This window comes from Rhinoderma darwinii, chromosome 4 (genome assembly GCF_050947455.1).
Source record: "Rhinoderma darwinii isolate aRhiDar2 chromosome 4, aRhiDar2.hap1, whole genome shotgun sequence".
Lineage (NCBI taxonomy): Eukaryota > Metazoa > Chordata > Amphibia > Anura > Rhinodermatidae > Rhinoderma > Rhinoderma darwinii.
Window position 1 is genome coordinate 26,848,197 of NC_134690.1, and position 144,179 is coordinate 26,992,375.

The window sequence follows — 144,179 nt, forward strand, 5'->3', positions numbered from 1 at the left end:
TTCAGCTCCAGACCCATGTAGTCCTTAATCTGGCACTGCCTGGCCAGCTTCTATACAAAAAAGGTGGGGTGCTGTAGAGGTAACAGCTAGTACTCTGTACTTGTTTTGTAATAGTTATATCACTTTCCACACGTATCAGCAAGGGGAAACGGAGGTCGTCATGCCTTGGAGGAAGACCCATCAAGGCTAGGGATTGCTGCCTAACCTCCACAATGGCATCTTAGTTTTACATTTCAAAAGATGTTATTTTTTAAAATGTCTGGGGTAAGGGCTTTTGACAGATAGATTTATCATTATGTCCTGTATGCCATTTGTTTGAGGACAGAGAACAGTAGACCAGCAGATAAGGCTTGGCCATCTCACAAGACTTCTTCCTACCAGGAGCAGAAGTATCTGTGGTTAAAGAATACATCAACATTCACAAAGCCACAGCTCCTGTGGGCAACAAAAAAGGAAGAGTCTGTTGGATGTCAGCTATTCCTCCTTATTACATATAATGAAATTATGTTCTCCCATTCATGGCAAATCAGTCATCAACGCAAAACCAAGAATCAGAGAGTTTAGGTTGATAAGAGACCATTAGACGTAAGGCATTGCAGCATAAAATCCATGGCCATCCACGATTTGTATATGGAATCACTGGAAACCAAGGATTGAGGCAATAAATCCCAAAACACCAGATAATTTGGTTGTCATCCACTGTGGACTGGAGCTCCAAACCAATAGGTACTAAGGCACAAAAGCAAAGGACATCAGACTATTGTTCTATTTCATTAGACATCAGGAACTGTGACATGGAATCACTTTATACAAGGGACAGGGGCACTTAAATACTGGACTCCAGTGGCTGTTCAGGGTACAAAACCAATGGAAACCTGCAGCTAAAATGTTCAACAACGAGGTATTACGATCCATTAGAATCAAAGAGCTGCAACACTAAACCACTGGCCATACACAGGTCATGGGTAATAGGACGTTTGTCAATCTTTACTTTGGACTCCACAAGAGCTTGCATTCAGGGACGTTTCTAGAGGCTCATGGGCTCTGGTGCAAGAATTCAGCTTGGGCCCTCCTACCCCTCCCAAGATCACCAGACCCGTGCGCACGCCTATGCCCAGCTGCCTTGTCCGACAGACCCCATGAATGCCCCCACAGTATAATGCCCCCTATAGCTGCCCCCACAGTATAATGCCATCACACAGTATAATGCCCCCATAGCTGTCCCCCCACAGTATAATATCCCCATATCCGCCCCTACAGTATAATGCCCCTATAGCTGCCCCCCACAGTATAATGCCCCTATAGCTGCCCCCACAGTATATGGCCACCCATAGCTGCCACATACAGTATAATGCCCCCATACAGTATAATAACCACCATAGTGGTCCCATACAGTATAATGCCCCCCACACAGTATAATGCCCCAATAGCTTCCCCATACAGTATAATCCCCCCATACAGTATAATGCCCTCCATAGCTGCGACATACAGTATAATGCCACCCATACAGTATAATGCCCACCATAGCTGTCCCATACAGTATAATCCCCTCCATACCATATAATGCCACTTAGCTATCCCATAGTGTATAATGACCCCATAAAGTATAATGCCCCCATAGCTGCCCCACACAGTATAATGCCCCCTCAGCAGCTATCATATGAGCACCCCCTCCCATACCCAGTATAATGCCCTCATATGTATGTACCTAACAGAAAAATAATAACATAATTACTTACCTATCCCTGTTCCCACGACGGGTGGAGGAGATCCTTCTGCTCCTCTGCGCTGTGAGTGACTCAGTGCAGACAGACGCGATGACGTCACTACATCGCGCCTGCCTGTGCCGAGCTGTTTGCGGCACAGTGAATGCATGAGCAAGGTTCCAGCATTGAACCCAAATGAATCTGCGTGGCCCTGCGGGCCCCCGTGGCTTGGGGGCTTGGTCGCAGTTGCGACCCCTTTAGCTACGCCACTGCTTGCACTTCCATGGTCCCCTGTGCCACTCCTGAGCATCTTTATATAGGGTTTTGAGGTGGATAAGAGATAACGTTTGCAGTAAGAAGGTTGTATGGCACAGCAGTCGAGCATACATGCTGCCATTCCATACAAACTCTATGGGAATTACGGAAACATCCGGGCACTACACTCCTCAATACAGTCATGCTGGTATGGAGGAACAAGGGAATCAGGATCCCCAATAATAGTGACCAGAGGGGATCCCAGCAGTCTAACATTTATCACCTATTCCGTGGAGAAGTGATTCATGTTTATGGTTGGAATCCCACTCTTAAAAAGAAAAATCATTCCAAAATTCCTGATTGCACTAAAATGTCCAATGCTGTATTTAGTTGTGAACATGCGTATTAAAAATTAGACCATTACGAATATAAAGGAAAGCCTAGTAATAAATTATTGTGTGATAGGAATTATTGGCTCTACCAGTGGACCCTACATTGTGCGACCAGAAAGATAATTCTGTCCTATTAATCATATAAGTCAGTCTTAGGATACGGTACTTTCTTCTACCTTACAAAACGTAAGGAAAAATTGCAGTCGTTTCTAGAATTGAAATTTCTGAGTCATACCATGGTGGAAATTAAGTGAGATCATTACGAGAAGCTGGCAGAATATTTTACGATGAGTTATTAGCTTATTCATGTGGGACAATTAAGAAATCCTCAAATGATTGCGGGAAGCTTAAGAAAATGGATGTCTTGTGGAGACTCGTCCGGAATGGGGATACTTTAAGGATAAATTCTGAGGACTTTTCCTAAAGCCAAAAATTTGATTCTACCTCGGAGATGCCAAAATCCCATCTAATACAAGTGGTATCCACTTTTCTGTGGTGAAATAAAGGAGAACTTCTGTTGAAATAGGTTCTCCTGGGAAGCTATATTTTTAGGTTTCTTGAGGAGTGAACATGTATGATATAATTACCTCTTCCTTGTCTAGATATTCATGCCCATGGACGGTTAGGAGAAAAAATAACTGCTTTGAATGACAAAATGGCTTTTGTGGTGTTTGGAATTACTGAAGTACGGTTAGATTATTCTAGGAGCCAAGTATTTACAAAGTGTATTTGGTTTACCCTGGAAATTACCAGGCTACCTTCCTGGCCTTAGATTTCAGTGACCGCACATAATTAAGTTATCAATCAATACAATGACTGGCCCTGTCCAGGTGCTGGAAAACCTCAAAGCATTAAAACGAATACAGAAAAGAAATCGGAACTAGCAGTGGTCTTACTAAAAGAGGCCTCAAATAAAATGTAACACAAAAAATGCATTTCAATATTTCTTCTTAAGCCACAGTAAAAATGTTGCCCCAATGTGAAGTTATAATCCATATGACTAGCAAATCGGGGTCCTTCAGAGCGAGAGACGATCTTTGTAGCCAAATTCTCTGCTCCGGCCAATAGATGAGGATCCTATGAACTCCGAATTCCCTAATTGGATATTTGGAAATGGGCTTTCTTAATCAGACAACCCTTTTAATTACAGGGTGGCTTCCATTAAGGCACAGAACATTTTTGTAAGGTCACATCATTGATTCACCCTAGGGCCAGAGAAAATTATCCTCATTCCAGGATTGGTTCAATAAAGTTTAAAGTAGGTAACCAAAAATGACTTACAGCATCAATAGTTTGAAGGGAAGAAGTGACCATAAGATTTAAGGCTGGCCATTCATTAGGGATTTCAGACAGCCGTTTCCTGAACGACTTGTCATTCATGGTTGGTCTTTGAAGGTTGTCATTTTGAACAACAGTGCCATAGGTAGAAACGACAAATCAACGACAGAACTCTGCCTTAGGCCCCTTTGCACATGACTGTAAAAATTGTCCGCAATTACGGTCCGTAATTACGGACCCATTCATGGACCCCATGAGTACAGAAACTTGTAAATAACTCATGAAGGGAAGGTGTCCGGGCCGTAGAAGTGTACTCTGTATTGGAGCACGACCCGCAAATGCGGATGGCTGTCCGTGGTCGGCAGCGGACGGGACGTGCCCTCAGTCGTGGGCCGTGATTGCAGGCACGGCCAGGTGTATGAGGCCTTAGTCTGTAGCTGGGTCTGGGCTTCTATTGATGGGATCCCACATGGCAGATATCTGTCTTTGGTCCATGTCTGTCAAGCTAAATTGTGTCAGAAATGGTCTAAATCGGTCTGTTTTTGCAATCCAAAAGTTTGCTATTATTTAATAAGACGTAGATCCAAACAGGGGTAGAGAGCAAGGTGAAACCCTCGGGTGTTGAGAGAATGTTTCGGAATGTTTCTGACTTCCATTAGTAGAGAAAGTGAATAGATATGATCACTATAGGTCAGGATCTAGGTTACAAATGATTGGATTTGAAGCTCATTTGCTTGGCATAGAAATTAGTGCATGTCTCAAGATATCTCTTCAAAGTCTTGCGAGAAGCTGCAGGAGGACACGCATGACTACATCAGAAAACTGGGAGACATTGCAAAAATAAAACCAAAGCCTTTGCAGCAATCCTCGCTCTACAAGACCCATTGTGTGTTCCTAAAATGTCTTAATATCTCAGATGAATCACCTGTTACTGACCTGGCATGACCTTGCCCTTGTCACTGACCTCTGCTTCAGCTGATATGCCTCACCAGTCCTTGAGTGTCCCCCACTGCTGCCCCCTGGCATATTATCCTAGTCACTCAGGTCCTACATCTACTCCTGGGTCTTGTTCAATACTCTATATCTGACAATGCCATTGTTCTCTAGATCTTCTCACCTCTTGAGGTATGTGACAGCATAGGCATGCTTGACGTGTCAAAAGGAAAGGAGTCCACCTCCCACATTTAAAGGGGTATTCCCAGAATTTTCAATTATCCCCTATTCACAGGATAGATGATAACTGTCTGACTGCTGGAGGCTCCACCAATGGAACCCCCACCAATCGAAGGAACGGGAGCCTATACCCCCTGTTCCTCTTCACTGCAGTGAGGAGGACTTCAGAAGTGTAGCTACAGGGGGTGTAGGGGCAGCAGTTACACCCGGGCCCAGGTGTCTGATGGGGCCGACAAGATGTTATTTTACATAAGAAGATGACAGTATTATAAATGGCATAAAGTAGTTCGGGATCCTGTTATAGATTTTGCATTGTGGCCCAGGATCTTCAAGTAACGCCTCTAGAGTACATTGAGTGGAGCGGCAGATGCGCATGCGCGCTGCTGCTCTATTCAAATTCTATGGGAATAACGGAAACAGTCGAGTACAGAGGTTGGCTGTTTCTGACAGTCCCATAGACATTGAGCGCGCATTCTCGACTGCAGCCCCCTTCAAGCTCCTCTTCATTGCGGGGGAGGGGTGAAGTGAGGGGGATCTGGGGGTTTGGGACCCCCGTTCTCACAATTGGTCAGGATACCAGCTTTGGGGCACCCAGTGATTAGACAATTATCACCTATCCTGTGGATAGGTGATAATTGTCGACTCTGGGACAACCCCTTTAACCTAGGCGTAAATTTCCATAAATGTATTTAATATTATTGTTTGCCTGTTGCTTAAAACTTGATTCAGATTCTCTTTACCAAACATTGAACTTTTCCTTGAATTCCTCGAAGACTTAAAAATGATTCAGTTTCTCTTTTACTATTTCATTATTACTATAACTAAAAGGACTGGGGGTAACCAATTACTAGTAAACATGGGGAGTTCTATGGGGAAAGGGGGCTTTAATAGAGGAAGTCTCGACCAATTGGCTATGACTACTTGCCTACTAGTCAAGATGTTGAGATTACAATACGTGTCCATGATACAACTGTTGACCTGATCGGTGGTTTTGTAAAACGGGGCCTTAGTATGTAGCTTAGATATTACAGACACAATACAGCTGAGAGCACTTTGACAAAAACCTTTGCACATTGATTGCAGCCTTAAAAGCATTTTAGGCAGAGATCCCAGAAATAATTGGACGTTTCAGTGTATATTTTTCTTATAATCATTAAGATCAATCTGAATTTCGAAACATTCAGTTATTTGTGCTTTTGCCGCCTTTGCCATTGAAACATGCTTTGATTCCACACATTGTACATGTTTCCTCAATTATTAGCATTATTGGTGGTTTTTGGGATTTCTCTATCTAACTGCATACTTGACATACTGAAAATACTTGATAAAGGTAATTCTCCTTCTGCTTTCACTCAGAAATACTTGGAAATTAAAGGTTTTTCAGTAGAAGGCCACGAGTTTCAAAGAAAGGCTCTAAAGCTCATGTCCTTCAAAGACGCAGAGTGATGAGACTGTAACGGTCATGGCCGTGGACCGTTGTTCCTACTCACCCCTCTGTGAGTGCTGGCCGGCATCTCCTTCCTAGGAGACGCCAGAACTCACTTCCGGCTTGCCTCACTGGGTCCTGTAGAGTGTGCGTGCGCGCTCGCGCCAAGCTTTAGAGGGCCAGTGTGTGTACAGGAAAAGTATCTCGAATTAGCCCATGATCACCCTGGACTATAAAAGGGGCTGTGCCCTTTCACTCATTGCCTGAGCATTGTTGTGTTTACCCATGTTAGTCTGATCAAATGGTACCTTAATGTTATCTTGTGCCCGTGCCCTGCTACCTGTATCCCGTGATATCTGTTCCTTTGCCTTAACCTGTTGGAGCCGTGTTGTGCCACCGGTCACGCCTGCTGATATACACCACGTCTGGTATCTACAAGTTCATCTGTGCCGAGCCTCCTTTACTGTCTGGACTATTAAAGGTACTATTGTACTAGGACTGTTGTTTGGCCAGCTGCTACTCCGCTACGGCGGTGCGGTCTAGTGGGTCCACATACCCACGGATCGTGACAGAGAAACTGGGGCTTCCAATATTACTACCATCTTAACAACGGTCTTAGATATCATTGATGGATTAGTAGCTCATTATGAGCCCATTGGAAACCCATCTTTTTGTTACCAGACATCAAAGCAGTAGTTGTTGAACAGTAAGTCCTTGTGCACATGGGCGTATTATATTTCTGTACAATCTCTGAGTTGTATGGAGCTGTAATATGATATGGGGCCCGTACAAGTATATGGGTCTTTACTGTACCTCCGATTCATATGGAAGCATGTGGAGGCATGCTCCATCGGATGCTGTATGTACAGAGGTATCCTTTTCTAGCATTGCTTCTAGGTGAGAATACCCAACAGACCATTGCACGGCGGGACTCAAGGTTCTATACGCTCTGTAATATGAAGCCGTATAAGAATCTGTGTGCATGAGGCCTAAGAGAATGGACCAATGGCCCTTGAGTGGTTCTTATAGGAACACTAATGTACAAGTTTCACCTGCTAAAATGTTTTTTTCTGGTTGACTTAGCCACACCTGGTAAATTCTACTCTCTGCCAATTGGGCGCAATCCAAATAAAAAAAATAACACAACATCTAGACAAGACTCTTATTTCCAACTGACAGGGGCAATCCCTGAAAGGGCATTTGAGAAGTGTTCGCCTGAATTTATCTATATAAGTATATTGCTTCTACTGTATAACGTTACAGACTGTTTTCCTATTCAGTTATAAAACATTTTAATCAATAATGTTACCTAACCTATGAAAGACCCTCATCTCCCCACATTGACTTTTAATACCATTATATATTCTTTCAATAAACTTTTACAATTTACATAGGATGGGGTTTTAGTCTAATGATATGCACACATAAGAATTTAGAGGGAAGAAGTTTCTAAAATTAATATTCTAATATACCATAGACACGTCAGAAGACCAAATTGGGAGAGTCTATGAACTAGTACCTCAGCTGATTTACACAATTATAAAGTGTCCAAACTCGTTCGCCAGAACTCTATGCAATGTCAAAAAGGTTTGTGGACTGTACATAGCACTGTAACACCATCATTTTGGAAATTGGTGGTGGATTGAATTCGAAACTTCATTGATGTGATCCTCTGACCTGTATCTATAATATTACGGAGGATCATTTTTGACTGGTTTTCCTCTTTATGAAATTTAGAAATGAAATCATCTACCAATATTGAAAAACGGGTGTACCGTCGCAAAACCATAGGGAATGGTAAAATGGCCTCACTCACCCTAGATTTACTACCCATTTCTTTATCCTTGAGAGTTGTCCATACTCTAGGTCCCATCAACCCACTAAGATTAGGGTCTTTAAATTTTGCATTTGCGAATAGGCACTAGGGGAATTTATAGTTCACCACAACGACCCAAGCAAAAAGCTCAATTCTGTTCCACTAAATATAGTTTAATAATAATGAAATAATCATCATTTAACAAGACATTACTACATAAATTGTTGTTTTTGTATTTGTCCAAAGAGTCAGTACTAGGGAAATTGTGGATATGAAGGATATAATGTGCATGTGTCTAACCAACTTTCCCTTTCATAACAAATTGATAATACTATTCCTCCCGTTCAAACAGATATGACCAAATAGTCATCTAAACACTGTAAAAAGATAGGGAGGAGAAATATGAAGGAAAATGTGTCAAATTCTACCAAAATTGCACAATTTTTTTTACGTAGACACCTACCTGAATAGCATATAGAAAAAGAGGCATGGCTGAAAGGAATGATAAAATGCGTCAAATTTATTAACAACATGGGCCAATTTTGAAGGTGAGGCAGAGAAAACAGTCTAACATGGCTCGTGAGTTTTGCCAAATGTAAAAAAAAAACAGGCAACAGTTGAAAAAATCAGCACAATTTGTTCCATTTTTGTTACGAGAATATTGAAAATTTCCTCCATAACTCTTTGCAAAATTACTTCAGAAATGCCTCGCAGGTAAAAAGACATCATCTACCTTCTTCAAAGAGGTATTCCCATCTTATACATTTATGGCATATCCACAGGATGTACCATAATGGTCTGATAGATGCGGATCCCACCTCTGGGACTCACACCTATCTCTAAATCGTGTGTCCCCCGACTCCGTCCCGCCCTGGAGACTCACTGGAGACGAGGTAGCCAGGTTTATTGAAACAGCTTGAACTTCCCTAGCTACAGTTTCTCTAAATCCTATAGAAGTAAATGGGAGTTACGGAAACAGCGTAGCTTGCTGTTTTACGCTGTTTTTATAACTCTTACTTACCTCTATGGGAGTTACGGAAACAGCGTAGCTCACTGTGCTATGCTGCCTCCTTAACTCCTATACTTTTCTATAGGGGTTACGGAAATATCATACAGCAGCTCAGCGAGCTTGGTTGTTTCGACCTCCCAACCACCTCTCCACTGAGTCTCCACCTGAATGCGGTGGCTGCCCCTCCAGGAGGGGACAGGGCTGGGTGAATCCCATGCGATGTGCCATACCCCAGGTGATGTTGCAGATGCGGCAATACATGTCAGCGGGACGCTTGAATTTTAATGGACTGAGCATCAGTAATGCCTAAATAGAGACAAAAACTGGGAATACAATATAGTGGGTCATTATTATTTTCTTTAGAATTATATAATAATAAAGTTTTTTTTTATGGTCTGTTAGAGAGGAGCTGGCTCACTAGTGGGGTTATATGCCCTTTCAGGAATTTGTTATTGATCTTGAATCAATTCTCTTTCCAGATTATTGTCCATAATACTGTTCGTTGGGACAATGTCTTTTCTGAGACATCTCTTCACAATAATTATCCGCAGTAAGCATTATTTATATCATTATTATTATAAATGATTATTTTAATACAGTTTTTGACACACAGACTCTTCCACCCTATAAAGAGCGTTTAGCTGTGTAGTCACAAACCAGTTTTCAAAAACACTTGACTACACTGAGCGCTGTTTTTAGTTGAGGTGTGAGTGTTTGTGTGGCCTACATTTAACTAGGTTTCAAAAATCCTGTTGTGCCTCCTGGCTGCCAATAAATTATTTTAAATATAACCCAGTGGAATATACAATAATTCCAGCAAGTGGCCAGGAATAGAATGAAAAATATCAGACATAATATCCTGTGCGATGCTAAAGAGGCCACCAATGGTTTAGGGCTATTATGTGTAATTCTTTTTTTATTAGTGGTTGTGTGGGAGGTGGGTAACACAATATGAAAACCTCTCATGTTGGACATGGTAAAGACTACAAATTTCATAAAACTAAAGATACGCTTTCTTGATATACATACAGATATGGAGTTGAGTCTGTAATTTGGCATAGTATATTACAGGGGGGGGCTATATGTGAGACACTATACAGGGTGGGCTATATGTAGAGAACTATCTATAGGGGAGCTCTTTTTAGGGCACTTTCTATAGGGGTGGGCTATATGTGGGACACTAGATACAGGGGTGGTTTTACCTGTGGTGTACTAGCTACAGGGGGGCTATATGTAGGGCACTGTCTACAGGGGTGGGCTATATGTGGGACACTATACACAGGGGGAGCTATATGTGAGACACTATCTTCAGAGGTGGGCTATACGTGGAGCACTATCTATAGGGGAAGCTATATGTATGGCAGCACGGTGGCTCAGTGGTTAGCACTATTGCCTTGCAGCTCTGGAGTCCATATGTGGGACACTATCTACAGGGGCTTCTATGTAGGGCAATATCTACAGAGACTCTATGGGGGTCACTATCTACAGGGGCTATGAGGGCACTATCTACAGAGACCTTATGAGGTACAGGGGGCACTATCTACAGGGTGCACGGTGTGTGTGTGTGTGTGTGTGTGTGTGTGTGTGTGTGTGTGTGTGTGTGTGTGTGTGTGTGTGTGTGTGTGACACAGCATATGGTGCTATTATAATCAGGGACACAGTGTATGGTTTTATTCTAGTTAGTGGTGCCGTGTATGGAACTTTATTATATTTAGACGTGTTGAGAATTTTAACTTCGCTTATAGGTGCAGAAATGTTGGAAAAGTGAGAAGCTGAAGACATCTGAGCGGAAAACTGCAGAAATGGGTCATGGCCGGGAGAAATCTATCATAGAGGTCTGGAACGGAGGGAGAAGAAAAGAACTAGAATCTGAGACGTCACTTAATGTAAATGTTTATTCTGCCTCTAATCAGCACTGTAGTCACTGTATGATCTGCAGAGAGATGATTGTGGTATGATTTTTTTTGTGAAACAGCATCTCCCTGTAGTTTTACGCCATACAAACCTATACGGCAGGGGTTGCACTAAATTGAGCTGTATTTGTTCTGGTGTTGTAAATATGTACGGATCTTGGTTCTGATTCTGTATGTAAGTACTGGGCTTTGTTCTGGTGCTGTATATACGTATGAAATTGGTTTTGGTGCTGTATATACACTACCGTTCAAAAGTTTGGGGTCACCAAGACAATTTTGTGTTTTCCATGAAAACTCACACTTATATTTATCAAATGAGTTGCAAAATGACTAGAAAATATAGTCAAGACATTGACAAGGTTAGAAATAATGATTTTTATTTGAAATAATAATTTTCTCCTTCAAACTTTGCTTTCGTCAAAGAATGCTCCATTTGCAGCAATTACAGAATTGCAGACCTTTGGCATTCTAGCTGTTAATTTGCTGAGGTAATCGGGAGAAATTTCACCCCATGCTTCCAGAAGGCCCTCCCACAAGTTGGATAGGCTTGATGGGCACTTCTTGCGTACCATACGGTCAAGCTGCTCCCACAACAGCTCTATGGGGTTGAGATCTGGTGACTGCGCTGGCCACTCCATTACAGATAGAATACCAGCTGCCTGCTTCTTCCCTAAATAGTTCTTGCATAATTTGGAGGTGTGCTTTGGGTCATTGTCCTGTTGTAGGATGAAATTGGCTCCAATCAAGCGCTGTCCACAGGGTATGGCATGGCATTGCAAAATGGAGTGATAGCCTTCCTTATTCAAAATCCCTTTTACCTTGTACAAATCTCCCACTTTACCAGCACCAAAGCAACCCCAGACCATCACATTACCTCCACCATGCTTGACAGATGGCGTCAGGCACGCTTCCAGCATCTTTTCAGTTGTTCTGCGTCTCACAAATGTTCTTCTGTGTGATCCAAACACCTCAAACTTCGATTCGTCTGTCCATAACACTTTTTTCCAATCTTCCTCTGTCCAATGTCTGTGTGCTTTTGCCCATATTAATCTTTTCCTTTTATTAGCCAGTCTCAGATATGACTTTTACTTTGCCACTCTGCCCTGAAGGCTAGCATCCCGGAGTCGCCTCTTCACTGTAGACGTTGACACTGGCGTTTTGCGGGTACTATTTAATGAAGCTGCCAGTTAAGGACCTGTGAGGCGTCTATTTCTCAAACTAGAGACTCTAATGTACTAGTCTTGTTGCTCAGTTGTGCAGCGGGGCCTCCCACTTCTCTTTCTACTCTGGTTAGAGCCTGTTTGTGCTGTCCTCTGAAGGGAGTAGTACACACCGTTGTAGGAAATCTTCAGTTTCTTGTCAATTTCTCGCATGGAATAGCCTTCATTTCTAAGAACAAGAATAGACTGTCGAGTTTCACATGAAAGCTCTCTTTTTCTAGCCATTTGGAGAGTTTAATCGAACCCATAAATGTAATGCTCCAGATTCTCAACTAGCTCAAAGGAAGGTAAGTTTTATAGCTCCTCTAAACAGCAAAACTGCTTACAGCGGTGCTAACATAATTGCACAAGGGTTTTATCAAGTGTTTTCTAATCATCCATTAGCCTTCTAACACAGTTAGCAAACACAATGTACCATTAGAACACTGGAGTGATGGTTGTTGGAAATGGGCCTCTATACACCTCTGTAGATATTGCATTAAAAACCAGACGTTTGCAGCTAGAATAGTCATTTACCACATTATCAATGTATAGAGTGTATTTCTGATTAATTTAATGTTATCTTCATTGAAAAAAACTGTGCTTTTCTTTCAAAAATAAGGAAATTTCTAAGTGACCCTAAACATTTGAACGGTAGTGTATGTAATGAGCTTAGTTCTGGGGATGTATATCTGTACTGAGCTTGGTTCTGGTGTTGTATTTATGTACTGAGCTTGGTTCTAATGCTGTATTTATGTGCTAAGGTTGGTTCTGGTGCTGTATTTATGTACTGAGGTTTGTTCTGGTGCTGTATATATGTATGGGCTTGGTTCTAGTGCTGTATTTATGTACTGAGCTTCGTTCTGGTGTTGTATATATGTACTGATCTTGGTTCTGATGCTGTATGTAAGTACTGAGCTTTGTTCTGGTGCTGTATATACATATGAGATTGGTTTTGGTGCTGTATATATGTAATGAGCTTGATTCTGGGGATGTATATATGTACTGAGCTTGGTTCTGGTGCTGTATTTATGTACTGAGCTTGGTTCTGTGGCTGTATTTATGTACTGAGCTTGGTTCTAGTGCTGTATTTATGTGCTGAGTGTAATGACGGGGGGTAGGGAAACGGACAAGTGAGCCCTAATCTACCCGCCACTCTGTCCCTGCTTACTTGCAACGACCCGCCCTAGGCGACGGGGTACAACTGGGCGGCGGTCCCTGCGCTCAGTAAGTGCACGACAAACACGACAAACATACAAGGGAATACAAGAAAGGGAAAGGTGCAGTTGCCCACGGCAAGACCGTGAGCAACCAGAGTGGTGAACGAGCCGAGTCAAGCCAGGAGTGTGCGAGGTACCAAACGAAGAGCAGAAGAGTAGTCAGCAAGCCAGGGTCTGTATGGAGCAGGATCAAAATAGAAGGAGCTGTAGCTGGGCCAGGAAACCACACGAAAAGAATCACAAGCCCAGAGGGACAGGAAGGGCAGGCTTAAATAGACCGAGGGCGGGAGCTAGCTGAGTCTGGCCAGGTTGCGATAGGCTCTCCCACTCCTAAGCCTGCCAGCCTGAGTGGTGGAAGCTGGAGTCAGTCTCAGGGATGTAGATTCAGGTGCTGACTGATTAATTATGGGAGTTAACCCCGAAGCTGTGCCTGGCAGATCCTTTACACTGAGGTTGGTTCTGGTGCGGTATTTATGTACTGAGGTTTGTTCTGGTGCTGTATATATGTCAGAGCTTGCTTCTGGATCTGTAATTATATAGTATATATTTATAATAACAAAATTGCAGAGCAGATGGAGTTGTTCTAAATTCATTGTATATTTCATGGGAACCTGTCTGGTAGTTTTAACCCCTTGAAGCTCCACCATGCGGCAATACATGACCTGACAATATTTCCAAACATTCGCTTGTATGTTTTTTTCAGATGCAGCAAAATCTTTAAAATGGCACACGCTATATTCTAATTACTCATTAAAGGGTCATGGGGCGGTGCCGCTATCCTGAAGAGTCACATAGTCCTGCCTCCAAGCCCACCTTACCATGTTTGATTGACATCCCCCTGGCTGATACAAATTTTTCAGAGGCGCCATTGCCTTGTGGCACTATACACAAGGAGGGGCTGTGTGGCACTATACATAAGGGCGAGCTGTGTGGCACTATACACATGGGGGAACTGTATGGCACTATTTACAAGGGGGAGGGCCGTGGCTCTATCTACAGTGGGCTGAGTGAGGTGCAATCTACAAGGGTCTGTGTGTGGCACGGGGGGCTGTGTGGCACTATATACAAGGGAGTGGGGCTGTGTGGCACTATATAGAGTGGGAGCTGTATAGCACTATATACAGTGGGGGCTTTATGGCGGTATCTATAGGGGACTGTATGGCACTATCTACAAGGGGGAAGTGGGGGTGCTATCTACAAATGGGGTGTAACACTGGCTATAGGCGGGGCTATATAGCACTGTCTACAGGGGGGCTGTATGGCACATTCTACAGGGGGCACTATTTATGAGCGGGAATGCTTGTGGCACCCGGGGGGGGCCCCGGGCAAGGGTTTGCTATGGGGCCCAGTCTTTCCTAGTTACGCCCATGGGTATCACTATGTGTAAGCTGTGGTTTTACATATTACGGCAGGTAAAATAACTTAATAAAAGCACTGAAGGAGCAAAATACACTGTACTAAAATGCTGCCATAGAGCACTGATCCTGAAGACTGGGTGAAGGAGAACTGTGTTTACACTGTGCCCCGTATAGTAGCGTTCTCAAACTTGCAGCAAAGCGTGAAGCCCTTAGCTTCTAATGCTAAATTTGTACCAGCCCCTATAGTACTGCTGTCTCCTAATGATGCAGATAAGTATTAGTGTCCAGATATGTTCCCTATAGCAGTGGTCTACAACCTGGGACTCTCTAGTTGTTGTAAAACTACAAATCCCAGAAGGCTGTGAGTTGAAGTTTTACTAAAGTTGGACACCACTGTAATATTGGGTTGTCTATACTGGTTGCTCTCTTTGGACGGCACATGTAAAATACTAAAATATCCTATCTGTGTAGAATTCCAATTTCATAAATTCTGTACCAAAACTTTTACACTGATACAACAAATGAAGTAGGAAATGATAGATGGAGATGCCTTCAAGAAGTTGGAGTTGGGTGGCATCTATGAAGATACCAACCGGCAGCTATAATCCCAAAAACCTGTTTTGTCCTTTGAGCATACCCATTAGTTCCATAGCACAACAAATTATGTTTTTGGAATATGAAAAGTACTTGAATACAGGCAGAAAATATAACATTTATTTTTATTGGATTTGAACCTGTGGCCCCAGTGTTTTTAGGCAATGGTGCTAATCTCTGAACCAGCATCACACCCATGCTTACTTTAGCTGTAGACATTACTTGCCCTACCTTGGCAAGTCCCGAACCCCACAGCAATTAAATGCTTGCAAAATTGATCCAATTAGTGAGCAACCACGATGTGGAGGTTAACCACAGGAACCAGTAGGTGAAAATTCCCTTCATTGCAAAGACATGAGACTACAAGGTAGAATCAGGTGAAAAAGATGGCTCACAGTGACTAATTCCACATGTCTTACTTAACATCTACAGAAGCCTTCCAATAATAAATTCCTTTAGCACAGCTCAATGGTTCTGCTGTTTCTTTTTATAGTCCTTGTTACTCTACCCTAAAAACATCCCTTAAAAAACAAATTCCGAAGTTGTCTGTCTAGCACCTTTCATGATCACTAAATTATCTCGTAAAGTACCAGCTTATGTCTGTATCCAATTTCCCTCTGATGAGACCACCATCCCCTCCAGCACTGGCCGTGAGATGCATTATTTCATCATAGGACTTGGTCATGTCTTGGTTACAAAACTATTTCATACCTCAAACATTTTCTTGGCTAGTAAGAAGCTCAGAAATTCGAAATAAGCCATAAGTCTCGACCAGAAACGTTGACTTGAATAAAATTCAATTGTTACATCATCTCAGCTCTGAAATATGGCTTACTTCATATTTTTGTGTTGTCTCTTTTTAGTTTCTTTTTTTTAAGCTTTAAGGTTTGGCTCCAAAACTACTTGACTTAATCATTTGCACCATCCAAGAGCACTTTGTACCTCACTAACATCCTCAGACTCTGATGTCAGCCAATACCGATATTATGATTATTGTAAAAAAAAAAAAAAAGAGGCAGACTCCACACCGTGGGCATTAGTACTGCCGGCCTCTAACAGGAAATTACAGGATTCTGGCACCTAAAATCTATATTTGCACTTTTAAAAATAGAAAACCCTTTCCCCTCCAAAGTTCAGTAGATGCCATTTGAGTCTACTGCTCTCCTTAATGAAGACTACAGATGTCTTTAGCTTTATACGCTGGTTCTGCTGATGTCTCACCCGTGTATCAAGAAAAACATAACTTTTAGTATGTAATACAATATGTTTGTTCACAGGGCCACAAAAGCCATATTTTATATTTTCTTCTCTAAAGTCTGTTGTTTTTCCATTGCCGAAGCCACAATGAACTTGAGAACCTCGGATTACACTTTCTTTCACTGAGGGTGTTGAGTTTCTTTCGATCATTTCTGCATTAGATAGATATTTTAAACAGTTTATAATTTAGGGGAGAAGTGTTTCAGTTCTGAATGAAGTCACCGACTGGATCTCACTTTCACACATTAGAGGTACAAGTATTTTTTAAAGAGTGTCAGAACAACATACTTACCTCATCCTGAATACATTGGCTGGGGCTGGAGACATGGATCAATATTCACTGTCATTAAAGACCCAGGTCACAAACTTAACTCAAGGCATATCACCTATCAAGCTGAGTAAACCCCAATGATGACACCAAAAACATTTGCATGGGTCGAGTGGGATCGGCCACAGTCAACATTAACATTATAATCCTGAAAAGTGTTTGCACGACTTGGACATTTATGGACATAAATATCCAACGAGTTCGGTTCCCACCAGTGGGAACGGCATCTATCTTTAGAATGGAGCCCTCTGACTCCTTGTACCCTTGACCCCTCCTACCTTGTCCGACTCCCGCTACTCCCCATCCACTATCTGATGGGGTGGCTGAGGGTACAGAAACATCCCAAGTTTGCTGAGCTATGCTGTTTCTGCAACTCCCATAGAAGTGAATGTGAATCACTGATACAGCTACGCCGTTTCCGTATCTCCTGAGTTCCAGAAACAGCACAGCTCGTTTCCGTAACTCCAATTCATTTCTGTGAGAGCTACGGAGTACTGTAACTCAGCGAGCTCGTCTGTTTCCATACTCTTGACCACCTCTTCAGATAGTGTCTGGAGAGCAGGGGGAGCCGGACAAGGTAGGATTGGGAGTATGGAGGCCCCGTTATAGGGATAGGTGCAGGTCCCAGAGGTTAAACACGCACCTAACGGACAATTAAGGCATATCATTTTTCTCTGTTACAGGCTAAGAATAGTTAAAACAGCCCTGCAGTGTGAGTACCAACATCTTCTTATATCCCAACTTCCTAGACCCTTGTGAGTGCTTTGAGTATACTCTAGAAGACGGCAAAAAAAAAATTCAAAACAGCCTTCCTCAGGTAATGATCGAATATATACATATATATGTATGGATGTAGCCATTTTTATCTTGATTCTGATAACTTGCTGCAGCGTTATATCACACCACGAAAGTCATTGAAAAGTCATTGAAAAAGTCAAGATAAAGGATCTTGCCACTGTATTTAATGCGTTATAGTCAAGATAAAGATGGCTACATCTGTATGCTGACGAGCACTGTGCCCAATCCTAAAGAAGCTTCTGGCTGATCTTTGTGTTACTGCAGAGATAGGTTCAGAAAGAGGAAGTTTAATCTGCTCCACCTGTGAACAGCTTATTTTGCTCAGTATCCAGTCAGCAGACCCAGCATCGAAATACGGTTCGGTTGGTGATCACTAGACACCAGGGATATTATTAAATAAGCCAGTAGAAAGCAGGAATATTCTTATTTTCCCGCTTGACACCAGTGTTTCCTTTAAGCTGCGCGGCATGCAGCTCCTATTTTTCCCTGGTCAGGCATAGTCTGCTCTTAATGATCAGGCAGAGTGCTTACAAAGAGAGATATGTGGTTGTACAAATACAATGGCTCCCTCCTCTCTATCCCCTCCCTGCTCTCATCTCTATGATCAGTGCAGGGAGAGGACAGGAAGCTGAACGATCAGTGATCAGCTTCCTGTTACAGCCTGGACAATGCTGGAGCCTGGAGAGGTGAGTAACTCACTGAAAACCAGGTATAAAAGATTTAAAGTACAGTTAAGTTTACCACTCAGAAAAATCTTTAACATTTCTAGGCGGCACGCCAAATACTCTTGCCCTGGGCGAGTGTGTTTGGCGTGCCACCTAGAAATTTTAAAGATTTTAATTTACCTTGATGCTTTTATTCTTGTTACCTATAGACATAAGATCCTTTTCCTACCAGGAGTTCTTTGAATGTGGAGAGAGACGATAGGGAGCTCTGTGGGACTACAGGGATAAGAATTACCATCCACACCCTCATTGGATTGCGGACTGTCCACTGCATTTTTCTGGGAGAGAGTGTCCATACTGAATGATATTGGACTGTTACCAGTGCCATCTGAGCGGTAAACTTAACTGTATTTTATATATGTCATTTAGGGTATTTGTTGGATCATACCCAATTTAGTTTTACCTGCTCCGGTCTGAGAGATATATTGTGGTTATTTGAGCCCGGAGAAACTACCATTATATAGGTATAAAAGATCAACTGCCCTTCACCAGTTATCCTAAAATGTACCACTTCACTGCCCTAGATCACCAAGGCCGTCAATCACTGCTTAGGACCGCCCACTGGAATTGTATCTGACAAGTTTATAAAAAATAAAAAAAAGCACTCAAATCTGCACCTGTTTTCGCATCAAAATGTAAAATCCGCACCTAAAACTGTATTAAAAAAAATACACAAAATTAAGTGCAGGTTTAACCTACGTTAATCTGCAGTTTTGATGCAGATTTTCCCCATCAAATTCCACAACATGTGCATGTAGCCTACGGAGGCACGATACGGCAGCACACAAATCTAGAGTGTTTATCTACAATTGTCTCAAGCCTGCTGAAAGAGAAAAAAATTACTAAAAAACAAATGTGCGATTCTGGAAAGCTGAAAATTAATCTTAGCAGACAGAAAAATAAAATAGTGAAAGATATAAATAGAGGGATTAAAGTTGATTTGTGTAACGATTTCATAAACCCCTCTCAATGAAAACAATGAATCATAACTTAATTTCCTTCCAAAGGATCACAATTAAATCTGGTGAGCCAAGGGGTGGTTTCCAGTGCGTAGGAAATGAACTCTTACGTTCCAGCGCATTCACTTCACACTATATTTGTCTTGTTCCTCGCTCCCTAGTAAACAGTAGTCAGGAAGCAGGATATATAAAAAATAGTTTCACGGGGATATGTAGGTGTTATGGCTCGGAAGTTACATAATGCAAGCTTGAATATCCTCGAATAAATCTCTGCTGTGGACTCTATTAAAATATACCAATTAATCTCTAATATTTTGTAGCGTCGACCTCCATAAATGTTATTTTTATATTGAATAATGCTGTGATTTATGAAAACAGGGCTCAACAAGGAGGCCTCTAATTCATCTTAAGGAGGGTGGGAGAACATTCATTTAGCTTTTAATATGAAGTGTAAAAAAAAAACAAAACAGGAAAGTAAGTGAATGTGATATGGAGAAGATTATCATAGAGATGAAGATAATGCAATCGAATGTCTAACTCATTAGTTATCAGATTAACACTTGGACGACATAAACTCTTCTTGTTTGGCTTTAAGAAGTTTGGAAACTCCAGGATTAGGAGAATGTGAAGTGTTAAGACTTGAGTTGGAGTGGTACTATATGGATTCCCACACATAGACGACGAAAAGGTGACGTATCATTTTCTGAAAATCAGAACTATTTTGGTGCATCAAGACCATGGGAACTTCAGATGTCCTATTTGAACCTTATTTATGCCTAAACGCTCAACCTGTAGTATGTGTCTTGCCATGTCTCTAGGTTGTACTCACACCACATGTTATGCTTTCAGTTTTCTCCCACCCTGTGCTGTAATAGTATGTCATGGTCAGTGGATTGTGCCTAAGAACCCCTGTACTATAATGGCGCAGAGATGGTGTGGGCTCAGGCAGGGGCGTAGCTAAAAGCTCACGGGCCCTGGTGCAAGGATTTAGCTTGGGCCCCCCTACCCCTCTCCAACACCACCACTGCGCGCGCCTATGCCCAGCCGCCTTTTCCAACAGCTCCCATGGATGCCACACAGTATAATGCCCCCCATAGCTGCTTCCAACGTATAATGCCCCCACACAGTATAATGCTCCCTATAGCTGCCCCACACAGTATAACGCTCCCCATAACTACCCTCTACACAGCATAATAACCCCCATAACGGCTCTCCACGGCATAATGCCCCTATGACTATGCTCCACACAGCATAATGCCCCCCACAGTATAATGCCCTCATAACTGCCCCCACAGTAAAATGCCCCTCATAGCTGCCCCAACAGTATAATGCCACCCCATACAGTATAATGCTCCCATACAGTATAATGCTCCCACACAGTATAATGCCCCCCAATAGCTGCCCCATACAGTATAATGCTCCCATACAGTATAATGCCGCTATAGCTGCCACCATATCAGCCCCCCTCCCATACCTAGTATAATGCCCCCATATGTTCCCAATAGAAAAATAATAAAATAATTACTTACCTATCCCCGTTCCCACAATGAGTGGAGAAGATCCTTCTCTTCCTTTGGCCTGTGCTATGAGTGACTCGGCGTAGATAGGCGCGATTACATCACTATGTCGTCACTGTGCCAGTGAATGCTGGAGCAAGGAGCCATCAGCTTCTTGCTCCAGCATTGAATTCAACTGTATCTACATCCTGAGGAGGCTTAGAGGCCCGGTTGCAACTGCGACCTTTGTAACCGCTATAGCTACACGACTGGGCACAGGAGCCGAGCCCTTGCCATCACTGACGTAAGACGGCGGTATTCTGCCCCGAGGGATTTAAATTAGTTTAATTGCTGGATCCTACTATCCCCAAGTATATATAGGCTTAGTCCCAGTCCTGGGTGTATGTGCAGTGTAGGTTCCCACCTCATAGAAGTCGCCTTGTCGTGGCAGATGGGCTCACACAATTTGATTGAAATGTGTGCTAAGAACCTCCCTATTGTAAGTAGATTTAGAAGTAATGCATATTTATTTATATTTAGTGGCTTAGGTGGCATTGGTGTTCCCAGTGTGCTGTTGCCATTTTTTGTGTGTGCTGTATATTTGCAGTCATAGGCATTCTTGCACCTGTATACACGTTTTGTATCATTTTGTTGGCATGTGCTGTTAAAATTTTTGTGTTGTTTATGTGATAGTTCAAGTTCTGGGTGTATGTGCAGCGTAGGTTCCCACCTCATAGAGGTCGCCTTGTCATGGCAGGTTGGCTCACACAATTTGATCAAAATGTGCGCTAAGAACCTCCCTATTGTTGTAGATTTAGCAGTAATGCATATTTATTTATATTTAGTGGCTTAGGTGGCATAAGTATTCGAGTGCTGTCACCATTTTCTTGTGTGCTGTATTATACAGCCAACACCATTCTCTAATGGCCGGGTTTAGAAGTGACTTCGTTTAATCCCTTGGATGCCACGGTCTAAGCAACCGCAGCACAAGTAGTTTTACAGAAAAAGGGGGTTACCTTTGTAAGCCCATTAGCTCCCCCATAATGCGATCACAGGGTGCCGATGTGTTGCCATGATAGCCAGGGGTCCAACAATGGCCCCTAGGCTACCATGTACGAAATTCTATCAGGCCATGACTAAGGCAAAGCCCTGTGCCAGTCACTGCACTTGAACACTACACCAATGCCTCTTCCCTGTGCCAGTCACTGCACTGAACTGCTACACCAATGCCTCTACACTGTGCCAGTCACTGCACTGAACTTCTACACCAATGCCTCTACACTGTGCCAGTCACTGCACTGAACTGCTACACCAATGCCCCTTCCCTGTGCCAGTCATTGCACTGAACTTCTACACCAATGCCTCTACACTGTGCCAGTCACTGCACTGAACTTCTACACCAATGCCTCTAAACTGTGCCTGTCACTGCACTGAACTTCTACACCAATGCCTCTACACTGTGCCAGTCACTGCACTGAACTGCTACACCAATGCCTCTACCCTGTGCCAGTTACTGCACTGGTTTCCCATTTAATTTAAACGTATTACTCTCACCCACAAAGCTCTCCACAGTGCTGCACCTCCTTACATCTCCTCCCTCATCTCTGTCTACCACCCTACCCGTGCTCTACGTTCTGCCAAGGACCTTAGATTAACATCCACCATAATCCGAACCTCCCACTCCCGTCTCCAAGATTTTTCTCGTGCTGCACCCGTCCTCTGGAATGTGCTACCCCAGACAATCAGATTAATTCCCAACATCCTCAGCTTTAAATGTGCCCTAAAAACACATCTTTTTAGACAACCCTATCACATTCCCTAATCTGACTCCTTTCCTTGGCCCCACTATTACAATAGTCATCAGAACCCGACCCCCTCATTCAGCAGTACCCCCACACTCCTTGCACCCTAATGCTCTTATATCTGTCATACACAGACACTGGAGGAAGACGGCCGGACAATTGTGCTTAACAACCACTTATTACACTTTGTGTCTCCCTTATTTCTTCATAGATTACAAGCTCTTGAGAGCAGGGTCTTCACTCCTCTTGTGGGAATTTTAAATTAGTTTTGTCACTATGAAATGTCTAATATTGTCTGTACAATGTACCCCCTGAATTGTAAAGTGCTGCGGAATATGCTGGCGCTACAGTGGAGGAAATAAGTATTTGATCCCTTGCTGATTTTGTACGTTTGCCCACTGTCAAAGTCATGAACAGTCTAGAATTTTTAGGCTAGGTTAATTTTACCAGTGAGAGATAGATTATATAAAAAAAAAATAAGAAAATCACATTGTCAAAATGATATATATTTATTTGCATTGTGCACAGAGAAATAAGTATTTGATCCCCTACCAACCATTAAGAGTTCAGCCTCTTCCAGACCAGTTACACGCTCCAAATCAACTTGGTGCCTGCATTAAAGACAGCTCTTACATGGTCACCTGTATAAAAGACTCCTGTCCACAGACTCAATTAATCAGTCTGACTCTAACCTCTACAACATGGGCAAGACCAAAGAGCTTTCTAAGGATGTCAGGGACAAGATCATAGACCTGCACAAGGCTGGAATGGGCTACAAAACCATAAGTAAGACGCTGGGTGAGAAGGAGACAACTGTTGGTGCAATAGTAAGAAAATGGAAGACATACAAAATGACTGTCAATCGACATCGATCTGGGGCTCCATGCAAAATCTCACCTCGTGGGGTATCCTTGATCCTGAGGAAGGTGAGAGCTCAGCCGAAAACTACACGGGAGAACTTGTTAATGAGCTCAAGGCATCTGGGACCACAGTCACCAAGAAAACCATTGGTAACACATTACGCCGTAATGGATTAAAATCCTGCAGTGCTCGCAAGGTCCCCCTGCTCAAGAAGGCACATGTACAGGCCCGTCTGAAGTTTGCAAATGAACATCTGGATGATTCTGAGAGTGATTGGGAGAAGGTGCTGTGGTCACATGAGACTAAAATTGAGCTCTTTGGCATTAACTCAACTCGCCGTGTTTGGAGGAAGAGAAATGCTGCCTATGACCCAAAGAACACCGTCCCCACTGTCAAGCATGGAGGTGGAAACATTATGTGTTGGGGGTGTTTCTCTGCTAAGGGCACAGGACTACTTCACCGCATCAATGGGAGAATGGATGGAGCCATGTACTGTCAAATCCTGAGTGACAACCTCCTTCCCTCCACCAGTACATTAAAAATGGCTCGTGGCTGGGTCTTCCAGCACGACAATTACCCGAAACATACAGCCAAGGCAACAAAGGAGTGGCTCAAAAAGAAGCACATTAAGGTCATGGAGTGGCCTAGCCAGTCTCCAGACCTTAATCCCATCGAAAACTTATGGAGGGAGCTGAAGATCTGAGTTGCCAAGCGACAGCCTCGAAATCTTAATGATTTACAGATGATCTGCAAAGAGGAGTGGGCCAAAATTCCATCTAACATGTGTGCAAACCTCATCATCAACTACTAAAAATGTCTGACTGCTGTGCTTGCCAACAAGGGTTTTGCCACCAAGTATTAAGTCTTGTTTGCAAAAGAGATCAAATACTTATTTCTCTGTGCACAATGCAAATAAATATATATAATTTTGACAATGTGATTTTTTTTTATTTTTTTTTATATAATCTATCTCTCACTGGTGAAATTAACCTAGCCTAAAAATTCTAGACTGTTCATGTCTTTGACAGTGGGCAAACTTTCAAAATCAGCAAAGGATCAAATACTTATTTCCTCCACTGTATATAAATAAAGATTATTGTTATATTATTATTATGAGGCTTGAGGATATCAGGACACACCAGTCTAGAATAAATCTGCACGTCCCTCTAAATATGATAAAGTCCTGCAAATTTAAATATTAGAAAAAAAAAACCAAAAACCTTAAATCAAATACATCTTTTTTTAACATTAGATGGATGGTCATAAAACTAAGAAGACGGCTTCTAATGTTCCACTGTTTGTGATGACAAAACCAACAGTTATCATTTCATTTGACATTTGTTCTCTCCCTAATCTCCAGCATGTGATTTATGCCAGAACTGAACTACTTAAGTTTTATATGGAAAAGATGATTTATTTCAGAGCATATAAATCAACACATTCCATGGTCACGTAAAACCACTTACATCAGCCAAGGTTGCGATACGCAGACTGAAGTCTGTACAACCGGCCGGCCAGCACGAGAATGCTTAGACTCAGCAATGGGCCCAAAACTTGGATCTAAAAATTAAATATCCATAGTGTTTAGTGTACTAAATGATTGTATCGTAATAAAAGTTTATTAATCTGTGGCCATTTTTATCATTAAGATTTTTCTTCAAATATATTAGAGCATATTAGAGAACAATTTGCATGGTCCATGTGCCCATTAAACAATGGTCCCATAGTCATTGCAGTTCACCATTAGGATGATTTCCTAATTTGACATCACATAATGAACCCATGGAACTCTCTGTTTATGATTAATCGCTATGTGCACCTTTGAAATATTATATATATATATATATATATATATATATATATATATATATATATATATATACAGTGTATATATATATATATACAGTGAAGGAAATAAGTATTTGGTCCCTTGCTGATTTTGTACGTTTGCCCACTGTCAAAGTCATGAACAGTCTAGAATTTTTAGGCTAGGTTAATTTTACCAGTGAGAGATAGATTATATAAAAAAAAAATAAGAAAATCACATTGTCAAAATTATATATATTTATTTGCATTGTGCACAGAGAAATAAGTATTTGATCCCCTACCAACCATTAAGAGTTCAGCCTCCTCCAGACCAGTTACACGCTCCAAATCAACTTGGTGCCTGCATTAAAGACAGCTGTCTTACATGGTCACCTGTATAACAGACTCCTGTCCACAGACTCAATGAATCAGTCTGACTCTAACCTCTACAACATGGGCAAGACCAAAGAGCTTTCCAAGGATGTCAGGGACAAGATCATAGACCTGCACAAGGCTGGAATGGGCTACAAAACCATAAGTAAGACGCTGGGTGAGAAGGAGACAACTGTTGGTGCAATAGTAAGAAAATGGAAGACATACAAAATGACTGTCAATCGACATTGATCTGGGGCTCCATGCAAAATCTCACCTCCTGGGGTATCCTTGATCCTGAGGAAGGTGAGAGCTCAGCCGAAAACTACACGGGGGGAACTTGTTAATGATCTCAAGGCAGCTGGGACTACAGTCACCAAGAAAACCATTGGTAACACATTACGCCGTAATGGATTAAAATCCTGCAGTGCCCGCAAGGTCCCCCTGCTCAAGAAGGCACATGTACAGGCCCGTCTGAAGTTTGCAAATGAACATCTGGATGATTCTGAGAGTGATTGGGAGAAGGTGCTGTGGTCAGATGAGACTAAAATTGAGCTCTTTGGCATTAACTCAACTCGCCGTGTTTGGAGGAAGAGAAATGCTGCCTATGACCCAAAGAACACCGTCCCCACTGTCAAGCATGGAGGTGGAAACATTATGTTTTGGGGGTGTTTCTCTGCTAAGGGCACAGGACTACTTCACCGCATCAATGGGAGAATGGATGGAGCCATGTACCATCAAATCCTAAGTGACAACCTCCTTCCCTCCACCAGGACATTAAAAATGGCTCGTGGCTGGGTCTTCCAGCACGACAATGACCCGAAACATACAGCCAAGGCAACAAAGGAGTGGCTCAAAGAGAAGCACATTAAGGTCATGGAGTGGCCTAGCCAGTCTCCAGACCTAAATCCCATCGAAAACTTATGGATGGAGCTGAAGATCCGAGTTGCCAAGCGACAGCCTCGAAATCTTAATGATTTACAGATGATCTGCAAAGAGGAGTGGGCCAAAATTCCATCTAACATGTGTGCAAACCTCATCATCAACTACAAAAAAAACGTCTGACTGCTGTGCTTGCCAACAAGGGTTTTGCCACCAAGTATTAAATCTTGTTTGCCAAAGGGATCAAATACTTATTTCTCTGTGCACAATGCAAATAAATATATATAATTTTGACTATGTGATTTTCAGTTTTTTTTTAAATATAATCTATCTCTCACTGGTAAAATTAACCTAGCCTAAAAATTCTAGACTGTTCATGTCTTTGACAGTGGGCAAACTTACAAAATCAGCAAGGGATCAAATACTTATTTCCTTCACTGTATATATATATATATATATATATATATATATATATATATATATATATATATATATATATATCAGTATGTTTGGTGCAACTTTCTAAATACTTTTTATTAAGAATGAGTTTAACTTTTTGAGATACAGCTGATTTGTATTCTCTATACAGAGCAGCTGTAAGCTTATTCTGAGACCTGAATCCATCAGGTCAGTGGCACTGACGGGTTTAGTGTCAGCGGGTCATGCAGGATCCACTTGTAATCTATCACATCTCAGTTATGAACTTAGATGTGATCCATAACAGCTACATTCTGCGTGTCAGAGACACGCAGCACCCGCTGTCACTGTACCTGTCAGTCCCGCTGACCTGACGGATTCAGGTTTCAGCGCTAGATAGAGCTGATCTGTATACAGGATACAAAGCAGCTGTTTTTCATAAAGTAAAAAAAATAATTTTTTAATAAAAAGCATTTAGAAAGTTGCACCAAAGACACTGAAAAACAATAAGAAAGAAAAAAAGATTTCAAAGGCGTACATAGCGTTTAAGTCAGATCTTGAATAAACAATGCCCGATCAGTAACTTGATGGGTCGGGAATCCATTGGTGCCACGTTTTTGTGTGGTGCGAAGATCTGGAGTACAATAGCAGAGTAGAGAGTAGATACGCTCTTAAACTTTTGACTGCCAAGGAGGTACATATGTAATACGTCATGAGTTTAAACATTTGTTGCCGTTAGAATAAAAGTAGTAGAGCTTAGATCTTTGTATCATATTAAAGTCCAGAACCTTAGCTATCAAGATAAGATTCCAGGTTCAAAGTCCTAACTGCAATATTTGGGGTGCAGCACAGGTCGGGAGCAGGGTGAAAAGTTTTACTTCCTGATTCTGTGTTTGTGTAAGGGAGGGAGGGGGGAGATGCAAGTGAGAGCAGGAAGAAAGATCACAACCGGTTACTCTAACCTCTCCCCCTGTACAGCCTCCAGTCCCCCCAATGGGACGATAGAGGAACTTTCTTCATGTTATCACCTGCCTTACCAATGAGAGAGGATATGTGATCTCTGATTTGTGCAGTTACACATCTACTTGTCCCCTGCGCCTAATCAGGACATTTGTTGACTCCATCAGGATCATGGGGATTTTTGGTCTCTTCAGTTCTGGTGATATTGTGAAGATATATACATGTAGACACAGGCATAACTGACATGTATGAACTCTGCACATCATGAACTTTGTTTTTTTTATGGGGTGTTAAGTGTCTCAGGCTCTGCTTGGTTCAGACTATAAGTTACAAACATGATTTTTTTTAATGCATTTTTTACATAATGTTATGTTTTGATGCAAAATTGCATGAAGGCGCCCATGAGTGTTCTTACGACAAATAGGTTGTGGACCCACTCGACTATCCAATGGTTTGGCTTAGGGCCACCTCTAAGGGCGTTATCTAAGTAGCCTCCCCGGTCTTCACCCTTTAACCCCTATACAGGAATCTGGTCTTTGCTGCGGAGAGGCTATCAGGTCGCTACCTCTTGAGGTGGCCATGGTGGAGTAGCTGCTGGCCAAGTGGACTAGAAACAGGCACAGGCAGATGGTACCTTAAAGGATGGAAGCTGACAGCGGATCACTGGTCACAGGTGGATAGCGGATAGCTGGACACAGGCATAGGTGGGTAGCTGGATACAGGCAGGTAGCGGGAAGTTGGACACAGGCAGATAGCGGGTGGCTGGATAACTGATAGCAACAGAGGACTGGATAGAAGCTGGCACAAGCTGACCACAGATAGCAACAGTGTACTAGATACAGGCTTGTAATAGATAACCAGAAACAGACTGACCACATATAGCAATAGCGGACTGGATACAGGCTGGTAACGGACAACAGGATACAGGCTGATAACTGATGGCAATAGCAGACTGTGTACAGGCTGGGGACAGACAATTAGATACATGCTGATAGCAATAGCAGACTGGATACAGATGCATACAGAAACCTTCGCTGGATAACACTAGAGAAGGAGGGACAGGCCGCCGGACAAGGGGTACAAGACCTGGCAAAGGAGACCAACAGCAGGAGCGGGACCTGTTGATGGCGTTACAAGTGTAAAGTGCTACGTGGCATTTTTACTATGTGTAAGGCGTCTATTTTCATAAAGATTATGGGTATGGAGGAATAATATAATTTTTGTTTTTTATAATTCAGATTTTATTTGTATATGTCAAAATTGCGAAAACTATCACGGCAGTGAAAGGGTTATTCAAACATGTACAGCACTAAATTAGAAATATATCTTTAATTCATGACTTAGTTGGCGCTAAAATGTATTATTATGAACATTTGGAAATCATTTCTTAAATACATGAACAGAAAGTAAAGAATAAATCATAGGTAATGATATAAATGGCTACATTAGCCAAGACTTAGAATTATACGATGAGTCTAGTCTATTTATAAGAATAATAACATTGAGGATGATTACCATGGCACAGGTCTCCTCCTAAAAGCCCCGTAGAGCCCCCGACTCAGGAACTGGTTACCAGAATGACTTCAAAATGGTAACACAATTAAATGAACGTTAATTCTACGTTCGAGACCATAATAGTAAGAGTTTGTCCAGCCATAAACTATTTCAGTAGAACTCTCATCATCCAAAACTAAATGCCCTGCTGGTCCTGTATGTGTCCAAACACAAAAGTAAAACAGGCCGTACATTTGCTAGATAATTGGAATAATGAAATGTTTTAAGATTCCTCCTTATTTCCTTGGACTATCAGAATTCCTTTGTTTGGATTCACCAACGGTTCTTATAATGTAGTCCACCATTGCACAGCATTGGAGATCTCAGACTCACGCCCCAAATCCCCATTGGTTCTGGTTGGATTAAATATAAAAAACATCGACCACCTAAAAATAGAAGAAAAAACCTTTTACATTGGTCTGAAGTCTGAATGGGACAGAGTAAGGTGGGTTTCCCAATCTACTGTCCATCCAAACATTGGGCTGGACTGCATTCATCGTTCGACTGGGTTCTCTTGGGCCCACCAGAGGGAACGATTCTGAAGGCCCACCCACCATATCTACAGAATATGTGCACATCCACTTGTTGTTATCTTTGTACACACTAATAGGTTATTTGTGAATCACCCATAAGAAATAGACCATAGTGGCAAGTGCTTGGCTCCCAAGTCATCTCCAAATGGGGTTGTCTTCTACTAGACCATTTAGAACCAACTATTGGGTCAGAGTCTAGGCGCACCGGAAGATCCTCGGGTACTCTGGTGGGCCAGTCCAACCCTGCCAGTAGTTCGAATTATTTAGCTACTCATGCAGTTTTGACAGAACTTAAAGGGCTTGTGCCATCTGGTGAACCCCTCTTCATAGCCTATATTAGGGAATATGGACATGATAGAGGGGGGGCCCCCTCTATTAGCCAGACCAGAAAACCTCTAATAAGAATGGCTCCTGCTCTGGTGGGCTCAGCGTGACATTGTACTATATACAGTAGTCACCCGTTTTCTTGGATGGGGGCCATGAAATTGTACATTTCCAATGTGTGTGATCACCAGGGTATGTCAGGAGTCGCACATGTCAAGGCATGCTGGGAGTTGTACTCTTACAACAGCTGAAGACCACTGCTGTAATGTTTCTATACATTTGCTACACAATGTGTTCCCATGCTCCCCTCACAGCAAATGACTTACAATTCGTCTTGTCCTTGCACATGTTCCCTCTTATGTTCCATTTTGTGTGTTTATAGCATGAACCTACAGGGTTTCTAATGCTGGATTCTCAAACTTCCTGTTTTATGAGTGGGAGGGGCCTAAACAAAACTGTGTAGTATAAAAAGGCAGTCTACTGTATAGCATAAAGAACTTCTAGTGATCACTTTAGTACATGTAGTGAAGTGGTAGTCACCCACCAATCAGGGAGATCAAGTAGTTGGTAAGCAGCCTAAACTCACACACCCTGCCTAAAACAAAAGGCAGAGGTGAGAAGGGGGACCATGTTCTCCAGAAAAGTCCCTGAGGTGGGATGCATACCTTTCTCACAGGATATGCCATAAATGACTGAGGTGGAAATACCCTTTTAATATAAATTTGCATCAACCCCACCCCTTTTGTGGCCTGTTTTACAGGATAGTCACGTGAAAATTGTGACTGCTGGTAAGTATGGTAATAAAAATTTGGATGTACAGAAAGACAAAGAAATGCCTATGAGATAATGTAAGGATTCTTAATTTAACTTATCGGATGTCTTACAAGAAAAGAATGGAAGTAAATGAAAAATTTTCAGAGAAATAATAAAAGAATAGGAAAAATCTGACAAGTTGTGGAGCAAAAGATAAGGAAGATGTTTCTCCCGATGTACTGGAGCATTGCTATGAAGCGTTCTGCATTTCATAGTCATTCTAGATCTGAGTCAGCCCCAATGTCTGCTCTCCATAAAGCTGTCATGTCATCGGTTACCGGAGTGAGAGCATCGGACATGGTCTATTAAACGTGATCCTGTAGCAGCTGAATGTACAGCCAAATGGAAAATTACATTACATTAAAATATTTGATTAATAGCTCAAAATTGGAGCAACAAACTAAAAATATCCCTCATGTATCCCCGTATATCCTCTGCTAAAATACTTCTAACATAACGGTTCACCGACTATAGACACAATATGATGAGTATACAGCTGACTATAGACACAATATGATGAGTATACAGCTGACTATAGACACAATATGATGAGTATACAGCTGACTATAGACATACAATAAGATGAGTATACAGCTGACTATAGACACAATATGATGAGTATACAGCTGACTATAGACACAATATGATGAGTATACAGCTGACTATAGACACAATATGATGAGTATACAGCTGACTATAGACACAATATGATGAGTATACAGCTGACTATAGACACAATATGATGAGTATACAGCTGACTATAGACACAATATGATGAGTATACAGCTGACTATAGACACAATATGATGAGTATACAGCTGACTATAGACACAATATGATGAGTATACAGCTGACTATAGACACAATATGATGAGTATACAGGTGACTATAGACACAATATGATGAGTATACAGCTGACTATAGACATACAATATGATGAGTATACAGCTGACTATAGACATACAATAAGATGAGTATACAGCTGACTATAGACATACAATATGATGAGTGTACAGCTGACTATAGACACAATATGATGAGTATACAGCTGACTATAGACACACAGTATGATGAGTATACAGCTGACTATAGACATACAATATGATGCGTATACAGCAGACTATAGACATACAATATGATGAGTATACAGCTGACTATAGACATACAATATGATGAGTATACAGCTGACTATAGACATACAATATGATGAGTATACAGCTGACTATAGACACAATATGATGAGTATACAGCTGACTATAGACACACAATATGATGAGTATACAGCTGACTATAGACACAATATGATGAGTATACAGCTGACTATAGACACAATATGATGAGTATACAGCTGACTATAGACACAGTATGATGAGTATACAGCTGACTATAGACATACAATATGATGAGTATACAGCAGACTATAGACATACAATATGATGAGTATACAGCTGACTATAGACATACAATATGATGAGTATACAGCTGACTATAGACACAATATGATGAGTATACAGCTGACTATAGACATACAATATGATGAGTATACAGCTGACTATAGACACACAATATGATGAGTATACAGCTGACTATAGACATACAATATGATCAGTATACAGCTGACTATAGACACACAATATGATGAGTATACAGCTGACTATAGACATACAATATGATCAGTATACAGCTAACTATAGACACAATATGATGAGTATACAGCTGACTATAGACATACAATATGATGAGTATACAGCTGACTATAGACACAATATGATGAGTATACAGCTGACTATAGACACACAATATGATGAGTATACAGCTGACTATAGACATACAGTATGATGAGTATACAGCTGACTATAGACACAATATGATGAGTATACAGCTGACTATAAACACAATGTGATGAGTATACAGCTGACTATAGACACAATATGATGAGTATACAGCTGACTATAGACATACAATATGATGAGTATACAGCTGACTATAGACATACAATATGATGAGTATACAGCTGACTATAGACATACAATATGATGAGTATACAGCTGACTATAGACACAATATGATGAGTATACAGCTGACTATAGACATACAGTATGATGAGTATACAGCTGACTATAGACATACAGTATGATGAGTATACAGCTGACTATAGACACACAATATGATGAGTATACAGCTGACTATAGATATACAGTATGATGAGTATACAGCAGACTATAGACACAATATGATGAGTATACAGCTGACTATAGACACAATATGATGAGTATACAGCTGACTATAGACATACAATATAATGAGTATACAGCTGACTATAGACATACAATATGATGAGTATACAGCTGACTATAGACACAATATGATGAGTATACAGCTGACTATAGACACAATATGATGAGTATACAGCTGACTATAGACATACAATATGATGAGTATACAGCTGACTATAGACATACAATATGATGAGTATACAGCTGACTATAGACACACAATATGATGAGTATACAGCTGACTATAGACACAATATGATGAGTGTACAGCTGACTATAGACACAATATGATGAGTATACAGCTGACTATAGACACAATATGATGAGTATACAGCTGACTATAGACATACAATATGATGAGTATACAGCTGACTATAGACATACAATATGATGAGTGTACAGCTGACTATAGACACAATATGATGAGTATACAGCTGACTATAGACACACAATATGATGAGTATACAGCTGACTATAGACACAGTATGAAGAGTATACAGCTGACTATAGACATACAATATGATGAGTATACAGCTGACTATAGACACAATATGATGAGTATACAGCTGACTATAGACACAATATGATGAGTATACAGCTGACTATAGACACAATATGATGAGTATACAGCTGACTATAGACACAATATGATGAGTATACAGCTGACTATAGACACAATATGATGAGTATACAGGTGACTATAGACACAATATGATGAGTATACAGCTGACTATAGACACAATATGATGAGTATACAGCGGACTATAGACATACAATATGATGAGTATACAGCTGACTATAGACATACAATATGATGAGTATACAGCTGACTATAGACACAATATGATGAGTATACAGCTGACTATAGACACAATATGATGAGTATACAGCTGACTATAGACACAATATGATGAGTATACAGCTGACTATAGACACAATATGATGAGTATACAGCTGACTATAGACACAATATGATGAGTATACAGGTGACTATAGACACAATATGATGAGTATACAGCTGACTATAGACACAATCTGATGAGTATACAGCTGACTATAGACACAATATGATGAGTATACAGCTGACTATAGACATACAATATGATGAGTATACAGCTGACTATAGACATACAATATGATGAGTATACAGCTGACTATAGACATACAATATAATGAGTATACAGCTGACTACAGACATACAGTATGATGCGTATACAGCTGACTATAGACATACAATATGATAAGTATACAGCTGACTATAGACATACAATATGATGAGTATACAGCTGACTATAGACATACAATATGATAAGTATACAGCTGACTATAGACATACAATATGATGAGTATACAGCTGACTATAGACACACAATATGATGAGTATACAGCTGACTATAGACACACAATATGATGAGTATACAGCTGACTATAGACACACAATATGATGAGTATACAGCTGACTATAGACACAATATGATGAGTATACAGCTGACTATAGACACACAATATGATGAGTATACAGCTGACTATAGACATACAGTATGATGAGTATACAGCTGACTATAGACACAGTATGATGAGTATACAGCTGACTATAGACACACAATATGATGAGTGTACAGCTGACTATAGACACAATATGATGAGTATACAGCTGACTATAGACACACAATATGATGAGTATACAGCTGACTATAGACATACAATATGATGAGTGTACAGCTGACTATAGACACAATATGATGAGTATACAGCTGACTATAGACACACAATATGATGAGTATACAGCTGACTATAGACATACAATATGATGAGTGTACAGCTGACTATAGACACAATATGATGAGTATACAGCTGACTATAGACACACAATATGATGAGTATACAGCAGACTATAGACATACAATATAATGAGTATACAGCTGACTATAGACATACAATATGATGAGTGTACAGCTGACTATAGACACAATATGATGAGTATACAGCTGACTATAGACATACAATATGATGAGTATACAGCTGACTATAGACATACAATAAGATGAGTATACAGCTGACTATAGACATACAATATGATGAGTGTACAGCTGACTATAGACACAATATGATGAGTATACAGCTGACTATAGACACAATATGATGAGTATACAGCTGACTATAGACATACAATATGATGAGTATACAGCTGACTATAGACACAATATGATGAGTATACAGCTGACTATAGACACAATATGATGAGTATACAGCTGACTATAGACACAATATGATGAGTATACAGCTGACTATAGACACAATATGATGAGTATACAGCTGACTATAGACACAATATGATGAGTATACAGCTGACTATAGACACAATATGATGAGTATACAGCTGACTATAGACATACAATAAGATGAGTATACAGCTGACTATAGACATACAATATGATGAGTGTACAGCTGACTATAGACACAATATGATGAGTATACAGCTGACTATAGACACAATATGATGAGTATACAGCTGACTATAGACACACAATATGATGAGTATACAGCTGACTATAGACATACAATATGATGAGTGTACAGCTGACTATAGACACAATATGATGAGTATACAGCTGACTATAGGCATATAATATAAGGAGTATACGGCACAAACAGGACCTTTTTATAAAGGTTACTGTCATTAGATACACAATACTGATAACTGTGGTCTGCTGGATTACTGATGAATACTTAAAGAGGTAGCCTAAACAGAGACACTACATTTGCTGTACATAGCGGCAGACCATGCGGTTGCTATGGGGCTCTTGGGGAATGGGGGCTCAGCTTTGTTTGGTCTCATACCCAGCACTAATTTATGTCGAGAACCTGTGCAGTACTCCCCTCTCCAGCGTAATTGCATTGTTAACAAAAAAGGAGTTTGGGAATTGGCCCAAGGGTCATAAAAGTGCATGGATGGGAAACCCTTCTGTCCTGAGTAGCACATCTCGGCACCATAATGAGGGACCCAGTTTGATCCTTGCTGCTGTGGGGCCCCACTTTACTGTGTACTCCACCGATGAAACATATTTTTTATATCAAAAGAAATCAATTCGAAAAAGTTTCTCTATCCAAAGATTTCCTCTTACCTAGTATAGGTGACAGGTTTTTGTTATTCTGTATTTCTATTGGGTGCATTCACCGGTTTTCCCAATTGCGGTGGCTGTGCATAGATCCCCATCCCACGTGGTGTTATGTGCTATCAGGAGCCCTTATATAACAAGCAGTCCTGGGATATCTAGTCAAGATGTGGTCCTGAGTGGGTGAGTCAAGCCCATCCACCAACCTAGAAATGTGTTGCAGTGTACCTAGCGCAGCAGTGAGTCATAGTTAGGCTTTCCGTCACCCTGAGCAAAGATTCAATTTGTTGCCTCGCCCTTTGTTTTAAATGCCCAGGCCATAGCAGAGTGGAGTTTCGGCACTGCTGGAACCTAACACTAGGGCACATGACTCACATGCCCCATCTAGCTATACCCCCTTAATAAGGCTTTCTGGCCAAAATCCCCAAATTACCCCCAAATCCCCAAGTTTCCTGTGTATTAGCTCACTTTAAAGGAAGCACAATGGGCAACTCTCATACATTATGTTATGCCTAATGTAGTGTCTAAGAGGGTGGTAGCCCGACACAGGGAGGTGTTCTTTTAATCCTTGTGTCATGCTCCGTCCCCTCAGGCCCTGAACTAGGCATAACATAGTGTATAAGCTTTGCCCAGAAGGCCCTTTAAAAGGATGTTCCATTCTTAGACACGCTTCAGGATAAGATCAGTGGTGCCATAAGCTGGGACCACTACTGATTTTCAGAGTTAAGGGGTGGTCACCTTGCTTAGTAATATGACCCAATATCCCTTTGGCACTGGTCAGAGGTATCTATGACTTGGAATTTCCTTGTTATAGGTTTCTGATTGACAAAACCTCCCATTATGTGTTCCTGTACAGGGGCGTAGCTAGGGGCATGGCCACCTAAAACATGGACAAACATCATGGCAACACGCCACCTGCACCAGGCCAATGACAGCACAGGCCAGAGGAATGCTCAGCTGCTCCGCTCATAGTGGGAACAAAGCTAGGTGAGTATCAGTCTTTTTTTTACTTTTACTGTGGGTAAGCACAAAAGTTGGCATTATTGCTGTGTGTGGGGGCACAAAATGGGGCATTATTACAATGTGGTGGTACAAAAGGGTCATTATCATTGTGTAAGCAGCACAAACGAGGGAATAATTACTGTGTAGAGGCACAAAGTGGGCCACTGTAAGGCTGGATTCACACGAGCATGTTCGGTCCATAAAGGATGGAACGTATTTTGGCCGCAAGTCCCGGACCGAACACACTGCAGGGAGCCGGGCTCCTAGCATCATAGTTATGTACGATGCTAGGAGTCCCTGCCTCTCCGTGGAACTACTGTCCCGTACTGTAATCGTGTTTTCAGTATGGGACAGTTGTCCCGCAGCGAGGCAGGGACTCCTAGCGTCGTACATAACTATCATGCTAGGAGCCCGGCTCCCTGCAGTGTGTTCGGTCCAGGACTTGAGGCCGAAATACGTTCCATCCTTTACGGACCGAACATGCTCGTGTGAATCCAGCCTAACTGTGGAGGGCACAAAGGCAGCACTATTACTGAGTGGGGTCAGATGGGGGTACTATTACTGTGTATAGCTAAACTAGGGCAATATTTACCTTGAGGAGCACGAGTTTGGGTCACTATCAATTTGGCACTATTGTTTTCAGGGGCACTCTTTTTCTGGCATTATAATTTTGGGGTCACTATATGGGTGGCACTATTATGTTTGGGGTAACTATAGTTGATACCAATATTTCTGTTGCTGGATTTTTTTATTTGTTTTGATAATTCTGAAGTTCAGTATTTTGGGTAATATATAATACAGTAGTTGCAGTAATGGGGTGCACGGGGCAGGAACAGGCACAGCGTGGGGGCAGAAGCTAGATGGGGAATAGGTAGGCAGGATGCTGGAAAGCGAAGAGATAAAGATGACTGGGAGGCAAACTCTTTAGAGACGAGTAGAGCATGAGATATGTCTTCATGGCGGTCTGGACCGAATAGAGAAGAAAAGGGAAAGTTACCGACTATAATCAGAGGGTGCCGATATTACAACGTACTGCACTATATATCAGGAAATGCATTGTCCTTTTTTCATATGTACCTTTTGTGTCATTCTTTAATTTGCGTATTTTGAAGTATACTGAGACTTTGTACAATTATTGCCTATGGTATTTTTTCTTAAATAAGACTTTTTGAATGAAATAAAGAAAATATTAATGTGTCTAAAAAAATTGCCCCGCTATATAGATATAATTGTTTCTACAATATTTAATTGCCTTTGTAGACATCAGAAGACAATTACCATGTTCAGTAGGGGGGCACAATTCATAAAACCTTTGCACTGTGCCCACCAATGTGTTAAAACTGCCCTGGCTAGGAGGAACTGACAAGGCATTGCCCCCTTTTGCTGAGTGCCAGAGGGGCCGCCAACAAGTCACTGCCTTGACCAGGGTATTTACTGTAACTATAGGGCTAAGGCACCATGATGAATATGTGCCATGCGTGTAGGAAAGCTTAGCTACAAATCTGTACCGGAATATCAGGAAAGCTTGGTGACAACCTCTGTAAAATATGTATATTGATTGGCACCTAAGGCTCCATTCACATCTGCGTTAGAAGCTCCATCGCAGATTTTATCAACTTTAATGGGAAAAATAGTGCTGCATGCAGCACTATTTTTCCCATCATTACAGCAGAAACCACATCGGACCCCAACAGACCCAATTATAAGTCAATGGCTTCTGCCGGGCGCTGGTAAGGTCCGTTGTACAAGGTTATTACTTCCATCATGAACAGAATCCACAACGCAAGTGTGAACATAGCCTTACTCTCCCAGAACAGGTAAGCTGAAACTAATATTTAGCGATCTGACAACTTGGTTAGGCTTTGTTCACACTATAACGAATACATTCTAAAATAGATCCCAATCAATCCTGATGGATCCTTTTAATTATACTGGAGTTTGTCAGCTTTCTTTGGGCTTATGGTGTTTTTAACTGGTTGCCGATACAGGACGAGAAAGCTCGTCCTGAGCGGCGGGTACTTCATGCATTAGGATGAGCATTCTCGTCCTGTGTGTCAGTCAGTGTCCGCGCGCGATCGGCAATGGCTGTAATACACTGCCACGGCCCCGCTCTAACGGCGGAGAGGAGAGAAAAATCTTCTCTCCACCGTTTAACCCCTTGAATGCCACGATAAAAGCTGATCGCGGCGTTCAAGGAGAGGGGACTGCCCTTTGATCGCCTCACAGAAAATCCCTGTGATACGATCAAAGCCCATAACTGGTATGGCCAGACAGCCCAGGGTCCATTGAAGGACCCCAGGGCTGTCTGACCATATTTCCTGTTGTTAGGGCATACTGAGGTATGTTCTAACAACTGCCTGTGTACAATCAGTACACAGGCTAATGTACTGGCAAATAGACATTTGCCGGTGCATTACAGTTACAAAATAAAAATCAAAATGAAAAATCTCTTAAAGAAAAACGACACAGAAATACAAATTTTTTACAATAAATAAACTTTTTAAAATATAAGTTCCAAAATATGAAAAAATATAGACATATTTGGTATCGCCACGATCGTAACAACCTGAACAACAAATGTATAATATTATTTATGATGATTGGTGTATGGTGTAAAAAAAAATATTAAAACTGCAGCTGAACGTCTTTTATTTCTGCATTTCCGGCAAAATTAATATTTATATAAATTAAATGATAATGTATTTGTACCAAAAAATGGCACCTACTTAAAGTACAACTCGTCCCGCAAAAAACGAAATCTCATACAACTACGTCGTACAAGAAAAAAAAAAAAAGTTATGAGCGTCGGTATACAAAGAGGGAAATATTAAAAAATTGTTCTGTCCTCAAGGCCAAAATTGGCTCTGTCCTTAAGGGGTTAAAGGCAAGATTATTCAAAAATATTTGAACCCTCATTAAACGGACAAAAAAAAAACCTCATGTGAACAGAGACAATTTTCTTTTTGGAAGGGTAGAATGCTCTTTCTAAATACATTTTGGGAATTCAGATATTTTCAAAATATATGAATGCGGAGCAAGTCATTACAGGGTTAAATTCTCCTCATTTTCCAGATGCAGTTGACTTTAGGCATTAGCTCAAAAATTAACTAGCGCCTACTGAATGAGCCCATGGGTTTATAATAAAAGCTAATTAGAGTCAGATAATAGGAGCGGCCCTGATGTACTCGGATACATAATTAGACAAAGTCCTGAAATCACAAGCTATTTATCATAATTTATGTGGTTGGAAAAATAATTATCTCATTTACAGCATAAAGTAAACAGAGGAATGTTACACGACCAAAGAGAGAAAAAAGTGAAAAGCCCTTATTAGCAGCGGCAGAGGAAAGTAGCGGAAAATGTGAGTAAAGTCCTTGTGGGATTTTATGTTTGTCATCACTTTGGAAGTGGCTGAAAGAAAAGTTCTGACATCCTCTTATTTCCGCTACTGATTCTATCCAAGCAAAACACAAAGCAACGAGAGTACTGATGTGACAATATGAAGACGTACCACCAAAGGAGAATAAGTGGACATTTCTATAATTCGTCCAGCTGCCCCAAAAATGAGAGCCCTTCACTTCTGCTCCTGAGCACTTATGTGGAGTAAGGCTTCATTCACACAGGTTGGACATGCTGCATAAAAGCACACAGCGTATCTGCCCTGACGGCCGCAGGGAATTCCGGCCGAAAAAACCCACCTAATTGTGGTGCAGCGGTCACATGGGATGAAATGTCATCCTAGGAGGCCGGCCTGGACTGAGTTGCATTTCTTTTGCAGCGAAATCGCTGCTTTTCCGCCGCAAAAGACACAACATCTGCTATTTGGCACCTGCCCACACTGCCAAAAGTACCAATATCTGGTGTAATAACCACAGTATCACTGCGCTTGATTGGCCAGCAAACTCGCCTGACCTAAACCCCATAGAGAATCTACAGGGTATTGTCAAGAGGAAGATGAGACACCAGACCCAACAATGCAGACGAGCTGAAGGGCGCTATCAAAGCAACCTGGGTTTCCATAACACCTCAGCAGTGCCACAGGCTGATCGCCTCCATGCCACGCCGCATTGATAACACCTCAGCAGTGCCACAGGCTGATCGCCTCCATGCCACGCCGCATTGATAACACCTCAGCAGTGCCACAGGCTGATCGCCTCCATGCCACGCCGCATTGATAACCCCTCAGCAGTGCCACAGGCTGATCACCTCCATGCCACGCCGCATTGATAACACCTCAGCAGTGCCACAGGCTGATCGCCTCCATGCCACGCCGCATTGATAACATCTCAGCAGTGCCACAGGCTGATCGCCTCCATGCCACGCCGCATTAATAACACCTCAGCAGTGCCACAGGCTGATCGCCCCCATGCCCCGCCACATTAATACCACCTCAGCAGTGCCACAGGCTGATCGCCTCCATGCCACGCCGCATTGATGCAGTAATTCATGCAAAAGGAGCCCCAACCAAGTATTGAGAGCATATACTGGACTTTTCAGTAGGCCAACATTTCGGTATTAAAAATCATTTTTGAAATTGGGCTTATATAATAATCTAATTTTCTGAGACACTAAATTTTGGGTTTTCATTAACTGTTCCCATAATAATCAACATTAGAAGAAAAAAATGCTGGAAATAGATCCCCCTGTGTGTAATGCATCTATAGAATATATGAGTTTCACTTTTTTAATTGAATTACTGAAATTAACTTTTTGATTATATTCTAATTCATTGAGAAGGACTAGTATGTTCAAAAAACCAAGTGTATGAAAGGGGAAGAAGAGACAAATCTCAGTATAGTCTTAAATCCATCTTAAAAAAATGAGGAACGAGAATACAAATAACAGAAAAAAACAAAAAAACATCTAAATCCCCAAGAGTGATTTTCAGCTCTACGGAGCAGGATTCCACAGAAACCCAAACAACATCGCAATGCACAAAACCCTCATATTATAAGAATATAATGAAAAATAAGAAGTCATTAAAAAACGGGGGAGAAGAGGCGGCAGCAAACATAGGAGGAGTGGAGAACGAGATCAGCCGCCACCTCAGTAGTCATCACTAAATAAGCATGTTATTAATTTATCTTCCAGTCCTTACCCCAGAACAAGTGGAAGTTCTTTCATTGGGTTTGAACTTTGTACCAGATCGTGATTTTTACATAGTCACAACAATTTTGGATATCAATAAGTTTTTCCGCAATTTGACAATAAGAAGACATTTTATGTTAGCAGAGACACCAACTGAACAAACTACAGAAACTATATGGCATCTCTAAGCAAAGAAGAATTACATGTAATGTAACAGAAAAACAATGAATGGCCATGGAGTCTTTACAAAATAACAAAGAAATTGTAATTAAAATGGCGGACAAAGAGGGGTCTATAGTGGTGTTAGATAAAGTGAAATATGCTTCACCAATTCTCCTCCTGCTGTCTGATCAACACACATATTGCAAAATTATTGATAACCCCCACCCCAGTATTCAAGGCAGCCATGATACAGCTTTTGGAGGAGGGCATAGTGGAAGGGGTACTAACCCAAAAACAACATGATTTCCTCAGGATTGAGGATCCAGTTACTCCCATTTTTCATGCCGTCCCAAAGTGCACAAGGGGGTAGATCCTCCTCCCATGCATCCCATGGTGTCGGGAATTGGCTCTCTGACCGAGAGGCTGTCGGAGTGGTTGGACTTCTTGCTACAGCCTCTCGTTCAGAGAGTCCCCGGTTATATTCGGGACACCCGGGATGTCTCGTGCACATTCCACAACTTGATTTGGAGGCAAGAATATACAGGGCTCTGTTTTGATGTGGTTTCTCTGTATACTTGTATTCCAAATGATATAGCCCTGCAAGCATTAGTGTTCCACCTTCACAAGTACAGTTCATATAGCTGGGAGGAGCGATATATATTTTCTCCAGACAATCCATTTTTGGATGGTGTCCGCTGGTATGGCAGCTACATTGATGACCTCCTATTAGTATGAGGGGGCGATGTGTCTGCCATACCGGCGTTTGTAGTATACATCAATTCAATCTAAGATTGACATATCATTCCCATGCAGAACATATTTACTTTTTGGATTTACATTTACAGGCTGAAAAGGATCAAGTGGTCAGGACCAAAAGTTTTAGAAAAAGATTAACAGGGAACACTATACTGCACGCACATAGTAGCCATCCACAACATACAATAACTGCAATACCAGTAGGGGAATTCACAGAGCAAAAAGAAATTGTAGCAGTAACAACACTTATGAAGTGGAGGCAACTAGAAAAAAAAGGAGATTAAAGAGGGGTTATAGGAAGTGGGTGCTGGATAGGGCCACAAACAGAAGAAAAATAGGGAGGACTTGTTTGTTTAAGAGCACAAAAAAAATCAACAGGGTCAGGATCAAAATACACCGGTGTTAGTCCTACAATACTAAAATCAATTCCCTCAAATAAAACAAGTGGTTCAGAAGCTGTAACCTATTTTAAGGGAGGATGAGAACTTAGCAGAAATACTGGATCAAAGTTGTAGGGTGGTGTCGAGATGTCCCCCAACTTTGGGAAATAGGCTTTCTCCATCACTATATACTAATGATTAAAAACCCAAAATGTGGTTGCACCATAAGGGCCAGTTCACACAGAGTTTTTTGACAGTTTTTTTTTACGTGGAAAACGCGCCAAAATATGGCCGAAAATGGCTCCCATTAATTTCAATCGGAGGCGGAGGAGTTTTTTTCCTGCGAGCAGGAAAACCGCCTTACGGGAAAAAGAAGCGACATGCCCTATCTTTGGGCATTTACGTATCCGACCTCCCTTTGACATTAATAGGAGGCAGAGAAAGCGTATTCCGCTGCGTTTTTTGCCCGAGGCGCCCAATGGCCGCGGGTGAAAAACGCTGTAGAAATGCGGCAAACGGCGTTCAGGCAGATCAAAATCTGCATCTCAGCAGGCCAGCCAAGCATGCCCACTACACTAAGGGGAGGGGTTTTGACAAGCTAGGGGAGAGAAAATTCAGCGCAGGCGCTATTAGAGCACACGTGTGGGCATGCGTGGTAAACACTGTTAGTGTAGCAACCATGCGTGCTCAGAGACGCCGGAAAAAGAGTGTCCGTTCCACCACTTCCCTCAGTGTACTGTGACGTCAGGAATGATGTTCCCCGTACATTGAGCCAATTGGAAAACGAAAGTGAAAGAGCATGTACGGGTCAGCGCCGGAAGTGCATATTTTACTATTGAAGACGCATCACGTGACCGCCGCTGGAATCGGGTGTTAGAAAATTAAATCAAAACTCAAGTATATTACAAATTGCATTATTTTTATATGTGCGTGCAATAACAATTAGTTTGTTGGTTCCGGAAAACCCCTTTAATTGTAACAGTGACCACGCAATATACAGCAGAGAATGTGTGGATTGTGACAAGAAGTATGTGGGATGTACAACCAGAAAGTTTAAGACCAGAATACTTGAACATCTGGGGTACATTTCTAATCCAAAGAGGAACCATCAGAAACGTGTCGGCTCTCACCCACCCCCTGATGTCACCATTTTTTAATCGATAAGAAATAAATATTGGATATTTTACTTTGGATTCAACTTCTATTTTAACTACGAATACAGGTCAGCCGGGACGTAAATCCGTGCGCTAGACAGGACCCATAACAGTAGTGGTGAGATGGAACTTCTTCTTATATTTCATACCATGAAGACAGTTATGAATTATCACATACAGCCCCTAGCCATAAACTTACTGTATCAAAACCGGTCAGGCAACTGCTCCACTTTTTTTTTGCACTAGTTTTGATAAATCTTCACTTTTTGGGTATTTCTCCTGTACAACATCTAGTCAATACAAAGGCAAAATAGAGACAAATAATGTTCTGCAATGCCATCGAACAATACAATGTGTGGCGGCTTAGAGAACATAAGGTTGCACGTGATATCATCTGTCGGTAACTCCCAACAATAACGTTAGGACATAACCTCGTCCTTATTAAGCTCTTCGAGTCAAATGAGCACAAATACATCACCATTCATTTATCACAACAAGCTCCGGCTGTATAAAGCGCAGACTAACTGGACATGACAGAGCAACAAAGGATAAACAACAAACAGATGGAAAATGCAGCCCTCAGATTACAACAACACGATATGGAAAATGCATTGGATACAGATTCATGTAATTGAATAAACAGATCGTATCAAGGAGAACCCTGGAATGTACATGTCATGTCCCGGCAGCAGCGTCATGCGGGGGAATTAACCTCACCGTCATGTAGGGTTCAGGTAAGCGCGGTAAGACGTTTGGACAAGAAGATCATTGTGATGTCAAGTGGTTAATTCACTTAAGACGTTGATGGCATATCACTAAATTATGTCATCAATGCCCGATCGGTAGGGGTTCAACCCCTTATGCCAATCTGCTCAGATTTTTCCAGAGGCTGCATGGTTGACCCATTATCGTCAGTAGAGGACATGAACCTTCAAAAAGAGAAGAGTGGAGGCATCACTATAAAGTATAGAGGCTGTCTGATACCAGGGGAAGCATCGTCCAGCCATATCCTTGGTATTACTAAATGTGGATTAATAACCGACAATGCAATACTTAATATCTCTGACTAACAGTAGAGTCTCAAGTGGTGGACCATTATAGGTCCTCAGGACAGGGGCTATCTTCATGAGACAACCCATTTAAAGAGATTCTCTGCTTTCATTTTTTTTTAGAAGGGTCCACCAATAATAAACATGTAGGGTGTCCAAGTGGTGAAATCTCCTGCAGTCCCACCACAGGAAAAATAAGGCAACTCTTGACCGGTCCTGCACTGCTAACGACTGACCGGTCTCTAATCTCCCCTTCGTCTCTAAATTCTGGAACGCTTGGTCTACTCTCGCCGAATACTTTATCTCTCTGCTAACTCTCTTCTCAACCCCTTACAATCCGGTTTCCGCACTCTACACTCTACAGAAACTGCCCTTACTAAAGTCTCAAATGATCTCCTGATGGCTAAATCTAACGGCAACTCTTTACTGATTCTTCTGGATCTCTCTGCAGCCTTTGACACTGTGGATCTCCAACTCCTACTCAATATGCTCCACTCTATTGACACGGCTCTCCCTTGGTTGTCTTCCTATCTCTCTGACTGCTCGCACAGTGTATCATTTGCTGGTTCTACTTTTCCCCTGGGGGTTCCTCAAGGATCAGTCCTAGGTCCTCTTCTCTTTTCTCTCTACACAGCCCCTATTGGACAAACCATCAGCAGATTTGGCTTCCAGTACCATCTCTACGCTGATGACACACAATTATATACCTCTTCCTATGACATCACCCCTGCTCTAATACAGAACACCAGTGATTGTCTGTCCGCTGTCTCTAACATCATGTCCTCTCTCTATCTGAAACTGAATATTTCTAAAACCGAGCTCCTTGTGTTCCCACTAACCATTAACCTACCTAAACCTGATATCTCCAACTCAGTGTGTAGCACCACCATAACTCCTGGGCAGCACGCCCGCTGTGGGGTGCCTTGGGATTATTTTTGACTCAGATCTTTCCTTTACTCCTCACATTCAATCACTTTGACGCTCCTGTCACTTTTACCTCAAAAACATCTCCAGAATCCGCCATTTTCTTACTGTGGAAACAGCCAAAACTCTCATTGTTGCTCTGATTCACTCTCGTCTTGACTACTGTAACTCATTATTAGTCGGTCTTCCCCTCACTAAACTCTCCCCTCTCCAATCTATCCTCAATTCAGCAGCCATGCTAATCTTTCTGACCAACCGCTACACCAACGCCTCTAATCTGTGCCAGTCACTGCACTGATTGTCCATACCATTCAGAATTAAATTCAAACTTATTATTCTCACCCACAAAGCTCTCCACAGTGCTGCACCTCCTTACATCTCCTCCCTCATCTCTGTCTACCACCCTACTCGCGCTCTACGTTCTGCCAACGACATTAGATTAACATCCAATTCAAACTTCTCACTCCCGTCTCCAAGATTTTTCTCGTGCTGCACCCGTCCTCTGGAATGCGCTACCCCAGACAATCAGATTAATTCCCAATATCCACAGTTTTAAGTGTGCCCTGAAAACACATCTATTTAGACAGCCCTATCACAATCCCTAATCTGACTACTTTCCTTGGCCCCACTATTACAATAGTCATCAGAACTTGACCCCCTCATTCAGCAGTACCCCCACACTCCTTGCAACCTTTTGCACTTCATATATGTCATACACGGATATTGGCTGGTGACCGGCTCATGCAGCTTTATGTGTACTACCCCATATGTATAAAAGATGGCTGGACCGTTGTGCTTAAAGAGGCTCTGTCACCACATTATAAGTGCCCTATCTTCTACATAATATGATCGGCGCTGTAATGTAGATTACAGCAGTGTTTTTTATTTAGAAAAACTCGTGTTTTACTTTAATGACCAAGTGGGCATTGTGGAGAGAAGTGCATGAGACTGACCAATCAGCGTCATGCACGTCTCCCCAGTCATTTACACAGCACATAGTAATCTTAACTAGATCACTATGTGCAGCCACATACATACACATTAACGTTACTCAAGTGTCCTTACAGTGAATATACATTACCTCCAACCAGGACGTGATGTCTATTCAGAATCCTGACACTTCGCTAACGTTTGTGTGTCATTTACAGCAAGGCAAGCGTAATCTCGTTTTAAATGTCAGTTTACAGCGTAATCTCGCGAGATTACGCTTGCCTTGCTGTAAATCTTACACAAACGTTAACGAAGTGTCATGATTCTGAATAGACATAAAGCACAAAGCTAATATAGGTCATAACTCCATCAAAATGTATAGTTTTTCGAAATAAAAAATACTGCTGTAATCTACATTACAGCGCCGATCACATTATGTACAAGACAGGCCACTTATAATGTGGTGACAGAGACTCTTTAACAAGCACATTTTAAATTTTGTGTCTGCCTTATTTCCTCATAGATTGTAAGCTCTGGCGAGCAGGGTCCTCACTCCTCTTGTTTGAATTGTAAATTAGTTTTGTCACTATGTAATGTCTCATATTGTCCGTACATGTTCCCTCTGTATTGTAAAGTGCTGCGGAATAGGTTGGCGCTATATAAATAAAGATTATTATTATTATCATATTACAGTTCCGATTAAAATTAGTGGGCTTTTTGTGTAATGCATGGTCCATGAGAGAGCCATTCTTTTGAAGACGCTCTTCATTACCACTAATACTTGAGGGTCCTGTATACACACCCCTATTAAATAAGAGTTTCCTAGTAGGGTTTTTGACAACAGACTTTTTTAACCAGACAACTCCCTACTCCTAAGGAGACAGCACCTTCCAGTCCATTTGTATTTAGTCCCCAATAAATCTTCCTTTTAGAGTTAAATGGTTTCCTTTTAATATTGTCTCAGACATTAGTGTTGGAGAGCTGTGTGCGCTGCAGGACGCTGCTCTGAATGAGTCCAGGAAAAATACTGGCATTAGACAAAGTAATTACTAGACAATTCATCTTCAGCCCTTGTGTCCTCTCTTACATCGTGAGCCTTGGACTCAGATTACTGTACAATATAATGAGGATGAAACTCGATCGCTGGATATAGAAAGTACATTCATTCTCATGTTCGTGGATAAAGTCAGGAACACTAGAAAGATGGACTTGGAAAAACAAAGCTGTTTTATCCATAAGTGAATCCCCCGGGAAGTGTCTGTCTTTTTTCTATTATAGAATGTAGTCACAACATATAAAATATAAAGTACACCCCAAAAACAAATTGTTTCTTGGCCAGCACAAATTGGGGGTTCATATTTTGGTAATGTATGGTCAGCATGGAAACACATTAAAAGTTCATTAATCCAAAAACTAATGGTTTTAAGAATAATCTTAGTTGCAAATTAACAGGGAGGTACATGATCGTCTGGCATTGGACCCACTTTTCCCTTCATTAGCAGGGTACCTGTGGTTTGCTAAGGATGCAGATAGGGCGTAACTATCGGGAGTGCAGGGACTGCGGTCGCACCTGGTTCCTGAGGAGACCCGAAGGTCCCTCTGCCACATAGAACATCAGTGCTATACATGATAGTTCAGGGGACTGTATTAGGTTTTGCCTTGGTGCCCAGTAGCTTTGAGTTATGACTCTAGATGTTGATAACCTCCTAATTCCTCCATGGATTGCCAAACGTCTCAACATTACAGGGACATGATGAATATTGCTTGAAGTAGAAAAAGGAAAGTAGGACACACAGGAAACAAGACTTGTCTCACTGTTCTGAGCTTATCGTATCTGAACCTCTGGAGCCTAACACCTTCAAAGGACTTTTGACACAGAAAGGTGTCAATAAAATAATAGTCTCCAGAAAAAGATGGAGTAGAGCACCCGCCCCCTGAGATCATAGTGGCAAGGGAGCAGCATACAGAGTCTTATCTGTGTATATAGTGTAGATTTCCTCCAAAAGCACAATAATGCTGTTATATGTTCTTAAACTCTGTCCCAATCTACACAGTAAAGCTAAAAACAGGAAATGGCAGTCTATTGTGTGTCCTGCAGTGATCAGTGTGAAAACTGGAATATTTTAGGAGTTTTTTTTATATGGATAGTCACATACATATTTTTTAAAAACAAGCCACAAATTAAAAACAAAATTAAATGTTTCTAATGAAAACCTGATTTAAATCTCACTAAATTTTCTGATGATTCCCTTAAAGGTTATACTAAAGGTTAAATCCATTGACATAAACAGAAATAAGTACATACACAAACAAGTTAAATTTATAACTTATTATTATATAAATATATTAGAAATTAAAAATATTATAAAAAATGACATAATTTAAAAAATACAATTGTTGTAATTATTATCATAGAAGTATATTAATAATACTGCTTGTATTGTTATGAATAAATATAAATAAAAATAATCAGAAAATGAGTACAATAAATACTGCTTTTAAGACCTTTTAAGATTATTATTATTATTATTATTATTATTATTATTATTATAATTATTATTACTACTATTATTATTATTATAATTATTAACATGAATATATTATTTTAGTAAAAAAAATATAATACAAATAAAAAAAAAAATTATAATACAAATTAAAAAAACACAAATTATAATACAAATTAAAAAAAAAAACAGCTTTTCACTCTTCTTTGCAAGCAAAATTCTTGAGAAATGCTAAAGTCAAATTCATAATTTTACTGGACCAGAGAATAATAACCCTGCTTATAGATAGAAAATAGTTTATATCTTCCCTTTATCCGTCTGCAAGGGAAAACAAAAAACTGGCGACAGGGGGGAATGCTGCCTTTATATATAGCTGTACTTCACCTTTCCCCCGGTTCCCATTGTAGCTGATTATAGCCTCTTCCATTGCTGTAACATTGGGTGATTTTCCGAACACAATGCAAAGTTTTTGCAGCCACCGTATATTGGCGCAGTTCTCGTAGCCACCGTGTCTCACAGGTTGTAACATTTTAAGAGTTGCTAATGCTACTATTGTGTAGGCTCCTTGTATTAGCTCGCAGCCTCTGAACGTCTGCATATCCTGTGTGACCATGAATGGTACGGTTGTGTTAGGGAACGAAAGTCTATCCAATTAAATGTAAGGCACTGCCAATTAGGCTCTGGAGCCATCATCCACACCAGATTAATTATAGGTGAAATATTTATCGACTTCAACTATGTGAGACTGCCAGGTTTATCCCAAGCAGAAAAAAATGTACTATAAAAAAAAATTAATGAGGTGGAACGATTTAAGCCAAAAAACAATTAAAAAGGCACCGAGGAGCAGACTTCAACGCTGAGATACGACTGGTCCTCCATTCAGTCTTTCTTGTCTCAGGTGATAAACTAAAATATACCGAATGTTTCTCTCGGGGCCATTGGCAGAACTTGATCGTTTAACCACAGAGCAATGAAATCCACAAGTTTGCAGTTTTATTTTCCACTTGCTCATACTGTTGGTGACCCCATGAACTTATGTTTTCTTCTGCTTCCTCCTGGCTTCTAAGGCCCCCGGGCTTTTTTGTCTCAAACTTTCGGCTACAGAATTGTCATGATCTCATAGATATTTTTATCTTTTTCAAATTTCATTATTAATTTCCACAACGATGTGCGTGAACTTATATTTGTATAAAGATATTTGACACGATTGTGAGAAATGTCCTTGTATAGACACACCCAAGGTCACTTTTCTTTGTATTAATCCAATGCATTTGAAATAAATAATGAAGCCCTTTTATCTTGATTAAAACTATCCTACCGTTTTGTGTATACAGCTCCTATGCAGACCTGTGTGTTACAAACTACAAAAAACCCTGTTTAGTCTGACCCATCTGTGACCCACATATTGCAAGCCTATCCAGGTATGTTAGTAAGAATTATGGGACAGATGGAATTGAGTGTGACTGCAGGATTAAACTACACAGGATTGTTTGTAGTCTGTTACCATGGAGACACAAAAGTCTGTGGAATCTGGGGTTGTAGATACAAAACGGTAGGAAATCTTTAAGACTATTTGCTATTTTGCTTTTTTTTTTTTTAAATTCTACTTAGTTTCAGTGTTGGACTGGGATGCCTTGGGCCCACCAGAGGAGATGATTCTGAGTGCCCACCCTCCTCCTAACATGTCCCATCCAATTTTAATTGCATGTAATCTTTGTTGTTATCGTTGTACACACAGTACAGATCATCAATAAGGACTAGTAGGTTATTTGTGAATCATCCCATAAGAAATAGACTCTAGCGGCAAGTCATCGACTCCAAAGAGCTCCAAATGGGGTTGTCTTCTGCTCAACCTTTGGTGCCAATTATTGTGTCAGAGCCGGGGCCCACTGCCAGATCCTTTGGTTCTCTGTTGGGACAGTCTGAACCTGGCAAGAGTAAAAAACATTTCTGTGAACCAGAATTGTGCTCAGAGTAGTTGAATTTCGAGATCCTGATGCATGATGGGAGAAAACTGCAGGATAGCAGAATATATCTAGCAAAATGTAGTAAAAAAAATATATTGAGTTCCTCAGTAAAACCCTAGGTTGCCAACAATCTGTGAATTCAAAGATCTATAATAATAGGGGACTTTTGTCCAGCGTAGGTAAAAAAAAATAGATGTGTCCGTTAATATGTTTAAAGCTGGAGGTGCGGCTTGTGCGGGTTAGCGGGATTGTAATTATGATTATGCTACAGTTCACACTAATTGCTGCTGATGTGTTCATATTAGTATCTGACCTATAGACTTGTATTACTTATAATTTTATCATTCATTTTTGGTTTTCACGTTTTCCAGAACTGTGGCATGACTTGACGTTTTGGGGTACATTTACCTCTTAAAAATATGATCTTTTAAAATAGAAGACCCAGGGAACACATTAAAGTTAAAATTTTCTTTAGGCTGGGTTCACACGACCACATTAACGTCCGTAATGGACGGACGTATTTCGGCCGGAAGTCCCGGACCGAACACACTGCAGGGAGCCGGGCTCCTAGCATCATAGTTATGTACGATGCTAGGAGTCCCTGCCTCGCTGCGGGACAACTGTCCCATACTGTAATCATGTTTTCAGTATAGGACAGTAGTTCCACGGAGAGGCAGGGACTCCTAGCGTTGTACATAAGTATGATGCTAGGAGCCCGGCTCCCTGCACTGAGTTCGGTCCGGGACTTCCGGCCGAAATACGTCCGTCCATTACGGACGTTAATGTGGTCGTGTGAACCCAGCCTTACAGTTTCACAAAAGTTTTGAAGCTATATTTATCATAAAGCTACTGCGCTCAATATGGGTCCATGGTTAAAACCAACCAGTTTCAAGAGATATCCAAGAGCAGTGGAGTAACTACCACTGTAGTAGGCGTAGTGGCTGCTATGTGGCCCACGGCATGACAACATTTATGGGCCGGGGCGGCGTCCTATGGACATAGATACAAATGAATATTATAGGCTGCTGCTGCATCTATGAGGGTGCGGCACCACTGAAACCAGCCGCCGCCACCCCCTCTTGCACTAATTGTACCTGCGTCTATAGCACGCAGGTACAAATACATGCATTAGCGCTGAATGGCCGGGCACGTTCCGTGCCTGACCATTCAGCGCCTTACAATAGCGCTGATTGGCAGGGCAGAATTACTTGCCCCGCCAATACCCGCCTTTCAACGATGCTAGCGGCGCGATGACATAATTGCGCCGCTTGCATCGTTTAGCCCCAGCAGACCTGAGGTTCACTGAAGTAACAATTGAGTAAAAAATACCTTTTAATAGTAACTTGTTAAAAACAGGGGTAACACACCACTGTGACATAAGCCCCACCGTGATTGTTAAAAAATGTATTAAACAAAAAACACCGAGTCATTATGATGCATATATCTCGGTGTTTGTAACGATATTTTGTCTGGAATCAGCATATATCCAGGGCACACCAGTAGTACAATCCCCAAATAAAGCACAGGTGTCCGAATAAATCGGATCTTCCTAGTGCTGGGTGTAACACAATATGACTGTCCCCAATGCAAACATTCCATAAACAATAAACGACCCTACGCGTTTCAGATACTCATCCTCAGGGGTCCGTATCTTGGTAACTCTGGCCTCTTCACCAGCGATAGTGATATTCAACAGCAGATATTCTGCTGTGCGTCACGGCAAGATGCCCGTATCGATGTCAACGGCTCAGAAGAGAGCAGGTCTGCATTGCCACCAGACGGCACAGGAAGAGGATCATGTGAGTTTGCAAAGTTTTGTTTTTTTCTAATAAAACTGTGAGTGGCATTATCTGCAGGGAGATTCTATCTACAGGGGTTCTATATGTGGGGATGTGGAGCACTATATACAGGGGGAGCTATATGTAGGGCACTATATATAGGGGTGGGCAATATGTGGGACACTATACACAGGGGTGGGCTGCATGTGGAGCACTATCTATAGGTGGAGCTATTTGTAGGTCACTATCTACAGGGGTGGGCTATATGTGGGACATTATATAAAGGGGAGGGTTTTCTGTGGGGCACTATCTACAGGGGGGCTATATGTAGGGCACTGGCTACAGGGTTGGGCTATATATGGGGCACTATATACAGAGGGAGCTATATGTGAGGCACTATCTACAGAGGTGGGCTATATGTGGAGCACTATCTATAGGGGGAGTTATCAGTAGGGCAGCACAGGGGGCTCAGTGGTTTGCACTATTGCTCTGGAGTCCATATGTGGGCACTATCTACATGGGGCTGTATGTGGGGCACTATCTACAGGGTCTTCTATGTAGGGCACTATCTACAGAGGCTCTATAGGTTCACTATCTACAGGGGGCTATGGGGCACTATCTACAGGGGGCAGGGTGTGTGTGTATGTGTGTGTGTGCGCGTGTGTGTGCGTGTGTGTGTGTGTGTGTGTGTGTGTGTGTGTGTGTGAGAGGGACACTGTGTGTGGTACTATTATGATCAGGGACAGAGTGTATGGTGCTATTATAATCAGGGACACAGTGTTTGGTGCTATTATATTTAGGGGTGTTGAGAATTTGATCTTCGTTTATAGGCGCAGAAATGTTTTAAAAGTGAGAAGCAGAAAACTGCAGAAATGGGCTGTGGCCGAGAGAAGTCATCATAGAGGTCTGGACCAGATGGAGAAGAAAAATAAAAAGAACTAGAGTCTGAGACGTCACCGTTCACTTAATGTAAATGTTTATTTTGCCTCTAATCAGTACTGTGGCCACTGTATGATCTGCAGCAAGATGATGGGTGGTGTAATTATGATATGATTTTTTTTGTTGTGAAACAGCATCTCCCAGCATTTCCTTACCATTGTCCAGGCCATGCTAGGAGCTGTCGTTTTACGTCGAACAAACCTATACGGAAGGAGTTGCACTAAATTGAGCTGTGTTTGTTCTGGTGCTGTATATATGTACTGAGCATGGTTCTGCGTGTGACACCCATGGCCACGGACCGTCGGGATTACTCACCCCCCGATGGCCGCAGCCATGGATCAGTGAGCGCTGGCCCGCATCTCCTCTTCAGGAGACGCCAGCGCTCACTTCCGCTTCTCCCGGCCGGGTCCCGTATGTCAAATTAGCCCATGATCACACTGGACTATAAGAAGGCCCCTGCCCCTTCCTTCATTGCCTGAGTGTTGTTGTTTTTACCCGTTTTAGTCTTTGCAAATGGTCCCTTAGTGTTTTACATTTCCCAGTGTTCCCGTACCATCCGAGCCTAACCATCGCTACAGTCTGAATTACCACAGGTACCCTTATTCGAAATATAGACATTTACTTGGTATCCTATTGGCTAGCTGCTATCCTGCTACGGCCCAGTGGGTCCACACACCCATCGTGACACTGGGGTTGTATATATATGTACTGAGCAGCTTTGTTCTGGTGCTGTATTTATGTACTGAGCTTGGTTCTGGTGATGTATTTATGTACTGAGCTTGGTTCTGGTGCTGAATATATCAGAGCTTTGTACTAGTGCTGTATATATGTACTGAGCTTGCTTTTGGTGCTGTATTTATCTCAGAGCTTGGTTTTAGTGCTGTATTTATGTACTGAGGTTGGTTCTGGTGCTGTATATTTGTATTGAGCTTGGTTCTTGAGCTGTAATTATATAGTATATATTTATAATAACAAAATTGCAGGGCAGATGGAATTGTTTTTAATTCATTGTATATATAATGGGATCCTGTCTGGTAGTTTTAACCCGTTGAACCGCCATCATGCGATAATATATGACCTGTCATGACTTTAAAGGATCGAATACTCACCCTTTCCCATGAATAAGACTCAGACTGTTGTGATGAAAGCCCATAGCAGCCTTATTTATTAATAACATTTCAACCAAATAAGCAAATTCAGCATAATCATAAATATATAAGTATTACATATAAATAACCAATAATAGCTAATAATAACATAATAGCATATGTCAATTATGGGAGGGAGGAAAAATTCCTTCAAGGCAGTCTCCAAATCTCATTTTACCCTTGGCCATCCACACCTGATCCAAAGGCACTGTATACAATTTGTAAACTGCTCCTGGGGACTCCATCCCCCCAGGAACTCCATCTAGTGTATTTTACACCAATCCGATGCACGGCCCATTTTCGTGCACATTACCATCAAATTTCTGCCCCCTTTCCCCGCAACACAAATCCTGCCGCTGCTATGACAAGAAAGCGCCAATCCCTAAAAAAGAAAATTATGTTAGCGCAATATAAAATCTGAAATAAATGAAAATTAGGGCCGGAACTTCTCCCTCTGCGTGCCAAACTGACTCACTTCCACAGTTAAGCCCCTTAAGTAACCTGTCTCCTGCAAAGCCCACCCACACTCCACCTACTGGCTAACTCTATGACTTCCTGACAAAACGTTACCCCCTTACAGTAACTTCTCAGCCTCCCTGATTCTACCCCAGTCAAGCCGCATTACACTACAGCTTCGCCTCGCTCCATTGCTCTCCATATTTTCAAATGTATGGATTTTTCAGATTCAGCAAAATCTATAAAATCAACTTTTAAAACAGCGCACACTTTATGCTAATTACTCATTAAAGCGTCATGGAGGGTTGCCGCTATCCTGAAGAGTCACATAGTCCTGCCTCCAAACCCACCTTTCCATGTCTGAATGACATCCCACTGGCTGATACAACTGTCTCGGATGCGCCATTGCATTGTACTACATGGACATGCACCGTGCAGCGAGTTGTACTCTGCCCGGCTTCATCGCTGCACCACGCATGCCAGGGGAGTACAAGGCAACGGCGCATCCAAAAGAGTTTGAGGAACCTGGTAGTGATGTAGAACAGCAAGGGGGATGTCAATTAAAAGCTGGGGGGCGCCATTTCAATTTTCGCCTAATACCGCAGAAAGGTTAGAATCGGCCCAGAGGCTGCAGGCCACTTTAAGCCTACAGCCTATAAGGTGCTGGAAAGACTCCCTGCGCAGGCCAGCGTGATGACGTCACTGCATTACGCTGGTCTGCGCATGTGTCCCGAGCGGAGCCTGTGCAGCGCTCCGTCTGTCGCAAGAACTGGGCAAGGTAAGTACAATATTTTTTGGGGGGGCTGTGTGGCACTATATACAAAATGGGGGAGCAGGGTGGCACTATATTTAAGGTGGGAGCAGGGTGGCACTATATACAAGGGGAAGAATGGTGGCACTATATACAAGGGGGAGCAGGGTAGCACTATATACAAGTGTGAGCAGGGTGGCACTATATACAAGGGGGGCTGTGTGGCATTATACAGGGGGGGCTGTGTGACACTATACACATGGGGGAGCTGTGTGGCACTATAAATGAGGGGCTGTGTGGTACTACTAAGGGGGGCTGTGTGGCACTACTTTGGGGGGCTATGTGGCATTATCTACTAGGGGGCTGTATGGCACTATTTACAAGGGGGAGGGCTGTGGCGCTATCTACAGGCAGCTGTGTGTGGCGCAATCTACATGGTTCTGTGTGTGGCACTATCTACTAAGGGGGGGCTGTGTGACACAATCTACTAAGGGGGGCTGTGTGGCACCATATATACTGGATGGAGGCTGTGTGGCACTATATACAGGGGGAGCTGTATGGTGCTATATACAGGGGGGCTTTATGGCAATATCTACTAGGGGAGGTTGAGGGCGCTATCTACAAGTGGGCTGTGACACTGTCTACAGGGGGGCTTTATAGCACTGTCTACAGGGGAGCTGTATGGCACAATCTACAGAGGGCACTATCTATAAGGGGGCTGCGTGTGGCACCTGGGGGGGCCCAGTCAAATGTTTGCTATGGGGCCCAGTCTTTCCTAGTTACGCCCTTGTCCAAGAGTTTACTGAGATGTGGGCTGTTTGAAAGCTGTAGTCAACAGGTTGTTCTTGTTGGAGCCGATTCACAGATTTTCCATGGATAAAGACCAAAATTTTCTTTGGTCTTCGACCAAGGATGCAACCGGAAGTACAGGTATGATACCCTTGTGGTTCAAGAAGTTGGAGTGGGCTGCGGGATGGTATTGAGCTTCTGTGGTCTGAATGGTATATTTTTGTTCCAGTTACATCTTCGTGGGTCCATATTCTGCAACGTGTTTTCCCCCAGTCCTATTTTTTTGTTTTTTTCCCCTTTCGTATCATATTTTTGTAGGTTTACTCAGCGATGCGTGCGCTTGTCAAAGTATATAAAATCAAGAGTTTCTGTCACGATCTGTGGTTATGTGAACACACTAGGCCGCATCACCATAGCGGGGAGGGAGCTGGCCAAACAACAGAGTTTCCAATCAATACAAAGTCAAGCACAAGGGTACCTGAATAGTCCAGACAGGTGCAGTGGCTAGGCAAAGATGAAACTTCAGACAGCAAATGATGCAAAGCATTGCAGATGACACCAGACGTGGTGTAACACAACAGACGTGGTAAACGGCACAACACGACTCAAACACTATAGAAGGCACAGGAATGGGACAGGGGATACAGGTAGCAGGGCACGGGAACACTGGGAACAGGAAACGAGTAAGGGACCATTTGCAAAACTAACAGAGGAATAAAACAACGCTCAGGCAAGGAGTGAAAGGGCAGGGCACTTTTTATAGTCCAGGGATCTGGGACTAATTAGTTAATTCTTATTATGTGCGTGCGCTGGGCCTTTAAGACAGGGAGTGAGCTCGTGCGAGCACCCTAGTGGTCACTGCAGGACAGGACGGCACATGTGCTGGCATCTCCGGAGAGGAAGACGTCGGCAGCATGAAAGGGGTCTGCAACCACGACCATTACATTTTTTTTGGCACCCAACACCAGGACTAACCCCCCCAACACTGCCAATATGGTGCCAACACAGTGTGCAAAAGTCTAATTCCATCCACTATGTTTATTATCTTTTATTTTAATATTATCCTTTATTACTAGCGAGAGTCTCTTAACCGGTATTAAGGGACATGTGAGCAATCTACAGGAAAGACAGCAATTATAATATTTCTAGATGGTCTGTCTCAGTGAAGACATTGGCCAGGATGTAGCCATAGAAATTATATTAATTGGTCTCTTTGTAGGAGTTAGCCAAACGAAATAGATGATGACGCCATTAAGTAGAGTCATGGCCATGTATCTTAGTTAGCAGGTACGGAACACTTGCCTTCCTGATGAGGGAATCTCCATTAAGTTAACATTTGCTGATGAGACCCCAGATTATTAAAACATATGTTGGCTGAATACTCTGCAGAATGAATTATTAGTCAGGAAAATGAAAGCCGATATCCTTGGCCTATCACACTGGTGGCAAGAATCGTTTTAAAGAAATTTCCCAGATAAATCTGTTTTAATATTGCAGCTAATTCTGTTTCCGGACAATGTATTGAATCATGTTACATTGAATGGTAAATTTGTACATTGTTATGATCAGTCATTGGAAAAGAGTAAGGACACCCCATGTAAAGTCTTTATTTTTTAACATATGTGGACATCAATATTTGATCTTCATTCCAACGGCACATCAAGATAAATGAAGATTTCTTGCATTAGATGACATTGTCATATTAGTATGGGGCCAATTATAACCAAAGTGTCGCCCATAGTATCTAATACAATTCAAGTTATGTGCGTGGATACCATATGCAACACTGGTGGATTCTCTATACAGATATTTTTGTACACGGCCCCCATTGCTTTTCAATTATCATTATGTTGTTGTGATGTATCATGGAAGACATTAGTTTGGTATTGAAAGAGAAGGTATGGCTTAAATGGAGATTTAGTAGACATTAGTAAGCTATGGAGCGAGAAGGTGTGGCTTTGAAGAAGATGTAGGAGAAATTAGTATGGCATGGACAGAGGTGTGGTTTGGATGAAGCTTTGGGAGACATTAATATGGCATTGAAGGGACGGTGTGGGTTGGATGAAGAATTGTGAAACGTTAGTATGGCCTGGACAGAGAAGGGGAGGTTTGGATGAGGCATTGGAGATATTAGTATGGCATGGATAGACAAGGTGTGGTTTGGATCAAGCCATGGAGATATTAGTATGGCATGGACAGAGAAGGTGGGGTTTAGATGAAGCATTGGTAGATCTTAGTATGGCATGGACAGAGAAGGTTTGGGCTGGATGAAGCCTAGGTAGATAATAATTTGGCTTGGAAAGAAATAGTGTGATGAAAGCTTGGAAGACATTAGTATGGCACAGACAGATAAAATGTGGCTTGGGGGATGGCTCATTTTAAACCATCCTATGACATGTAGGGATATAAAGTCTAGCATGTATAGTGTCTATTGAACATTGTTTAGTCCTAACATTATAACCACTGGCAGGTGAAATAAAATAACATGGATTATCTTGCTATAAAGACGTCTGACAACGGGTGGGCTATATGAGGAAACGTGAGCAGTCAGTTCTTGAAGTTGATGTGTAGGAAGCAGGAAAATTGGCAAGTGTAAGGGTATATTCAGATATAAGGTTTTTTGGCACGTGGATGCACTACGAGAAGAAGACAAGCTGTCTCAGGCAGTGGGATGCTCTGGACAATGTTCTACTGGGAAACCTTGGGTCCTGGCATTCATGTGGATGTTAATTTGGCACGTGCCACCTATCTAAAAATTGTATACAACGGTATTTCCTAATGGCAGTGACCTCTTTCAGGACAATATGTGACAAAGAATTTAAGGTGTTGACTTGGCCTCCAAATTCCTCAGATCTCAGTCCGATGGATCATCTGTGGGATGTGCTAGAGAAACAAGTCTGATCCATGGAGGATGCACCTCACAACTTACAGAACTTAAAGGATCTGCTGCTAAAGTCTTGGAGCCAGATACCACAGGACACTTTCAGAATTCTTGTGGAGTCCATGCCTCGATAGGTCAGAGCGAATTCAGCGGCACAAGGTGGACTTACACAATATTAGGAAGGTGGTTTAATGTTATGGCTGGACAGTGTAGACCAGGACCAATGCGATGTCAGAAGCATAGCAGGAGTTCCAGGCATAGCGCACTCTGGCTTTGAGGTTGACCCTGACATCACTGTCCATATATGGACAGTGATGTCAGGAGCAGAGCTGGCGTTCCAGACAGAGCGGACTCTGGCTCTGAGGTTGACCCTGACATCACTGTCCATATATGGACAGTGATGCCAGGAGCAGAGCTGGAGTCCCAGGCTAATAGCACTAATAGGGACTCCGGCTCTGGGGTAATCTACCAAGGGCACTGTGGCATTATCTACAGAGGGCGATGTGGCATTTTCTACAGAATGAACTGTGGCATTATCTAGTGGGGGAGTGTGGCATTATCTCCAGAGGGCACTGTGGTATTATCTACTGAGGCCACTGTGGCATTATCTACAGAGGGACTGTGGTATTATCTACGGGTGGGTGTGTGGCAATATCTACAGAGGGCACAGTGGAAGTATCTACAGAGGGCACAGATGGCACAGTGGAAGTTTATAGTTATGTAGTATCGTTATAGTAATGTAGTATTATTATAGTAATGTAGTATTGTTATAGTAAGATTGTTATAGTAATGTTATATTGTTATAGTAAAATAGTATTATAGTAATTTAGTATTATTATAGTAATGTAGTATTATAGTAATGTAGTATTATTATAGTATAGTAGTATTATTATAGTAATGTAGTATTGTTATAGTAATGTAGTATTATAGTAATGTAGTATTATTATAGTAATGTAGTATTGTTATAGTAATGTAGTATTGTTATAGTAATGTAGTATTATAGTAATGTAGTATTATTATAGTAATGTAGTATTGTTATAGTAATGTAGTGTTATTATATAATGTAGTATTGTTATAGTAATGTAGTATTGTTATAGTAATGTAGTATTATTATATAATGTAGTATTATAGTAATGTAGTATTGTTATAGTAATGTAGTATTATTATATAATGTAGTATTATAGTAATGTAGTATTATAGTAATGTAGTATTGTTATAGTAATGTAGTATTATTATATAATGTAGTATTATAGTAATGTAGTATTATAGTAATGTAGTATTGTTATAGTAATGTAGTATTATAGTAATGTAGTATTGTTATAGTAATGTAGTATTATTATATAATGTAGTATTATAGTAATGTAGTATTGTTATAGTAATGTAGTATTATTATAGTAATGTAGTATTGTTATAGTAATGTAGTATTATAGTAATGTAGTATTGTTATAGTAATGTAGTATTATAGTAATGTAGTATTGTTATAGTAATGTAGTATTATAGTAATGTAGTATTGTTATAGTAATGTAGTATTATTATATAATGTAGTATTATAGTAATGTAGTATTGTTATAGTAATGTAGTATTATTATAGTAATATAGTATTGTTATAGTAATGTAGTATTATTATATAATGTAGTATTATAGTAATGTAGTATTGTTATAGTAATGTAGTATTATTATAGTAATATAGTATTGTTATAGTAATGTAGTATTATAGTAATGTAGTATTGTTATAGTAATGTAGTATTATAGTAATGTAGTATTGTTATAGTAAAGTAGTATTATTATAGTAATGTAGTATTGTTATAGTAATGTAGTATTATTATATAATGTAGTATTCTAGTAATGTAGTATTCTAGTAATGTAGTATTGTTATAGTAATGTAGTATTATAGTAATGTAGTATTGTTATAGTAATGTAGTATTATTATATAATGTAGTATTATAGTAATGTAGTATTATAGTAATGTAGTATTATTATAGTAATGTAGTATTATTATAGTAATGTCGTATTGTTATAGTAATGTAGTATTATTATAGTAATGTAGAATTGTTATAGTAATGTAGTATTATTATAGTAATGTTGTATTGTTATAGTAATATATATATTTTATGCAGTATGTGGAAGGTGCAACTAGAGGTGATAGAACGCTGGACTTGTTGTATGCCAACGTGAGGAATGCATATCGTACCGATATACTACCTCCGTTGGGTCGTTCGGACCATAGCTTGGTATTAAGTCGGCCTGTATATTGTCCAATTGTAAAAGCAAACCCGGTTGAAATCAAACATGTAAAAAAATGGACTAAGGAAAGAGAGGAGAGGTTAAATGCCTGTTTTGAAGTAACAGATTGGGGCGTTTTTGGCGTTGGGGTAGATGGATGTAATATTAATGAGGTTACAGAACATATAACAGATTATATTAATTTTTGCACTGATTTGATCGTACCACAGGTGCAAGTGAAGTGTTTTGGAAACAACAAACCATGGGTAGGAAAGGATCTCAAGGAGTTATTAAACAGAAAGAAAAAAGCTTATAGAGATCGGGATGATGAAGCGATCAGAATAGTGAAAAGTGAGTTAAAGTATAATATAAAAGAAGGTAAGGAGGAGTATAAAAGAAGGTAAGGAGGTGTATAAAAGAAGGTAAGGAGGTGTATAAAAGAAGGTAAGGAGGCGTATAAAAGAAGGTAAGGAGGAGTATAAAAGAAGGTAAGGAGGCGTATAAAAGAAGGTAAGGAGGAGTATAAAAGAAGGTAAGGAGGAGTATAAAAGAAGGTAAGGAGGAGTATAAAAGAAGGTAAGGAGGAGTATAAAAGAAGGTAAGGAGGAGTATAAAAGAAGGTAAGGAGGAGTATAAAAGAAGATAAGGAGGAGTATAAAAGAAGGTAAGGAGGAGTATAAAAGAAGGTAAGGAGGAGTATAAAAGAAGGTAAGGAGGAGTATAAAAGAAGGTAAGGAGGAGTATAAAAGAAGATAAGGAGGAGTATAAAAGAAGGTAAGGAGGAGTATAAAAGAAGGTAAGGAGGAGTATAAAAGAAGGTAAGGAGGAGTATAAAAGAAGGTAAGGAGGAGTATAAAAGAAGATAAGGAGGAGTATAAAAGAAGGTAAGGAGGAGTATAAAAGAAGGTAAGGAGGAGTATAAAAGAAGGTAAGGAGGAGTATAAAAGAAGATAAGGAGGAGTATAAAAGAAGGTAAGGAGGAGTATAAAAGAAGGTAAGGAGGTGTATAAAAGAAGGTAAGGAGGTGTATAAAAGAAGGTAAGGAGGAGTATAAAAGAAGGTAAGGAGGAGTATAAAAGAAGGTAAGGAGGAGTATAAAAGAAGGTAAGGAGGAGTATAAAAGAAGGTAAGGAGGAGTATAAAAGAAGATAAGGAGGAGTATAAAAGAAGGTAAGGAGGAGTATAAAAGAAGGTAAGGAGGAGTATAAAAGAAGATAAGGAGGAGTATAAAAGAAGATAAGGAGGAGTATAAAAGGAAACTGGAGCTCAAACTGGCTAAAAATAAAGTGAGAGAGGTTTGGTCAGGAATGAAGGCCATAACAGGGATGGAGAACAAACAAAGGATAGTCGATATGGATGAGGAAAAATTAAATGAACTGAATGTTTATTTTAACAGATTTTCAAATGTTGAGGGTGGTATAGTGGATCCTATGATTAAATCTAATGTGATTGGAAAAGATGATGCAATTAATAGAGATGGATGTGGTACAGGGGTTTTCATTGTGTCAGCGGACGATGTGAGAGAACAGTTAAAAAAACTAAGTGTGGAGGGCGTGGCCAGCTATGGGAGAGTGAAGACGTGCTTTCTCCAGCTCCTCACCCAGTGTGCTAAAATCGGCTGACATCCACTCTCAGACATGGGGAAGACGACTAAAAAACACAAGGCAGCAGCCCCTACCTGCCCCTCATCACCCCAGCGTGATATCGGGGAATACTTCGGGCGACAACCCCAGATGCAGCTCCGGGCCTCGATCCGGGCCGAGGCCGGGGGTCAAGATGGCCGCCCGACCTCTCCATCTCCACTGTCTCAGTGCCCTGAGCTGATAGAGACGGCAACAGAAGTCGCTCACTTACCCGTCCGGGTCCAGAATCTGGAGGCCTCCGATTCCGCATCTCTTCTCCGGGCTGTGGAGGATCCTGCGGCCCGGCCGACCTCGCCTGCCTGCATCCAAGATGGCCGCCGGGACTCTGTGGTGCTCGGATGTGGGCCTGCTCTGGGGAATACGGCCCCCTTCACAATCTCTCCGGATGGGAGAGCCCCGGTGCAGAGGGTATCGGACCCTCGGTCTCATTGTGAGGCATCTGGGGCTCCCTCCGCGGCAGGTGCCGCTTTTCTGCCATCAGGCCTCGTGGCCTCTCAAGATGGCCGCCGGCGCTCTCCGGCTGGCCTGCAGACGTCGGGTCTCCATCCACCTACGCCATTGCTTTCATGGCCTGATGGCCAGCTACCTCCTGGACCTGACTGCGGCCTGCTACCACCTGATCCGGCCTCCAGGGTCGCAAGAGACGCCACAGCTGCCCTGACTACAGCTCCACAGCAGGACGATTCATATGAGAGGCGCAGTGAGTACCGAGGCTCTGAACCTCCTGCCCCCAGTGTCTCTTTACAGCCTGTAGGGCCACTAGTCCCAGACCTCCCCACTCCTCTCAGGGGCCCTGGGCTGGTGGGGGCCCCCCCATCTTGGTCCTCCAGCTCCTCAAGGAGCAGCGCCCCAAAAGTCCCCTCAACCACCGCCCCGGCCGGGCATGTGGGATTTCCCCTTCAATCCGGGACTTTGCCTGCATTACATACCCGTGACCAGGGTCCTCAATTCCACCCACTTCCTTCTCCTGACCTGGAATATGCCCATGCTCCGATGGATATACCAGCAGACCTTGCATTAAGTCTCACAGACCCGTCGTCTGGAGGTATATGTGAAAATAGGCCGGCGACTCTTTCAGACATCCGCCAGCTTGTCCAACTGTTGCCCACCAGGGCTGATATGTCTTCCTTTGCCAGACAGATCGTGGAAGAATGTAAGCTGGAGTTTACTCAATTTCGGGCTGAACTTTCCTCACTTTCTACAAGGGTGGACACTCTTACACAGGAGCGGGTTGCTGATAATGCCACTATTGCAAATATCCAATCTACTATTCAGCAGCACTCAGCTCAGCTGTTCACTTTGCAACAACACCTCGATGATACCGAAAATCGTAACAGGAGGAACAACCTACGTGTGAGAGGATTGCCCGAATCTATTCCTACGTCCGATCTGTTTTCAACTCTCTCCACCATCTTCAATACTTTACTAGGCCGTCCGCCAAATACCCATATAGAGATCGACCGGGCACATAGAGCTCTCCGCCCTGTAAGTGCTGATGATCCTCGGCCGAGGGATGTCATCTGCCGAATCCATTTCTACGCAATCAAGGACTCTATCCTGCAAAAAATCCGGCGGCAGCCCATCATTCTCCATCAAGGCACGCAGTTACGTATTTTGCCGGATTTATCTCGACATACGCTGGCGCAAAGAGCTGCTCTCAAGCCCCTGCTGGAGGTGCTCCGAAACCGGGACATCATTTACAGGTGGGGCTTCCCGTTTGCCCTTATGGTCAGACAGGATGGCCGTACCTATACCGTGCGATCCCCGACCGACTTGCCTAGTTTCTTGCGGGACTTGAACCTTCCTCATGTTGCGTTACCAGAGTGGCCCTCATTGTTATCCTCTGCTGGCGGAGGATCGAGAGGGAGACGCCCGCTCCCTGGGCCTCTATCTGTGGCAGAGGGTCGCCCTCCACGAGGACCCCGCAGAAGATCTAGACGCCGACAAGAACGGGACCCTACTCCACCCACGGAGACCGCCCGTTCGGCGTGATGACCCGGATTTCACACCCCTGGAATCCTTCCTTTTACGTATTTACTTGCTGTCGGTTTTCAAGAATGCCTGTGGTTTTGAGTATTACCTTCAGATGCCTTCCAATGTCTTCCTCTTGCTCATTATTTAAAGTGTGCAATGATGTTAAGCTGTCAATATTTATAATATGGTACGCTGGGGAGTGCGGATAACTCTTATGCGTAGTTGTCACCTTCCCCCTGTAGGTTTTGGACCGAATTTTTGGTCTACCGCAATTGTGCGCTTAGCTGGTGCGGCAGTTGTTTTCTTACTGCCTTTTTTGTTTGATTTTATGTCTGTGTTTTTCTCTAATGCTCTGTTCTTTACTCCTAGCTTGTTTCCCTCCTCTTCCTCCCTCCTGGCGATCCTGGACTCCGATCCCTCGTGCGTTAGCCGGCATACTTCAGCGAGCCGCTTAGTCTGCACCCATGGCTGACCTTACTATTGCCTCCTTCAATGTGAAGGGGCTGAATGTTCCTGAAAAGCGGGCGCAAATTCTACACCATCTACACAAGCGTAAGGTACACATTGCATGCTTCCAGGAGACACACTTTAAGGAGGGACATACCCCTACTATCAAGCACAAACATTACACTACGTGGCATTTCAGTAATAATCCCCTCTCCAGATCGTGTGGAGTTGCCATAGCCCTCCACAAGTCCCTCCCCCATCAGGTTGTTAATCTGGTTGTCGGTCCCGACGCAAGATACATCATCTTAGTGCTTAATATTGGTGGGAGGGAATTCACGGTGATTAACGCTTATGCTCCCAATCAGGGTCAGGTGCCCTTCGTTCTCCAACTTATAGAAGCCGCCCTTCCGGTGGTCCGGGGGACTGTGGTGCTGTGCGGAGACTTTAACCTTACTCTGGATCCGACGGTGGATAATTCTACTGGTCGCTCTAGTGTTGCATATGGTGCTATTAGACGGGCGAGGCGTGCTCTCCTACAGCTTCAACTTTGTGATGCATGGCGCCTACAACACCCCACTGATAGGGATTATAGTTTCTACTCCCATCCGCATGGCACCTACAGTCGCTTGGATTACATTTTCATCCAGCAGCATGCTCTCCCCTGGGTAGCCTCTACGTCCATTGGCAGTATCCTGTGGTCTGATCATGCCCCGGTATACTGTACCTTACATCTCCCCTTCATCACTAAAGGCTCCTGGACTTGGAGACTGAATGAGTCCCTGCTCCTGGATGGGATGTGCCATGATGATTTACTTCAAACGGTGGAATATTTCACACTTGATCACGCTCAGGATGACACGTCCCCCTTGGTGCGTTGGGAAGCCCTTAAATGTGTTCTCAGGGGGGTCCTCATAAAACACGGAGCGCGCCTTAAAAGAGAAAGGGCCCACTCCCTTAAAATTGCGCTCCAAAAAATTAGCGCTCTTGAACTGGCCCACAAGCGTGCGTTGTCTCTTCCGATTTTACGGGAGTTACAGGTTGCCCGACAGGACGCCAGACGGCTGTTGGACTCTGCCCAGCAGCGCGCTCTCCAAGTCTGTCGCAGTAAATTCTACGAGTTTGGCAATAAGAGCGGACGCATGTTGGCCAGAGCTTTAAAAACTAAGATTGCCCAATCACACATCCCAAATACTAAAGCTCCTTCTGGCCAGGTGGTTCACACGACCCCAGAGATAGCGGATTGCTTCCATACCTTTTTCTCTAATCTTTACAACCTTGACCCTCCCACCCCTACCCACTCTCATCTGCCAGACGGGGATTCTTTCTCTTCTCCCTTCACACCGTTGTCTAGGGAGATAGCTGAGGAACTTGATAAGGACTTCACCTCCCCGGAGCTCCTTGCGGTTATAACCGATCTTCCTGGGGGAAAGAGTCCTGGCCCGGATGGCTACACTGCCAAGTTTTACAAGGTGTTGGCTGACCGGTTGTTACCGTTTTTACTGCCATCTTTTAATTCTATCTCCCCGGAGGTCCGGTTTCCTCCTAGCTCCACCTTGGCTCATGTCACGGTTATCCCTAAGCCGGGTAAGGATCCTCAACTCTGCTCCAGTTATCGTCCCATCTCCTTGCTCAATGTAGACCTGAAAATTTACGCCAAATTGCTCGCCAATAGACTAAATAACTACCTGCCTGATCTAATCCACCCGGATCAGGTGGGCTTTGTGCCTGGTCGGGAGGCCCGGGATAACACCCTTAAAACTCTAGATATTATCCACCACGCCCAGACTAACCACATCCCGCTCATGATCCTGTCCCTAGATGCTGAAAAGGCGTTTGACAGAATATCGTGGCCTGCCCTTTACCAAACCCTTCGGCATGTGGGAATAGGACCCTCTCTCTTGGCAAAAATCATGGCATTGTATCGTACGCCTTCGGCCCAAATAAAAATAAATGGCTCCCTCTCGGCACCTTTCCCTATTTACAATGGCACGAGACAGGGTTGTCCCCTATCCCCCCTGTTATATGTTCTGGTTATGGAACACCTCATGGCCTCCATTCGGAGCAACACGGATATTAAGGGTATTAATATTGGAGGGATGGAATACAAGTGCTCGGCATTTGCTGATGACCTATTGGTCTATCTCACAGATCCTCATGTCTCTCTTCCTTCATTGATGTCCGAGTTGTCCCGTTTTGGAACATGGTCTAATTTCAAAATCAATTTCTCTAAGTCGGAAGCGCTAAATGTTTCTCTCCCGGGCCCGTTAGTGTCGCTTCTCCAAAGTAATTTCCCCTTTTCCTGGCCCTCCAGAGGTATTACATATTTGGGTGCCCGTATAAGTGGTGACCTTACACAACTGTTTACAAATAATTATATCCCCCTACTGGCCAAGTTTCGCACTGATCTTAATTCCTGGCATAAGACTGAATTTTCCTGGTTTGGCCGTATCAATATTATTAAGATGTCGCTCCTCCCCCGCTTGCTTTATCTCCTGCAGATGATCCCCATCTCTATCCCATCCTTCTATTGGTTGCGGCTTCAGCGTTGCTTCGGCTCCTTCATTTGGCCGACTGGTCGCCCACGTCTGAGCCGGGCTCTTCTGACTCGCTCCAGGGGTACGGGTGGGGTTGGTCTGCCGGATTGTAGGCTCTACTATCTAGCATCAACTCACGCACGTGTTTTAGATTTTTTTCATAACCGTGAATCAAAACTATGGGTCCGTTTGGCTCAACAACTATGTCCCAGTACCCTATCATCCCTGCCGTGGACCCTGCCCGGGAACAGACCGACTCAAACCTCCTTTGTGGTCCATCATACCCTTCTGGTATTGAGGTCCTTAGGACCTGGAAGTACGCTTATAGACCCCCTGGGTCCTTTAACTCCTATCACAGACAATCCAGCCTTTCCTGCTGGTAAGGCTGGTCGCTCCTTCCTAGGCAGGCCGTCCACCAATCCCATGTATTTTGCCCAGGTCCTCTCCGCTTCCTCTCTTCTCCCTCTAACATCCATCTGCCCCGATGCTGTGCCCTCCACTCGCCGTATATATGAATATGCCCAGTTAAAGCACTTTTATGGAGCGGTTAAGCGATGCGCACAACTTCACCGGTTGTTGACGGACTTTGAGCGCCTATGTGTCTCCACCCAGCCCCCTACCCATATCATATCCACGATATATAAGTTACTCCTTTCACAGCGTTCCCAACAACTCCCCTCCTTCTGCGGGGCCTGGGAGAGAGAATTGCATACTACATTTACTGACGCACAATGGAAGCGATGTTTCTCCCTCTCACAAAAAGCATCTATAGCCACTAGGGCCCAAGAAACTAGCTACAAAATAGTATCTAGATGGTACCGGGTCCCGGCTGCGCTTCATAAATGGTATCCATCTATGCCTGACAATTGTTGGCGTTGTGGTGATGTAGGAGGTTGTATGTCTCATGTTTGGTGGAGTTGCCCCTTGTTGAGGAGTTTTTGGGATGCGGTACTTAAATTGATATTGGAGGTTACTGGAGTCTCTGTCCCCAACTCTCCGGAAGCAGCTCTTTTATTCATGTTCCCGATGCCAATACAAGTTTATAAAAGCTCACTAGTTAGACATCTCCTTCAGGCAGCAAAGTCAGTGATCCCGCGCAGGTGGAAAACGGCAATACCTCCAACATTAGATGAGTGGTTTCGGGAAGTTGCCGCAATACAGCGAATGGAACACCTGGTGGCTCACTCTCCGGCAGCTGTGGTAAAATACACATCTACGTGGTCTCCTTGGATAGTGTTTCTTTCTTCTCCTTCCTACCTCACGGCTGTAACCTGAGTTGGCCTATGCTCTTGTGAAATGTACTGTGACGCTTGCTGGCTGATGTTTTTTCACCCAGAATACCCCAGAATCGGAGTCCAGGATCCCCTTGTCCTCTCCCCTCCCTCCTACTCCTCCCCCTCTGGGGACCTTTTTCTATACTTTCTCTTCCCCTGTCTAGGGTAATGTGCCGCTCCCTCTCTGTTTGAATTAAGTGGCCTCACTGTGCCTCCTGATGTTTTGCTGTAAGAATTCTCCATGCTACTGTTGTATACTGCGCAGTGTCCTTCCTATTGAGATGTGATGCACATTATTGATTGATTTCTCTTTTTTGTTGTTGTTCTGATTTGTTTTTGATTTGGTCCACTGACCTTGTTTGTCGGTTCCATTTATGGTGTGGAGGCCTTCCCTCCACTATGTTGTGTAATTTTGTGTTTTGAAACTCAATAAAAATTTTTGAATAAGAAAAAAAAAAACTAAGTGTAAGGAAGGCACCAGGGCCGGATAGGATTAGTACTAGGGTACTAAAAACTTGTGCTGATGCATTGTGTGAAATTACAGCGGATTTATATCATTGGAGTTTGATGATGGAAAAAGTGCCGAAGGTATGGAAAACCTCTTGTATAGTCCCAATTCCTAAAATAGCGAAACCGTTGAGGGTGGGTGATTATCGACCGGTGGTGTTAACTTCTCATATGATGAAGGTGTTTGAAAGGCTGATGCTGGGACACCGTATATCGGTTATGGTAGAATACGAGGATCCGCTACAGTTTGCCTATAAACGTAGAATTGGGGTGGAGGACGCAGTTTTATATTTTTTACATAGGACGTACTCTTTTTTGGAGGCGCAGGGCGTGATAGTGAGAGTCATGTTTTTTGATTTTTCTAGTGCTTTTAATTTGATAAGGCCGGATCTAATGAAAAATAAATTGGAAGGAATGCAAATTAACCCTAGAGTGTCTAATTGGATATTTGATTATTTAAGGGGACGCCCCCAATATGTGCGGAGTGGGGAATGTACATCGAGGATAGAAATAAGTGATATTGGAGCACAAGAGGGGACTGTGTTATCGCCGTTTTTATTTGCGCTGTATACGGCAGATTTTAGGTACAATACTGGAAGTTGTCATCTGCAGAAATTCTCTGATGATTCCGTAATTATGGGGGCAGTAAAGGGGGGCTGTGATAAAGAATATAGGGATGTGATATCTAAATTTGTTAAATGGAGTGTGGATAACGGGTTGGAATTAAATATTGGGAAAAGAAAAGAAATGATTATTGATTTACGCAGAAAAAAAGAGATAGTGGTGCCGGTGTCTATTCTGAATCAGGAAGTGGAGAGAGTGACATCGTACAAATATTTGGGTATATATTTGGACCAGAATTTGGATTGGATCGAGAATACAGAAAAGGTCTACAAAAAGGCAATGAGCCGGTTGTATTTGTTACGTAATTTGCGCTCGTTTAATGTGTGTGATAAAATGATGGTAATGTTTTATTACTCTGTGGTCGCCAGCGTTATATTTTATGGTGCTGTCTGTTGGGGAGGTAATATCAGAGAAGCAGAAAAGAATAAATTAAATAAGGTGATCAAAAAGGGAAAAGCGATCATGGTTAGTGAGGTGCCGTTATATGAGGAGGTATTAAATAAAAGGTTATTAAGGAAGATTAGTGCAATTAAATTAGAGGAATTGCATCCGTTACATAGCATTGCAATCGATAAATAAAGCTGTTTTAAAAGATCTTTTATGCCAAAAGCTATTGCACTTTATAATATGTTTTTGTAGTGTGTGATGATGCTTTTTAATACATATTTTATTATATGTTGTCGATGTATGTTGTATTGTTTTTGTATAATATGTACTGAAAATGGGAGTTACAACTGTAAACCAATTTCCCTTTGGGGACAAATAAATTATCTATCTATCTGTCTGTCTGTCTGTCTGTCTGTCTGTCTGTCTATCTATCTATCTATCTATCTATCTATCTATCTATCTATCTATCTATCTATCTATCATAGTAATGTAGTATTGTTATAGTAATGTAGTATTATAGTAATGTAGTATAACTGTAGTAATGTAGTATCGTTATAGTAATGTAGTATTATAGTAATGTAGTATTTTAGTAATGTAGTATTATAGTAATGTAGTATTGTTGTAGTAATGTAGTTATAGTAATGTAGTATTATAGTAATGTAGTGTTGTAGTAATGTAGTATTGTTGTAGTAATGTATTATAGTTATAGTAATGTAGTATTATTATAGTAATGTTAAGGATCTGCCAGGCACAGCTTCTGTATCCACGCCCATAGGTAATCAGTCTGCACCTGCTTCTATGTCTGTGAGACTGACTCCATCTTCCACCACTCAGGATGGCAGGCTTAGGAGTGGGAGAGCCTATCACAGCCTGGCCAGACGGAGCTAGCTCCCGCCATCCGTCTATTTATACCTGCCTTTCCTGTTCCTCCTTGCTTGTGATTCTTCTCTGTTGGTTTCCTGGCCCTGCTGCAGCTTCTTGAACTACTTGTCCCTGCTTCGTATTGACCCTGGCTTACTGACTACTCTTCTGCTCTGCGTTCGGTACCTCGTACACTCCTGGTTTGACTCGGCTTGTTCACTACTCTCCTGCTCTACGTTTGGCACCTCGTACTCTCCTGGTTTGACTCGGCTCGTTTACTACTCTTGTTGCTCACGGTGTTGCCGTGGGCAACTGCCCCATTTCCCTTTGTACTGTGTTTCCTTATCTGTTGTCTGTCGTGCACTTACTGAGTGTAGGGACCGTCGCCCAGTTGTACCCCGTCGCCTAGGGCGGGTCGTTGCAAGTAGGCAGGGACTGAGTGGCGGGTAGATTAGGGCTCCCTTGTCCGTTTCCCTATCCCTGTCATTACATAATCACAAGCCCATATACCTACTCTACCCTTGTCCCTCACACCACTATGGACCCCCTTGAGACCCTGGTTCAGCAAATGCAGGGTCTCTCCCTACAGGTCCAGGCCCTGGCTCAGAGGGTCAACCAGCCTGATGCTACCATGGTAGTGCCCCTCACCTCACCTCTTGAACCCCACCTCAAGTTGCCTGACCGGTTCTCAGGGGACTGGAAGACTTTTCGCTCCTTGGCTCCTGACGCCCCTGAACTTTCCTCCGTTGATCTTTTCTTTTCTGCTCTCGGACTCATTTATGACGAGACTGACAGGACTGCCTTTGCCGAGAGTCAGCTGGTGACCTTACGTTAGGGTAAGAGACCTGTTGAGGAGTATTGCACTGACTTTAGGAAGTGGTGCGTAGCCTCTCGGTGGAATGACCCTGCCTTAAGGTGCCAGTTTAGGTTGGGTCTGTCGAACGCCCTGAAAGACCTGCTAGTTAGCTATCCCTCTTCTGACTCCCTAGACCAGGTTATGGCTTTAGCGGTACGACTTGACCAACGTCTCAGGGAACGTTTATGTGCTTTCTCCTCTGACTCCCCCATGATGCCTCCCGAGGTTCCGTTGCTTCGTTCTTCCACGGAAGACTCGGAGGTACCTATGCAACTCGGGGCCTCCGTGTCCCCCCAACAATGTAGAGAGTTCCGCAGGAAGAATGGTCTCTGCTTCTATTGTGGGGATGACAAGCATCAAGTGAACACCTGTCCTAGGCGTAAGAATAAGCAGCCGGAAAACTTCCGCGCCTAAGTGATCATCGGGGAGGTCACTTGGGCGCACAGGTATTTATATATGTATATGAAACGTAATAAAATATTGCTTCCCTTTCAGGTCTCTTTTGGTGGTAGGTCTGTACCGGCAGTGCCTTCATGGATTCAGGGTCGTCTGCTAATATCATGTCTGTGGAATTTGCTATGTCTCTAGCTATGCCTTTGATTGATTTGCCTAAACCTGTCCTGGTAGTGGGTATCGACTCCACTCCTCTTGCTAATGGTTATTTTACACAGCATACCCCTGTTTTTGAACTCCTTGTTGGCTCCATGCATTTGGAGCAGTGCTCTGTACTGTTCATGCAGGGATTATTGTCCGATTTGGTTTTAGGCCTTCCCTGGTTGCAGTTGCATAATCCCACGTTTCACTGGAATACTGAGGATCTTACCAAATGGGGTAATGAATGCTTGACGTCATGTTTTTCTGTTAATTCTATTTCTCCCCCTGAGGAGGTGAACACGCTACCGGAGTTTGTTCAGGACTTGGCTGATGTTTTCTCTAAGGAGGCCTCCGAAGTCTTACCTCCTCATAGAGAATAGGATTGCGCTATCGATTGGGTACCAGGAGCTAAACTCCCTAACGGTAGGATATTTAATCTCTCTTGTCCCGAACGTGAAGCCATGAGAGAGTATATCCAGGAATGCCTGGCCAAGGGTTACATTCGCCCCTCTACTTCTCCGGTAGGTGCTGGCTTCTTCTTCGTAGGGAAGAAGGATGGCGGTCTTAGGCCATGCATTGACTACCGTAACTTGAATAAGGTCACTGTAAGGAACCAGTATCCCCTTCCTTTGATTCCTGATCTCTTTAATCAGGTTCAGGGGGCCCAATGGTTCTCTAAGTTTGATCTACGGGGGGCGTATAACCTTATCCGCATCAAAGAGGGGGATGAGTGGAAGACTGCGTTTAACACACCCGAAGGTCATTTTGAATAACTCGTCATGCCCTTTGGGTTGTGTAATGCTCCCGCGGTCTTCTAGAAATTCATAAATGAGATTTTAAGAGATTACCTGGGGGTATTTCTTGTAGTGTACCTTGATGATATACTTGTGTTTTCCAAGGACTGGTCCTCCCACATTGAGCATGTCAGGAAGGTGCTCCAGGTCCTTCGGGAAAACAAACTGTTTGTGAAGACCGAAAAATGTGTGTTTGGGGTGCAGGAGATAACATTTTTGGGTCAAATCCTCACTCCTCATGAATTCCGCATGGACCCCGCCAAGGTCCAGGCTGTGGCGGAATGGGTCCAACCTGCCTCCCTGAAGGCGTTACAGTGCTTCTTGGGGTTCGCTAATTATTACAGGAGATTTATTGCTAACTTCTCGGTCATCGCTAAGCCTCTTACGGACCTAACTCGCAAGGGTGCTGATCTCCTCCGCTGGCCTCCTGAGGCTGTCCAGGCTTTTGAGGGCCTTAAGAAGTGCTTTATCTCGGCCCCGGTGTTGGTTCAGCCCAACCAAATGGAGCCATTTATCGTGGAGGTTGACGCGTCCGTGGTGGGAGTGGGGGCTGTCTTGTCCCAGGGTACCAGGTCCCTCACCCATCTCCATCCCTGTGCCTACTTCTCCAGGAAGTTTTCGCCCACTGAGAGTAACTATGATATTGGCAACCGCGAACTCTTAGCCATTAAATGGGCATTTGAAGAGTGGCGCCACTTCCTGGAGGGGGCTAGGCACCAGGTAACGGTCCTTACCGACCACAAGAATCTGGTTTTCCTAGAATCTGCCCGGAGGCTAAACCCGAGACAAGCTCGATGGGCGTTATTTTTTACCAGATTAAATTTTTTGGTTACCTATAGGGCTGGGTCTAAAAATATTAAGGCTGATGCACTGTCGCGTAGCTTCATGGCCAGCCCTCCTTCGGAGGAAGATCCTGCTTGTATTTTGCCTCCAGGTATAATCATTTCCTCTATTGATTCTGATTTAGTCTCCGAAATTGCGGCTGATCAAGGTTCAGCCACCGGGAACCTTCCTGAGAACAAGCTATTTGTTCCCCTGCAATTCCGTCTAAGGGTACTTAGGGAAAATCATGACTCCGCACTATCTGGTCATCCAGGCATCCTGGGTACCAAGCACCTCATTGCCAGAAACTATTGGTGGCCTGGGTTGCCCAAAGACGTTAAGGCCTACATCGCCGCTTGTGAGGTTTTTGCTAGGTCTAAGACTCCCAGGTCCCGACCAGCGGGCTTGCTACGTTCTTTGCCCATTCCCCAGAGACCTTGGACCCATATTTCCATGGATTTTATCACCGATTTGCCTCCATCTCAAGGCAAGTCGGTGGTGTGGGTTGTAGTAGACCGCTTCAGTAAGATGTGCCACTTTGTGCCCCTCAAAAAACTACCCAATGCTAAGACGTTAGCTACCTTGTTTGTCAAACAAATCCTGCGTCTCCATGGGGTCCCTGTCAATATTGTTTCTGACAGAGGGGTACAATTTGTTTCATTGTTTTGGAGAGCCTTCTGTAAAAAGTTGGAGATTGATCTGTCCTTCTCCTCTGCCTTCCATCCTGAGACTAATGGCCAAACTGAGAGGACTAATCAGTCTCTAGAACAATATTTAAGGTGTTTTATCTTTGACTGTCAATATTATTGGGTCTCCTTCATTCCCCTCGCCGAATTTTCCCTTAATAACCGGGTCAGTAACTCATCAGGGGTCTCCACCTTTTTCTGTAATTTTGGGTTTAATCCACGGTTCTCCTCCGTTTCACCTGGCAGTTCCAACAATCCCGAGGTAGAGGTCGTTCATCGGGAACTGTGCACAGTCTGGGCCCAGGTTCAGAAGAACCTAGAGGCGTCCCAGAGCATACAAAAAACTCAGGCAGATAGAAGACGTTCTGCTAACCCCTTGTTTATGGTCGGGGATCTGGTGTGGCTATCGCCTAAGAACTTGCGCCTTAAAGTCCCGTCCAAGAAGTTTGCTCCCCGGTTTATAGGGCCGTACAAGGTCATTGAAGTCCTCAATCCTGTCTCCTTCCGACTGGAGTTGCCCCCATCTTTTTGAGTACACAACGTGTTTCATGCCTCCCTCCTTAAACGCTGCTCCCCGTCCTTGGCTCCCTCGAGGAAACCTCCTGTCCCCGTTCTCACCCCTGAGGGGGTAGAATTCGAGGTGGCCAAGATTGTGGACAGCAAGATGGTCCAAGGCTCCCTCCAGTACCTGGTCCATTGGAGAGGATACGGGCCTGAGGAGAGGACTTGGGTACCCGCCCGGGATGTTCACGCTGGGGTATTGGTCAGGAGGTTCCACCTTCGTTTCCCCAATAAACCAGGTCCATCTAGAAAGGGTCCGGTGGCCCCTCATAAAAGGGGGGGTACTGTTAAGGATCTGCCAGGCACAGCTTCTGTATCCACGCCCATAGGTAATCAGTCTGCACCTGCTTCTATGTCTGTGAGACTGACTCCATCTTCCACCACTCAGGATGGCAGGCTTAGGAGTGGAAGAGCCTATCACAGCCTGGCCAGACGGAGCTAGCTCCCGCCCTCCGTCTATTTATACCTGCCTTTCCTGTTCCTCCTTGCTTGTGATTCTTCTCTGTTGGTTTCCTGGCCCTGCTGCAGCTTCTTGAACTACTTGTCCCTGCTTCGTATTGACCCTGGCTTACTGACTACTCTTCTGCTCTGCGTTCAGTACCTCGTACACTCCTGGTTTGACTCGGCTTGTTCACTACTCTCCTGCTCTACGTTTGGCACCTCGTACTCTCCTGGTTTGACTCAGCTCGTTTACTACTCTTGTTGATCACGGTGTTGCCGTGGGCAACTGCCCCGTTTCCCTTTGTTCTGTGTTTCCTTATCTGTTGTCTGTCGTGCACTTACTGAGTGTAGGGACCGTCGCCCAGTCGTACCCCGTCGTCTAGGGCGGGTCGTTGCAAGTAGGCATAGTAATGTAGTATTGTTATAGTAATGTAGTATTATTATAGTAATGTAGTATTGTTATAGTAATGTAGTATTATAGTAATGCAGTATTGTTATAGTAATGTAGTATAGTTATAGTAATGTAGTATTATTATAGTAATGTAGTATTGTTATAGTAATGTAGTATTATAGTAATGTAGTATTATTATAGTAATGTAGTATTATTATAGTAATGTAGTAGTATAGTAATGTAGTATTATTATAGTAATGTAGTATTATTATAGTAATGAAGTATTATTATAGTAATGTAGTATTATAGTAATGTAGTATTATTATAGTAATGTAGTATTGTTATAGTAATGTAGTATTATAGTAATGTAGTATTGTTATAGTAGTGTAGTATTATTATAGTAATGTAGTATTGTTGTAGTAATGTAGTATTATTATAGTAGTGTAGTATTGTTATAGTAATGTAGTGTTATTATAGTAATGTAGTATTGTTATAGTAATGTAGTATTATAGTAATGTAGTATTGTTATAGTAGTGTAGTATTGTTGTAGTAATGTAGTATTATAGTAATGTAGTATTATTATAGTAATGTAGTATTGTTATAGTAATGTAGTATTATTATAGTAATGTAGTGTTATTATAGTAATGTAGTATTGTTGTAGTAATGTAGTATTATTATAGTAATGTAGTGTTATTATAGTAATGTAGTATTGTTATAGTAATGTAGTATTATTATAGTAATGTAGTGTTATTATAGTAATGTAGTATTGTTATAGTAATGTAGTATTATTATAGTAATGTAGTATTATAGTAATGTAGTATTATTATAGTAATGTAGTATTGTTATAGTAATGTAGTATTATTATAGTAATGTAGTGTTATTATAGTAATGTAGTATTATAGTAATGTAGTATTATTATAGTAATGTAGTATTGTTATAGTAATGTAGTGTTATTATAGTAATGTAGTATTGTTATAGTAATGTAGTATTATTATAGTAATGTAGTATTGTTAAAAAACACCGAAAAAGGCCATACTTACAAATGGACACAGCCAGGTCAGAAACGCTGATGGAGTGAGCAGGTGCTTTAAATAATAATAGCCACTCCCACTAGTCTTGAGTGGAGTGGTGTGTGGTGCATGGGATGTGTAGTAAGAAATAATAAATGAATAGTGTGTGTGCAAGTGTAATACTATAAGTGAATTATAGGGGGCAGTAATGAGTGAAGTGCCTCAATAGAAATAAATGGATACTGGGGTGCAAGTGAGTGAAACATGGAGGGATAGTGTGTACGTCATGAGGCACAACGTGTATAGCCAGGTAGAAGCCTATTTGTGACGCCTTGATAGTTCATAGAGCGGGCTACCCTGCTTGCTATGCCAAACAACAACACACCAGGCTCTCCCAGCATCAAAGACCCGGCTGTGTCCAAGAGAAGCGAATATACGTAGTAATGAAAAATACCTGGGGTATTAGTGATGATTTTGGCCAAAAGGACGCAAGCTCGCAATCCACGACAAGGATCCCCAGACTTGCGACTTGCCAGACTTGTAGTATTATTATAGTAATGTATTATTATAGTAATGTAGTATTATAGTAATGTAGTATTGTTATAGTAATGTAGCATTATTATAGTAATGTAGTATTGTTATAGTAATGTAGTATTGTTATAGTAATGTAGTATTATAGTAATGTAGTATTGTTATAGTAATGTAGTATTATTATAGTAATGAAGTATTATTGTAGTAATGTAGTATTATTATAGTAATGTAGTATTATAGTAATGTAGTATTATTATAGTAATGTAGTATTGTTATAATAATGTAGTATTATAGTAATGTAGTATTGTTATAGTAGTGTAGTATTATTATAGTAATTTAGTATTATTATAGTAATGTAGTATTGTTATAGTAATGTAGTATTATAGTAATGTAGTATTGTTATAGTAGTGTAGTATTATTATAGTAATGTAGTATTGTTGTAGTAATGTAGTATTATTATAGTAATGTAGTATTGTTATAGTAATGTAGTATTATTATAGTAATGTAGTATTTTTATAGTAATGTAGTATTATAGTAATGTAGTATTATTATTATAGTAATTTAGTAATATAGTAATGTAGTATTATTATAGTAATGTAGTATTATAGTAATGTAGTATTGTTATAGTAATGTAGTATTATAGTAATGTAGTATTGTTATAGTAGTGTAGTATTATTATAGTAATGTAGTATTGTTTTAGTAATGTAGTATTATTATAGTAATGTAGTATTGTTATAGTAATGTAGTGTTATTATAGTAATGTAGTATTGTTATAGTAATGTAGTATTATTATAGTAATGTAGTATTATTATAGTAATGTAGTATTATAGTAATGTAGTATTGTTATAGTAATGTAGTATTGTTATAGTAATGTAGTATTATTATAGTAATGTAGTATTGTTATAGTAATGTAGTATTATTATAGTAATGTAGTATTGTAATAGTAATCTAGTATTATAGTAATGTAGTATTGTTATAGTAATGTAGTATTATAGTAATGTAGTGTTATTATAGTAATGTAGTATTGTTATAGTAATGTAGTATTATTATAGTAATGTAGTATTATTATAGTAATGTAGTATTGTTATAGCAATGTAGTATTGTTATAGTAATGTAGTATTATTATAGTAATGTAGTATTGTTATAGTAATGTAGTATTATTATAGTAATGTAGTATTGTTATAGTAATGTAGTATTATTATAGTAATGTAGTATTGTTATAGTAATGTAGTATTATAGTAATGTAGTATTATAGTAATGTAGTATTATTATAGTAATGTAGTATTATTATAGTAATGTAGTATTGTTATAGTAATGTAGTATTATTATAGTAATGTAGTACTGTTATAGTAATGTAGTATTGTTATAGTAATGTAGTATTTTGGTAATGTAGTATTATAGTAATGTAGTATTATTATAGTAATGTAGTATTGTTATAGTAATGTAGTATTATTATAGTACTGTAGTGTTGTTATAGTAATGTAGTATTATAGTAATGTAGTATTATTATAGTAATGTAGTATTGTTATAGTAATGTAGTATTATTATAGTAATGTAGTATTGTTATAGTAATGTTGTATTATTATAGTAATGTAGTATTGTAATAGTAATCTAGTATTATAGTAATGTAGTATTGTTATAGTAATGTAGTATTATAGTAATGTAGTGTTATTATAGTAATGTAGTATTGTTATAGTAATGTAGTATTATTATAATAATGTAGTATTATTATAGTAATGTAGTATTGTTATAGCAATGTAGTATTGTTATAGTAATGTAGTGTTATTATAGTAATGTAGTATTGTTATAGTAAGGTAGTATTATTATAGTAATGTAGTATTGTTATAGTAATGTAGTATTATTATAGTAATGTAGTATTATTATAGTAATGTAGTATTATAGTAATGTAGTATTATTATAGTAATGTAGTATTGTTATAGTAATGTAGTATTATTATAGTAATGTAGTATTGTTATAGTAATGTAGTATTATAGTAATGCAGTATTATAGTAATGTAGTATTATTATAGTAATGTAGTATTGTTATAGTAATGTAGTATTGTTATAGTAATGTAGTATTATAGTAATGTAGTATTGTTATAGTAATGTAGTATTATTATAGTAATGTAGTATTGTTATAGTAATGTAGTATTATTATAGTAATGTAGTATTGTTATAGTAATGTAGTATTATAGTAATGTAGTATTGTTATAGTAGTGTAGTATTATAGTAATGTAGTATTGTTATAGTAATGTAGTATTATTATAGTAATGTAGTATTGTTATAGTAATATAGTATTATTATAGTAATGTAGTATTGTTATAGTAATGAAGTATTATTATAGTAATGAAGTATTATAGTAATGTAGTATTATTATAGTAATGTAGTATTATTATAGTAATGTAGTATTGTTATAGCAATGTAGTATTATTATAGTAATGTAGTATTGTTATAGTAATGTAGTATTATAGTAATGTAGTATTATAGTAATGTAGTATTATTATAGTAATGTAGTATTATTATAGTAATGTAGTATTGTTATAGTAATGTAGTACTGATATAGTAATGTAGTATTGTTATAGTAATGTAGTATTTTGGTAATGTAGTATTATAGTAATGTAGTATTGTTATAGTAATGTAGTATTATTATAGTAATGTAGTATTGTTATAGTAATGTAGTATTATTATAGTACTGTAGTGTTGTTATAGTAATGTAGTATTATAGTAATGTAGTATTATTATAGTAATGTAGTATTATTACAGTAATGTAGTATTGTTATAGTAATGTAGTATTATTATAGTACTGTAGTGTTGTTATAGTAATGTAGTATTGTTATAGCAATGTAGTATTATTATAGTAATGTAGTATTGTTATAGTAATGTAGTATTATAGTAATGTAGTATTATAGTAATGTAGTATTATTATAGTAATGTAGTATTGTTATAGTAATGTAGTATTATTATAGTAATGTAGTACTGATATAGTAATGTAGTATTGTTATAGTAATGTAGTATTTTGGTAATGTAGTATTATAGTAATGTAGTATTGTTATAGTAATGTAGTATTATTATAGTAATGTAGTATTGTTATAGTAATGTAGTATTATTATAGTACTGTAGTGTTGTTATAGTAATGTATTATTATAGTAATGTAGTATTGTTATAGTAATGTAGTATTATTATAGTAATGTAGTATTGTTATAGTAATGTAGTATTATTATAGTACTGTAGTGTTGTTATAGTAATGTAGTATTATAGTAATGTAGTATTGTTATAGTAAAGTAGTATTATTATAGTAATGTAGTATTGTTATAGTAATGTAGTATTATTATATAATGTAGTATTCTAGTAATGTAGTATTCTAGTAATGTAGTATTGTTATAGTAATGTAGTATTATAGTAATGTAGTATTGTTATAGTAATGTAGTATTATTATATAATGTAGTATTATAGTAATGTAGTATTATAGTAATGTAGTATTATTATAGTAATGTAGTATTATTATAGTAATGTCGTATTGTTATAGTAATGTAGTATTATTATAGTAATGTAGTATTGTTATAGTAATGTAGTATTATTATAGTACTGTAGTGTTGTTATAGTAATGTAGTATTATAGTAATGTAGTATTGTTATAGTAATGTAGTATTATTATAGTAATGTAGTATTGTAATAGTAATCTAGTATTATAGTAATGTAGTATTGTTATAGTAATGTAGTATTATAGTAATGTAGTGTTATTATAGTAATGTAGTATTGTTATAGTAATGTAGTATTATTATAATAATGTAGTATTATTATAGTAATGTAGTATTGTTATAGCAATGTAGTATTGTTATAGTAATGTAGTGTTATTATAGTAATGTAGTATTGTTATAGTAAGGTAGTATTATTATAGTAATGTAGTATTATAGTAATGTAGTATTATTATAGTAATGTAGTATTATAGTAATGTAGTATTATTATAGTAATGTAGTATTGTTATAGTAATGTAGTATTATTATAGTAATGTAGTATTGTTATAGTAATGTAGTATTATAGTAATGCAGTATTATAGTAATGTAGTATTACTATAGTAATGTAGTATTGTTATAGTAATGTAGTATTGTTATAGTAATGTAGTATTATAGTAATGTAGTATTGTTATAGTAATGTAGTATTATTATAGTAATGTAGTATTTTTTATAGTAATGTAGTATTATTATAGTAATGTAGTATTGTTATAGTAATGTAGTATTATAGTAATGTAGTATTATTATAGTAATGTAGTATTGTTATAGTAATGTAGTATTATTATAGTAATGTAGTATTGTTATAGTAATATAGTATTATAGTAATGTAGTATTGTTATAGTAGTGTAGTATTATAGTAATGTAGTATTGTTATAGTAATGTAGTATTATTATAGTAATGTAGTATTGTTATAGTAATTTAGTATTATTATAGTAATGTAGTATTGTTATAGTAATGAAGTATTATTATAGTAATGAAGTATTATAGTAATGTAGTATTATTATAGTAATGTAGTATTATTATAGTAATGTAGTATTGTTATAGCAATGTAGTATTATTATAGTAATGTAGTATTGTTATAGTAATGTAGTATTATAGTAATGTAGTATTGTTGTAGTAATGTCGTTATAGTAATGTAGTATTATAGTAATGTAGTGTTATAGTAATGTAGTATTGTTATAGTAATGTAGTATTATAGTAATGTAGTATTATAGTAATGTAGTATTGTTGTAGTAATGTCGTTATAGTAATGTAGTATTATAGTAATGTAGTGTTATAGTAATGTAGTATTGTTATAGTAATGTAGTATTGTTATAGTAATGAAGTATTATTATAGTAATGAAGTATTATAGTAATGTAGTATTATTATAGTAATGTAGTATTATTATAGTAATGTAGTATTGTTATAGCAATGTAGTATTATTATAGTAATGTAGTATTGTTATAGTAATGTAGTATTATAGTAATGTAGTATTGTTGTAGTAATGTCGTTATAGTAATGTAGTATTATAGTAATGTAGTGTTATAGTAATGTAGTATTGTTATAGTAATGTAGTATTATAGTAATGTAGTATTATAATAATGTAGTATTGTTATAGTAATGTAGTATTATAGTAATGTAGTATTATAGTAATGTAGTATTATTATAGTAATGTAGTATTATTACAGTAATCTAGTATTGTTATAGTAATGTAGTATTATAGTGTAGTGTTGTAGTATTGTTATAGTAATGTAGTATTATAGTAATGTAGTATTGTTATAGTAATATAGTATTATTATAGTAATGTAGTATTATAGTAATGTAGTATTATAGTAATGTAGTATTATTATAGTAATGTAGTATTATTATAGTAATGTAGTATTATAGTAATGTAGTATTGTTATAGTAATGTAGTATTATAGTAATGTAGTATTATTATAGTAATGAAGTATTATAGTAATTTAGTAATGTTATAGTAATGTAATATTGTTATAATAATTTTGTACTGCGGCCCTTCAACAATTTTCAATGTGTGGCCTATTTACTCGCCGAGTTTGAGACCCCTGGTGTAGATTATATAAATGTCTGATAAGGTCAGAGCTTTGTTATTCTGTTACAGAACTCCACATCCTTTGTATAGCCATCATTTTCAGCCCTTAAGGGCACAACATATTTTGGAGCAGTAATTATTTTCAATCTCTCATCTTCACGTTCTGAAAGCCATCACTTTTTACTTTGCTGTCAGAGTAGCTATATAAGGGCCTGTTTTTCGCAGGACAAGATGTATCTTTTAATGGCACCATCAAGGGGGGTGTAGAATATATTTGTAGAACTTTTCAAAACTTTTTTGCAGAGGTGGAAGAAAAAAAATAGCAATATCATGTTTTTTGGGGTTTTGTTTTTAGAGTTCACGGTGCGGTAGAAATTCTATCTTTAATCTGTGGGCCGCTACAGTTACGACGATACAAATGTATATACTTTGTTTATGTTTTTCTACTTTTCCCCAATAAACATCCTTTTTCTAGAAAATAAATTATTTTTTTGTGATGCAGATTTCGAAGGCTGTATATTACAGCCGACACCAGCAAGAAATGGCGCTGGCTCAGCTCCTGAGCATCACAGCACCGTAATAGTACTGAGGCTTGCGTTAACTAATTGGGAGCCGCGGTGTTATGGCGCAGGACGTGAGAGGGTTAAACCTAAAACTCAGTCTAGCTGCAATCACCACTAGGGGGGTTTACTACTAAACTCCCTCTAGTGGTAACTGCAGGCAGCCTGAATTTTTTCATTTAAAGGGAACCTGTCACATTGAAAATGCAGTGCAATCTGCGGACAGCATGTTATAGAGCAGGGAGAGCTAAGTAGATTTAAACTTCTGCTCATTCTTGGATTAAGAGTCTAGTAGGCGGTCTCAAACACTGAGTAGTACCACCCACTGGACTCCTAAACCCGGAATGCTCTATACCAGGCTTCTTGCAGAGCGGATAGCATGCCCAAGAAATCTGGAGCTCTTTATCAGAATAACGGAGCTGTGACTGCTGTAATTATATATTATAGAATTAATCAGCACAGAATTTTGGACTTAAAAGTTAAATAATGTTAAAAGGTGAAGATTCACTTTAAGATTTGTGCAATATAAATGAGCTATGCCATTCACTAATACTAAAATATCATATGCTATGGCAACCTTAGCTTTACCTAAACATTTAAGCCAAGCCATGGCAGCCGTAGGACACCTGAATTGGAGGGACACATAACCTGGCACGCCTGGCAGCATCTTGTTGTTCTGGATTTTACATTATTAGGTGTTACATTGCAACACATAATTACCAAAATGTAAAGTCCTGGAAGCATCTGCTGTAAATCACATTTTTTTAAATTTATCTTTACTTTTACAAGGCAAGGTTGGATAAGTTCAAGTGAATTGGAACTGTCTAAATAACATATGTAGGAAAACCCTGTATATATTACTGCTGGCAAGGGGGAGGAAGGGCAGGAAAAAAGCCTTGTAAATAGTTCAAATGTAACACAACATCAGCTGCTCGTGTTCTGTAACAGGTTCACAGCTCCGGAAAGTGGAAATGAAACAGCATTGGCACAGGGCACCATGGCAGGTCTAAGGCTTACACAGTGTCTAGTCTAGCCCCAGTGTGATGCCTACGGTCGCTGACTGCTGGCATCCCCCAGTTACCGGCGACCGTAGATTTCTGAAACCCTGCCGATGTCTCCTTCACCAAAGACGCCGGCGCACACTGCTCTCTTCTCCAGCCAATGACCGTAGGGTGCGCGCGCGCTAGTTCGTCCCCTGTCTTATAGGCCAGCGCGCTCACCAGAAACATCACCCCTAACCAATCCCAGCACACACGGGACTTTAAGAAGAACCCCGCCCACTTCTTCATTGTCTGAGCAATATTGTGTCTAACCCTGTGTTGGTCTGCAAAGGTTCCCTAGCATTATCCTGTATTGTGTAGCATTATTCTGTCCGGTGTCCGTGTCAAGTCCAGTGTCCGGGACGACTTCAGTATCCGTGTCCGTGTCAAGTCCAGTGTCCAAGACCACTTCAGTTCCCGTGTCCTGTATCCGAGACAAGTACAATTATCCAGCACAAGCCAGCTTCTGATAGTCCAGCACAAACCAGCTTCCGATAGTCCGGCACAAGCCAGCTTCTGATTATACAGCACAAGCCAGCTATCCAAGTACTCTCATCCTAGTGACTGTCATTGACATTTTATGTTTGACCAGCTGCTACTCCGTTACGACAGAGTGGCCCAATGGGTCCACATTCCCCACAGCCGTTACACCCAGTACCTAGTATAGAAACAGGCAGCATCACTAGTGTCAACCTGGGTTTTTCTAGGTCCACCAGTGGAATTAATTTTAAGGGCCATGTCCTTGGCAATAATGAGGAGTAATAAATAAATTGGGAAACAACTAAAAAATGTGGTTGACCAGAGCAGCACATATTCCTCTCCATTGTGATATTCAGATTGGTTTGACCTGGCGGCATAGCTATAGGGGTTGCAAAGGTAGCAGTCAAACCCAGGCCCTAAAACCTGAGCCCAAAAGCCCCCTTCAACATAAAAAGACACCAGTATTAAAAATGGCACATTATAGGTGGGGCCCTGTTACAGATTTTGCATTGGGTCCCAGGAGCGTCAAGTTACCGTTCTGGCATGACCTCTGCTGGACTTCATGGGTTGGACTCTTTTATTGTGTTAGAACCTGAGCCCATCAAATGATCTAATTGTCCTCTGGTGGGTAGGTGTGACCCAGAATGACATCGCTATGGGGTTGAAAGTTAGGCAAACGACTACTGAATCACAAGCAACGTGCCTTCCACTAGGTGCTGTCCCAGACTCCAAATCTGGCACTTGGGGGAGCATCATTTAAATGCAAAGTTCTCTCTTGCTTCTTACAGAGTTACAGTGCAAGTTGGGTTTGGTGTAGTTCATATTTTCCTCAAGGAGAATTTGAGATTTGTTGAGTGTGGAACTAAAATTAAACAGCACACTGCAGAAGAGTGACATCCATTCTGATTTTGATATGTGGACCTCCTTCATCAGTGAGAGTCCCTGGCTGGTCATCTCTGGTGTTACCTATACCAACCAATCAGTCTAAACATCAGAGATGGGTCCCGCATCTATCAGAAATTTATGGCACATCCAGTGCATATGTTATTGTTGGAAATACCCCTTTAAGGAAAAATAATTATCCAACAACTATATCACCCATGCCAAAAAAAATAATAATAATTCCCCCTTAGATACTCAACCATTTTATATCTGCCCCCACAGTAGCTGCATGGTCTACCTCCATTGGAGATATGCCACCGGGGTGGTGAACAGTGCCTGTTGTAATCTCAGCATCTCCCATAATGCATTGCAGTGAAAAATGCTCTTTACAGACACTAAACAAGCAGAGGAGTCAGTACGATAGAGTAAAATAGTTCTACAAGTTAATTATCCGATTTCTCATCCGTGCCGTGACTATTGTCTTCTTCTGCTCATGAAAACTCTTCCCTTCTATGATGTTCTAAGGCCGAGCAATGTTCTCGTAGTCCTGCCACCCACTGCGATGTGCGGAGAATGAAGTTTGTTAGTCTTGCCTTCCTCTAACAGATCTGTCTGTGCTTTATTTCAGCCACATGAAATGAATAATATCACTGGGAACCCACGAAAAATGCAGCGTGTGTGCACTTTAGCCACATATTGGAAGAGAGAGGGGAAAAAACAAACCACAGGACAACTTCTTGGTAATAAAATTGCCTGCATATAAAATCACATTTCAGTGATATAACCCTATTCACAAGTCAAAGGGTCTGAAACCCATTAGAGAGAAGGAGTCATTGAGATTTCCTCTTCCATTAGGACGGGCAGCTGGAGGTTCCTGGGTCTAGAACGCAGCTCGGTACCAGTTCTCCTCACGACTGTCAGCATTTCTTCTTTTTCCAATTTCCAAATTCTCATTTTCTATTTCCTTGTTTGGAAATTCTCTTTATTGGAGTCAACGCTGAAAATAAATCCTCTGGATCATTCTCAACAGTGACATTTCACTGGAAACTTTTCCTTTTCTCTGACTGAAAATATTTTTCAGGGTCAAATGATGGTTACATTATATTACTTGTATTCTATTTCTTTTGTTTCTTCTTTGACATTTATGTGGAGTTACACACGATTCGATAAGAGATAAATGTCTTACCGTGTGGGTCTGGCTGCTAAGACCCCCATGATCTTGTGAAGGGGGTGATCTCCTGTTCAGGAACTGGGTAACTGTGGACTCCCGCTCTCAGAATAATTGGGGATCCCAGTACCCCCCCCCCCCTTTTAGTCAGAAATGTTTTGCATATTAAGTTGATATGCTATAAATGTCCTTCATGGGAATTTGCTGGACCTCAATATATCATTACATACAGAATGTGCCTAATGTTGATCACTGATTGGTAGGTAGTTTGTCACCAGGGACATGCACAGAGGAGTGGGGGTCCTACAGCAAAAATATAAATATCCCTGATAAAGTCGGGATGCCGAAAAGCACTGGGTACTGGTGATTGGCCAGCAGACGACCATGTAATATGCTTGTCTCTGCTTTTACCAATGGCTTTTACCAATTACTTTTTATCTTATCGGGCCTTCGGCTTTTATAAACTTTTAGGGCCTTTGGCTTATAAAGTATGGTGGTATTTCTCTGTGAGGCCCGTTATAAGAGTATGTGCACACGACAACGCCAAATACGTCTGAAATGACGGAGCTGTTTTCAGGAGAAAACAGCTCCGTCATTTCAGACGTTTTTACAAGTGCACAAATTTTTTGCGGCGTCTTTTACGGACGTAATTGGAGCTGTTTTAATTGGAGTCAATGAAAAACGGCTCCAATTACGTCCCAAGAAGTGTCCTGCACTTCATTGACGCGGCCGTAATTTTACGCGCCGTCTTTTGACAGCGACGTGTAAAATGACAGCTCGTCTGCACAGAACATCGTAAGACCCATTGCAGGGGCAGATGTTTGCCAACGTATTGGAGCCGTCTTTTCAGGCGTAATTCGAGGCGTAAAACACCTCCATTATGTCTGAAAATAGCTTGTGTGCACATATCCTTAGAGTCCACAGATGTAACAGAACAGAGGTTGTAATTTCCATGTTTATTTTGTACACCCTAATAACCCTGTCAATTAAGATGAAGCAGTAGATTTATTTAGAGTCCCTATGGAAGACAACAAATAACACATTGTGATACCTGAAATTTGTAATTCGAGCTTCTACTTTCTAGTGGTATCATATATGTTCATCACCAACATCATTTACAATTTATAAGTCATCACAATATAAATAACAGCTGTCACTTTGTAACTACATTACATTACTTATCTTGTACTAATCCGGAGTAACATTCTGTATTATACTCCAGAGCTTTATTCACAATTCTGCTTTTTGTTATAGGAAACAATCAATAATCTTTCAATCAGACACACTCTTAACAGCTTAGTTGACTGAGTTCCTATAATGCAGTGGGACAGTTAGTTATTTCTACATATAGATTACTGTACAGTGCCTAGTGTCAAGAAAACTCTTCCCAGAATGTAAATTCACAATACAAGTTCTGAACGGACACTGAACAAGCAGGGAATGCTGGAAGCAGTGGCGTAGCTATAGGGGTCGCAGCGGTCGCAGTTGCGACCGGGCCCCTAAGCCTGAGGGGCCCACGGGCCCCCCTCGCCACACTTAGTGTCCGTATCATTGCTTCTTAGATAAAATCGATCTTTACACAGCGCATGAGCAGTAGCTTGTGTGTATCAGCGTGTGTACTCCCCCTCCCTTCTTGTGCTCTGAGGCACTGGATTGGAGGAGACAGGGGAGGAGGAGCCTAGATACACACACTGCCGCACGCTGTGTAAGGAAAAAGCTCATGTCTCATCCCTGCTCGTTTCCCCGCATCCATGTGAGTTCTGGACAGGCATCTCTTGTAATTACATTGTCTCTCTTTAGTGGTTTTTCCCTATACTGTTTGATCTTTGCTGTCTCTCTCTCTCTGTTCTTTCCATCCTGCAAATAGAGGACAGAACGGGAGGATTCAGCAGTGAGAGCAGCGCAGACAGGACACTGATAAGAGGTTACTGAGGGTCATAATTCATCACAGCACAGCTCTGCCTCCACTTATCGGGAAGACACTGATAAGGGGGCTAGAGGTTACTGTGGGTCATGAATGATTGCACATTACTGGAGGTCTGGAGCTGTGCTGTAATGTGAAGCACACAGCTCTGCTATGCCAGTGTCCATTAGGAAACTATAAAAAATAAAGAGGCTGCTCCTAAAGGTTTATAAAGTTGTTTTTTTTGCCAGAATCATAAATTATCACCTATCCTTAGTGATCATTTTGTTTTCGCTGGGACACCCACCAATCATGAGAACTGGGGTTCCAAACCCCCCCATTCCTCCTCACTGTAAGCAGGACATTGAATGGAGCAGTGATCGTGCATGCACTCTACATTGCTCCATTCAAAGTCTATTTACGTCATTGTCATAGACCGTGAATGGTGCGGCGGGCGTATGCTCAACAGCCGCTCCATTCAAGCTCCTCTTTACTGCAGGGGTGCAGTGAGGAGGCTCAGAGGGTTTGGGACCCCTGGTCTCTCGATCGCCTCCAGCAATAAGAGAATGATCAAATATACTGTGGGGGGCAAAAAAGTTGGTATTGTGGCTGTATAAGGCACAAAGGAGGGTATTACTGTGGGGCACAAAAAAGGCATTCTGATTTTGTGGTGGGGGCACTATTACTTTGTAGGGAACAAAAGGGGGCACTAGTACAGTTTGGGGCACAAATGGGGCCACTATTAAGGTGGAGAGGGCACTAAGAGGGCTATTGGGGCTAACAGCATAATTGGTAGTTTGTGTGAAGAGACAAGTGGTGGCTGGAAGAAGTCATGCCGGTCTGGCATGGATAGAGTAGAAAAGGAAAATCGGGATACAACTGTAGTGTATTAATTTTTCACTGTGTAGAGCTGGTATATGACCTTTATTTGGTGACTTCATTATTTAGGTATACTATCATACATGGAACTGCGCCGCTTTAAGCCTGCCGTGTTATAAAAGTTGTTTTATTCGTCTCTGATGTATATATTTTTGTTTTGAGGGGTTACTTTAGAGACCCAGTAATGCAGCTGAAAGTTAGAGAGAAGATGCGTAGGGGGGCCCAAACTCAAAGTTTGCACCTGGGCCCATGAGCCTTTAGCTACGCCCCTGGCTGGAAGATTTAAATCCTGAACCCAGCAGAAAAGTGAATGCAGTGTATTATACTCTGGAGTATAATACAGATAGTAACTCAGGATTAGTACAAGATAAGCAATGTCATGTATGTACGTAATGACTCCACCAGCAAAATAGCGAGTGCAGCTCTGAAGTATAATACAGGATATAACTCAGGATCAGTGCAGGATAAGTAATGTATGTACACAGTGACTCCACCAGCAGAATATTGTGTGAAGCTATGGAGTATAATACAGGATGTAACTCAGGATCAGTACAGGATAAGTAATGCAATGTATGTACACAGTAACCTTACCAGCAGAATAGTGATTGCAGCTCTGGAGTATAATATAGGATGTAACTCAGGATCAGTAATGGGTTATTTGAGTAATTATTACTTTTGTTCTATTTTAGTCTTAAAAGTAAACTCCAGTCAATAATAATAGCTCAACTATTGCAGTGTTTATATGCATTACCAACCTGCTCTCTGTATTCTCTGTTACAGTTTGGTTTCTACATTTTGACAGTGTAACGTCTATGGTCGAGGCCCGTCGTTCAGACTTACCCTCTTACGGCCCCGGCCATGGACATCTGTGTTCTCGGCGACATCTCCTCCAGGGAGACGCCGGCACTCACTTCCGGGTTCTGGGACTGTTTCCCACAGGGTGCGCGCGCCCACGCGTGCACGGCCTTAAAGGGCCAGTACGCATCCAGCTGTCATTACTCAATAATTAGCCCAGAATGCTGCTGGACTATAAAAAGGGCTCTGTCCACTTGATCCTTGCCTGAGCATTGTTGTATACCTAAAGTTTGTCTGCCAATTGGTCTCCCAGTGTTACCCGTTCCTGCTGCCTGTATCCTGTATCCCGTGCTATCGTATCTACAGTGAGAGTCAAGTCGTGTCTTCTGCTGCATCTACTGAGCCATCTACAGTGAAAGCCAAGTTGTGTCTCCGCTACTGTCTACATTGCCTCAGGTACCCGTTCTGGACTATAGACATTGTTTTGTACCTAGTTGGCCAGCTGCTATCCCGCTACGCGGTGCAGCCCAGTGGGTCCACACCCCGTGCCGTGAAAGTACGCTCAGGCCATGGACCCCGCTGATCAATTCAAGCCATGCAGGCAGACCTGCAGGATCTGTGCGCACGACAGGATCAACTCCTTGTGGCAGTAGACTCCATGGCACAGCAGCTAGGGGCACTAGCTACTTCCTTCACTGCTCCTATTCAAGCTCCTCTGATCGAACCTCTTGCTACACCTCCTGGCAGCTCCAGTTCGGATCCTCGGTTCTCGCTGCTATTGTCACCTCGGTTCCATGTAGACGCAAGTTCGTGCAGGGGGTTTCTGAACCAATGCCATATCCACTTCACTCTGCAAGCCCGAGCATTCCCTTCGGACGGAGCGAGGATCGCCTTCTTTATATCTCTACTTGCCGGCAAGGCCCTGGCGTGGGCGAATCCAATCTGGGAACAACAGGGACCCGAGACTTCCAGGGGTTTGTGCGGTTGTCCTGTACCATATTCGAGGAGCCTGGACGAGTCTCCTCGGCAGCCACTGCTATCTTTAACCTTTGCCAGGAGGACGCCTCCATGGGCAAATACACAATCCAGTTCCGGACCCTGGCAGGAGAATTGTCCTGGAACAATGAGGCCTTGGTAGCATCCTTCTGGCATGTCCTATCGCCCGAGATCAAGGACGAACTTGCTGCTCGAGATCTACCAGCCGCCTTGGATGACCTGATTCTACTTGCTACTCGAGTAGACATAAGGCTTAGAGAGAGATCTCAAGAGGTTCGACAGGAGAGACACCTTCCAAGACTGATGCCCAACTTCCAGCAACCCCTCTTGCCTTCTTTTACTGACCCGCCCGAGGTTCCGATGCAGGTGGATCAGCTTAAACTGTCCGTTCAAGAGAAACAGCGTAGGAGCACCTCTGGACTCTGTTTATAATGCGGCCTCGTTGGCAATGTCGTGCGTCTGTGTCCTCAGAAGCCAAAAAACCTCAACGACTAGGATTGGTTGGAGAGACAACACTGGGCGATACTGCATTTAATAGAGAACTCTCCTCCAAACTGTTCATTCCTGTGACCATCGTCGCTGGCGAGAGACCCCATCCAGTCTCTGCCTACCAGGACTCTGGCTCTGCAGCCAATTTCATCTGCCAAGACTTGTGGATCTTCTTCAATTGCCCACTGTTCTGCTGGAAAGGCCGTTGATCGTTGTCTCGGTAGATGGACTGCCTTTGCCTGACCCAGTTTTGTCTGTGACCAAGCCGTTAAGACCCCAAGTGGGAGTTCTTCACTCTGAACTCATGTCCTGCCAAAGGCCGTCAACCACGTGCTGCTGGGTTTGCCTTGCCTCCATCTACATGCCCCAGTCCTGGATTGGAACTCTGGAGAGGTTCTCCAGTGGGGTCCCAAGTGTCTCGACCGCTGTCTGGGGCATGTACATCCGGCTCAGTCTCCTCTGCATCAGTCACTGGTAGGGTTGCCTCCTTGTTACTCTCAGTTCACAGATGTCTTCAACAAGAAGGAAGCAGAGATATTGCAGTAGAGTATACCCTCTCTCCTTGCCTGAGTCCCAGTCTATGGCAGCCTACATTAAGGAGAATCTGGAGAGGGGCTTCATACGAAAATCCTCATCCCCGGCCGGAGCCGGGTTTTTCTTTGTCAAGAAGAAAGATGGATCCCTTCGACCCTGCATTGACTACCGAGGCCTCAACCAGATCACGGTGAAGAACAGGTACCCATTGCCTTTGATTTCAGAACTGTTTGATCGCCATACGGGGGGGGCACATTTTTTTTCCAAGCTAGACCTCCGGGGGGCTTACAATCTAATCCGGATTCGTCGGGGTGACAAGTGGAAGACTGCATTTAATACACATGATTGACACTACGAATATCTGGTCATGCCGTTCGGCCTGTGTAACGCCCCAGCGGTGTTTCAAGAATTTGTCAATGACATTTTTCGTTATCTCCCCTATGTCTGTGTTGTGGTGTATCTCAATGACATTTAGATTTTTTCCCCAGATATTGTGACTCATCAGGTTCATGTCCGCCAGGTGTTGCTTCCATTAAGGGAGAATCATCTTTATGCCAAGCTGGAGAAGTGCGTGTTCGAAGAGAAGTCTCTACCCTTCCTGGGCTATATCATCTCTGATCAGGGTCTCAAAATGGACCCTGAGAAGGTCAAGGCTGTCCTGGAGTGGCCACGCCCGCAAGGCTTAAGGGCCATACAACGCTTCCTGGGATTCGCCAACTTCTACCGGCTGTTTATTCCCAACTTCTCTCCTTTGACAGCTCCCATCTCCACCCTCACTAAAAAGGGTATGAATGACAAGGTATGGACTCCAGAGGCTGAAGTCGCATTTAAAACCTTAAAAAAGGCCTTCACATCAGCCTCTATTCTTCATCATCCTGATGTATCCCTACAGTTTTCGTTAGAGGTGGACGCCTCCTCTGTTGGTGCTGGTGCACTTTTGTTCCATAGAGGTTCGAAAGGCAAGACTGTGGTATGTGGCTACTATTCTAAGCTGTTTTCTCCCGCAGAGCACAACTACTCGATTGGGGATCGGGAATTACTGGCCATCAAGCTGGCCCTGCAGGAGTGGAGACACCTACTGGAAGGCGCAGCTCATCCTATCCTGGTCTTCACGGACCACAAGAACATGATTTATCTACAGACGGCTCAACGGCTGAATCCTCGTCAAGCCAGGTGGTCGTTGTTCTTTGCTAGGTTCCGGTTCGAACTCCACTACCGACCTGCCGACAAGAATGTGAGGGCCGATGCCTTGTCTAGGTCATTTGAAACAGAGGACACTGTGGAGTCCCCACAGAATATTATCGACCCTTCCTGCATCTATTCTGTTAACCCTCTGCAAGTTAGAGACATTCCTCCGGGAAGGACTTTTGTACGTCTGGCGGACAGAGGAAGAATCCTTCGCTGGGGTCACAGTTCCAAGCTGGCAGGTCACTCGGGTGCCCGTAAGACCCAAGACCTAATTGCCCGTCAGTTCTGGTGGCCCACGCTGCCCAAAGACGTCATGGACTTTGTCTCCTCCTGTACGGTGTACGCAGCAAACAAAGTTGCCCACTCCAGACCAGCCGGTCTGCTCCAACTACTGCCTGTGCCTGATGCCCCCTGGCAGCATGTTGCTATGGACTTTGTCACAGATCTGCCTCTCCCTGCGGGATGCAGTGTGATCTGGGTGGTGGTGGATCAATTTTCTAAAATTGCTTATTTTGTTCCCCTGACTGGTCTGCCTTCTTCTGCTCGACTGGCCAACCACTTCGTTCAACACATCTTCCGTCTGCTTGGCTTGTGTCTGCATATTGTCTCGGATCGAGGGGTCCAGTTCACCTCGAAGTTCTGGAGAGCTTTCTGCGGCCTCCTCGTAAAGTTGGACTTCTCCTTGGCTTCTCATCCTCAGTCCAATGGACAAGTCGAAAGGGTTAACCAAATTATGGAGAACTATCTGCGGTACTTTGTCTCCAGACGGCATGATGACTGGGTACAGCTGCTCCCGTGGGCTGAGTTCTCCTATAATAACCATACTAGTGAGTCCACCACCTCCAGTCTGTTCTTCATCATCTACGGCCAACATCCTCGTATACCTCTTTCTGTCTCTACTATGTCCCAGGTGCCTGCAGCTGACTCTACCTTCAGGGATTTTCTGCAGATATGGCAACAGACACGATTTTCTATTCTGCTGGCGGTGGACCGCATGAAGAGAAAGTCAGACACTAGAAGACGAGAACCTCCCCAGTTTCTTCCAGGTACGAAGGTCTGGCTGCCTTCCAGGAATATCCAGCTGAGGGTGCCGTCTTGCAAGTTTGCTACCAGGTTCCTCGGACCCTTCGTGATTCTGCTACAAATCAATCCTGTGTCTTACAAGCTTCGGCTGCTTCCTACCCTCAAGATCTCTAACTCCTTCCATGTCTCCTTGCTGAAGCCCGTGGTCCTGAACCGCTACTCTAGAACTCCTAGTTCCGCAGTGGCTCCTGGCGGCTCGTCTGGGACTTTCGAAGTGAGGGAGATCCTGGCCACCAAGAAAGTGGGAGGAAGGACGTTTTATTTGGTGGATTGGAGGGTATTTGGTCCAGAGGAGAGGTCTTGGGAGCCAGAGGAGAACATCGATGCCCCTGTCCTCATGCAGAGATTTCTCTCCCGCTCTGGCCCCAAGAAGAGGGGGCGTAAGAGGGGGGATACTGTAACATCTATGGCCGAGGGCCGTCGTTCAAACTTACCCATTGACGGCCCTGGCCATGGAATCTGTGTTCTCGGCGACATCTCCTTCCAGGGAGACGCCGGCACTAACTTCCGGGTTCTGGGACTGTTTCCCGCAGGGCGCGCGCACCCGCCCGTGCACGGCTTTAAAGGGCCAGTACACGTCCAGCTGTCATTACTCAATAATTAGCCCAGAATTCTGCAGGACTATAAAAAGGGTTCTGCCCACTTGATCCTTGCCTGAGCGTTGTTGTATACCTAAAGTTTGTCTTGCAATGGTCTCCCAGTGTTTTCCAGTTCCCAGTGTTACCCGTTCCTGCTACCTGTACCCTGTATCCCATGCTATTGTATCTACAGTGAGAGTCAAGTCATGTCTTCCGCTGCATCTGCTGTGCCATCTACAGTGAGAGTCAAGTCGTGTCTTCCGCTGCATCTACTGAGCCATCTACAATGAAAGGCAAGTTGTGGACTATAGACATTGTTTTGTACCTAGTTGGCCAGCTGCTATCCCGCTACGCGGTACGGCCCAGTGGGTCCACACCCCGACAGCTAGTGAGCCTTGATCACACATAGTGATATACACATATTTCCCCGTGTCAGAAAATATATCAGACTCCACCCCCTTTCCCTATCAATACACCACTGTGGGCAAATGCATAGTCATGTGAAAAATAAGCTCTGCCAAAGAATTAGAAAGAATTAGAAGATGGTAGCTGGAAATGATGCATCATGGGCGATAGATAAAATACAGAATAAAACAGTTTCACTTATCCATTTTACAATATTCATGGCTAATCATCACTGGTGTCCTATGCACGCTCATCTGTGTAACCTGACATGATGACTGGAGTGTACCTTTTAGATAACATCTTTGCTGTAATAGTCTTGCAGAAAGTTCTACATTTTCAGCTTTTTGTTATCACTGTGCATCTGCTTTATCTGCGTATATTAAGGTCACTGTGTATTCTGCTAAGAGAACTTCATTTGATATATCACGGGAAGCCATATATATTCTTACATAACCTCAACTGATTGTGATTTCCTCGAAACGAGGGGGGGTAAAATGTTCTACTTATGGCTTAGAAATAGAATCTTGTGGTTTGGCAGAAGGAAATGAGAGTCTTTGTATCTTCAGGTCACCACTAAAACCCTGGTAAGGTTGGTAGTAACTGATATTCATTACTGTACAGCTGCTGTTGGGGGTGCTTATGTCGAAATAGTTTGTGGTCTTGTACTCCATGCACATTAGATTATCCACATCAATGGAACCTCTGTCACAAATGGAACATAGCCTGGCCACGTCCTTACAGCACCAAGACTCCAAAAACCTGATCGGTTAACTAGAAGATAACTGTCTTGTAGGGTTATGGGATGACAGAATATTCACTCTTTGATTTACTTCTCCTTTGATTCTTCTTTTAGCCTGTAATATACTTTTGGGTTACCTTCCATAGTGTATTAGGGCGTTGGATATGTAGCAATGTGTTATCTGTTTTACTATCAGCATTGTTCCCTTTAGCAACGAGAGTGGTTCAATTTGGGACTGTTGCGAATTTCAGGTTCTTACCATCTCTCAGTAAGATCCTTCAGAAGATACAGCTGTATCCTGCTGACAGATCTGAGTCAAGTACAGGGAAATATTCGGCAGCCCGACAGGTTATAGTCAGGAGATTCCCGCTAAAAACCTTATACACGCAATGGCATGTATAGCAGACACCTGTGACTACTCCAAGATCCAGGGTCGGTTTCGGGCCCTCTGGAGTGTGGAGACAACACATTGATGTCATCTTCTGGATGGTTATTTAATCCTGCTCAGCAGAGGCATTCCTTGCCTGAGCTTCAGTATCTTTCATTAACTGTAGACATCCTTCCGGTAGTGCTGTTGTTCCTGAAGACGGTGTTTCTTATTTTTAAATGAGTTCTTTATTTAAAGTTCTACAAAATAAATAATCTCAGGTGTGAGCAAAAGCAAATAAGGGACACCATCCAGTCACACAGGCCAGGCAGACAGGGACTCCACTTCATGTAGACAAAAAGTAATAAAAACAGGAAATGAAAAATAAACGGGAAAGGGAACCAGGGACACTGTGGTTCCGCAATGTAACAGCCACACTGTCACGATCTGTAGGTATGTGGACCCACTGGGCCGTACCGCCATAGCAGGATAGCAGCTGGCAAACAGAGTACCAAGTCAATATATAAATAGTCCAAGCACAAGGGTACCTGTAGTGGTTCAGACAGTAGCAACGGCTAGGCACAGATAGGAGCTTGACAGCAGACACCAGACGTGGTGTAACACAGCAGGCGGAACCGGTGGCACAACACGACTCCAACAAGTTTAAGGCACAGGAACAAATAGCACGGGATACAGGGTACAGGTAGCAGGGCAAGGGAACAACGGGAACACGATAACACGGATCATTTGCAAGACGAACATAGAAAAACACAACAATGCTCAGGCAATGAGCAAAGGGGCAGGACCCTTCTTATAGTCCAGGGTGATCGTGGGCTAATTGATGATAATTCCCATGTGCGTGCGCTGGCCCTTTAAGGCCGGGCACGAGTGTGCATGCGCACCCTATGGGACACAGCGAAACGGAGCGGAAGTGAGCGCTGGCGTCTCCTGGGGAGGAGATTTGGGCCAGCGCTCACCGATCCATGGCTGTGGCCGCCCGGGGGGTGAGTAATCCCGATGATCCGCGGCTATGGATGCTACACACAGAGTCTCTGAACTGTGACAAATGTATAGAAATCAGCTTAACGGACACATAAGATGAACAAGAAATTAACAAAAAAAGAGGAGAGCGATTGGAGATGAAAAGATTGAGAGATAAAAAGAGAAGAAAAAAAAAGTAGCGGGGGGACGACGACACTTAAGCAGACAAAAGTACTGGAACTTGTACAGTCCACAGGAGTTGACACCATTCTAATCTGGATGAGACATAGAAAACCAATCAGAAAGAGACAATGGACTTATATTTGTCTGTTTCCATAAAACGAGTCCAGCAGAATCATATTTTCGTAAACGTATTAGGCCTCATGCACACGACCGTATTTTTGTCCACCCATAAATACTGGCGTAAATACGGGTCCGGTGTCACCCGTATTTACGGGCACTTTTTTGGCAGCAAAATTACACTGCAGTAATCGGCAGCCCTTCTCTCTATCAGTGCAGGATAGAGAGAAGGGACAGCCCTTTCCGTAATAAAAGTAAAAGAAATTCATACTTACCCGGCCGTTGTCTTGGTGACGCGTCCCTCTCTTGACATCCAGTCCGACCTCCCTGGATGACGCGGCAGTCCATGTGACCGCTGTAGCCTGTGATTGGCTGCAGCGGTCACATGGGCTGTAACGTCATACCAGGAGGCCGGACTGGAGGAAGAAGCAGGGAGTTCTGGGAAAGTATGAACATTTTTTTGTTTTTTTTACAGATTTATCTATATTGTGATCGGTAGCCACTGTCCAGGGTGCTGAAACAGTTACTGCCGATCGTTTAACTCTTTCAGTACCCTGGACAGTCACTATTTACTGACGTCGCCTAGCAACGCTCCCGTAATTACGGGTGCACACACGTAGTCACCCGTAATTACGGGAGCCCCATAGACTTCTATGGGCTGCCCGTGCCGTAATTACGGCCTGAAATAGGACATGTTCTATCTTTTTCAACGGCACGGGCACCTTCCCGTAAGCATACGGGAGGTACCCGTGGCCAATAGAAGTCTATGGGCCTGTAATTACGTAATTACGGGAGTTTTTACAGTCGTGTGCATGGGGCCTAAGTCGTATGATGTAAACTAGCAGTTAGATCTTCCATGAGCATAATCTCATGAACCTTAGTGAATGACAGACATAAAGGAGGAGACTCTGACTGCCACCACAGCGCTGGAATACACAATCGAGCGGCATTGACAAGGTGTCTGTTACGCCGCTGGTGGTGCTCAAGACAGCAACACCACACAATAGCTATCACATGGGTGAAGCACACATCAACACTGACAGAAAGCAAAAGGCACAAGTAACTCACTTTGGTCCTTCTACCGTCTGGTTGTCACAAGTCTTGACTATGTTTCTGGCTGCCACATCTGAGCTACCTGTCAGTGTAATCCTGCTTGTGATGATAATGAGATGACGGCTGAGAAGTGATCTTTACAGAACAGGAAGGGTCAGTCTATTATGAATGGTGGATCTTGTGTTATCTATATATAGGTGTTACCTGTCAGTGTAATCCTGCCTGTGATAATCATCAGGAGACTGCTGAGAAGTGATCTCTACAGAACAGGAAGGATCAGTCTATTATGAATGGTGGATTCTGTTTTATCTATATATAGGTGTTACCAGTCAGTGTAATCCTGCTTGTGATGATAATGAGATGACTGCTGAGAAGAGATCTTTACAGAACAGGAAGGATCATTCTATTATGAATGGTGGATCTTGTGTTATCTACAGTGGAGGAAATAAGTATTTGATCCCTTGCTGATTTTGTAAGTTTGCCCACTGTCAAAGTCATGAACAGTCTAGAATTTTTAGGCTAGGTTAATTTTACCAGTGAGAGATAGATTATATACAAAAAAAAAAAAGAAAATCACATTGTCAAAATTATATATATTTATTTGCATTGTGCACAGAGAAATAAGTATTTGATCCCCTACCAACCATTAAGAGTTCAGCCAACTCCAGACCAGTTACACGCTCCAAATCAACTTGGTGCCTGCATTAAAGACAGCTGTCTTAAATGGTCACCTGTATAAAAGACTCCTGTCCACAGACTCAATTAATCAGTCTGACTCTAACCTCTACAACATGGGCAAGACCAAAGAGCTTTCTAAGGATGTCAGGGACAAGATCATAGACCTGTACAAGGCTGGAATGGGCTACAAAACCATAAGTAAGGCGCTGGGTGAGAAGGAGACAACTGTTGGTGCAATAGTAAGAAAATGGAAGACATACAAAATGACTGTCAATCGACATCGATCTGGGGCTCCATGCAAAATCTCACCTCGTGGGGTATCCTTGATCCTGAGGAAGGTGAGAGCTCAGCCGAAAACTACACGGGGGGGAACTTGTTAATGATCTCAAGGCAGCTGGGACAACAGTCACCAAGAAAACCATTGGTAACACATTACGCCGTAATGGATTAAAATCCTGCAGTGCCCGCAAGGTCCCCCTGCTCAAGAAGGCACATGTACAGGCCCGTCTGAAGTTTGCAAATGAACATCTGTATGATTCTGAGAGTGATTGGGAGAAGGTGCTGTGGTCAGATGAGACTAAAATTGAGCTCTTAGGCATTAACTCAACTCGCCGTGTTTGGAGGAAGAGAAATGCTGCCTATGACCCAAAGAACACCGTCCGCTCTGTCAAGCATGGAGGTGGAAACATTATGTTTTGGGGGTGTTTCTCTTCTAAGGGCACAGGACTACTTCACCGCATCAATGGGAGAATGGATGGAGCCATGTACCGTCAAATCCTGAGTGACAACCTCCTTCCCTCCACCAGGACATTAAAAATGGCTCGTGGCTGGGTCTTCCAGCACGACAATGACCCGAAACATACAGCCAAGGCAACAAAGGAGTGGCTCAAAAAGAAGCACATTAAGGTCATGGAGTGGCCTAGCCAGTCTCCAGACCTTAATCCCATCGAAAACTTATGGAGGGAGCTGAAGATCCGAGTTGCCAAGCGACAGCCTCGAAATCTTAATGATTTACAGATGATCTGCAAAGAGGAGTGGGCCAAAATTCCATCTAAAATGTGTGCAAATCTCATCATCAACTACAAAAAATGTCTGACTGCTGTGCGTGCCAGCAAGGGTTTTGCCACCAAGTATTAAGTCTTGTTTGCCAAAGGGATCAAATACTTATTTCTCTGTGCACAATGCAAATAAATATATATAATTTTGACAATGTTATTTTTTTTTATTTTTTTTATATAATCTATCTCTCACTGGTAAAATTAACCTAGCCTAAAAATTCTAGACTGTTCATGTCTTTGACAGTGGGCAAACTTACAAAATCAGCAAGGGATCAAATACTTATTTCCTTCACTGTATATATAGGTATTACCTGTCAGTGTAATCCTGCCTGTGATGATAATGAGATGACTGCTGAGAAGTGATCTCTACACAACAGGAAGGGTCAGTCTATTATGAATGGTGGATCCTGTGTTATCTATATATATGTGTTATCTGTCAGTGTAATCCTGCTTGTGATGATAATGAGATGACTGCTGAGAAGAGATCTTTACAGAACAAGAAGGATCAGTCTATTATGAATGGTGGATCTTGTGTTATCTATATATAGGTGTTACCTGTCGGTGTAATCCTGCCTGTGATGATAATGAGATGACCGCTGAGAAGTGATCTCTACACAACAGGAAGGGTCAGTCTATTATGAATGGTGGATCCTGTGTTATCTATATATACAGTGAAGGAAATAAGTATTTGATCCCTTGCTGATTTTGTAAGTTTGCCCACTGTCAAGACATGAACAGTCTAGAATTTTTAGGCTAGGTTAATTTTACCAATGAGAGATAGATTATATAAAAAAATAAAAAAAGAAAATCACATAGTCAAAATTATATATGTTTATTTGCATCGTGCACAGAGAAATAAGTATTTGATCCCCTACAAACCATTAATAGTTCAGCCTCCTCCAGACCAGTTACACGCTCCAAGTCAACTTGGTGCCTGCATTAAAGACAGCTCTTACATGGTCACCTGTATAAAAGACTCCTGTCCACAGACTCAATTAATCAGTCTGACTCTAACCTCTACAACATGGGCAAGACCAAAGAGCTTTCTAAGGATGTCAGGGACAATATCATAGACCTGCACAAGGCTGGAATGGGCTACAAAACCATAAGTAAGACGCTGGGTGAGAAGGAGACAACTGTTGGTGCAATAGTAAGAAAATGGAAGACATACAAAATGACTGTCAATCGACATCGATCTGGGGCTCCATGCAAAATCTCACCACGTGGGGTATCCTTGATCCTGAGGAAGGTGAGAGCTCAGCCGAAAACTACACGGGGAGAACTTGTTAATGATCTCAAGGCAGCTGGGACCACAGTCACCAAGAAAACCATTGGTAACACATTACGCCGTAATGGATTAAAATCTTGCAGTGCCCGCAAGGTCCCCCTGCTCAAGAAGGCACATGTACAGGCCCGTCTGAAGTTTGCAAATGAACATCTGGATGATTCTGAGAATGATTGGGAGAAGGTGCTGTGGTCAGATGAGACTAAAATTTAGCTCTTTGGCATTAACTCAACTCGCCGTGTTTGGAGGAAGAGAAATGCTGCCTATGACCCAAAGAACACCGTCCCCACTGTCAAGCATGGAGGTGGAAACATTATGTTTTGGGGGTGTTTCTCTGCTAAGGGCACAGGACTACTTCACCGCATCAATGGGAGAATGGATGGAGACATGTACCGTCAAATCCTGAGTGACAACCTCCTTCCCTCCACCAGGACATTAAAAATGGCTCGTGGCTGGGTCTTCCAGCACGACAATGACCCGAAACATACAGCCAAGGCAACAAAGGAGTGGCTCAAAAAGAAGCACATTAAGGTCATGGAGTGGCCTAGCCAGTCTCCAGACCTTAATCCCATCGAAAACTTATGGAGGGAGCTGAAGATCCGAGTTGCCAAGCGACAGCCTCAAAATCTTAATGATTTACAGATGATCTGCAAAGAGGAGTGGGCCAAAATTCCATCTAACATGTGTGCAAACCTCATCATCAACTACAAAAAATATCTGACTGCTATGCTTGCCAACAAGGGTTTTGCCACCAAGTATTAAGTCTTGTTTGCCAACGGGATCAAATACTTATTTCTCTGTGCACAATGCAAATAAATATATATAATTTTGACAATGTGATTTTCAGTTTTTTTTTAATATAATCTATCTCTCACTGGTAAAATTAACCTAGCCTAAAAATTCTAGACTGTTCATGTCTTTGACAGTGGGCAAACTTACAAAATCAGCAAGGGATCAAATACTTATTTCCTTCACTGTATATGTGTTATCTGTCAGTGTACGACTACATTCACACGAGCATAACAGATTTACGCGTGTAAATTTGGCCCGTGAGCGTTGCGTTATTGCATCTGTGCTTTGCGAGTGGCAAGGGTTTTTCACGCACTCGCAAAACACATATATATATATTTTTCAATGGAAATGGTGCACAAATCATGCACAGCACACGGATCTGGTTTTCACACACCCTTTGATTTCAATGGGTGTGTACGTGCGTGAAAACGCACCAATATAGGACATGCAGTGAGTTTCACGCAACGGACTCTCGCAGCGTGAAAACTCCTGCATGTGTGAACAGCCCCAATTGAAATCAATGGGTTCACGTGCTGTGAGTGATTTCCACACACAGCACACGGACGAGTTTTACGCTCGTCTGAATGAGCCCTAATCCTGCCAGTGATGATAATGAGATGACTGCTAAGACGCTTTAAAGTGATCTCTATAGAACAGGAAGGGTCAGTCTATTATGAACAGTGAATTCTATATTATCTATATATAGGTGTTACCTTTTATTGCAATCCTGCCGGTGATGATAATGAAATGACTGCTGAGAAGTGATCTTTACAGAACAGGAAGGGTCAGTCTATTATGAATGGTGGATCCCGTGTTATCTATATATATATATATATATATATATATATATATATATATATATATATATATATATATATATAAGTTACCTGTCAGTGTAATCCTGCCTGTGATAAAAATGACATGACTGCTGAGAAATGATCTCTACAGAACAGGAAGGGTCAGTCTATTGTAAGGCTCGGTGACCAGAGTGCAAACTGCAAGATTTTAGGATTATTTATAAATATAGATAATGACCTAGAAAATAAAAATACAATGCATCTGGAAAGTCTTCAGACCCTTTGACTTTTTTCACATTTTGTTATGTTGAGGCCTTGTGCTAAAATAAAATAAGTTTTTCCCCAGCATTCTGCACTAAATACCCCATAATGACTAAGTGAAAACAGAATGTTAATATTTCTTTGCTAAATTATTGAATAGGAAAAACTAAAATATTGCATTGCATTCAGAGCTTTGCTCAGGACTTAGTTGAAGCACCTTTGGCAGCGATAACTGCCTCCAGTCTTCTTGGTTATGATGCCACAAGGTTTGCACACCTGGATTTGGGGATTTTCTGCCATTCTTCTCTGCAGATCCTCTCAAGCTCTGTCCGGTTGGATAGTGACGTCGGTAGACAGCCATTTTCAGTCCTCCCTAGAGATGTTCGATTGGCTTCAAGTCAGGGCTCTACGCCCCTAAGTTACTCCTGTGCTGTCTTGGCTGTGTGCTTAGGGTCATTGTCTTGTTGGAAGGTGAACCTTCGGCCCAGTCTGAGGTCCAGAGCACTCTGGTTCAGGTTTTCATTAAGAATATCTCTGTACTTTGTTCCATTCATCTTTCCTTCAGCCCTGACCAGTCACCCTGTCCCAGCCGCTGAAAGACACCCCCACAGCATGATGCTGCCACTACCATGCTTAAAGAGGCTCTGTCACCAGATTTTGCAACCCCTATCTGCTATTGCAGCAGATCGGCGCTGCAATGTAGATTACAGTAACGTTTTTATTTTTAAAAAACGAGCATTTTTGGCCAAGTTATGACCATTTTCGTATTTATGCAAATGAGGCTTGCAAAAGTACAACTGGGCGTGTTGAAAAGTAAAAGTACAACTGGGCGTGTATTATGTGCGTACATCGGGGCGTTTTTACTACTATTACTAGCTGGGCGTTCTGATGAGAAGTATCATCCACTTCTCTTCACAACGCCCAGCTTCTGGCAGTGCAGCACTGTGACGTCACTCACAGGTCCTGCATCGTGTCGGCACCAGAGGCTACACTTGATTCTGCAGCAGCATCAGCATTTGCAGGTAAGTAGCTACATCGACTTACCTGCAAACGCCGATGCTGCTGCAGAATCATCTGTAGCCTCTGGTGCCGACACGATGCAGGACCTGTGAGTGACGTCACAGTGCTGCACTGCCAGAAGCTGGGCGTTGTGAAGAGAAGTGGATGACACTTCTATACACAACGCCCAGCTAGTAAAAGTAGTAAACACGCCCCCATGTACGCACATAATACACGCCCAGTTGTACTTTTACTTTTCAACACGCCCAGTTGTACTTTTGCAAGCCTCATTTGCATAAATACGAAAATGGTCATAACTTGGCCAAAAATGCTCGTTTTTTAAAAATAAAAACGTTACTGTAATCTACATTGCAGCGCCGATCTGCTGCAATAGCAGATAGGGGCTGCAAAATCTGGTGACAGAGCCTCTTTAACTGTAGGGATGGTATTGGGCAGGTGATGAGCAGTGATGGTTGACCTTCTGGAAGTTTCTCCCATCTGCACACAGGATCTTTTGCACGCAGTCAGAGTCACCATTGGGTTCTTGGTCACCTCTCTTACCAAGGCCCTTCTCCCTTGATTACTTAGTTTAGTGGGGTGGCCAGCTCTAGGAAGTTCCAAACTTCTTCCATTTAAGAATTATGGAGGCCTCTGTGCTCTTAGGAACTTTCAGTGCAGCAGAATTGCTTTGTACCCTTCTCCAGATCTATGCCTCCACATAATCCTGTGTCTGAGCTCTACAGGCTGTTCTTTCCTCCTCATGGCTTGGTTTTTGCTCTGATATGGATTGTCAGCTGTGAGACCTTATATAGACAGGGGTGTGTCTTTCGAAATCATGTCCAATCAAATTAATTTACCAGAGATGACTCCAATCAAGGTGTAAAAACATTTCAAAGATGATCTAGAGAAATGGGAGATCCAGACACAATTTCAGTTTTTCATTTTTAATAAATTAGCAAAAATTTCTAAAAATATGTTTTCGCTTTGTCATTGAAGAGTATTGAGTGCAGAATGATAGTGAAAAACGTGATTTGTTTTTTATTTTAGCACAAGGCCTCAACATAACAAAATGTGAAAAAAGTGAAAGGGTCTGAAGACTTTCCGAATGGACTGTAAATCACCAAAAAGTCATTTTCTGATTATTCATCAGAACTTGAGGGACCAGCTGTAAGCACTATGGGCCGGTCTACAGAAACATCTAGCCGCTGTTTTCAGATAAAGTCACCAATGGATTCCACACTACAGGCTGTCATAAAACTTGAAATTTCTTGTAGGCTCATCCTGCATCAGGTTGTTACCCATACCCAGTCATTCTGATAATACCATTATCATTCTCCTAACAATTACATAGGTGGAGCTTCACATTAATTATCCTGTTAAGATTTAGAATTTCACTAGATTTGGGTTCTTTTTAGTTCAGGGCAATTCCTCACAAGGGGGCATTTACAACTGTGTTTGCATCTAGAATGCGTTGAAAAATGTGCAAAATTTTGCCGCAATTTGGTTTGTGCCTCACTTAGACACTTTAAAAAGTGTTTTAAAGGGGGTGTGGTTTAGCCTAAAGGGGTGTGGCTTAGACGCACCAATATGTTCCAAATTTATCATACAGTGTGTACCACTCAGACTGCTGGATCTAAGTTTATGCTGTATAAATCTTACACAACTTAGTAAATGTGGACTGAGCTGCAATATCACACACAACCTGTGAACAAGTGTGGCACTATTTTTGCAAGAAAGCCGCCATGTTTGTCTATTTATGAAGAAAACCCCTTAAAATAGAGAAAAATCAGTCTGCTTTTTCTTTTTCACAAACAGCGCCACTCTTGTCCATAGACTGTGTCTTGTATTGCAGCTCAGCACCATTCACTTGAATACCAGACACAGTCTATCTCCATGAGGTGGCGCTATAGAGAAAAAGCCAATCTCTTTCTTCTAATCCCATATAACCCCTAAATCAATTAATAATAAAAGAAAATCTGAAATCCATAATCATATGGACTAGCACACAATGGTTAGCTTCGATATTCATCGAATGCTTTCAGGTACTGCTGGACTAGTTCTGTATACGGTATACCAGCATATACAGTATCTGATGCCTACCATAGGAGTAGGATCATTTTATAGTGTTTGTCCAAAAAGTGTGAGTCAGATGAGCCCTTTAACACCTTGTCCCCTGGATTGCAAGGTCACTGACTTTATGGCTCATAAATGTTTTTGCATCACCTTGACATGTCAATGATCTGTACAGTTTATTGTGTAATGTTCTAGATCAGGGGTGTCAAACTAATTTTCACCGAGGGCCACATCAGCCTTCTGATTGCCTTCAAAGGGCCAATTGTAATTGTAAGACTGTATAAATGTAACAGCTCGCTTAACTGTTAAGGAGTAGTTACATGTATGCAATTACAACATGTGTATATGTGTGTGTTGTGTGTATGTATATATATGTGTGTGTGTGTGTGTGTGTGTGTGTGTACACACACACACACACACACACATATATATACATATTCACCCACACACACACAAAATATATATATCTATACACACATATATACTCATACACAGATATATACACACATATACACACACTTCGTTTATCCCTTACCTTTCTCAGGATTTCTTCTCTGCTGTGTCTGGAGCCTTGACGTTGCAGTGATTTGCTGGGACTTTTGATCACATGATGTTCTTTCTAAAGGTCCAGAAATCTCTGTAACAAGCAGATAGTGGACGGAGGCTGCTGCATATATGCGTGTATGTGGGGATTTCATTATATCACAGTTCAGTGCCCACATACACAGATGTATGCAGGACTGTACAGGAGAGCAGCCCCGATCAGTTGAGCGGCCGGCCCACCGGGAGAATTCCCGGTAAAGTACATGGACAATCCGCCCCTGGCTGCCGCAAATATAGAAGTTCTGCTGTTGTGGCGCTGTATGTAAAAACCTGATTCAGGTTTTTACATGCAGTGGACCTCGCGGGCCACATAAAATGAGGTGCTGGCCGGATTCAAAGCGTGGGCCTTATGTTTTACATGTGTGTTCTAGATTATTTTACAAAACCTGTGGGGGGAAGAAAAGAAGAATAGTTGACACGTGGTCATGTGTTACAAGAATAAAAATACCCCCCCCCCCCCCCCCAAAAAAAAAATACTATTGACTTTGAAAATTGTCTGATTGTTTCCTTGTTAGGTGAATCTAGATGATAAGTTAAGACATTGCAGATTTGTCATGGATTTTCGGATTCCACGCTGAAAATCGGCAAAAAATGTACAGTACTATACATGTGGAAGGAGTTTTAAAAACCTCTTTCACATGTAGTCTAAAAATATTTTATATATTAGGTTGTTTTTTTTTCATTTTTTTACTATGCTGGAGCTACCATATTGGAGACACATCCATTATTTCTGCATTGTCTGTATAACAATGGCGTAACTTCTTCTGTAGCAGCTAAAGTGGCTGTGAAATTGCCTGCGGACTCAAAGGGGGCAAGGCACACAAACACTGACACCGGCTGCAGTTGAGCGATGCGGTGGATACAAGGTCCTGACCCCAGCTGGCGTTAGGATGCTTCATGTGGTGGCGCATACGCGACCTGGCACTGACTGGCATCAAGACCTTGTGTTCAATAGCGCCCAGGAGTGGTAAGTAACAAGAAAGATTTGGTCTGGTGTCTAAACACATTTTTGGGGTCTGAATTAATTTGGTGGACTGGTCTGGGGTCTAAAATAATTTTGGGGTCTGAATTAATTTTAGTGACTGGTCTGGGGTCTGATGCCCCACATCCTGTATTATTTTTATTAATGTGGCTTATATTGTATGTGATATCATTCTCCCAGCTCTGATTATTTGTCAGGTCATGCTGGGAGATGTAGTTTCACAAGGGTTGTGATACCACTTTGTGAAACTACAACTTCCATTTAAGCTTTCTGATTATCTATTGCTTTCACAGAAGTTTTGTTTTTTGCCGCAGCTCATTTAAAGGGTTATTCCCATCTTCAAAAATTTAGCTATGAAGCTCCCCCATGTAAAGTAAAGAATTTTTCTAATTACCTGTCCGTCGCCCAGCGATGTCGTTTTCTTGCGATTCTTGATTGAAGTCCAGGTCGGTCCCTCTTTGTTTCTTGCGTGTTGTCTAGGTTCCCGGCCACCGCTATTTACCTTTAGCGGTGGCCGCGCATGCGTAATGACATCCTCTCCGTCCTGAGGAGAGGATGTCATTTATCTTGTGAACGCGCATCTCGGCGCATATCGGCACATGCGCAGTAGATGCAGGGCGAGACACCAGTCGCGAGGAGAAGTCTGCGCTCCGCTAAAGGTATGTATATATATATATATATATATATATGTTTGTGTATGTGTGTGTTTGTGTATATATGTGTGTTTGGGTATGTGTCTTTGTGTGTTTTTGTTTTTATAGGTGTGTTTGTGTATATGTGTGTATGTGTTTATGTGTGTTTGTGTATATATGGGTGTGTTTATGTATGTGTTTGTGTATATGTTTGTGTGTGTTTGTGTATATGTGTGTGTGTATATGTGTGTGTTTGTGTATGTGTGTTTATGTGTGTGTGTGTTTGTGTATATATGGGTGTGTTTGTGTACATGTGTTTGTGCATATGTTTGTGTGTATATGTGTGTGTTTGTGTATATGTGTGTGTTTGTGTATGTGTTTGTGTGTTTGTGTATATATGGGTGTTTGTGTACATGTGTTTGTGTATATGTTTGTGTGTATATGTGTGTGCTTGTCTATACATGTGTGTGTTTGTGTATATATATGTGTGTGTGTGTGTGTGTGTGTGTGTATATGTGTGTGTTTGTGTATATGTGTTAGTGCATGTATATGTGTGTATATTTGTGTGTGTGTATATGTGTGTGTTTGTGTATGTGTGTTTATGTGTGTGTGTGTTTGTGTATATATGGGTGTGTTTGTGTACATGTGTTTGTGCATATGTTTGTGTGTATATGTGTGTGTTTGTGTATATGTGTGTGTTTGTGTATGTGTTTGTGTGTGTGTTTGTGTATATATGGGTGTTTGTGTACATGTGTTTGTGTATATGTTTGTGTGTATATGTGTGTGCTTGTCTATATATGTGTGTGTTTGTGTATATATATGTGTGTGTGTGTGTGTGTGTATATGTGTGTGTTTGTGTATATGTGTTAGTGCATGTATATGTGTGTATATTTGTGTGTGTGTGTGTGTGTGTGTGTTTGTGTATTTCTTGTTGTGTTTGTATATGTGTGTGTGTTTGTGTATATATGTGTGTGTGTGTATGGTTGTTTTTGTTTGTTTGTTTGTTTGTTTGTTTGTGTGTGCGTGTATATATGTGTGTAGGTGAGTATAAGTATCGGTATTGTTCACATTGATAACTTTTTTTTTATGTTGTTGCAGATTTTGATGTACCGATTGGACTACATCTTCGATTCGTTGGACTACTGCGTAGATCTACGTTTTTTCAAATTTTAATAAAATGGTTAAAGTGGGTTTTGTTGGGGAGTTCTTATTTCAATAAGAAAAAATTGTATTTGTGTTTTTTTTTTAAAACTTTATTAGTGCCCAGATAATGGAAGTTGGCTGATTGACAGCGTCCATTATTAAGGCGGTACTTATTGTTAGCCGGTGCAGAGGCTAGCACTAACCACCCATTATTACCCCGGTATCCAACCGCCACCAGGGGTGTCGGGAAGAGCTTGGTACGGTCCAGTATCCGACCATCTGTTGTGATGGTCGGGCACTGGGGCGGCCGCTGGCTGGTATTATGAGGTTGGGAAGGGCCAAAAACAGTGGACCTTCCCATCCTTGTAATGCTAGGCTGCTGCTGCTGTGTTGTATCGTTCCCAGCCTCATAATACCAGCCTGCGGCTGCACCAGAGCCTGACCATCACAACAGATGGTCGGGTACTGGATCGTACCTGGCTCTTCCCGGCACCCCTGGTGGTGGTCGGTACCGGGGTAATAATGGTGGTTAGTGTCAGCCTCTGCACCGGCTAACACTAAGCCTGCCCTTAGTAATGGACGTTGTCACTCAGACCGTGGTCATTACTAAAGTGGTAGTAATAAAACTTGAAAAGAAAAGACAAAGATATAGATACAATATTTATTGAAATAAAGCACCCCCAACACAACCCTCATTAACCATTTTATTGTAGAAAAAAAAGCCGTCATCAAAGTAGTCCTCGAAACCGACGTAGTCCAAACACCAAACCTGTGAAAAAAAAATTATAAAAAAAAGTGAATAAAACATGTCGTAGGCTTAGATTCAGTTTAATGTGTGATACTGACTGTTATACCATGTATAGAAGCCTGCCGCCAAGTTGACTTAGATACAGGGCGCCAGCAGACAGTATCATACATGGCCATACAGACATATATACAAACAAACATACATACATACATACATACATACATGCAAACATACATATATACATACATATATACAAACATACATATATACAAGCATGCGCATATATACATGCATGCATACATACATGCATACATAGATACAGTACATACATACATACATACATACATGCATACATATATACAAACATACATACATGCAAACATATATACATACATACACACACATATATACATACATACATACATACATGCACATACATACATACATGCAAACATACATGCAAACATACATGCAAACATACATGCAAACATACACACATGCAAACATATACAGTGGAGGAAATAAGTATTTGATCCCTTGCTGATTTTGTAAGTTTGCCCACCGTCAAAGTCATGAACAGTCTAGAATTTTTAGGATAGTTTAATTTTACCAGTGAGAGACAGATTATATAAAAAAAAAAAAAAAAGAAAATCACATTGTCAAAATTATATATATTTATTTGCATTGTGCACAGAGAAATAAGTATTTGATCCCCTACCAACCATTAAGAGTTCAGCCTCCTCCAGACCAGTTACACGCTCCAAATCAACTTGGTGCCTGCATTAAAGACAGCTGTCTTACATGGTCGCCTGTATAAAAGACTCCTGTCTACAGACTCAATTAATCAGTCTGACTCTAACCTCTACAACATGTGCAAGACCAAAGAGCTTTCTAAGGATGTCAGGGACAAGATCATAGACCTGCACAAGGCTGGAATGGGCTACAAAACCATAAGTAAGACGCTGGGTGAGAAGGAGACAACTGTTGGTGCAATAGTAAGAAAATGGAAGACATACAAAATGACTGTCAATTGACATCGATCTGGGGCTCCATGCAAAATCTCACCTTGTGGGGTATCCTTGATCCTGAGGAAGGTGAGAGCTCAGCCGAAAACTACAAGGGGGGAACTTGGTAATGATCTCAAGGCAGCTGGGACCACAGTCACCAAGAAAACCATTGGTAACACATTACGCCGTAATGGATTAAAATCCTGCAGTGCCCGCAAGGTCTTCTTGCTCAAGAAGGCACATGTACAGGCCCGTCTGAAGTTTGCAAATGAACATCTGGATGATTCTGAGAGTGATTGGGAGAAGGTGCTGTGGTCAGATGAGACTAAAATTGAGCTCTTTGGCATTAACTCAACTCGCCGTGTTTGGAGGAAGAGAAATGCTGCCTATGACCCAAAGAACACCGTCCCCACTGTCAAGCATGGAGGTGGAAACATTATGTTTTGGGGGTGTTTCTCTGCTAAGGGCACAGGACTACTTCACCGCATCAATGGGAGAATGGATGGAGCCATGTACCGTCAAATCCTGAGTGACAACCTCCTTCCCTCCACCAGGACATTAAAAATGGCTCGTGGCTGGGTCTTCCAGCACGACAATGACCCGAAACATACAGCCAAGGCAACAAAGGAGTGGCTCAAAAATAAGCACATTAAGGTCATGGAGTGGCCTAGCCAGTCTCCAGACCTTAATCCCATCGAAAACTTATGGAGGGAGCTGAAGATCCGAGTTGCCAAGCGACAGCCTCGAAATCTTAATGATTTACAGATGATCTGCAAAGAGGAGTGGGCCAAAATTCCATCTAACATGTGTGCAAACCTCATCATCAACTATAAAAAAAAGTCTGACCGCTGTGCTTGCCAACAAGGGTTTTGCCACCAAGTATTAAGTCTTGTTTGCCAAAGGGATCAAATACTTATTTCTCTGTGCACAATGCAAATAAATATATATAATTTTGACAATCAGATTTTCTTTTCTTTTTTTTATATATTCTATCTCCCACTGGTAAAATTAACCTAGCCTAAAAATTCTAGACTGTTCATGTCTTTGACAGTGGGCAAACTTACAAAATCAGCAAGGGATCAAATAGTTATTTCCTTCACTGTATACATACATACATACACACATATATACATACATGCAAACTATCATACATACATGCAAACTAACATACATACATGCATACATACACACACACACACATGAAAACATACATACATACATACAAACAAACATGCAAAGATGCATACATATATACAAGCATGCACAAATATACATGCAAACATAAATACATGCAAACATAATTACATACATGCACATATATACAAACATACATGCAAACATAAATACATACATGCACATATATACAAACATACATGCAAACATAAATACATGCAAACATACATACATGCAAACATACATACATACATACATGCATGCAAACATACATACATGCAAACATACATACATACATGCAACCATACATACAAACATGCACATATATACATACATGCCAACATACATACATGCAAACATACACATACATGCCAACATCCATACATGCAAACATACATACATACATACATGAAAACACACATACATATATACATACATACATGCAACCATACATAAAAACATACATACAAACATGCACATATATACATACATGCCAACATACATACATGCAAACATACATACATGCAAACATACATATACATGCAAATATACATACATGCACATATATACATACATACATGCCAACATACATACATGCAAACATACATACATACATACATACATACATACATACATACATACATGCAACCATACATATAAACATACATGCATACATATAAACATGCACATATATACATACATGCCAACATACATACATACATACATACATGCAAACATACATACATGCAAACATACATACATGCACATATATAAATACATACATACATACAACCATGCACATATATACATACATGCCAACATACATACATGCAAACATACATACATACATACATAAGTAAACTCACCTAAGACGTTCCCACGAAGATCTGAACGGTCCCGTCACTTTTCTTCTTACTGCTTCCATTCACAATAACAAAGCGGTGGGCGCAGATGACGTAATCACGTGGGCCTGATATGATTACGTCATCTGCGCCACAACGCATTGTTACTATGAATGCGAGCGGCGCCAAGTAGAAGGAAGATGGCAAGTGACGGGACCGTTCAGAGCTCTGTAGGAACGTCTTAGGTGAGTTTATTTTTTTAATATATTTTTTGTTGTTCGCCGGGTGCTGATGCTGATGCAAAAGATAACCAGCACTTGCTGAGTTATCAAGTGTAAAAAAAAGGTACTTAGGGAATTAATTTTTTAAAAATGTCAACAGCAAATGTTTTTACATTTATTTCCAGCTTAGAATGTGTAAAAAAAAAAAATTTGACTGAACTTGGGAATAACCCTTTAAAGGTTTGCTATGGAGCCCATCAATTTCTACTTACGCCCCTGCTGTATAGATAGAGCAGCAGGATGTCTGTGCTTTATGGCTGCTAACAGTACTCCTTCTGCCACACAGTTATATAGATCAGTGTGTGTGGATACAATCTCCCCTTTGCTTTTTTCAGTTGGGTAATTCTGCTTATCTTGTCCCCAGCAGTACAATATAAATGGCATTCAGTCATTAGAACAGTCCGTTTGTGTAACGCACCTAAAAAAGGGAGACGTACAAAGTCTTAGCCTATTGTACAATGTGCCAGTGGCTCATGTGAAAACCGTAATATTTCAAATATATACCGATCAGCACATCCCACAAATGATCAATCAGATTGAGATCAGGGGAATTTGAAGTCAACACCTTGAACTCTTTGTCATGTTCCTTAGAACATTCCTGAGCAAAGTTTGAAGAGTGGCAGGGGAATTATCCTGCTGAAGAGGCACTGCCATTAGGGAACACCATTACCATGAAGGCATGTACTTGTCTGCAGCAATGTTTAGGTCGCTGTTACGTTGATGTCACATCCACATGAGTGGCAGGCGCCAAGTTTCCCAGCAGAACATTGTCCAGATCATCACAATTCCTCCTCCGGCTTCTTTTCTTCCCATAGTGCATCCTGGTACCATCTCTTCGCCAGGCAAGCGACGCACACGCACCCGGCTGTCCCCATGATATAAAAGAAAATGTGATTCATCAGACGAGGTCATCTTCTACCATTGTTCCGCGGCCCAGGTTTGATGCTCACGTGGACATTGTGCTAGCCATCACACTTCTGCCCTTGTCAAAGTCGCTAAGATCCTTACACTTGTCTGTCAGTGGTTTGGTGAATGTTTGGTGAACAGTTCAGAATTCATAAAGTCAAAAAGAAAAGCAAAAATACAGTCAAAAAAATAAATCACAGAAAATAAGTATTTCTTAAATAGTTTTTTTTAAAACAATTTAAATTTTCTGATCATTAAACCTCTTTAATTAACCTCTTCCCGACATCTGCCATACATAAGTCGGCGGGGTATGCCTGGAGCAGACTACATGTATGTATATTACAGTTGACACTCTGCTCTAACGGCTGTGATCAGATAACTCACATTCAAGCCATTTTAACAACTTAGATGCTGAGGTCAATAGCGACTGCGGCATCTAAGCATTTAGACAGAGAGGGGAGCCCTCTGTCACCCCATCGGCCACCCCTGCAAAATGATTGCAGGGTGCTGACGTGTTGTCATGAGAGCCAGAAGCCTAATAAAGGCCCCCAGGTATTCCATGTTAGTACTTCAATTAAGAGCAGATACAGAGGACTTTGTATTGCAGTGTATTGTACAAGTGCTGAAACAATTGCATTTACATGTCCCCCACTGGGAATAAATAAAAATAAATGAAAAAAGTAGTTCAAGAAACACAAAACACAATAAAAGCAAAATAATGTCGATAATACAAAAATAATCCATAATGATTCAATCTATTTGAATATAACGTTATTTTTCCCGCACTTTGAATGGCGTAAGGAAATTGCCAGAATTTCAGATGTTTTTGTCACTTTGGCTCCCAAAAAAATGTAAAATAAAAGTGATTAAAAAATTAATACCCCAGAAATAGTACCAACTAAAAGTACTGTTCGCCTCACAAAAAATCAAGCCCTCACACAGATTCATCGACAAAAATGAACGACAGAATCTGCGACAGAGGGCTCCATTGAAGCATCCGCCATAGATGTGAACAGGGCCTTATGTTAGTACAGGGTGGCAGTATTCTTTTGTCATTGTATGGCAGTGTTCTTTTGGCACTGTGTGGCAATATTCCTTTGGCACTGCATTGCAGTATTCTTTTGGCACTGTGTGGCAGTATCCTTTGGCACTGTGTGGCAGTATCTTTTGGCACTGTGTGGCAGTATCTTTTGGCACTGTGTGGCAGTATCCTTTGCACTGTGTGGCCATATTATTTTGGCTCTGTATGGCAGTATTCTTTTGGAACTGTGTGGCAGTATTATTTGTGCTCTGAATTGTAGTATTAGGCAGCACCATTTAGCAAAGTAAAATAAATGGGTAGGTGCTAATCTGCTGTGACGACAATGCAAAGCAACAAACAAAAAGATGTAGCAGAACTCTGCAGGTGCTAAGATATATGCAATCATTAAATATTTGAATTATTTCACTTTGTATTGCTGACAGATCCTCTATACTACACCACACAGGAGAGCTAATAGCTCCTCTATACTACACCACACAGGAGATGTGACAGATCCTCCATACTACACCACACAGGAGAGCTAATAGCTCCTCTATACTACACCACACAGGAGATGTGACAGATCCTCCATACTACACCACACAGGAGAGCTGACAGATCCTCTATACTACACCACACAGGAGAGCTGACAGCTCCTCTATACTACACCACACAGGAGAGCTAAAAGCTCCTCTATACTACACCACACAGGAGATGTGACAGATCCTCCATACTACACCACACAGGAGAGCTAATAGCTCCTCTATACTACACCACACAGGAGAGCTGACAGATCCTTCATACTACACCACACAGGAGAGCTAATAGCTCCTCTATACTACAACACACAGGAGAGCTGACAGATACTCCATACTACACCACACAGGAGAGCTGACAGCTCCTCTATACTACACCACACAGGAGAGCTGACAGCTCCTCTATACTACACCACACAGGAGAGTTGACAGGTCCTCTATACTACACCACACAGGAGAGCTGACAGCTCCTCTATACTACACCACACAGGAGAACTGACAGATCCTCTATACTACACCACACAGGAGAGCTGACAGCTCCTCTATACTACACCACACAGGAGAGCTGACATGTCCTCTATACTACACTACACAGGAGAGCTGACAGGTCCTCTATACTACACCACACAGGAGAGCTGACAGCTCCTCTATACTACACCACACAGGAGAGCTGACAGATCCTCTATACTACACCACACAGGAGAACTGACAGATCCTCTATACTACACCACACAAGAGAACTGACAGATGATTTATACTACACCACACAGGAGAACTGACAGATGATTTATACTACACCACACAGGAGAGCTGACAGATCCTCTATTCTACACCACCCAGGAGAGCTGACAGGTCCTCTATACTACGTCACACAGGAGAACTGACATGTCCTCTATGCTACACCACACATGAGAACTAACAGATCCTCTATACTACACCACACAGGAGAGCTAACAGCTTCTCTATACTACACTACACAAGAGAGGTGACAGGTCATCTATACTACACCACACAGGAGAGCTGACAGATCTTCTATACGAAACCACACAGGACATCTGACATATCCTCTATACTACACCACACAGGAGAGCTGACATCCTCTATACTACACCACACAGGAGAACTGACATCCTCTATACTACACCACACAGGAGAACTGACATCCTCTATACTACACCACACAGGAGAACTGACATCCTCTATACTACACCACACAGGAGAGCTGACAGATCCTCTATACTACACCACACAGGGGAGCTGACAGATCCTCTATACTAAACCACACAGGAGAACTGACAGATCCTCTATACTAAACCACACAGAAGAGCTGACAGATCATCTGTACTACACCACACAGGAGAGCTGACATGTCCTCTATACTACACCACACAGGAGAGCTGACAGATCCTCTATTCTACACCCCACAGGAGAGCTGAATAGTCCTCTATACTACGCCACACAGGAGAGCTGACAGATCCTCTATACTACACCACCCAGGAGAGCTGACATGTCCTCTATACTACACCACACAGGAGAACTGACATCCTCTATACTACACCACACAGGAGAACTGACATCCTCTATACTACACCACACAGGAGAGCTGACAGATCCTCTATACTACACCACACAGGGGAGCTGACAGATCCTCTATACTAAACCACACAGGAGAACTGACAGATCCTCTATACTAAACCACACAGGAGAGCTGACAGATCATCTGTACTACACCACACAGGAGAGCTGACATGTCCTTTATACTACACCACACAGGAGAGCTGACAGATCCTCTATGTTACACAACACAGGAGAGCTAACAGCTCATCTATACTAGACCACACAGGAGATCTGACAGATCCTCTATACTACACCACCCAGGAGAGCTGACAGATCCTCTATACTACACCACCCAGGAGAGCTGACATGTCCTCTATACTACACCACACAGGAGAACTGACATCCTCTATACTACACCACACAGGAGAACTGACATCCTCTATACTACACCACACAGGACAGCTGACAGATCCTCTATACTACACCACACAGGGGAGCTGACAGATCCTCTATACTACACCACCCAGGAGAGCTGACAGATACTCTATACTACACCACACAGGAGAGCTGACAGATCCTCTATACTACACCACCCAGGAGAGCTGACATGTCCTCTATACTACACCACACAGGAGAACTGACATCCTCCATACTACACCACACAGGAGAACTGACATCCTCTATACTACACCACACAGGAGAGCTGACAGATCCTCTATACTACACCACACAGGGGAGCTGACAGATCCTCTATACTAAACCACACAGGAGAACTGACAGATCCTCTATACTAAACCACACAGGAGAGCTGACAGATCATCTGTACTACACCACACAGGAGAGCTGACATGTCCTTTATACTACACCACACAGGAGAGGTGACAGATCCTCTATGTTACACCACACAGGAGAGCTAACAGCTCATCTATACTAGACCACACAGGAGAGCTGACAGATCCTCTATACTACACCACACAGGAGAGCTGACAGATCTTCTATATTACACCACACAAGAGAGCTGAAATCTGCTCTGTACTACACCACAAGCGAGAGCTGATAGCTCCTCTATACTACACCACACAGGAGAGCTGACAGCTCCTCTATACTACACCACACAGGAGAACTGACATGTCCTCTATACTACACCACACAGGAGAGCTGACAGATCCTCTATACTACACCACACAGGAGAGCTGACAGATCTTCTATACGAAACCACACAGGAGATCCGACATGTCCTCTATACTACACAACACAAGAGAGCAGAAATCTGCTCTGTACTACAACACAAGGGAGAGCTGATAGCTTCTCTATACTACACTACATAGGAGAGCTGACAGATCCCCTATACTACGCTACATAGGAGAGCTGACAGATCCTCTATACTACACCACACAAGAGAGCTGACATGTCCTCTATACTACACCACACAGGAGAGCTGACTGATCACCTATACTACACTACACAGAAAAACTGACAGCTCCTTTATACTACACCACACAGGAGAGCTGACAGATCCTCTATACTACACCACACAGGAGAACTGACAGCTCATCCATACGAGCTGTCAAGTTTACCACACAGGAGAGCTGACAGATCTTCTATATTACACCACACAAGAGAGCTGAAATCTGCTCTGTACTACACCACAAGCGAGAGCTGATAGCTCCTCTATACTACACCACACAGGAGAACTGAGATGTCCTCTATACTACACCACACAGGAGAGCTGACAGATCCTCTATACTACACCACACAGGAGAGCTGACAGATCTTCTATACGAAACCACACAGGAGATCCGACATGTCCTCTATACTACACAACACAAGAGAGCTGAAATCTGCTCTGTACTACAACACAAGGGAGAGCTGATAGCTTCTCTATACTACACTACATAGGAGAGCTGACAGATCCCCTATACTACGCTACATAGGAGAGCTGACAGATCCTCTATACTACACCACACAGGAGAACTGACAGCTCATCCATACGACACCACAAGCGGAAGTTGACAGCTCCTCTATACTACACCTCATAGGAGTGCTGACAGTTTCTCTATACTACACCACACAGAAGAGGTGACAGCTTCTCTATACTACACATCACAGGAGAGGTGACAGGTCATCTATATTACACCACACAGGAGAGCTGACAGATCCTCTATACTACACCACACAGGAGAGTTGACAGATCTTCTATACTACACAACACAGGACATCTGACAGATCCTCTATAATACACCACACAAGAGAGCTGGCATGTCCTCTATACTACACCACACAGGAGAGCTGACTGATCATCTATACTACACTACACAGAAAAACTGACAGCTCCTCTATACTACACCTCATAGGAGTGCTGACAGTTTCTCTATACTACACCACACAGAAGAGGTGACAGCTCCTCTATACTACACCACACATGAGAGCTGACAGATCCTCTATACTACGCCACACATGAGAGCTGACAGCTCATCCATACGACACCACAAGCGGAAATTGACATCTCCTCTATACTACACCACATAGGAGTGCTGACAGCTTCTCTATACTACACATCACAGGAGAGGTGACAGGTCATCTATATTACACCACACAGGAGAGCTGACAGATCCTCTATACTACACCACACAGGAGAGTTGACAGATCTTCTATACTACACCACACAGGACATCTGACAGATCCTCTATAATACACCACACAAGAGAGCTGACATGTCCTCTATACTACACCACACAGGAGAGCTGACTGATCATCTATACTACACTACACAGAAAAACTGACAGCTCCTTTATACTACACCACACAGGAGAGCTGACAGATCCTCTATACTACACCACACAGGAGAGCTGACAGATCCTCTATATTACACCTCACAGGAGAGCGGACAGCTGCTCTAGACTACACCACAAGGGAGAGCTGACAGATCCTCTTTACTAATGTAAAGGATTTGCCAGACACAGCTTTTGTGTCGACGCCCGTGGTTAATCAGCCTGCTTCTGTTCCTAGGTCTGCTAGAGTGACTCGTTCTGCTGCAACTCAGGCTGGTAGGCTGAGGAGTGGGAGAACCTATCACAGCCTGGCCAGACGGTCCTAGCTCCCACCCTTGGTCTACTTATACCTTCATTTGCTGCTTGTCCTTTGCCTGTGATTTTCTTCTCTTGTTTCCTGGCTCTGCTATTACCATTGACCTCTGCTTCATATTGACCCTGGCCAGGGGCGTAACTAGGAAAGACTGGGCCCCATAGCAAACTTTTGACTGGGGCCCCCCTCCCCTGGGTGTCATACAACCCCCCCTTGTAGATAGTGCCTTTTTTACAGCCCCCACTGTAGATAATGCCATACAGCCCCCCTGTAGATAACACAATACAGCACCCCTTTAGATAATGCCATACAGCCCCCCTGTGGATAACGCCATACAGCCCCCCCTGTAGATAACGCCATACAGCCCCCCTGTAGATAACACCATACAGCCCCCTTTCTAGATAGCGCCATACATCCCCCTGTAGATAACGCCATACAGCCCCACTGTAGGTAACGCTATACAGCCCCCCCTGTAGGTAACGCTATACAGCCCCCCCTGTAGGTAACGCTATACATCCCCCTGTAGGTAACGCTATACAGCCCCCCCTGTAGGTAACGCTATACAGCCCCCCCCTGTAGGTAACGCCATACAGCCCCAACCCCTCAAAAAAATCCGACCTATAGCGTGTCCTACAAAAGACATGTATCCCCTATCCCCAGGATAGGGGATATATGTGTGATCACTGGCAGCGATAAGGAGAACGGGGGACCGAAAGTCCCCCAAATTCTCCATGACTAACCTTTGACTTCCGGCGTCTGCGCAGCTCAATTAAAATGAAAGGAGCGCTGGTCACGCATGCGCACAAGCGTGACCGGCGCTCCATTCATTTCTACGGAGCTGCCGACACAGACCCCGGAAGGCCGAGGTTTGTGATGGAGAACTTCGGGGGACTTTCGGTCCCCCGTTCTCCTTATCGCTGCCAGCGATCACACATGTATCCCCTATCCTGTGGATAGGGGATATATGTCTTTTGTTTAATGGCAGGGCGGGGAGATACGAACCCTGCTCTGCCATAGTGTTCAGCGGCGTTGCGCTGTAGTAGCCATAGCGGCTGCTAGCGGAGCCTCCGGTCATGGTGGGGGCCCGTGCCGGCGGGCGACACAGGCCCCCTCATGCCGCGAGCCCCGTAGCAGCCGCTTCGGCTGCTACAGAGGTAGTTACGCCACTTACCCTGGCTTTACTGACTACTCTCCTGCTCTGCGTTTGGTACCACGTACACTCCTGGTTTGACTCGGCTCGTTCACTACTCCTGTTGCTCACGTTGTTGTCGTGGACAACTGCCCCATTTCCCATAGCTCCAGTGTACCCTTGTCTGTTTATCTGCCGTGCACATATTGAGCGTAGGGACGGGCGCCGTGCAAGTAGGAAGGGACTGAGTGGCGGGTAGATTAGGGCTCACCTGTCTGTCTCCCTACCCCGAAATCACATAATCACAGGCCCTATACCTTTTCTACCCTGGTCCCTGACACAACTATGGACCCCCTTGAGGCCCTGGCTCAGAAAATGCAGGGTCTCTCCCTACAGGTCCAAGACCTGGCTCAGAGGTGCAACCAGCGTCATGCGACCCAGGTGGTGCCCTCCACCTTACCTCTTGAACCCCACCTCAAGTTGCCTGACCGGTTCTGAGGGGACCGGAAGACTTTTTTCTCCTTTTGGGAGAGTTGTAGGCTCTATTTCCGTTTAAAGCCCCACTCCTCAGGTTCTGAGAGCCAGCGAGTGGGTATAATTATGTCCTGGCTCCAGGACGGTCCCCAGGAATGGGCCTTCTCCTTGGCTCCTGACGCCCCTGAACTTTCTTCTGTTGACCTTTTTTTTCTGCTCTCGGGCTCATCTATGACGAGACTGACATGACTTTTCCAAGAGTCAGCTGGTGACCTTGCGTCAGGGTAAGAAACCGGTTGATGAGTACTGTAGGAAGTGGTGTGTAGCTTCTCGGTGGTATGACCCTGACTTGAGGTGCCAGTTTAGATTGGGTCTGTCGAACGCCCTGAAAGACCTGTTAGTTAGTTATCCCTCTTCTGACTCTCTAGATCAGGTTATGGCTTTAGCGGTACGTCTTGACCGACGTCTCAGGGAACGACGACTTGAACGTTTTTGTGCCTTCTCCTCTGGCTCCCCTATGTTGGCTCCCGAGGTTCCGTTGCTTCGTTCTTCCACGGAAAACTCGGATGAACCAATGCAACTCGGGGCCTCCGTGTCTCCCCAACAACGTAGAGAGTTCAGCAGGAAGAATGGTCTCTGCTTCTACTGTGGGGATAACAAGCATCAAGTGAACGACTGTCCTAGACGTAAGAATAAGCAGCCGGAAAATGTCCGCGCCTAAGTGACCATCGGGGAGGTCGCTTGGGCGCACAGGTATTTCCCGTAAATATGAAACCTAATAAGGTCTTGCTTCCCTTTCAGGTCTCGTTTGATGGTAGGTCTGCCACCAGAAGTGCCTTCGTGGATTCAGGGTCTTCTGCTAATATTATATCTGTGGCGTTTGCTATGTCTCTAGCTATGCCATTGATTGATTTGCCTAAACCTGTCCCGGTAGTGGGTATCGACTCCACTCCACTTGCTAATGGTTATTTTACGCAGCATACCCCTGTTTTTGAACTCATTGTTGGCTCCATTCATTTGGATCAGTGTTCTGTGTTGGTGATGCAGGGATTATCGTCCGATTTGGTTTTAGGCCTTCCTTGGTTGCAGATGCATAATCCCACATTTAACTGGAATACTGGGGATCTTACTAAATGGGGTAATGAATGCATGACGTCCTGTTTTTCCATTAATTTGGTTTCTCTCGCTGAGGAGGTGAACACTCTACCTGAGTTTATTCAGGACTTCGCTGATGTTTTTTCTAAAAAAGCCTCCGAAGAGTTACCTCCTCATAGAGAGTACGATTGCGCAATCGATTTGGTACCAGGAGCTAAGCTCCCTAAAGGTAGGATATTTAATCTCTCTTGTCCCGAACGTGAAGCCATGAGAGAATATATCCAGGAAAGCCTGGCCAAGGGTTACATTCGCCCCTCTACTTCTCCGGTAGGTGCTGGCTTCTTCTTCGTAGGGAAGAAGAATGGTTTTATTAGGCCATGTATCGATTACCGAAACTTGAATAAGGTCACTGTAAGGAACCAGTATCCCCTTCCTTTGATTCCTGATCTCTTCAATCAGGTTCAGGGGGTCCAATGGTTCACTAAGTTTGATCTTCGGGGGCTTATAACCTTATCCGAATCAGAGAAGGGGATGAGTGGAAGACTGCGTTTAACACACCCGAAGGTCATTTCGAATACCTCGTCATGCCCTTTGGGTTGTGTAATACTCCCGCTGTCTTCCAGAATTTCATAAATGAGATTTTAAGAGACTACCTGGGGGTATTTCTTGTAGTGTACCTTGATGATATACTTGTGTTTTCCAAGGACTGGTCCTCCCACATTGGGCATGTCAGGAAGGTGCTCCAGGCCCTTCGGGAAAACAAACTCTTTGCTAAAACCGAAAAATGTGTGTTTGGGGTGCAGGAGATACCATTTTTGGGTCAAATCCTCACTCCTAACGAATTCCGCATGGACCCTGCCAAGGTTCAGGCTGTGGCTGAATGGGTCCAACCTGCCTCCCTGAAGGCTTTACAGTGCTTCCTGGGGTTTTCTAATTATTACAGGAGATTTATTGCTAACTTCTCGGTCATCGCTAAGCCTCTTACGGACCTTACTCGCAAAGGTGCTGATCTCCTCCACTGGCCTCCGGAGGCGGTCCAGGCTTTTGAGATCCTTAAGAAGTGCTTTATCTCTGCCCCAGTGCTGATTCAGCCTAACCAGATGGAGCCATTCATCGTGGAGGTTGACGCCTCCGAGGTGGGAGTGGGTGCTGTCTTGTCCCAGGGTACTAGGTCTCTCACCCATCTCTGTCCCTGTGCCTACTTCTCCAGGAAGTTCTCCCCCCACTGAGAGTAACTATGACGTTGGCAACCGTGAACTCTTAGCCATAAAATGGGCATTTGAAGAGTGGTGCCACTTCCTGGAGGGGGCTAGGCACCAGGTAACGGTCCTTACAGACCAAAAGAATCTGGTTTTCCTAGAATTTGCCCAGAGGCTAAACCCGAGACAAGCTCGATGGGCGTTGTTTTTTTACTAAATTCAATTTTGTGGTCACCTATAGGGCTGGGTCTAAAAATATTAAAGCTGATGCACTGTCGCGTAGCTTCATGGCCAGCCCTCCTCCGGAGGAGGATCCAGCTGGTGTTTTGCCCCCAGGTATAATCATATCCTCTGTTGATTCTGACTTAGTCTCCAAAATTGCGGCTGATCAAAGTTCAGCTCCCGAGAATCTTCCTGAGAACAAGCTGTTTTCTCCCCTCCAATTCCGGCTAAGGGTACTCAGGGAGAATCATGACTCTGCACTATCTGGCCATCCAGGCATCCTGGGTACCAAGCACCTCATTTCTATAACCTATTGGTGGCCTGGGTTGCTTAAAGACGTTAAGGCCTACGTTGCCGCTTGTGAAATTTGTGCTAGGTCCAAGACTCCCAGGTCCCGACCAGCAGGCTTACTATGTTCTTTGCCCATTCCCCAGAGACCTTGGACCCATATCTCCATGGATTTTATCACCGATCTGCCTCCATCCCAATGCAAGTCTGGGGTGTGGGTTGTAGTAGACCGCTTCAGTAAGATGTGCCACTTTGTGCCCCTCAAGAAACTACCCAATGCCAAGACGTTAGCTACCTTGTTTGTCAAACACATCCTGCGTCTCCATGGGGTTCCTGTCAATATTGTTTCTGACAGAGGGGTACAATTTGTTTCATTGTTTTGGAGAGCTTTCTGTAAGAAGCTGGAGATTGATCTGTCCTTCTCCTCGGCCTTCCATCCTGAAACTAATGGCCAAACTGAGAGGACTAATCAGTCTCTAGAACAATATTTAAGGTGTTTTATCTCTGACTGTCAAGATGATTGGGTCTCCTTCATTCCCCTCGCCAAATTTTCCCTTAATAACCGGGTCAGTAACTCGTCAGGGGTCTCCCCCTTTTTCTGTAATGTTGGGTTTAACCAACGGTTCTCCTCGATTTCTTCTGGTGGTTCCAACAATCCCGAGGTAGATGTCGTTCATCAGGAACTGTGCACAGTCTGGGCCCAGGTTCAGAAGAACCTTGAGGCGTCCCAGAGCATACAAAAGACTCAGGTAGATAAAGGACGTTCTACTAACCCCTTGTTTGTGGTCGGGGATCTGGTGTGGCTGTCTTCAAAAAATTTGCGCCTTAAAGTTCCATCCCAAAAATTTGCTCCCCGGTATATAGGACCGTACAAGGTCAGTGATGTACTTAGCCCTGTCTCCTTCCAGCTGGAGTTACCCCCGTCTTTTCAAATACACAACGAGCTGCTCCCCGTCCTTGGCTACCTCGAGGAAACCTCCGTTCCCTGTTCTCACCCCTGAAGGGGTAGAATTCGAGGTGGCCAAGATTGTGGACAGTAGGATGGTCCAAAGCTCCCTCCAGTACCTGGTCCATTGGAGAGGATACGGGCCTGAGGACAGGACTTGGGTACCCGCCCGGGATGTTCACGCCGGGTTATTGCTTAGGACGTTCCATCTTCGGTTCCCCAACAAGCCAGGTCCACCTAGGAAGGGTCCAGTGGCCCCTCATAAAAGGGGGGGTACTGTAAAGGATTTGCCAGACACAGCTTCTGTGTCGACGCCCGTGGTTAATCAGCCTGCATCTGTTCCTAGGTCTGCTAGAGTGACTCGTTCTGCTACTACTCAGGCTGGTAGGCTGAGGAGTGGGAGAACCTATCACAGCCTGGCCAGACGGTCCTAGCTCCTGCCCTTGGTCTACTTATACCTTCATTTGCTGCTTGTCCTTTGCCTGTGATTCTCTTCTCTTGTTTCCTGGCTCTGCTATTACCATTGATCTCTGCTTCATATTGGCCCTGGCTTTACTGACTACTCTCCTGCTCTGCGTTTGGTACCACGTAAACTCCTGGTTTGACTCGGTTCGTTCACTACTCTTGTTGCTCACGGTGTTGCCGTAGGAAACTGCCCTATTTCCCTTAGCTCCTGTGTACCTTTGTCTGTTTGTCTGCCATGCACATATTGAGCGTAGGGACCGTCGCCCAGTTGTACGCCGTCGCCTAGGACGGGCCGTGCAAGTAGGAAGGGACTGAGTGGCGGGTAGATTAGGGCTCACCTGTCTGTCTCCCTACCCCGACATTACAACTACACCACATAGGAACTCTGACAGCTTCTCTATATTACACTACACAGCAGAGTTGATAGGTTGTCTTTACTTCACCATACAGGAGAGTTGACGGGTCCTCTTTAAAGTGTATGGCTATGGTAGAGAATTTTGATTGTGAGCCCTATAGGTGCAGAGACCATGGTGAAAGTATACATTTTATAGTTTATAAAAAGATCATTACTATCACATAAACCCAGGATTTAGTATATGCCTTACAAGTCCCATCTCCCTATTTCCTGCCTCATTTGTGCCCCCCCCCATCTTTTTTTTTTTGTGCTGGCTTGGAAATTTATTAGTTTTACTAATATTTTCTTTTTAGTTCTCTAAAGCAAGCTCAAACTTTGCTAGCAATGGCTATGTGAAGGCCTTAAACCACATGTTTATTTTTCTAAACTATAAAAAAGTTTATGGGAGCTGCTGGGATTCTTATAGGCCACTGAGCAGTAATTTAGCCCTGCATTCCACAGTGATACAGAAGAGCACTGTCCTATACCAGAGGGAAATCCTAGTGACATAGAAGATTAGAAGCCAATGAGAACACAAATGCCTCCAAAAATATATCACTAAATAGAATAAACGACTTCTTCTACCACCAAAAAGGTTGCACGTTTTAACCCGTTCCAACTTGGTGCATTTTTTTTTTTTTTTTTATAATCGGCCACGACTAGTAGCAATGTTCAGATGAAAAGATTTTCCAAGAGTGAAACCGCCGCTGCAGCTTAGTGAATAAGTTCCCTGGAGAGACCTGTGGTGTTAACATATAGTAGCCAAAGAAGTTCCTCTTAAACATCGACTTGAAAGCCAAGAAAGCAAGCTCCCTGAGATCTATGTTCTATATCAACCACATACTTCGGAGAACTTGGGAAATTTCCTTATTGCTTCTCTGTGGAAATGTAAAAGATCTTTGTGATATTTATTTTTGACAAATAAAGTGGGGTTCAGGCATATCAAGTATATGAGGACCGCTCGCTAGCTTTATACCACATGGGAGGTAGAAGGTTGGTTGAGCATTGTAAATCATTACTTTTTTTGAGATTGGATAATCCAAAAATTTCACAATCCACCTAAAATGTGGACAATTGATTCAGGGTCCACAAATAAAAGAGCCCCAAAGAGTTTCAGCTCTGATCCACCTATAGGCTGCTATACTGAAGCCTGCGGACAGGAACCCACAATCAAACCATGATCATAGTCGTTTAGATCGAGAGTTTTATCGAAACGGACATCTATTTTTATTATTATTATATATCTATAAAAAGGACATTACCATCCAGCCTATGAATCTTCAATGAAAATATTTCCTGCTGTTCACTCTATGGAAAGAACATGAGGTGATTAGGTGTAAATTTGGGTTAAACCAATCTTTGGGTCCAAGGAGGCATTCAAACAATAATGGACTTCACAGACACCACAACCAAAAACATTACTTCTGTAATCAGAGGTTTTTGTTTTTTAGCAGTGTAACATGATGAGGTGACATGGCCAATGTACAGAGCTCTGGTACGTATTAGCTACGTATGGTCTAAGCCGTAGCTGCATGTTAACATGGCCAGCAAGTGGGAGATAAAAAAAAGTAATAAAAGTGGCATCATTCTTATTAAAGAAAAATTGTAAACCTTTTTTTTCAAGTAAAATGGCAATTTCTGGCAATAGGGAAAAAAACTATATAATCCTGGAATACCCTTTTAAGGTAAATGAGGAGGCCGGTGTCTGCCACTTTTATGTTGGCTTTGTCATGAGAAAAATTATTGTGCACTTAAGTCCATGCCCGTGAAAGACACCCTGGTTTTACCTTTTGCAAATGGTTTTGGGACAATTTTCACACTTTTGACATAAAAAAAAAATCATATTATAATCCCATATTTTAAAAAAGTAAATACCTGAAACATTGGGAAAATGTGACCATGCACTTTACAAATGGGTGCCTTCATGTAAATTTTGCATTAAATCATAACCTTTTGTAAAACGTGCCTAAGAATTAATGTTTGTGGCTTAAAGTCTGACCCAAATAGAGCCTGAGATGCACAGGAACTCCTAAAAATTGGGCACCTGAGTATAAGAAGGACATGGCTGAACTAGAACGGGTGCAAAGAAGGGCGACCAAGGTAATCAGGGAATGTGTGAATTGCAGTATCAAGCAAGGTTATGAAATTTGTAGTTATTCAGTTTAGAATGAAAATTACTTTGGAGCCATCTAATTACAATGTACAAATATATAAAAGGACCGTACTGAGATCTATCTAATAACCTTTTTACACCTAGGCCTGTAATCATGAACTAGGATTCTTTACTGTAAGAGCAGTGAGACTTTGGAACTCTCTGCCACAGGATGTTGTGATGGTTGGTTCATTAAACAAGTTCAAGAAGGGCTTTTCTTGAAGAATATAATATTACAGGTTATGAGTACTAGATTCTGGAGATGGGATGTTGATCCAGGGATTTATTCTGATTTCCATATTTGGGGTTGGGAGGAATTTTTTCCCTAATGAGACAATTGGCATCCATCACATGGGGTTTTTTACCTTTTTCTGGATCAACACAGTAGGATTATAGGTTGGACTTGATGGACCTGTGTCTTTTTCCAACCTTATCAACTATGTAACTATGTCTACATGCACATATCATCACACATTCATCAGAATTGAGGAGACCAAATATAACCAGGAACCAGATGCTGGTAAATATATGAATCACAGAATCGAAAAATGGCCTGATTAGGAGCAGGCTGGTGATTAGAAAATTAAAGGGACCCCTCTAAATGAGACAATCCTTAAGAATATACACTCTCTAATTAGTAAGGGGGGTCATAACATAAACCAAAGTTCCGGTATCACCCCCCTGGGGTCACTAGAGACTGCACAGGGGGAAAGATGACAGTAACAGATTACTGCTCTCTCTCTTCCTGCTCTCACTTGCAGCTCCCCCCTCCCGCCCTCGACACAGAACCAAGTAGTTAAACTTTTTATCCTACTCCCTAACTTCAAACAAATGCTGCTCCCCAAATATTGCAGCTAGAGATTTGATCCTTTTATTATTTGAAAGCTAAGATTCTGCTCTTTAATATGAAACCACGATCTAAGCTTCATTATATTAAAGCCTAGGCAAGAGTTTAAAGTCATTATGTATTACATATAACAATAGCAGTAAAAAGCTATGATTTCTATGGGATATAACTATTGGTTCAGTATGTAGGTCATGTCCTTCAGAACTTGTAATTTCTATTCATAATAATTGGTCTAGAACAGTATTAAAAATTATGAAAAGGGAAGAATAACAATATGATGGATTGGACAATAAACTAATCAGAAACCCATATGGGTCCTGGCCAATACATTTTATTCTCCTGCCCTTGGCAGCCCATAACAATCTGAAATGTTCATGTCTTTGGTGCCATTCATAAAATGTTGCCCTTACAGGGGTAATGACATAAACATCAGGCTTCCTCTGTTCATTCACATGCCTGTCACAGGAACCTTACTGACAGCTCAAGATTTTGGTTTATTGTGTTGTATTCAGCGACAACGCTTCAGGCCGTACTCACATTAAACCATTGTGACAAGCTGCAAATGTGAAAATCATTAACAGACTCTAGCGCCCACAGAACAGGCTAAAACTTGTTGACCTATGGAAAGTGAAAAGTTATTTTAAAAAATTAAAAATGAAAGTTTAATATAAGAATGACGTTAAGACTGAAGCATCAGAATGGAGAATCGTTAAGAGACTTCATGTTCCTAGGTCATAAGTTGACATAAGGTGAATATGACTGCTGTATAACCAAAATATACAGGTCCAAAATCCAGCTACATTGGAACGTTTTCTGGGGGAAACACGCCATACAATTTTTATTTTTGTGAAAAATAAATGATCATTCTTTATGATTCATGGTATTTCCACATTTAAACCTCAAATTAATATACAGTATAGATATAATCTACAAAAAAAGTAGAGTCGGGGGGCGCATGCGCGCAGCTGAACATGGTGGACGCGTTCTAGCCAGGCTCCGCACCTCGTGAAGGCATCCCAGCATATATATCGCTAACAGCAGACATCGAGACCCATAAAAGATAGGAGAAGTACCTTAGATGCCCGGGCATCCACCTATGGCCAGAGGGAGCGGCAGACGGGGTAAGCAAACCCAGGCTCAGAGGTCCGTGGCAGACATGCTGATGGCGGCGCCAAATATGGCTGCAGCAGGAGACACAGATACAGCCCAGCACATCGGTGTTATCACAGGACTATCCTGTGCTCCTGCGGGAGCATGGCAGTGCTTCACCATCGCAGGCACAGGAGGATTTACAGGCAGAGGGCCCGATCCCAGACCTGGGACTGCCGCAGCCAGCGCCCGTTCACGTGCCACAGCCCTCGCCCATGCCGCCGGCCATTACTTCTGGATTGACAGAGGACGCCATCTTTTCCTGCATATCAAGAGCTATGCAAGCTCAGATGGGGGAAATAAGCTCCAAGATTGCCGCTGTACACCAAGATCTAAATAAAGTGGGGGCTCATATGCAGGCTATTGAAACCAAAATGACCTCCATCACTGCAAGAGTTAATCAGAATACCAGATTTATGGAGGATCTGCAGGAGCAATTGGAAGAGGCGAACACCAGAATTGAGGACCTGGAAAACAGATCCCGACGCTATAATTTCAGGATCAGAGGGGTCCCGGAATCTCAGACGGAGGTACCGGCGGTGGTTCGTATGCTACTCACTACCTTGATACCTGATATATCGGAATCACATATGGAAATTGACCGGGCCCATAGAGCATTGACGGCCATGAGGCGGGATGGACTTCCCAGAGATATTATAGTGAAACTCCACTATTACTCGATTAAGGAGAAAGTGATGGAAAGAGCTAGGAAGCTTCCGGTGATCACCATTTGTAATACAATGGTGCAGATATTTGCTGATCTGGCTCCCCAAACCATTCAAAAAAGGCGGATGCTTCGTCCTATCTTGCAGACCCTCAAACACCATGCTATCCCATACCGGTGGGCATTCCCATTTCGTCTCCTTTTCATGCGCAATAACAGGCAATATGGCTTCTCTACGCTACAGGAAGGGGAGGATCTGCTGAGGGACTTACATATTCTACCATCCCAGGATAAGTCCAGCTCCCCCCGACTCCCTATACAGGATCCCCCGTTGTCACCAATATGGCGCACCCAAGGAGGCCGTCCAGAGGCGCCTCGGGAACAGAGGGTGGACTCTCGTCGGCAACAATTGAATCCTCCATGACGGATGGAGGGTCGAATATAGAAGCAGTTATTTTCTTTTTCTTTTTCTTTATTCTTCATATTGGCCGGAGATGTCTTCAAGCAACACTGATGTTGAGTTTCAGCCTGATACCGCCAGTTGCAGTTCTCAGTGGACTGGGAGCCGGGGCTCCATACGTTGGGGTAGTTATGGGGATTTTTTTTGATTCCCACTTATAGTAATGAAAGTTTGTTTATAAGCTGGCCCGAACAAGGCGAGGAAGGTTCTTGATGTGTCAAGGTCGCAGTGAGTTGTTATCCCGGTTACAGATATGTTCGTTTAAAAATGTGAAGTTTGCTTTACCTTATCATTAACATGTGAATGCCTATTACGCTCAGGGATGATATAGGTTAAGAGGTTGAATGTCTGGGTATATATTTACGGAAATGCTGTGCCTTCACGACGGTCTGCTGCCCCCCTTTTCGCAGTCTTTTCTTGACTGCCTAGTCGGTAGAATATGTTCGGTACTATTGATATTTTGTGTCTGTCCTATTTTTGTTCTGCTTCCTACTCCCTTCCCTTTCCCTTCTTTCCTATTTTTGACCTTTGTCTCTATGGCTGGATCCCAATCAGCACATGGCTCTACCTCCTGATCTATGATGGCTGTCCTGGAATCTGCTAAGACCTATAGTTTACTCACACATAATGTGCAGGGCCTTAACTCCCCGATCAAGCGTCGAAAAGCTTTCTTGTACTATAAATCCTCTCATGTTGATATACTATTTCTACAGGAAACGCATTTCTCTACCTCCTCGGCTCCATCATACTTTCATAGACACTACTCACAAACATTTTTGGCTAGTGCCTCTACTAAGCACAGGGGAGTGGGCATATGGATGTCTCGGTCGGTCCCGTTTACATCTCACAAAACGATCTCTGATCCCGATGGCAGGTACATCTTGGTCACGGGTCTGTTACACGAATCTCCAATAACCTTTATTAACTACTATGCCCCGAACTCCAATCAACCGGCGTTCTTCCAAGGCATGTGGCGCAAGCTCCACTCATCGATAGAGGGCCCGATAATTATGGGTGGGGATTCTAATATCGCCTTGGACGCGTCCATGGATAAATCCCACGCATTCAGGGTGCGACTTATTCCTCCTACGTCAACCAGCATACAAGTAGCACGTTTCTTCCATTCGGTGGATGTCATAGATGTCTGGCGGGATTTTAATCCCACAGCAAGGGATTATACTTATTTCTCCTCAGCCCATAATATTCACACCCGCATTGATCATGTTATGTTGTCAACTAGCTTACTCCCTAAGGTCACGGACGCTAGGATTTTGGCTACACCCTGGTCTGACCATGACCCGATTGTGGTTCGGCTGTCAGATTTATGTGGGAGACCGCTTATCTCCTCTTGGAGATTGAATGAGTCACTACTATCGGATCAGAAATCCAAAGGGAATTGGACACATATTTCCTACTTAATAAGGCACCAGACACCTCAATTATGTCCAATTGGGCGGCTCACAAAGCAGTGATTAGGGGAAAATTCATTCAGATAGCCTCGCGTAATAAGAAACGGTCGAAAGAGGTAATGGCATTAAAGGAAAGGAAGTTTGCGGATCTGTCCAAGCAATTTAAAACAGACCCTTCGGCAGATATTAAAGCAAAATTAGCGGAAGCTAGAACAGAATTAAATCTATGTCTGACAAGCTGGGCGGAAAAAAGCCTGCGATGGTCACAACATAAGTTTTTTTCACAAGGGGACAAACCGGGAACATTACTCTCCAGACGCCTCACGCCCCGATTTAACACCTCAACACCACCGAAATTGCGCTTGGCGGATGGATCTTTATCACAGAACCCCACAAAAGTTTTAAAGGCCTTTCAGGATTTTTATTCAGCTTTGTATTCGGCACCACCTCAGTTTGATAAAAATAAGGCTAAGATCTTGCTGGAAACAACATTCCCTACTAAACTTTCCCAAGGGGATAGAGAAACACTGGATGCTGAATTTAGCTTGGAAGAGGTATTGGATGTTATTAAAAATCTGAAGGCTCACAAAGCCCCGGGGCCAGATGGGTTTTCCTCAGGTTATTACAAACACTTTAGGGAGGTCTTGGCCCCGCACATGGTTGAACTGTTCAATGCTTATCGGGAGGGTAATAACTTGCCTCCTTTTTCGAATTTAGCTTACATACATCTCATTCCCAAGCCTCATAAGGATCATACAGATCAGGCCAATTACCGCCCGATATCCCTTCTCGATATGGATCTTAAGATTATGACAAAAATTCTGGCGGTTAGATTGAATTCCTTCCTCGCCACATATATATATAAGGACCAGGCGGGATTTAAACCCTTCCGCCAGGCGGAGGACCAGACGAGACAGGCTGTGGACATTATTTCAGCAGTCCGCTCGGGGTGGGATGGTACTTTCGGACGTCAAAGTATGTTATTAAGCCTTGACCTTCAGAAAGCCTTTGACTCGCTATCCTGGCAATATTTGTTTTATGTCCTTGAAAGAATGGGCTTTGGTTCCGGCTTTTTGTCTATTCTTAAGATCTTATATTGTCTCCCTACAGCAAAAATAAACTCTAGGGGATTTATGTCGGGAGCCTTTCCAATATGCAGAGGAACACGACAGGTGTGCCCGCTATCGCCTTCCCTGTTTGCGCTGGCTATTGAGCCGCTGGCCAATCTCATACGAAATTCTCCCGACATTAGGGGAGTGAAGGTGGGAGGAGTAGAACATAAATGTGCCTTGTTTGCGGATGACATTCTGCTTTTCATATCGACACCTCTTACATCCTTGCCGAATCTCTTTCATATTCTTGATCAGTTTGGCAAGCTGTCTGGGCTTAAGGTCAACCACTCCAAGTCGGTGGCAATGAATCTTACATTGCCAATTGGGGTAGTAAAGCTCCTAAAACTTAACTTTGACTTTCATTGGGATGCACGTAGATTGACATATTTTGGTATCAAATTGACACCCACCATAGAGTCCCTCTACAAGGACAACTTCCCTCAACTTTTTCAACAAATAGCTACAGATCTCACTAGATGGTCCCCTCTTAATCTCTCATGGTTTGGTCGCATTGCCTCCATCAAAATGACGATTTTGCCCAGATTGCTCTACTATTTTCGCACGCTCCCTATCGTGGTCCCTCAGAAGGCGCTTAGACAAATCCAAGGGCTCATTGTGTCGTTTATTTGGGGTTCTAAAAGACCGAGAATACAGAGACAAACATTACTTACCCCTAAAACTGCGGGGGGTCTGGGGGTTCCCAATATCCAACATTACTACCCTGCAGCACGTCTGGCGCAGCTTACAGATATGTATGCGAGACCATACTGCCCCCAGTGGACGCAAATTGAAACGGCCACATGTACCCGTTTCCCGCTGGAAATGCTACTGTGGATGGAGTCCTCGGACAGACCACCGGTTCTCTCCCCTGTGCTTTCTCAGATGTTATAGCTGTGGGACTCGCTTAGAAAGAGATTCCATATTAAATCACCCCATGATCCTCTTATGACTATCACGGGTAATTCTGCCTTTCCTCCGGGTCTGCGTAGAATGGAATTCCGGTGGTGGCTCAATAAGGGGTTTTACAGGATTAAGGACTTCTTTATAGGGGGGGACATTAGAACTTTGGATTACTTTAAGGACTCACACTCGATGCCCCCATCGGAGCATTTTAGATACATCCAGATACACCATTTTTTGTTGGACTGGAAATCCAGGCAGGGGGACATCAGTACATTGACCACTTTTGAACGGCTGTGCTGGCTCTCTGGCCTACGACGTAAAATATCCACGATATATTCCAATCTGGTTACTCCGGAAGGTAAACTCCCTTACATGACTCGATGGGAACACGATTTAGGTAGGGGGGTGGAATTGGAGCAGTGGCGGGAGATGGCATGTACGACCTCGAAACTATCTATCAATACATCCTTGGTGGAAGCGGGTTATAAGGTATTAATGAGATGGTATATGGTCCCCACTCGTATAGCTCGATTTAATCCATCGGTGGATATTCACTGCTTTAGGCAATGTGACGCGGAGGGCACGCTAATGCATATTCTATGGGAGTGCCCAGTGGTTGCCGCCTTTTGGAACCAGGTATACCTGCTTATTAACACAGTGATCAAGTCAAACCCCCCAATGATGTGATTACGGCACTGCTATGCGGTCCTATTCCAGAGGTTCGGGCCCCCGCACGTAAATTTCTCCGATATGTGTTCCTGGCAGCTAAAATAACTATTGCTAGGGCCTGGCGAGCACCTACGTTGTCTATGGATATGCTGATCGCTAAGATCTCATGGATAATGGTCAATGACCGCCTAACACATCTGCTGGATTGGACATTATACAAATTTGATGCCATTTGGGACCCATGGAGGAATCGCACACTCTCGTGAATACATAGAGATGGTTACGAAACCCTTCTACCCTACACCTTTCCTTCCCCCCCCCCCCTCCCTATCCTTCTTTTGGTTATTGTGTGTTATTTTTTTTTTCTCTCTTTTCTCTCTCCCATAGAGGCCACGTTATGGTACTCTATAAAGCAATGTGATGTCAAGGATAGTTACCTATGTTAGCAATGAATACATTTATATACTCTATATTTTGCAAGAGTTTTGACATCATGACAGACGTGTAATGTGAGATTTATTGGAGGCCATGTTGGTCTAATACTTTGTTTAATTGTATTACTGAAATGCAAAAGCTGAGACTCTGCGAGTCTGTGTTATTACTATATTATTATTTTACAAAACTGTTTAATAAAAAACTATTGAAAACAAAAAAAGTAGAGTCACTATGTACATACATTACATTACTTATCCTGTACTGATCCTGAGTTACATCCTGTATCTCTTTATTTTATATAAATTTACAAAACATAAACTGAAAAACAAATACATAACTAATTCCATATAACCAAAAAGTCACAACCCAATTCTTATAAACAAATTTTCTTATATACATCTCTGTATATGAGAAGAGAAAACTATACACCCCACTCTTATATACTTACATCTACACTTCATCCGAAACTAAAGAATAACTAGAATATATACAAACATCATATAAACGTAATCCAAAGTACTAACAGAAAATCCCCCGACCCGAGTCAACCAAGGGCCTAAAGAAACAACATAATAATGATGATAATAATAATAATCAAACAACATAATAACAAATAAAATAATAATAATAATAATAACAAAAACAATCCAAAATCTAATAATACTAATCCCAATTTAATTTTTTTATTTTTTTTATTTTTTTAAATCACACTATACACATCCTGACTTTCCCTAACTTTACCCTTCTTACCTAAACTCCACCACCCCAGCCAGCATCTCGCCTCATGTCCTCTCACGTCCGCATAGTCCAGATGCTGGCCCCCACCACCACACCCAACACCCCAGCCCAGCCCCCCGCCCCATGTCCTCCCATGTCCGCATAGTCCGGGGCTGGGTCAGGCAAACCCCCCCCCCCCCCCGACCCCCTCCCAACCTATCTATTAACCCCCTTAAGTCTATCCCTATTCTAACAACATTTCTACAATATAATACAATACACGTCACCAACTTGTCCAAATACCAAACCATATACAAAATACACCGTACCCGAAAGCACCAAGTTCGGTCGCTTGTAAACCTTTTTCCTGCCATTTCAATCCTAAACAAAACAAAAATCTTCCAGTGCTTACCTAGCCCATCACCAGATAGAGAGAAGGGAAAGCCCCCCCCCCCAGCTCCCCCCCCCAGAGGCCAAGGTACCACGTCCACCGCTGCACCCTCCCTATCGCTTTCCCTATCTCCTTACCCTATTACTAGCCCTTTTCTTGACCCTATTGAAAGCTGACCCTATGCTGACCCTCACCTTTCCCTTATTCCGAGCCCTATCGCTATATTTTTTTTTATTGGTGCCTCAGCTGAACGCAGACCCCCACCTCCAGTTGAGCACCGGTGATGACCCCCCCTCCCTCATGAAAGCAGACACATTAAGGCACCCAAAAGGAAAAGCCCCTCCAAAGACGAGAGGCTTTGGATGCTCCCAATATGCCGACCTCCAAAGAATGCACCTTCACCAGGTCACCCATGATATTGCTAACAACCTCATCCACTAGGAGGATTTTCTTCTGGGTAGAAACTAGACATCGTGCATTCCACATAAAGTGCCTGACCACTATACTGACTAGAAACAAGGTGCAATGGTCCCTACCACCGAGGTCTCCGAACACTCCATAGGCCCACCCAGCATAGGAGAGGCTGGTTAGGCCTGGCCAACCAATGGAGGCTCCCACCCTTTTGTATACCTCTGTATTGAAAGGGCAATGAAGTAGGAAATGCTCCATGCTTTCCAGCACTCCGCCGCACTCCTCCCGGGGGCAATCCCGATCATCAGAGCTTCTGCACTTTAGATTGCCCCTCACATACAGTCTCCCATGGAAGCAACGCCAAGCCAGATCCCAAAACTTCTGGGGAATCCTCGCTGAATTTAAAAGTTTTAATCCCACCCCGAGGTCACTACTTGGGCAGTATTTGAGCGCCAGGGGCTTCTGGAAGTGGGTCATCAGGACCCTCCTGTCAAGAAATTTTCTCGACATGGTCCTGATCTCCCACACCTCCAGACCCCACCGGCGAACAATCTTCAGCGCCAGGGTGGCATAAGCCAGGAGATGTCCGTGAGGTGTACGCAGGTCTTTCACTTGCCCTCCTCTCTCCCATTCCTGGAAGAAAGGCCGAAACCACCCCCTGCAGGAGGATATCCACCAAGGAGCCCTCTCTTGCCAGAGGTTTGCCAGGTTGATCTTAACAAAGGTGTTCACTAGGAACACCACCGGGTTAACCATACCTAACCCGCCTAGTGTCCTTGGTAGGTAAGTAACCTCCCTCTTGATTAGGTTGAGCCTGTTCCCCCATAACAGCTGGAATAACAGGCTATAGACCCGAGTCCAGAGAGGTTCTGGGAAGATGCACACACTGCCCAGGTAAAGCAACATGGGCACCAGGTAGGCCTTGGCCAAGTGAACCCTTTCCCTCAGGGTTAAGGACCAACCCTTCCATTGGTCGACCTTCTGGGCAACTAGATTCAGCCTATCCTCCCAGTTCTTCTTGGGGTAATCACCCGGGCCAAATTCGACTCCTAAGATCTTAGCAGACCCCTGAGGCTCTGGAATGGTGTCCGGGAGATCAAAACCAGGATCTCCTCCTCCCAGCCAGAGACTTTTGCACTTATCCCGGTTGATCTTGGACCCAGATGCCAATGAGTAACGCTCCTCTTCCGACATCACCCACTCTGCCTCCCCTCTCGAGGAGACAAAAATGGAGACGTCGTCTGCGTACGCAACCACCCTCTGAGTGGCCTCCGGCCCCTCCAGGCCGGCCCCGACTCCTGCCAATGGCCCACAATCGATCCTTTTAAGAAAAGGATCAATTGCGATCGCATATAGCAAAGGGCTCAAGGGACAACCCTGGCGGACACCAGACCCAACCTCAAAGGGGGTTCCAACCCAACCGTTCACCAGCGCAAAAGTCTCAGCCCCAGTGTATAAGGTCTGTAGCCAATTGACAAACCCCCCCGGTAGGCCGTACCTCAGAAGGACCGACCAGAGGTACTCGTGGTCCACCCGGTCAAAAGCCTTGGCCTGGTCCAAGGACAGGATGTACCCCTCCCACCGACCAGAATTTCCCTGCTCCACTGCCTCTCTGACACTGAGGACAGCACTAAATGTGCTGTGGCCTGGAACAGAGCAATGCTGGACCGGCGAAAGGAGCCGGGATGCAAACTTCACCAGCCGATTAAACAGCACCTTTGCGAGAACCTTTCTGTCCGTATTGAGCAGCGCTATGGGACGCCAATTCTCAATACGGGTCGAGTCTTTACCCTT